Here is a 140,714-nt window from a genome sequence, read left to right as displayed (position 1 = left end):
GCCAGCAAGCCTGGAGCAGAGGGAGGAAGAGGCAGAGGAGGTGAGAAAGAAAGCAAGAAGCCAGATGGTCTCCGAGGCTATTCCATGGACTTTGGGTTTTACTCTGAATGAGATGGGCTGTCATTTAGGATTTGAGGAGAGGGAGCATCCTGATCTGGTTTATGTCCTTAAAAGCCTCCTCTGTTTGGGGAACAGATGGTCAGGAAACCAGGGAGGAGGATACAGGTTAAGATACTATCGGATTAACTCAGGTGAGAGACAATGGTAGGCTTGGACCAAGGTAGTGCGAAGGAGGTAGAGAGCAGTAGATGTAATTCTGAAGGTAAAGATAATAGGATTTGCTGATAGGAGAGCATCAACGATGACACCAAGGTTTCCGGCCTGAACAGCAGGGCGAGCAGCAGGGCGAACAGTGGGAACAGCAGAAACTGGTCCCACTGCCTCTCTGTCCTTGTGGTTTCCCCTCTGGCTCAGGCCAAGCAAACACCTACTTCTACTTCCTGTTTCTCCCGCCTGGAGAGCTTGTCCCCAGATACACACAGGCACATTTCTCACTCCCTGCTTTTCAAGTGCCATTTTATCAGTGAGGACGTCCCACCTAGCCCTCCGCATTGCAGTCTGTCTCCTTGAACCTGCTATCTTCCTTTTCATAGTTCCTATGTCCCAACTTGTCTCCCCCAATGAAAATATAAGTTCCTGGGGGAAAGGGCATTGTCTATTTTGTTCCAGTGCCTGGCCAAGTGCCCAGAACTAAGGCCATCTCCAAGATGTGCAAGGCCTTGGGCAAATAATCTTTTTCTGGGCCTCCATCTAGATAAACAAATTTAGTCATGCAAAATCAGTTCACCGGTACCATTCTGGCAACTCAGTCTCCATGATTCCACACTGGCCAGCAAGAGCCAGCTGACTCTAGATTACTCTCCTGGAACTGAGGCCCAGGGATGACCCCTGGGCACAGGGCCCAGAGCTCCTCGGGTCAAGTGCATGCAGGGGGTAGAGGCCTGGAGAGCATGCTGGATGGGGAAGTGGAGGGAGGCGCAGGGCTAGGTCTAAAGTTGACACTGCCTAACACACCAACGGTTATCACTAAAATAATTTTTTTAGGTTTTATTTTTTTATTTCTTTTTAGAGAGAGGGGAAGGGAGAGAGGGAGAGAAACTTTGATTTGAGAAACACCAATCAGTTGCCTCTCATACTCGCCCCAACCGGGAACCAAACCCACAACCCAAGCATGTGCCCTGACCGGGAATCAAACTGGCCACCTTTTGCTTCGAGAGACAACGCCCAACCAACTGAGCCACACTGGTTAGGGCACTAAAAGTTATTGAATGAATATACTTAGCCTCTCTTCTGCTCTTCTGTCCAAATGCTGTGGCTAAGAGACCACAAGCATTCAGCTAGACAAAGTCTGCCCACCCCTAAGTGCAGTTTGCCAGCTCACCTAGAGGGGAAGGCACAAGAGGCAGCAGAGGGGGGCCCTGCCCATGGCCCAGGCTAGGTCACTAGGGGGTGTCATTCAGTGAACTGGGGCGTCTCAACTTGCATAAATGAGCTTCCTGGACCCCCAGGCCTCGGGTTGTCAATCTACCTCTGCTTACACGAGTGATGCAGTCCCCACTGACCTTAGTGGCATTGCCTAAAACCAGGTCAGATCTCCCAATGGCATCCAGAGGGGCTTTTCTAAGTCCTGGTGAAAGCCAGGCTGGGGGATCAGTGGGGACATCAGGTGAGGCCCCACCGCTCTTAGAGGCCAGAAGCTACAGAGGGCAGGACCCAGGTCTCTGCTCCCTAGACCTTGACTTAAACGGGTAGGTCTTACACTTAGTGCTTGCCATGTCTTATCTTTTTTTTGTCCCCTGAACAGCCCTTGTGACAGATGTGTTATGATTCCCATTTTTACAAACGAAGAAACTAATGCTCAGAGAGGTTAAGTAATTTACCCAAATCCACACAGAAAATGATGGAGTCAGGACTCAAGCCATAACTACGTTGCCTCCAAAGCCCACAGCACCAGCCTCCTGTACCACACTCATCTCAGGAACCAAAGGCTTCTGGAACCTGGGGGTACAAATTTCAGAGTGCCTGATGTCCAGCCTTCGATGCCCACAACAGGGACCAGGGTATGGAGATACCTAAGAGGCATATAGGAAGGGCTTCAAGTACAAGAGACTAAAATATTCCCAGTGGGGGGGATATTGTGGACTTTGAGGTGGGTATTCACTGGGCACAGAATTTGACAGACACCAGAATGTCAAGTGCAATTTCACAACGAGACGCTCCTTCCCTCTGGCCACTGTGCCTAGTCGTACTGCACAGAGGAGGCCACATCAGCATTGTGTGGGATCAGAGCCTGGAGCCTCCAGCCAAGGTTAGACTGAGAATCTGTCCTTGACACAGAGATTCACCTGCCAAAGATGAGACAGGTGGAGGTAGCCTTCTCACCTGGCTGGTGCTGGGAAGGGCAGTGCCTCAGTTGGCCTCAGCTACTGCCTCATCCCAACTCCTGTGGGAGAAGGAGCCAAACCCACCTTTTTAAGAACACCCAGGGAGGCAGAGGCCTGCCTGCTGTCATTAAGAATTCTCAGAAAGTGGGGGGCGGGGGGCAGTGCAGAGATGGAACAGGGCATAATGCAGATAAATGGTAATGGAAAAACATAATTAAACAAAAGGAGTGGGGAGAATTCTCAGAAATCATTCACTCACTCCTGGGACCTAGAGGGAGACCTGGAGCCAAGATGATTAAGAGATGGAGGAATTCCCCTGCAAAAGGAAATGAAAGAGATTTGATTTACAGTTCTGAGAGGAAGAGGATAGCGATAAGAGAAGGCAAAGAAAGAAACAGGAAGGAAAATGAGGGAAGGGGCAGAAACGCCAAGCCCCAGGGAGCTGGAGCCAGGGCTGTAGAAATGGCCAAGAGAAGCTTGTACTCTAAGAACACCTGGTCGAGCCCTGGCTGGTGTAGCTCAGTGGATTGAGCGCGGGCTGGGAACCCAAGTGTCCCAGGTTCGATTCCCAGCCAGGGTACATGCCTGGGTTGCAGGCCATAACCCCCAGCAACTGCACATTGAAGTTTCTCTCTCTCTCTCTCTCTCTATCCCCCTCCCTTCCCTCTCTAAAAATAAATAAATAAAATCTTAAAAAAAAAAAAAAAAAAAAAGAACACCTGGTCTAATACCCAATTTGCAGGTGACATCGCCCTTCTGTGGACTCCCTTCATCTTCCCAGGCCATCAGTGGAGCCCGACACCAACACAGATGTCCCACGGTGGGGTGGGAGGAGGCGGATTTTGAAATGAAGGACAAAGATTGCTAGCCAACAAACAGGAAGCATGCGGGCAGTGGTGATAAGTCCTGGGCAGAAGCAGGAACTCCGGCAGGATTGACCAAGAGGTGCATTCCAGCCTCCACCCCAGGCAATCTTAGAAATCTTGGGAAGACACTGGCCTTTTCACAAAGCGGGGAAAGGATGAGCCAATCCTAACTAGATAGTGAGAGGAGCAGTAACCCAACCTCCCACCTGGTTCTAATCCCGACCTCTCGTGTCTCAGTTCCCTTGGACGTTGTTTTTCTAGTATTATCACCTGCCATCTGGAGGAGGTGCCTCCTTGATAACTGCTTGCTGCTGTAGCTCTGGGGCTCTGAGTCAGCCTCTTCCCTTCTCTGAGCCTTTGTTTCCTCATCATAAATGGGCACCATACCCCCTGCAGGGATTAAACAGCCCCTGTGTTGGTTAATTCTGTGTGTCAACTTGGCTGGACCATGGTGCCGAGGTACTTAGTCAAACATCATTCTGGATGTTTTTGTGAGGTGTTTTTGGATGAGATTTACATTTAAATCTGTGCACTTTGAGTGAAGCAGGTTATCGACATGATGGGGGTGGGCCGTATCCAATCAGTCGAAGGTCCAAATAGAACAAAAAAACTGCCCTTCCCTGAGCAAGAAGAAATTCTGCAGCAAACAGATTTCACACTTGAACCACAACATGGGCTTTTCCCTGGGTCATCAGCCTGACAGCCCACCCTGCAGATTTTGGACTTGCCAGTCTCGACAATCATGTCAGCCAAATCCTTTAAATAAATCTCTTTCTGGATATGAATACACACATTCTATTGCATTAGTTAGAAACCTCACTAATACGGCCCCTCCCCACAGCTGCCATGTGCTCAGTGCTCAGTCAGATCCCTTCCCGAGGGCTGCCGTGAGGCTGAAAGGAGGTAAGCTTTCTTTAAACCTGTGGTGTCTCATGCACTCGAATCCTATCAGCAATTCCAGCCTCCCTGCTAGAGAGAGGTGCCCAGAGTCAATATAATCCCGGAGAGAATGCTTTTGAGAGGCACTGGCAGACTCTGTGGTGGGAGCTGTTCGGTCCACATAACAGCTTCTCTAATTGCTCTGCTGGGTGGGCAGGGCCGTGATTTCTTGTGAGGGTAGGATTGCTGGGTGAAACGTCACCTCATCTTTCTGGGACAGATGTTCCTCCTGAGTCAAATGTCCAGAGCTGCAGTCCGAGAAATGTGCATCAAGCTAAAGGGCCCCAAGTACAGTGGTGCCCTTGCAAACACTCTGGCCACAGCTCTCACTGTGCAGACGGGAGCAGAGGCACGGAGACGGGAGGCCACGTACACAGTTAGAGATGAAACCAGGAGCAGAGCCCTGGCCTCACTGGTGTCATGCCAAGCAGTTTCAGGTACTATGTCAGTGAGAAACGAGCAGGCTCGGGAACATTCTCTAGATCACATTGCAGTAAGTGGGAGAGCTGGGATTTGAACCCAGGTTTAACACCTTTGAAAGCCGCACTGTTTTCACCACCCCCTGATGTTAAGGTTAAGAGACACCCCAGACAGGACACAGACACACACCCACACTGCCAACTGCATTCCCGTGTTTCCATTTCCACGCTTCTCCCTCTGACTTCTCTTGAACCAACCGCACCACCTGGCAATTCTGTTTCCTCCCACACAGCCCCAGACAGATCTGCGTCATTGACGCGTCACCGTGAATGGAACAGCACACGTGTTGGAGTGCTGTCCGTGTGCAAGGCACGGCGCACATCGGATCTAGGGGGAAACAAGGCACCTGGGGGGAACAGGGCACCGGCAAGAAAACAGGCAACAACCATCCAGAATAAGAAGTGATCTGATAGGAGCAGCAGAGGACACGGACAGCCAGCCACAGTGAGGGCACTGAAGCTGTAGGAGGGACCTTAGGAAATGCTTCTCCAAGAAAGTGACGTGTTAGCAGAAACCAAGGTATGAGAAAGGAGTTAACTGAGGAAGGGAACCTGACCCAGTGAATAGCATGGGTGGGGCTGGAAGCTCTCTAAAGCCTTGCTCCGCCTCATCAGACACGCCCCCTTCTACCCCTCCCCCTCCCCCACTCAGAGTCCTACATGGTCTCCAGTACCCAAGTGAAAACGTCCCAGCTTCTAAACCTGTCCTACATTCAGCTGGGAGCAGTTTTGAATATCTATGAGATGTCCAATTGAAGACGGTGAGTAGCAATGAGAGACAAGTGTCTTGGCTCAGAAGGAAGACCAGGGCAGAGGATAAGAGGAAAGCCAGTTAGCACACAACACTCACTGAAATGGATGAGCTCGCCTAAGGAAAGGAGGCAGGATGGGAAGAGAAACAGGAATACCAAGATTTAAGGAACCAGCATGTCCCAAGCCTGGTTTTGAGACCAGTGTTAGGACTGACTTCTGGTGAGTGGATTGTACTCAGGGTGATCACTCTGAACCTCTCCAGCCTCAGTTTCCTCGTCTGTAAAATGGGCTAGTAATAGTGCCTGCTTCCTCGGGTTGTTGTGGTGAGGGTTAGATGGGCCAAGATGTGCGAGTGCTCAGAACAGCACCTGACACATGGAGCTGAGTAAATGTTGGATTAAAAACAATACGATGGGCTGAGGAGTGAATAGAACTGGAAAGAGAAAACCAGCTGAAGGTGATGTGGGGTCATGAGAGGATTTACTCCTTTTTTCTTTTTTTTTCCATTTTTTTTTTTGCACTGTGTGCTACTTTGGGAATTTTGCACTTAGAAGGGGTTACCCACCCTTCTTCACTTAAAGGGGTGACATCCCCCTCACCCTTCCCTGACCCCATTACTTTGGAAACCCTGCACACCAAAGTGGTGGTTCCACACTCTTCCCCCCAACCACGCGGTGGAGGGAGCCCCCAGAGCCACACTGGAAACTCCCCACACCTGAGGGGTACTGCTCCGCCATGCTGGGGAGGAAAGCCCAGCGTGCTACCTTGGGAACCCCCATACTCGGTAGGTAGGGTGCACCCATACTACTTAGGAAACCCGTGTTTCTTAAGGCGTCACTCCAATGAGAAGGGAGCTCCCCACGCTACGGAGGGAACTTCGGGGACTTGAAGGGTGGCTCTCACCTCTCCACGGTGAGGAGGAGGTCACCCAGCTCCATTGGAAACTCTGAGCCTCAGATAGGCAGCCCTAATTTCCCTGAGCTGGGAGGAACCCCTACACTAAGGAGGAAGCCCCACCGTCCAGAAGGGGTCCCCAGCGTTGGGGAGAAAGGCCCCTGCAATACTTTGGAAACCCCATGCACCAGAAAGAGGTTCCCAGACCTCTTCACTAGAGAGGGAGAGGCCCAAGTTATTTCAGCAACCCCACACTCAGGAGTGGGAGCTCACCCCCTCCCCCAGCAGACGGGGTTTACCTATTAAGTCAGGAAAAGTCTGAGCATGTTCCAATGTTGATCAGAAGGACCCAGGAAAGAGAAGTTGAAGACTCCGGAAGCTGGAGAGGAAGGCTACATAAACAGTAGGGCGGGTTTCTGAGGAGGCTTCAGGTGCTCCAGAGAGGGCGGGAGGGAGGCGAGGTGGGGCAGGTGCCAGTAAATGGGTAGAGGAGTGTGGGTGGGAGGCTGGGGGAACCCCCCACTCTTTGCTCCCTGTGATAGACGTGAGCCATCAGCTGAGAATGTGGAGGTGGATGAGAGAGAAGCAGGGGTCAGGAACGTCCTCTAGGGAAAATGGACAAGACTTCCGAGTCCAGCAGCCTGAGGCTGACCTCTCACTCATAGGACTTAACCATTCACAAGATAATTTCCCAACATGCCCTCATTCCACCCTCTCAACACCCCCCAAGGATATTCCTTGTCATACTTTAGTGGGAAGGAAACCGAACTTGGAGAGAGTGCAGGCCACACGCATGCGCAAACATGCACATAAACATTCGCATGTACATGCATCTATGCACACGAATACACATGCGTGAGCACACCGTCCCTAAGGGCTGCCACCCCCTGTCGCCCTGGCAGAAAGCCTTTTCAGAATGTGAGTGCGTGAGGGCCACATGGTTGGTACGGGAATGGTCTCGAATCTGCCCTCCCAGAGGAGAAGTTGGTAAATGATTCACAAGAGAAAAAAAAAAGAAAACAAAAAACAAGGTTCGGGAGAGTGGGAGAAATACACTAACATTTTTGTAATAAATGGGGTAGGGAAGAATGTGTATATGAGTGCGTTTGCTTATACGTACATAAACGTTTCTGGAAGGATGCCAAACTCAACGATGGTGACCCCAGGGGAGGGGAGCTGCGGGATGGAAAGGCAGGAGAATTTTCAGTGGATCCCTTTCTGTGCCTTTTGAATTGTGAAATAGTCAAGAAAGTAAATATATGCTTTAAAATGCCAGCTGGTGGTTTGCCTATTATGAGTAACACGCAAAACACACTCTGCAACTGATCTACATTGTGATGTGTTGTTGTGACTGAAAACCCTCTTACCCGTGGCCCCTTGGCCCTTCCTTTCTCCCCCTCCCCGCCTCAGCTTCTGGTCCAGATCTTACCCGAAGGAGCCTCAGGCAACCCTACAAACCTCAGGAGCCAGGAGGTTCCTGGGAATCAGATATGCTAAATAAATTCCTTTTCTGCCCCAAGTGTGGGCAGCCACCAGGCCGGCCGGGGCCGTGAGTGTGACGGAGCAGACCACCACAGGCTCTGCAGTCGGGGGCTGGCCTCCCTCACCTCTTCTGGTTGCGACAATCACTCTCACTCGATTAGGTCCAAAAATGAGGGGATTCCTGTAAGGAACTGACAGCAAGGAGGGTCTGAAACAATCCAGGGAGCCCAGAGGCAGCCTTACAGTGGGCCTCGTAATTCAGGAAGGGGCAGTGCTCGGGACCCAGGGCACTCCAGAGCCTGGACCACCTCTCTGGTGGGCTGCCTCTTCCTCTGCTCTTTCTGGACATCCTCCCACTTCTGCCCCTCTACCAGAAGGCCCAGCCCATCACCAGGGCTCTGATATGGGCACAGCCCCATCACGGGCCCCTGGGGCTGCCACCCTTTGGGTGGGTGCCAGTGCTGGACCGATCATCTGTGGCCCAAGAAAGCAAGGCCACATGGTTCAGGACCACTCCTCTCAGAAGAGGCCTTGAACAAGATGGTCATATGGAATCCCAAAACTCCCCTGGACCCCTTCCATCCAGGAGCCTTAGTTTACCCCTCCAGGCTGGCCTGGCCTCACCTAACCCCCAGGCACTTCCTCTCCTGGATGTGTTTCTAAGAGCAGAGAGGTGAGGATACCTTCCCCAAGTCCAAGAGCCAGGAAAAATCTCTCTGATATTTGTTACAAGGAAGAAACTCCGGATTTATAAATACCTGACTACAAAGGGCCCCCACAGGCACACCCCTCCCTCTCCTCCCCTCCTCCGCCACAGCCTCTGGCAGCCACCCTTATGGCTGCCTTTGCCAGGACTCTAGCAGGGGTGGAAATATTTGGAGATGGTGGACAATCTCTACACACTAAAACAGAGGAAAGTAAACCACAGAAACGGCATGGGATTCTAAATCAGAAAGATCTAGATTCTATTTCTCCTTCTGCCACTGACTAGCTATATGATCTCAGGCGAGTCACTTAACCTCACTGAGTCTCAGTTTGTTTTTGTTTTTTTTAAGATTTTATTTATTTATTTTTAGAGAAGGAAGGGAGGGAGAAAGAGAGAAACATCAATGTGTGGTTGCTGGGGGTCATGGCCTGCAACCCAGGCATGTGCACTGACTGGGAATCGAACCTGCGACACTTTGGTTCGCAGTCCACACTTAACCCACTGAGCTATGCCAGCCAGGTGAGTCTCAGTTTCTTCATCTGTGAAGTGGGAGTCATGATATCTAATTCACAAGGCTGGCATGAGAATTAAAAGAAATACATTATTTCCTTAACCTGACCATTTCCACCCTTCCCCCTCCTCACTCCGTGTACTTTCCTCTCCCTGCACTTTCCTCTCCCATCCTCCCTGCAGTAAAGTCCCTCTGTTTAAGGTATCCAGAGTCAGTTTCTGTTGGCTGCAACCGGGAACACAGGCTGATAGCGCCTGTGATGCTCTCTTCGCCAGCACCTCACAGCCGCCGCATAGCGGACATTTTTCATGTTTGCTTAATCCCCAGCGCTTCTGAACGCCCTTCCTGTGTTTGGGAAATTTCCTGTCTTGCGTTCTACTCTTCTGAGGTAGGATCCAGAAAACTAGGAAGCAGGTATGTGACCTAGGCCCCATCAACCAGAGGAAACTAAACGAGGTTTCAAATTTTGAGTGAAGAAAGAATGTGACCACGTAGGACGCAACTCCTGGTGATGGAGGAGACGGAGGCATCGCATTTGGGGCCTGCCGGACAGGAGGTTGCAGTGTCGGTGTCGGGGACTGGTGTTGGCAGGGTGAGATGCACCGCCCATGACCAGGGAGGGTGGCCTTGGCTAACGCAGTCGGAGGTATGGTCTGTGTAGCCTGCCAGCTGGGTCGGGTCCTCCTGGGGGTTCCCTGGGGACCAGATGTGCTAAAATAAATTCGTTTTCTGACCAAAACAATTAGTTCTGTATTTTGCAACTAAGAACACTGACACACATCTGTGTACATTATCTGACGGTTTTTTCACAGCCTTATTGAGGAGTAATTGACATGTAAAATTGTAAGATATTTGAAGTATACATTGTAGTGATTTGATATACATTGTGAAAGTGTTCCCCAAACTAGTTTTTTAATTCATCTTCTACCCCACTTTTTTTTTGGTGTTGAGAACACTTAAGTTCTACTCTCTTAACAATGTCAAGTACACAATACATTGCTGTTACCTTTTGTCTCCATGCTGCACGTTAGATCCTCAGATGTCATTCACCTTGTAGCTGAAAGTTTCTACCCTTTTATGAACTTCTCCCAATTTCCCCCAACTCCCTTTTCTACATTCTGTTTCTATGAATTCGAGGTTGTTTTTTTTTTTCCTTTTTAAAAGTATCTATATAAGCCCTGGCTGGCGTAGCTCAGTGGATTGAGCACGGGCTGCGAACCAAAGCATCACAGGTTTGATTCCCAGTCAGGGCACATGCTTGGGTTGCAGGCCACGGCCCCCAGCAACCGCACATTGGCACATTGATGTTTCTCTCTCTCTCTCTCTTTCTCCCTCCCTTCCTTCTCTAAAAATAAATAAAATCTTAAAAAAAAGAAAAAAAGTATCTGTATAAGTAATACCGTGCAGTATTTGTCTTTCTCTGTTTAGCTCATTTCACTTAGCATAATGCCCCAAGGTGCATCCACATTGTACAAACAGCAGGATTTCCCTCCTTCTTGTGTCGGAATAGTATTGCATTATTGCATTATATACCTTCTCTATGCAATCATCCATCAATGGATATTTAGGTGGCTTCCATGTCTTGGCTATACAAATAATGCTGCAACAAGCATGGAAGTGCTCATATCTCTTTGACATCCTGTTTTCTTTTTCTTTGGGCAGACACCCAGAAGTCAGACTGCTGATGACATGGTAGTTCTATCTTTAATTTTTTGAGAAAACTCCATACTGTTTTCCATAGTGGCTGCACCAATTTATGTTCCCGTCAACAGTATATAAGGGTTCCCTTCTCTCCACATCCTAACCATCCCTCATTACCGCTTCCTTGTCTTTGTGATGGCAACCGTTCTAACAGGTGGGAGGTGATGTCTCGTTGTGGTTTTGGTTTGCGTTTCCCTAATGGTTAGTGATGCTGAGCACCTGTTCATGTGCCTGTTGGTCATTTGTATGTCATTTTAAGAAAAACGTCTATTCAATTCCTCTGGCCACTTTCTAATTCGATTATTTTTCTTTTTTGCCATTGAGTCCTTTATATATTTTAGATATTAAGCCCTTATCAGATATATAATTTGCAAGTATTTTCTCACATTCTATAGATTAACTTTTCATTTTATTGATGGTTTCCTTTGCTGTTCAAAAACTCTGTTATTTGGGCCCTGGCTGGTGTAGCTCAGTGGATTGAGCGCAGACCTGCGAACCAAAGCATCACCAGTTTGATTCCCAGTCAGGGCACATGCCTGGGTTGCAGGCCATATCCCCAGTATGGGGTGTGCTAGAGGCAGCCATACATTGATGTTTCACTCCCTCTTTTTCTCTCCCCCTTCCCCATCTCTCTAAAATAAATAAATAAAATCTTTTTTAAAAATTCTGTCATTTGATGTGGTCTTGTTTGATTTTCCTTTTTTACTTTTGGTGTCAAATCAAAAATTCTTTTACAAGTGAAGTCCCCGACTACTATTATAATTATATCTCTATTTCTCCCTTCATGTCTGTCAATATTTGCCTTATGTATTTAGATGCTCCCATGTTGGGTGCATAAATATTTACAAATGCTATATCCTCTCGTTGGATTGACTCCTTTGTCATTATATAAAGACCTTCTTCATCCCTTATTACAGTCTTTGGCTTACAGTCTATTTTGCCTTATATAAGTATAGCTACCCATGCTTTCTTTTGATTTCCATCTGCATGAAATATCTATTTCCATACCTTCACTTTCAGTCCATATGTATCGTAAAGCTGAAGTGAGTCTCTTGTAGGCAGCATATCATTGGGCCTTGTTTTTTATTCCATTCAGCCATTCTATGTCTTCTGATTGGAGGATTTAGACCACTTACATATAAAGTAAATATTGATAAGTATGGACTTAACCATTGCCATTTTATTGCTTTCTGTCTATTTTGTGATTCCTTTGTTCCTTTCCGCTTCTGTTGCTCCCTCCCTTCGTGATTTGATGGTTTTCTGTAACAGTACGCTGAGAATCCATTCTCTTTATCTTTTGTGTATTTCCATAGGTTTTTGCTTTGTTATTATCATAAAACATTTGCTTTCAGACCTACATAAAATATTTTATATTTATAAAACTATATTTTATGCTAATAACAGCTTCACTTTGGGTACATACTAAAGCTCTACATCTTTGCTCTCCCCACATACACGTTTTTATGTTTTTGATGTTATAATTTACATCTTTTACCTTGTGTACTCATGAACAAGTTATTCTGTGGTTATTTTTAATACTTTTGTCTTTTAACCTTCATACTACAGTGATAAGTGATTTACTTACCACCATTTATTAGAGTATTCTGAATTTAATTACATATTTACCTATACCAATGAGACTTATACTTGCATGTGCTTCTGTTGCTAACTAGCATCCTTTCATTTCAGTTCGAAAATGTCGCTCTAACATTTTTTATAAGGAGAGTCTAGTGGTGATGACCAACTTCAGCTTTTGCTTGTCTGGAAAATTCCTTCAGTTCTGAAGGACAACTCTGCTGGGTGGAGTATTTTTGGTTGAGATTATTTTTTCTTTCAACACTTTGACCTTATCATGCCACTCCCCTCTGGTCTACAGAACTTCTCCTGAAAAATGTGTTTATGGTCTTACAGTGGTTCTCCTTGTACCTAACAAGCTGTGTTTTCTTCTGATGCCCTTAAGATTTTCTTTTCTTTAACTTTTGCAATTTAGTTATAATGTGTCTTAGTGTGGGTATCTTTAGATTCATCTTGCTTGGAATTTTCTGGGCTTCCTACATCTGGATGCCTGTTTCTTTCCTCGGGTTAGGAAAGCTTTCAGCCATTATTTCTTTGAGAAAGCTCTTTCTCCCTCTTCTCCTGGGACTCCTGTAATGCAAATGTTGCTTCTCTTGATGGTATCCCAGGATATTGGATCCAAACCCTTTGCTCCTCAGGGAGAAGCTGGGAATTGTGCATCCCCTTCAGATTGCATGTTGTTGTCCTGGGATTAGAATTCTCGGAGAAAGTATGTCTCGGCCCTTCTTATCCATTTGTATGTGGGTATTTTCTCATTAATCCAATGTAGAGAAGTCACTTTGTTACAGAATCAACCCATGGGGGGCCCAGATACTGTTACCAAAACAAACCCCTTCCCCCAGGATCTTTCTGTTCTAGGTTGACCTTGCCCACTGCCAGGTAGGAACTGTGGCTTTCAATGCCAGAGTTCGGTAAAAAGGAGAGGAACCATTTATTCAAAAGTTATACAGGTTTAGAGTAATGGAGGAATGTTGCCATTAAAATCCCAAAGTCCCTCTAAAATATGCACAAACACACACACACAGTCCTGCCTCCCTTGGCTAAACCAGGCCAGTCAGGGGCACCGTCTCTCAGGGAAAGAAATAGAAGTCCATAGCTCGGCTAGACTCCAAGTTCCTCCAAGTGATCTGTGCTCAGATGAGCAGGTCTCCCACATTCCCCAGCACCATCAGTTCTGTCACCACGATCTCCAGTTCTTAACACAAAACCACGTGGCACCTCGTTATGGCCCACCAGTGAGAGCCCTTCCACCCCTTTTCTTCTTGCAGTCTCGCATTGTACCCCCTGTATTGTCTCTCATCCCACACAGCGGCCCACCTTTAGTTTAAATCCCAGCCTGGAAACTCCTCCAAAACCCCATTTCCGACTCCTCCCACAATCGGCTACACCTGCCAACACTCCCCCAGTTTCTACCTTTCTTGGCTGGCATAGTTAGTCCAGCCAGGCATGCCCCGGTGGTGGAGCGAACCATCTCCAAGCTCTCACGCAGGTGCAGTAACCTGAGAAGTTGCTGCATGGGTCAAAGTCATGAATACCTTTCTGGCTCCACTCAGGCTGGAAGCTATTCTGCTGTTATTGATATGCAAAATAACCATTTTTGCATGCAGGTATGAAGCTATCCTGCTGGTATTGATATGCAAAGTAACTCTCAGTGGCCCTGCTCCATATCTTTCATCCCCACACCCAACTGGACTTGCTAGGGGAGGGGGGCCCTGCTTCATGCCTCCCATTCCCCTCGTGGGGGGTCCTGGCTGTACCCCATTATAGCTTGGCTGATTTGGGGACTTCTTTCAGAAAGAATTATTCCATTTGTTGCTGTACATTCAGTGTGTCTGTAGAAGATGAGTTCAGAAGTCTCCTATATCACCATCTTGGACCAGACTGTACCTGATTGTTTTCGATGTGTGGTTGCCTTTCATGGACCCCCTACTGGGAACCTGGCCCACAACCCAGGCATGTGCCGTGACTGGGAATCGAACAGGTGACCCTTTGGTTCCAAGGCCGGCACTCAATTCACTGAGCCACACCAGCCAGGGCTGTACCTGATTGTTTTCAATACAGGGTGTTGCTCTGCATTAAATTTCACCAATGTGGGTGGATTTTAAAATAGCCACTTAAAAAACTCCCAGGAGCCACATTTATCTCATTTATTAGGAGACTTTGCTTTCCTTATCGAATGGTCTCTGAGATCAGATACTCTAAGGAAACAGGAGAAGACTGGGCTGCTCAGATCACGGGGGACAGAAGTCTGCATGGGGTTGTGGGGTTCAGTAGTGTCCTCCAGCAGGGGTGTGGGCCTCGGAGGCCTAAGGGCTAGCGCTACAGACCCTGGAAGGTAGGTTATGCCCAGAAAAGAAGCGAGAAGATGTCAGGGCAAACCACTTTCCCACCCTACTCCAAACACACTGGGCTTTTTATTGTTCCTTATCGGTGCCAGGCAGATTCCACTCTCAACAGTTGTAAGCCCCCTTACCACTCCTTCAAGTGTGCTCAAATGTCAGCTTCTTAAAAAGGTAAACACCTGACATAAAATGTTAACAACACCTCTCTCAGTACTCCTGATTTTTTTTCAAACCTCCTCTTTTCACTTTTCTATGACACTCATAATTTTCCAACATTATATGTGTATACATGTGTGTATGTATCTGTACATATAGTTTGAAAGGGATCTGTTGTCTGTCTCTCTACTTGAGGGTGACTTTTGTCTGTTTTATTCCCAAGCACCTAGAACAGTGCCTAGAACTTTGTAGACACTCAAGAAACATTTGTGGAATGGTGAATAGATTTACCCGACAAATATCTAAGCCAACTGTTCACCAGGCCCCATGTTCCCCATGTCTGCATAATGAACACAGACACAGTCCTTGCGTTTAGAAAGCTTACAGTCAAACGTCTTACCTGATGAAACTAAGACGTGCCGAGAAATGAATGACTAGATAAAATGCTCATCTGTCTAGGGAATGTGGGATCAATACAGAGATACATTTTAATCCAGAGAAGTGGCCCTCTAGCTTCAGGATTTCAGCCTTGTTACTTCTGGGCAAGACAGCGTTCTGGTATGTCTCAAATTACACCTGCAAGGACACCCACTCACACAGCCGGCCTGCCAGAGCCCCGATCACCAAGGAAGGAGCCCTGAGACAACGGCCTCCCTTTCTCCTGGTTATTCTCCAGAGAATGTCTCCTGGTTGAGACATTCTCTGTACCAGTCAGGTCTCAGCAGCAAACAGAGAGAACTTATCCATAAGGGGTGACGGAGGACAGTTTGTTGGGAGGGCTAATCATAGAGGGACAGGCAGTGTTGAGGGAAACCAACCGGTGATAGTGAAGCATCTTGGGAATGGGGCAGGAGCCGGAAGTCACCACCACTCTGATACAAGTGGATGCAAGGGGAAGGGGGCGGGGCCCCGGGGCCTACAGCTGCAGCCCTAAGGAGAGGAACAAAGCCTCTGCCCATCAGTGGCACCACACGACGAGTGAGCCAGAGAGATGAGTGCCACCTGCTCCACTCTCCTCTCACCCTCCAGGCCCTGCTGGGGCCGCCATCCGGCTGATCGAAAACCAGAGCTAGAAGGCCAGGGCCTTCTGCAAGGGTGCCCAGTAGAAGTCATCCTCAAATATTGGCCTGCAAGGGGGCAAAGCAGATGGAGAAGGGTTCAGAGCAGGTCTAGAGGAGCCAATGGAATATCTGGCACATTCTCTTTATCTTCCTTTGGTCAGGCTGGGAACCAAGGCGCACTCAGCTAGGCCTGGGGAATCGGTACTCCGTACCACGTGTGGGCCTGTGGTATCAGAGTAGGGAGGAAAGGCACAGCAAACATTGTTCAGTTCTGAAAGGGGAACCAGCAGTTGCTGTCACCATGGCAACTACTCAGAGCTGCCGTCCAGGCCCAAGTCCAGGGAATGACGGGAAGTCACTTTTTCCATCACCCACCCTTTCCATTACTGTCCCTCTTTCCTTCCTCCTTGACCCCAAGCAGAGTGATTTCCCTTGTTGCCTCCATGTCCAAGGACTGTTTTTAGGAGAACAATGGACGGCGGCTCTGGGGGTGGGGTGGTGGGCACTTGGGCAGGGACAGACTGTGTTATGTTGGGGAGGGAGGGAAAAGGAAGAGGAAACAAAGCATGTGGTGGTGCAGGGGGTGCTGGAGAACCCAGACCGAAGGACAGAGCATTATGGGGGGCACCATTGATGAGGGGTGACCTGGCAACATCACACATTTAGACTGTCGTCAACAAGCAACTTTTCCTGTGTTGGCAACATATCAAAATGCGGCCGCCCTGCCTCTGCCCCATGCCAGTGGGATGGGAGAAAGGGGATTTTCTTCATTCTTCCTTGTAAATGCATCAGAAAATGGTTACGCAAGCAAACAGACTCATAGATGGCACACAGATGACAGCTAGTGTGGGGACAGGGAAGTTAGGGGGTGGAGGGGTTGGGAAAAAAGGAAGAAGGACTCATGGATGTGGACAAAATTATGGTGATTGCTGGGGGGAGCGGGTAGAAGGGGACTGAATGGTAATGCAAAAAATATAATAAAGATTTTTTTAAAGGTTTCTATTGAGCCCTGGCTGGATAGCTAAGTTAACTGGAGTGTTGTCCCATGCACCAAGAGGTTGTTGAGTGTTTGATCCCCGGTCAGGGCACATACCTAGGTTGCAGGTTCAATCCCCAGTCATGGTGCAAACGGAAGGCAACCAATTGATGTTTCTTTCTCTCTCTCCCTCTGCCTTCCTCTCTCTCTAAAATCAATAAACATATCCTCAGATGAGGATTTTTCTTTTTTAAATGGTTGTTAGTAAGTGGCAGATTCCAGAGGTGCAGGGTACCAGGTCTCCCTTCAGAGGAGACTACTGAAAGAAGACAGACAGTCTTTTTGCTTAGAAAAGCAAAGGGAAGAAAGGAAATGGGCCATAGCCCTCTGCAGTGACCACTTTATGACACCCTTTCTTGATGCTGGTACCCAAGAGGCCTCCACGCCCAGTCAGTCCTGCTGAGCTGGGTTACTATAGAAACTGGGGTGAAAGGTGGCCTGCCAGTCCAACGTTTTCTCCCTCAGGCCTCCCTGTCAGCCCAGCTCTGCATCTGTCTCAGGGCACCTTTGCCCACAACCTTCTCTCCCTCCACCCAATTCCAACCTATTCTTCTGGGCTTGTCCGGTTGAGGTTCCTCCTCTGTATAAAGTATTTATTCTCTAACCATTTATGTTACACTGCTCCTCGGTGTTGGGAACTGCCCTGCCTGGTTTCAGAAGCTGTAACCCCCACCAAGGCTAAGGCTGAGGGAGTGACCTTGGACCATAAGCCAGCAAGGAGACAAAAGCTTATCTCCCTGGCAAGAGCACTGCTTCTGCTGCTTCATTCATAACTAAACCCCAAAGCTTGGTCGGTTAGCTAATGACGGATAAGATTCCCCAAGGGGGGAACGACCTAAGACAGGCACAATCACGTGGGAGGCCCCCAAGAAAGGACTCTGGGGGCTCAGCAAAAGGGGGTGATGGACCCTCGCTCCTCGGCTTTGACATAGCCTGAGTCCTCATCGTCTGGGAAAAAAATCTCCTTAGCTCTTGGTTGCCTTAGTTCCTGTGCTCCACCTAAGCCTGAAACAATGACAGGGTGGTGCAGCTCTGTGCTGAAAAGGGTGGATTCCCTGGGTGATCAGGCCTAAGAAAGAATATGTAAATTTCTGTGAAAACTTCTTTGTTTAGAATGCTCTCAGCTGAATGAGAGGGGTCCAAGGAGGAAGTTAGTTTGTTCCTTAAAGTCTTACAGTTCTTCAACCCTGTCTCAAAATAGACCCTCAGAGTTCCTTGTTATCTATTGTTTGATCCTTACTTCCTAGCAATGAGTAATGAGCTTTTACCTCAGTTCTTATGCAAACGAAACCAATAAAAAGCCTCTCCGGAGGGGGAACGAGGTGCTCTCCCCACCAGGGAGGGTGGCCAAGTGGTGCGCTCCCCACGTGGGGAGTGGCCCTGCTATTCCTCCACAGGACCTGGATGTCTCTGTGTATGTTTTTCTTGAGTTTCAACGAGCCATCCTCAGCGTTCCGTGATCACTGCTGGCCGGTGACCCACGCAACACCTCAGAAATTCTAAAGCACTCACTGCTAATAGCATTCTGTGTTCACCTAGCACTACCCGCTTCTTTTTCTATGTGGATCATCTTATTTCCCAACAGCCTAGGATCCCCTCACACCTAACACCATGCTGGGTACATACAGTAGGCTCTCAATGAGTACACTGTGTTTCATTGATAAAGGGAGACAGGATTCTATGCTATAACATTATCAGGTACTTCAATACCAGCTTGGGTGTTTCCTAAGAAAGGGCAGATTACCCCTCACTCTGCCAACTAGGAGAGAGATTCCAATTGGATGAATATAGGTAACATGAGTGTCACAATTTCCAGTCACCAAAGCACGTGTTTGCAGGCTATTCTATTTGAGCCAGCAATCTTGTGAGGTGGTCGGACATATCAGCCCATTTAACAGGTGAGGAAATAGAGAGCCAGGTGGTTAAGTGCTATGACCCAGGGACACAATTAATTAGTCCAGAACGCAAGTCCCTAAATTCCTACCCTGACACCTAGCGTGTGCACCTAGTATCCAGGATAACACTTAGTACTGAAAGACAAGCAGAAAAGCCATCGAGCTGGGAAATGACAGATACAGCTTTACTCCAGAGTAGAATACCAGACTGAAAGAGGAGAGAAGGCAGCAGCCACTCCACCCAGTTCACGTGTCATAATACAGTCCAGTGGAACTTGTGGAATGAAGACAGACGTGAGGGTTCACAAAGTTCCTTGGGCTGCCAGCTTGGCTGGTCTGAGCCCCAGGTGATGAGCTCAGAGGAGTGACCACCTTCCCCAGGACCTGTAAGAAATGAACCTCACTGGGTGGGTGAGAGTAGTGATGCGTGCGTGGTGGAGAGAAATCCCATAAACTGAGATAGAGGCCCGGAGAGGCTGCAAAGGGACATGATCCTTCAGAAGCAGCTCCCACATGTGACACGGGTACTCCTGTTGGAAGAATCTAGGACATCCTTCAAAGCCAATTAGAAGAAAGTGAGTTCTACACCAGCGGTTTAAAAACACACAAAAACTGCATAAGCAGCTCCATAAAACCCTACTGACTCACACCACTCAGAGCAGTGATTGCTCAACCTCAGCTGCTCACTTCGGGTCATCCCAATGCCCGGGCTGAGCCCCAGTTCTATTGCAGGGGTAGGGCCTAGGCATCAGCATTTTCTTCAAAGCCACTGAGAATTAGAGAGGACCGATGTTTTGTCACCCCAAAATATGCCTTTTGGGATATTGATTGTAAGCTGGTTATTAAGAAACAAAAGACTCAGGAAGAACCTTGGACCCTCCCCCTCAACAAAAGGAATTCAGGCAGCAGAACCTGCTTCGGAAAGAGAATCTGAGCATACTCACTTAGCAGGTTTGAATGAGTGTGTGTGACCAGGCAAGGAGGATGGGAGCAAAAATCTGTTTGCTGGATTCCCCTCTGTGTCCCATTGTCTCTGGGTGGCCCGGAAAGAATCCGTTTACCACATGTTTGCTCTTTTTCATCTGCCTGTGAATTGCCTGCTCTCCCTGTGAAATCCCAGACCCCTGCCCGCCTTGTCCTCTGTCCAGAATGGCATATAAACCTCAACTGCCTGATGTGTCTTAGGACGGCCTCATATCTTATGACAGCCCAAATGTATATCCATAATAAATTCTGGACATTTTCTCCTGTTCATCTGTCTCATGTTAATTTTCTTAAAGGTTTTATTTATTTATTTATTTATTTATTTATAGACAGAGGGGAAGGGAGGGAGAAAGAAAGGGAGAGAAACATGGATCGGTTGCCTCTCCCATGCCCCCAGCTGGGGACCTGGCCCACAATCCAGTCATGTGCCCTGACCAGGAATCGAACTGGCGACTTTTCGGTGCACAGGCCAGCATTCAATCCACTGAGCCACACCAGCCAGGACGATCTCATGTTAATTTGATTATTAGCCCTTCTGGAAGAACTTAGAAGGTGGGAGAAAGATTCTTTTTTGTGCCCCCCCAGTTTCAATGTACAATCCAGGTTGAGAATCGCTGCTCTCCAATGGGCTGGGAATCTGTGTTGAAAATGCTCCCCAAGTGATTCTAACGAAGCCCAAGCAGGCCTCACTCTGTTGGAAGGTATTTGGGAAACTTTGCTAAAAGCATCTTTCTCTAAAGCAACAAGTGTGGTCTACCAAACAGCAGGGGGGGGGGGGGGGGGGGGGGATTGGGGAAGAAGGTGGGGGAGGTCCAGGGCAATAGGGATAACTAACATGGTCCCAAAAGTCACACTCACTGCTTCTCTTGTGGCTCTGTGGCCCCTCAGGAAAAACTACAGAGCTTAGGCCGCTGGCAGGAGTAACAGAACCAGCCAGGCCTCCTCCCCCACCCAGAGCAGTTGGTGAACGCTGCTCTTCAGACACCCTGAAGCTGCAAACCACTTGTGGGGTTGTCCAACCCCTGGGGCCACATCAGCCCAACACAAAATCGTAAATTTACTTAAAACCTTATTCTTGCTCATCAGTTTTCGTTAGCATTTGTGTATTTAATGTGTGGACCAGAGATGACAAAAGGTTGGACACCCCTGAATGTTATAGTATATGACTGGTGTTAACAAGAAACAACAGACCCAAAATGACATCACTTTTGCTAAGCTCCACCAAGACTTTTTTTTAAAGTATACTTTATTCATTATGCTATTACAGTTGTTCTGTTTTTTTCTCTCCTTTATTCCCCTCTGCTCTGCACCCCTCCCACCAGCATTCCCCCTCCCCCTTGGTTCATGTCCATGGGTCACACATGTAAGTTCTTTGTCTTCTCCATTTCCCATACTATTCTTACCTCCCCCTGTCTATTTTGTACCCACCATTTATGCTTCTTGTTCCCTGTACCTTTTCCCCCATTCTCCCCACTCTCTCTCCCCACTGATAACCCTCCATATGATCTCCATTACTATGATTCTGTTCCTGTTCTGGTTGTTTGCTTATTTGTTTTTGTTTTTATTCTCAGATTCAGTTGTTGATAGCTGTGAGTTTGTTGTCATTTTACCATTCCTATTTTTGATCACCTTCTTTTTCCTAGATAAGTCCCTTTAACATTTCATATAATAAGGGCTTGGTGATGATGAACTCCTTTAACTTGACCTTATCTGGCAAGCACTTTACCTGCCCTTCCATTCTAAATGAAAGCTTTGCTGGATAGAGTATTCTTGGATGTAGGTCCTTGCCTTTCATGACTTCAAATACTTCTTTCCAGCCCCTCCTTGTCTGTAAGGTCTCTTTTGAGAAATTGGCTGACAGTGTTGTGGGAACTCCTTTGTAGGTAACTGTCTCCTTTTCTCTTGCTGCTTTTAAGATTCTCTCCTTATCTTTAATCTCAGGTAATGTAATTATGATGTGCCTTGATGTGTGCTTCCTTGGGTCCAACTTCTTCGGGACTCTCGTTCGATTTTTGGCAGTTCTGGTTGTTTTTTGTTTTTACATTTGTTGTTGTCCTTCTTTTGGTTGTGTGAGGAGGCAAAGTGTGCCTCCATCTTTACTGAAGGTGTCCACCAAGACTTAATACCTAACCCGATTGCGGTTTCAGCCTCTCCCAGGAGTGAAATTTTAAACCAGTCAGTCTGGAATCTTCTGATCAGCACTAGTGAGATAACCTGCCTGATAAGACCCCATGCCCTCCAGTAAGGGAAGGTGGCCTGCCTGAAATAATCCACTCTTAGCTTTCCACCCTCTTTCCGCTCATAAAAACCTTCCATTTTGTACAACTCCTTGGAGCGCCCTCTAGTTGCTGCTCGATTCATGACTCACCTAACAAAGCCAAGCAGACATTCAAATTGACTTGGTCGAATTTTGTTCTTGAACACTAGACCCCACCAACATTTGGAGTCAATCCCATGCACACAGCTTGTAAAGCCGGGGGTCTGGGTTTAAGCCCCACACTGTACTTCCTAGCTGTGTGACCTTGTGCAAGTTGCCTAACTTCTGTGAGCTTCTGTTTCCTCAGCTGCCAGATGGGGATGATAATCGTGTTTTGTCTCAGTGTCGTCAAGAATCAAATGAGGTAACTGATGCATGAAGAGCCCTTGGAACAATACTTGGAATGCAGTTAAGTGCCCTATAAAGATTAGCTAATACACCCCACACACACATCGCATCACTGACTGTGTGCCAGGCACTATTTTAGGCACTTTCCTTGCACCTTGCGCGTGGGAGGCCCTGACCCAAGAGCTCTGGGCCTCCTCCCTGAAGTTTTTGGACAAGTCACTTCCCTTCCCGGGCCAGGTCTCCAAAGCAAGATCTCCGCAAGGTCTCTCTGAGCTTTAACTCAAGGTTTGAGTCAAACCCTCTCTTTGCACCTTCTTCAACCTGCATTTAGGATGCAGGGATTCCTATTCCTTCTGATTTACTTTGAGAAGAGGCAAAAACACCCGGCACACCCAAGGAACAGAGAAGGCTGTCACCCAGTGGTTTTGGCTGGGGGCATGCTTCCCTCTGCACACCACCCACAGGCTAGCCCTGGCACAGAGAAGTCCCGGGCGGATCCCAGGCCAAGGCGGGGCCCCTGAGCCGATTCTGGAGAGAGATGCAGTTCCCGAAGGGAGGATAGAGGGACCCCCTGTCCCGCAGGAAGTGCCACTCTGGCCCAGCCCCAGAGCCTCCCCGGGGCGGCGCCTTGGTTCCAGGCAGCCCGCACACACAGCCCTCTGATCTCGCCCAGAAAGGACGTTTGTCTCCTCCAAGAAAAGGAACCCCCGGGGAGCAACTACCCTGTAATCCTGGGGAGAGGACTGGCTCCTGCCTCAAAAAAGAAAATGCAAGCCGCCAGGCCCAGCACGAACCCCGCAGGAGCCACAGGCCGCTCTGAGCACAGCTGACATGAGGCCAGGAGCAGGGACGGGAAAGCCCGTGGCACCTGAACGGCGGAAAGTGAGGCCCCGAGAGCGGAGGGCCAGTGTGAGCCTGCACACTGACAGGGCAGCGACCCAGGGCCGGACTCTCCCAAGGGCCATCTCTGAGAGCGAGCGCGCCGCGGAGGGTATCGGCGAGGGACTACTTGAGCTCGCGGGAAGCTGGCGGAGGGCTGACTCATCCTCCTGCCACAGCACTGAGTCACCCGCGAGCATCACCGCCCACAGAGCCGCCACTGTCCCGTCGGGCCGCCCCTCGACGCCCCCTCGCGGCTGCCTGGAAGCGCAGCCAGGGGTCTCTGCGCTGCTGTCCCGACTGTTGCACCAAGCACGGTCCCCGCACCCTCTGGGCTTCAAACCTCCCTGTGCCCTCGCTCAGACCTCCTCTCTGCTCTTTACCAGGATCTGAGCCCCGCACGATGCTGACAGTGAGGGAATCGAAGTGAAAACTACATGGGGTTCACTGTAGTATTTTCCCAGTTTTGTAGATACGAGCATTTCCAAAGTAAAAAGTTGCATCCTCTCCCTCTCCGTCTCTTGCTTTTAAAAGATGAATTTCCAGGCCCTCTCCTGGGGACCCCAACACAAGGTCAAATTGGAGCTGTAAACTGGACGGCCTACCACCCACCAGCTTCCAAGAGGAAAAACCAGGAATAATACCTCTTAGCTCCCAGGGAGCCCTAACCTACTACCTCTGTCCCCACCTGGGATATGGGTTCTCCACCTCCTTCCCAACGTTAGGCACAGTATTTTCACACAGCAGGCTCTCAACAAAAGTGTACTAAATGAAATGATGGACGATGGACTTTGCAGCACAGGGGGACAAGAGGCAGACCTAAAGAATCGGGGGTCCCCATCCTCTCCTCCTCCACCTACACTTAGGCCTAGAAATCTCCCAAGACTTACTTATCAGTGGGCTTCTCCTGCCTCCTTCACCCCCCAAGAAGCTGAGGCGCTAAGAGTGAGCACCTGCTTGCTCACCATGCCAGGCCCAGGGAGATTCCATGCCCCTCCCCCAGCACCCCAGAATCTAGATGAGAAGTGAGTTAAGAGAGTGAGTCACTTTGACTGCTTGGGGCAGGAAGTGGTGGTGGTGACAGTCTGGCACAACCACCCATTTCCCCTGCCTGGTGGAGCCTGGTCCTCAGAAAGCAAAGAATTCCCTGGAGACGACAGGAGAATAATGATACTGGCCGATGTCCACCCAGTACCATGTGCCAGTCACATGTGCCTTTTATGCATATTATTTTAATCCTCACAGCCACCCTGGCGGAGGTAAGTGCTATTATGTGTCCATACTTAGAGAAGAAAATAAAAACTTAAGTAACAACATAATGACATATGTAGAGCACTTAATTATTTAGGCAACACTTACATATAATACCACAACAATTTGAGGAATGAGGGACTCCTCCCACCCTTTTAAAGATCAGTTAAAAGGAAAAGTAAATGATTTGTTCAAGGTCACACAGCTCTAAGTCTCACACACCAAGTACCCAGGTTCTTTCCATTTCCCTCCATGGTCACCCCCACCTCTCCCTGCCCGAAGCAACAAAAGTGACTCACTCCCTTAACTCGCTTCTCATCCAGATTCCAGCAGCCATGAGTAACTTAACCTGCTGGTACATTTCACAGCAAGAACAAACCCAAACAAATCCCTCTGCTAGGCAACCAGCTCCACAGGACAGGGACCTATTATTATTATTATTATTATTATTATTAATTGATTGACTTTAGAAAGAAACATCAATTTGTTGTTCTGCTTATTTATGCACTCATTGATTGCTTCTTGTATGTGCCCTGACTGGGGATTGAACCCACAACCTTGGTGTATCAGGAGAATGCTCTAACTATCTGGGCTACCCGGCCAGGGCAGGGCACGGATTTCTTTTTCTCTGTTCTATTCACTATTGTCTCTCCAGTTCCTGGAAGACTAAGTCTCTACATATATTGGGGCTCAATAAATTGGTGTTGAGTGAACGAACCCCTCCAACAAAGGAGGCCAGAACTCAAAAAGTTGGAAGATGGGGAAATGAAGGACTTGGGGAAGAGGTCAATTCTGCTCCTAAACCTCTCCAGGAAGGAAAGACACCTCCGCCTGCTGCTTTAACTGCTAGCCTTCAAGCCTCAGACCTCGTCAGGGGTCAGAAAATTCTTCCTCAGAATTTTCGCCTTGCTTTTAGTCTCACATTCCCCACATACTTTAGGGGCAGGAAGTGAGGCCGGCATCCTCCTGGATCCTCACGGCTCCTTCCAGAAGTTACATCCCCCACCACTCCCTTATGAACACCCTTGAAGAACCCAGCACCCATCTGTAGCACCCTGTCCTTCTCGTGGTCATCTTCTGGCCTCCTGACCTCTCCTCCTCCTTCCCTGGAGCTTCACTCCTGGCTCAGGCCTTGCTCTGCACCCACTCCCCTCACTCTCCCAGGCAGTCTCAGCCTCCACGTGCGGGACCCACCCATCTCCCTGGGCTCTCTGTTCCTGGTCCTCTTCCACCCTGAGGACCACTTCTCCCACTTCAGCCTCCCAGTCCCAGCTCACACCCTGGATCTTATCACTTACCTGAAACTGCCCCACCTCCCAGGCACCCTTTCCATCGACCTTAGTCTTCGGCCACCTGCTCAAGGACTGGCTCTGAACCAATTCTTGGGTGACACAGAGACTCCAGCCCATCAGCCCTCCTCTGGCTGCTCTTCACTCTCCACCCAGCAGAGAGTCCATGCATCCTCATTAGACTCACTCCCTTGTGAAAGTCCCCAATCCCCTTCCCTCTCCCTCCTACCACACTGTCCTAACAAAATCTTGGCCCTGATAAAACCTCAGCAGAGCCAAGCATTGCTGAAGGAAACCACAGCCAGGCAGATGGGGGCAATATGATTTCTCGCTCACCACCCTCCAGTGAGTCCCAAGGGCATCCAACAATCCTGAGATATTTTTGAATTATGCTCCCTCTCTCACTCCCCGTGCTCCTCCAAACTGCACCTGACCCCTGCCTCCTTCCCAGCCTCACCTGGCAGCTTTCTTCTCATGTCACTGGAACATAGAGCCATCAGACAAGAGATTTCTCAGCTTCTTATGGCCAAATTCATTCACCTACTCCAGACCCCAGACCCTGTGTCCTTTTACTCTCTTGACACCACAGAGGACGGGTCCCTCCTCCCACAGCCAGCTGTCCATAGGAGCCCTGGATCCCGCCCTCTCACTGCCCTCTCAGTGATGATGCCCACTCTGCTAACAGCGTCTTCACTCTCTGTCCCCACCAGAGCATTCCCTTTAGCATCAAAACATGGTCTTGTGGCCTGGCCACGTGGCTTAGTTGGTTAGAGCATCATCCCAGACACCAAAAGTGTGCAGGTTTGATCCCCACTGACAGTATATACCTAGGTTGCAGTTTTGATTCCCCAATCAGAAAAAAAAAAATTCTCAGGTGAGGATTTAAAAAAAAAAAAAAAACTTCCAGTCAAGATGGAGGCATAATTAGACACACTTCACCTCCTTGTGAACCATAGAAAAAAATTACAACAGGTCTCAAAAACCAATAACACCCAGAACTGTCAGAATATTGAGCTGTATGGAAATCCAACAACCAAGGATTTAAAGAAGCCACATTCACCCAGATGAGTAGGAGGGGTGGAGTCGTGGAGATGGGACAGAGAGGCAGTGTGGCACAGAAAAACAGCACAGTAGAGGTGGCGGGACAGAAGGTCCCACATTCCTATGTGGTGGATAAAAATTGGCAGGGATACCCAGGAGTGAGCAATACAAGCCCCAGGCCAAACCAAACGGCCCAGGGTCCCAGCACCAAAAAGATAAATCCTCATTATCTCTGGCTGTAAAAAAACAGTGGAGGTTGGGGCAGTGGAAGAAACTGCTAGATTTTTGCTGCTAAAAGGGCCTTCATGGACTTAGAATGTATGCAAACCCCAGGGCAGCAGCTGGAGGGGCATCAGTCGAGTACAGTGAAGCAGGCTGCCCCACCCTGGCAATTCCCTAAGACTCCACCCCACACAATTTACAGGTGCCTTTGCTACATAGGCCATGCTACTAAGACAGGGAGTAAAAGCAGCTCTACCTAATACACAGAAACAAACACAGGGAGGCTGACAAATTGAGGAGGCAAAGAAGTATGGCCCAAAGGAAAGAACAGAAAAAAAAAAAAAAACAGAAAAAAGAATAAATGAAATGGAGATAGCTTACCTATCAGATGCAGAGTTCAAAACACTGGTGATAAGGATGCTCTGAGAACACACTGAGTAAGGCAAAAAAAATAAATAAAGGGAGAAACGAGGGTTACTCCTCGTTTACAAAACAAGAGTTACAAAAGGAAATAAAGAAAAATCCACCAACAATTAAGGGAAGTAAGCCAGGTTCAAATCAACAATTTGGAACAAAAGGAAGAAATAAACATTCAAACAGAAGAGAAAGAAAAAACAAGAATTCAAAAAATGAGGAGAGGCTTATTTGTTGCCCCTCTGGGCAACTTTAAACATTCCAACAACTGAATCATAGGGGTGCCAGAAGGAAAAGAGCAGCTTTTATCGAAAACTTATTTGAAAAAAATAATGGAAAGACAACTTCCCTGATTTGGCAAAAGAAATAGATATACAAGTCTAGGAAGCAGAGAGAGTCCCAAATACATGGGAGCCAAAGAGGACCACACCAAGATGCATCATAATTAGAATGCCAAAGGTTAAAGATAAAAAGAGAATCTTAAAAGCAGCAAGAGAAAAGCAGAGAGTTACCCACTAAGAACTTTCCATAAGACTATCAGCTGATTTCTCAAAAGAAACTTTTCAGGCAAGAAGGGAAGGGCAACAAGTATTCAAAGTCATGAAAAACAAGGACCTACAACCTAGATTACTCTACCCAGCAAAGCTATCATTTAGAATGGAAGGGCAGATAAAGTGCTTCCCAGACAAGGTAAAGCCAAAGGAGTTCATCATCACGAAGCCATTATTACATGAAATGTTAAAGGAACTTATTTAAGAAAAAGAAGATCAAAAGTATGAACATTACAACAAACTATGTTGTAATGACATAGTTTCAAACGATAAAAATGACAACAAACTCACAACAACTACATCTAAAAAACAAAAGCAAACTAAGCAAATAACCAGAACAGAAACAGAATTATAGGTATGGGGATCATTTGGAGGGTTATCAGCTAGGAGGAGGAAGGGGGAGAATGGGGGAAATGGTACAGGGATTAAGAAGCATAATTGATAGGTACAAAATAGACAGGGGGTCGTTAAGAACAGTGTAAGAAAAGGGGAAGCCAGAGAACTTACACACACGACCCATCAAAATTAACTAAGAGGTGGGGATTGCTGGAGGGAGTAGAGGGGAGTGAAGGGGGGAAAATTGGGACAATTGTTAACAGCCCAATCAATAAAATATACTATAAAAAAACACCATAGTCTTATACAAATGTATTTTAAAAAGCCAAAACAACCCTCAAAAACCCTGTCTTCCCCCTCCACCCGCTTCACTCAGGACCGCTTCACTTCTCTGCGGTCCTTCGGAGCCCAGCTTAGAAGGACCTGCTTGTACTGCCTGCACTCTACCACCTCCTTCCCCTCTCTGTCGGCCTCTGCCCTACCTCTTGGCTAGAACGCTCTTGTCCACATCACCAACAGTCCCACTCTCCCCAGCGCAGTGGGCACTGGTCCTTGTCCCATCAGTCATCACAGTGGACCACTTCATAATGGACCACGATGGTACAGTGGCTCCTGGGTGCCATGCTTCCTGCTTCTCCTCTCACACCTCTGTCACCTCCTCTATCCACCTCTCAACATCAGAGTCTGGTCCTAGGCCCCCATCTTCTCCATTATACTCTGCCTCCGTTATGCTGGCCATCCCATAACCTTAGACACCATCTCTACCATGGCAACTTCTAAAGTCTCTCTGCTGTCCACAAGACTCATATCCAACTACCTACTTGACATCACCACTGGAATGCTTCCCAGGACTTTAAAAACAGAACAACACTGTTCACTGTTCTCCCTCAGCAGACCCACCACCTCGGGATAGGCCACGCCATCTCTCACCAGGACCGTGTAACATTTCTGCATGTGTGACTGTCCTCAGCCTCTTCTCTACCCAAGCCAGAGTGGTTTTCTAGCTTTCAAAATGTGCACCCAACTCTTGTATTCTCATTTCCAATATATTAATTGATAAAAACAGACAAACAACTGAAAGCAGAGTCTTGAAGAGATATTGGTGCACCCATGTTCAGGACGTCTGTGGTCGCAATAGGTAAAAGGTAGAAGCAACCCAAGTGTCCATCAACAGACAATTGTATAAACGAACAGTGGTGTATATGCACAATGGAGTATCAATTAGCCTCAAAAGGCAAGGAAATTTGGACACATGCTACAATAGGAATGAAACTTGGGGACGTTTTGCTAAATGAAATTAAGTCCGTCACACACATGCACTCACACAAAACCTGTGTAATTCCACTTACATAAGGCATCTAGAGTAGTCAGATTCATAGAGGCAGAAAATAGGATGGTGGTTGCCAGGGGCTGGATGGGAATGGGTGGGAAATTATTGTTGAATGGGTACAGAATTTTAGTTTTGCAAAATGAAAGAATTCTGGACATTGATTGCACAATAACGTAAATGTACTTAACACTACTGAACTATACATTTAAAAAGTTAAGATACTAAATTTGATGTTTTGTGGGTTTTTTGCAATCAGAAATAAAATAGAAAAACATAGATTAGCTCATGCTTCTCCCTTGCTTTAAACCCTATGATAGTTTCTCATTTCTCTGAGAATAAAATCGGAGTTTCTTATCTGGTCTGGAAGACCCTGAGGACTTCTGCTTCCCTGTCACCCCCACCCCTGCTCTGGGTCCCCCGCTCAGCCACTCCCACTGCCTGAGATGGATGCCCAGGCTCTGTCGTCACACCTGCCCACAGCAGGCTCCTTCATCCTTCATCCTGACCTGACATTGCTATTTCCTCAGCCAGGCCTTCCCCCGCCATCCTAGCTGTAGATTTCCCTGTCTATGCACGTGTCTGTCCTCCGTTTATTTCTTTCAGGACACTTTTCTCAATGTGCAATTTCATACTTACCTGCTTACTGTCTGTGTCCCATTAACACAGCCACCACAGCCCACCCCGCCCCCTCCAGATGCTAAACTCCAAGAAGGCAGGAAACAGAGTCGTTTGTCCTCCTCACATGGCTGGACACACACTCGGCATCCCCTATGTCTTTGCCGACGAGTGAATGAGCCCCTCACTTTGTTCTCCGTGTAGTAACAGAGCAGCGAGTCTGCCATTCCTGGAACCAAATCCTAGCCTTTTAGTAGCTGCGGGACCTAGGGCAAAGAACTTGAACTTCAGATTCAAATGGAATATCTTGTAAGGTAGTTTGGGAAATTATTATGCGAAATACATATGACGTGCTTGCCACTGGTATATATCAACAATTTAGTGTCTAACATCACTGTGCCCTGTACCTTCAGGGAGATACATTACATTCTACACTTCAGGGGAGTACTATTGCTTTCAGGGAGTGGAGGGATGTGCAGAGAGGTCACAATTCACTTTGAAAGTCTGATTAGAAACATAAAACCTTTCAGCCCTGGCCAGGTAGCTCAGTTGGTCCCTATACACCAAGGTTGTGGGTTCAAACCCCGGTCAGGGCACATACAGAAATCATCCAATGAATGCACAAATAAATGAAACACCAAATCAATTTCTCTCTCTCCCCTTTTCTCTCTAAAATCAATAAGTAAAATTAAATATATAGAGGCTTCCAGTCAAGATGGCAACATAGGCAGGCGTGGCTCACCTCTTCACACAACCACATCAAAATTACAACTGAAATATAGAACAATCATCACTCAGGAATGTCAGAAATCAAGTTGCATGGAAGTCTGACAAGGACAGAATTGAAGAAACCGCGTCCATCCAGACTGGTAGGAGGGGCATGGACATGGAACTGGTTGGCCCCACAACCACATGGATAAAAACTGGGAAGGGATATCTTGGGGGCAAGGAATCCCAGACCCACACCAGGCCCCACAGCCCAGGATTCTAGTGCCAGGAAGATAAGTCTCCACAAATTCTGGCTGAGAAAACCAGTGGGGCTTGAGTTGGTTGAGGGCGACGCTACTGAAGCTTTAGGCAGTTTCTCTGTCAGAACCCATACACTTACTCACCTACTCAGATTCACTCCCTCTGAGCTCCAGCACCAGGGTGGCAGCTTGAAGGGCACCAGTGGCATACAGGGAAAGATTGAAGTATCAAGCATCAGGACAAGCAGAGTCCATTGTCCCTCTGCTGAGCCCTCCCCCCACAGAGCCAGTAGGTTGGTACCATATCTGGGATTCCATCAACCTGGCTAACATTGTGTTAGCCAAGGTGTGACCCACCTTGGAGATCCACAGAGGCTCTACCCCAACTAACATACAGGCCCACCGAAGCTGCTTTTCCTTAAGAATGGCTAGATTTATCTCCTAAATCCTATCAAACAAGCAACAGCTGGCTTCAGTGAGCCCTAGCAGCAGCCAGATTACAGTCACAGCTTGGCTTCACCTGGAAACCTCCAAGCCCAGCACAAGTAGCAGCCATCTCAGATAGCTTTACAGCTCAGGCAGGGTGCCCCAGGCAAAACACAGGTGGGGGTTGACTTGGCCTGCACCACCGGAGAAACCTAGGACAGCTACAGACGGTGTCAGAGCACCACCCAGTGGACAGCTACAGACCATGTCAGAGCACCATCACCCTGCCCCTGCACAGCTGTTCCTCCACAGAGGGTGCAAGTTAGTGGTAAGTAGTCACAGCCAAATCTTGCAGCTGACTGGCTGCCTGGGTAAATCCCTTTACTTGGGTAAATCCCTCCCACTGATCTGCCAACAGCAACCAAGGCTCAACTACAAGAGGAGGGTGTGCTCAGCCCACACAGAGGGCACACCTTAAGCACCCAGCTTGGATGATGGGGGAGGCTGTGCCATTGGACCCTACAGGATGCCTACTACATTAGGCCATGCTACCAAGACATGGAGTCAAAGCAGTTCTACTTAATATATAGAAACAAATACAGGGAGGCTGCCAAAATGAGGAGACAAGGAAATATGGTCCAAATGAAAGAAAAGATCAAAGCTCCAGAAAAAGAGCTAAATGAATTGGAGATAAGCAATCTATCAGATGTAAAGTTCAAAACACTGGTTATACAGATGTTCAAGGAAGTTAGTGAGGACCTCAACAGCACAAAAAAGACCCAGAAACGAAGGATACACTAATTGAAATAAAAACAACTTACAGAGAAACCACAGTAGAATGGATGAAGCTGAGAATCAAATCAATGATTTGGAACATAAGGAAAACAAAACAACCATGCAGAATAACAAGAAGAAAAAAGAATCAAAAAAATTGAGGATAGAATAAACAGCTTCTGGGACAACTTTAAGAGGTCCAACATTTGCCTCATAGGGGTTTCAGAAGAAAAAGAGCAAGAAATTGGAAATCTGTCTAAAAAAAAATAGCGAAAGAAAACTTCCCTAATTTGGTGAAAGAAAATAGACATGAAAGTCCAGGAAGCGTGGAGAGTCCCGATTATGATGGATGCAAAGAGGCCCACTCCAAGACACATCATTATTAGAAGGCCAAAGGTTAAAAATAAAGAGAGAATCTTAAAAACAGCAAGAGAAAAGAAGTTAGTTACCGGAGGGTTGCCAAATGGGAGGAGGAAGGGGGAGAATGGGTGAAGAGGTGAGGGGACTAAGAAGTACAAATAGGTAGTTACAGAGTGGCCATGGGGCTGTAAAGTACAGTAAAGGAAATGGAGCAGCCAAAGAACTTATACACGTGACCTGTGGACGAGAACAATGGTGGGGGGATTGCCTGAGGGTATAGGGGGCACTGGGTGGAGGGGGGAAGAGGAGGGGAAATCAGGACAACTGTATAGCATAATCAATAAAATATAATTTAAAAATAAAAAATGAAATGGGAATGGAAAAAATTAAATATATACATATATAACCTTTCTCTAGATAGAAAAATCAGCTAATACAGCTAACCACAGGCACACATAGTTTTACATACAGATTCTAAATGTTCATTGACCACCAGAAGAGTTACCAGGTTAAGAACCCTGAGTATAGGGGAGAAAAACAAAATTAATATGACGAAAGAACTGAGGACTGGATAGTGTTCAAGAACGCCTGGAGGGAAGAACTCTAACCAGACCCACAGGTCCAAGGCAGTCATCCTCAGTTCTACAGTGCCCTCTGGTGGTGGTCTGTAACTATAGCATAGGACTCCTATGCCAGGGGAGGAAACAGGATTCTGTGGGAAAGTGCTCCTGAGTCCCTCTCTCTGTCTTCCCCTAATCAGATGGCTAAACAAACCAGATGGCTTCTGTCCACAACCATCTTCCCCACAGCCCATCTCTTAGGCATGTAAAGTCTCCTGGAGAAGTGAAATGTTTCCAAGGGCAGTTTTATCGATGGGTCCTCAGGAAGACTGGCAGTTTCAGGGGGAAAAGCGGTCAATGTTTTTCCCTGCCTTTCACAAATTTGAAATATGGAATTGATTGTGGCTGCCAGAAACATCTCATTCTCGTTAATAATAATTGTATTTCTGCCCTGACTGGTGTGACTCAGTGGATTGAGCGCCCACGTGTGAAAAGTCGCCAGTTCAGTTCTTGGAATCTGGGCCGTGCCTGGGTTGCGAGGCCGGTTTCCCGTTGGGGTCCTGTGAGAGGCAACCGATGAATGTATCTTTGGTGCATAGATGTTTCTCTCCCTCTCTTTCTCCCTCCCTTCCCCTCTCTCTAAAAATAAATAAATAAAATCCTTTTAAAAATAATCATTGCATTTCTAATACTACAATCTTAAAGGTTTTAGAACTGCTTTAATTAACAGGGGCATTTACCTGGGCTAATCATATTTTCCTGGCATATGCATGTTTTTGTTTATGTTTAAAAATGTGCTTCATGTGTCTCCAAATTACAAAAAGTCATTAATGGCTTAAAAGTGCTTTATTGACTTAAGTAGCAAGGAAGATAATAATACAGATCTAACAAATCAGAACAACACATCCATAAACAGCGACCAGAATTTCAGTGGAAATGTATGTCTGTATGTGCTGGGACGAAGGAAAGCTGCTCATTTGCACAATAAGCAAAAAGAAGCTGCAGACAGGAACTGCCATCGAGATTATCTGGAACCTGGGTTTTATTGACTATTCGCCTCTTGTTCTCAATGTATATCAGCTGTGAAATGTCAAAACACAGCTGGCAGTCATCAAAGTGTCTGTATTGGTTACAGTCAGAGCCTACTGATTTTTCCAGAATAAACACCAAATAACATTTCCCAGAATAAAAATTTAATTTTGGGCTAAAGACAGAGAAAGTTGCCCTGGTCTGTGTGGCTCAGCTGGCTGGAGCATCATCCCATAACCAAAAGGCTTCAGTTTCGATCTCCAGTCTGGGGACATACGGGTTGCAACCAATCAATGTTTCTCTCTCACATCGATGTTTCTCTGTCTCCCTTGCTCTCTCCCTTTCTTTCTCTCTGAGAGCAATGAAAAATGGCCTCGGGTGAGAATAAAGTAAAATAAGACAGAAAGAGGCACCAAGAACATAGCACAGCACTCAAAGTTGGACTCATTCCTTAGAACAAATATAAGTACAAGATGCACAGCAACACGGAAGCCAGGGAAACCAGCTGTGAGGTCCAGGACAGAGATACTGAGGGAGAAAGCAGTTTTATCAAATGCCACTGCTGGGTGTCACACAAAAATAGCCAACAATGTACAAGAGCTACCACCACCACCGTGTATGGTGGCTAGCTTTCTGTTCTCCTTACAGTTAGCTAAAATCCTGATGTACAGACTGTGAAACAGCTTTTAGAAAGGGAGAGTGTATGCAATGGCAAAGAAGTCGTTGGATTTTTGTTCCCCTATCTCTAACATTCCCTGTGACCAGAGAAAACATTTGTGTTACTAGAGATTATTTTGTGAATGAAAAAGGCACACCGGAGTCAGTACAGGCAGAGCACTGGCTTTAGGAGCAAGAAGGCAGGGAGTTGCTATTTTAATAAGAGTCGTGCCTCTCTTTGCTTCAGTTTTTGTTCTGAAAATTGGGAATGAGGATGATAATAATAATAGTAATAATACTGACTATTTCATACTTTGTGGTAAAGATTAGTGAAGAAATGCATATCAAGTGTTTAGGGCAATGTCTGGCAGAGATAAAGTAGTCAATAAAAGTTATCTGTTGGAATTTCCTCAAACAACTAAAAATGGAACTGCCTTTTGATCCAGTGATTCTGCTGGGATTATACCATAAGAATCCCAAAACACCAATTCAAATGAACCTATGCACCTCAATGTTCATAGCAACACAATTTACAATAGCCAAGTGCTGGAAGCAACCTAAATACCCATTAGTAAATGAGTGAATCAAAACACTAGGGTACATTTACATGAAGGAATACTACACGGCAGAAAGAAAGAAGGAGCTCCTACCCTTCAGGACAGCGTGGATGGAACTGAATAGCATTATGGTAAGTGAAATAAGCCAGGTGATGAAAGACAAATACCATGTGATCTCACCTTTAACTGGAACCTAATCAACAAAACAAACAAACGAGCAAAATAGAACCAGAGCTATGGAAACAAGGAACAGACCGACAACGACCAGAGCGGGGTGGGCAGGGCAGTGGAGAGCAACAGAGGACAAATTGGGGCAACTGAAGTAAAACAACAATAAAATATTCAAACTTATACAAATACAAAATAATTTAAAAAGTTATCTGTTGTTATTAGCACCTCGTCAATGCCAGTTTGAACACTGTTTAATTTCACAGAGAGCCACCGGCAGTCCTCGATATGCCTCCTGAACCCTCCTGCACCCAGTTCAGCACTGAAGGAAGTAGAAAACATTGTCCCCATGATTCAAGCTGCAGTCACTAAGGGTGCATTCTTTTCAACATGTTCACGCAGAAATAGGCAGCAAGCACAAGAACTGCTTCCTCCTCCCCACACCTAGGAAGTCTGCTGACTCTACAGGGCAAAGGTGCTCCCGTGAATTTTGTCTGTTGTAACATATTTATTGAGACGTAATTCACATTCATAAAATCCATCATTTCAAAGTGTGCTCCTCAGTGGTTTTAGGTTTCACTATGTTGTGTAACCATCATCATTATCTAACTTCAGAACACTTCTATCACCCCAAAAAGAAACCCTGTACTTGTTAGCAGTTAGTCCAAATCCCCTCCCTGCCCCCTCCCCTGGCTTCCTTCACTTAGCACACCCTCCCCAAGGCTTATCCCTGTTGCAGCTTGTACCAGTTCTTCATTCCTCCTGATGGCTGAATGATATCCCATCATATGGCTACACTATATTTTGCTCATCTATTCACCACCCAATGGACCTCTGGGTTGTTTCTACTCTTTAGCTATTGTGAATAAGGCTGCTATGGACATGCACGTGCAAGTATTGTGTGAACATGTTTTCAATCTTCTAAAATATTTTCTCTTAACTTTTTAAAAGAATGTATTTTATTTTTTAAATATTTTACTTATTTATTTTTAGAGAGAGAAGAAGGGAGAAATCGAGGGAGAGAAACATCAGTGTGTGGTTGCCTCTTGCATACCCCCCATTGGGGACCTGGCCCGCAACCCAGGCATGTGCCCTAAACCAGGAATTGAACTGGCGACCCTTCAGTTCACAGGCCGTCATTCAACCTACTGAGCCAAAACAGCCAGGGCATAAAGAATTTATTTTATTATTATTATTACTTTTAATCCTCACCCAAGGATGTGCTATTTGATTTTTTAGACAGAGGGGATGAGAGATAGAGAGAGAGGGAGAGAAACATCAATGTGAGAAAGAAACATCAATCGGCTGCCTCTCACATGTGCCCTGACTGGGGACCAAACCCACAACCCAGGCACACGCAACCCAGGTATGTGCCCTGACTGGGAATCAAACCTGCTATCTTACAGTTGGGGATGATGCTCTAACCAACTAAGCCCCACCAGCCAGGGCTCTCTAAACCTTTTAAAACTTTTATTTCTTTATTTTTAGACAGAGGGGAGGGGAAGGGAAAGAGGAGAGAAATATCAGTGTGTGGTTGCGTCTCGTGTGCCCCCTGCTGGGTGCCCAACCCACAACCTAGGCATGTGACCTGACTGGGAATCGAACCTCAATCATTTGGTTCACAGGCCCATACTCAAACCACTGAGCTACACCAGCCAGGGCTCTCTAAACTTTTTGAGGAACTGTCAAACTATTTTCTACAGCAGCTGAACTATTTTTTATTCCTGTAAGACTTTCAAATTTCTCTACATTCTCACCAACACCTCTTTTCTTTTTTATTATTATTATAGCTATCTTAGTGGGTGTGAAGTGATATTCCATTATGGTTTTGACTTGCATTTCCCTACTAACTAATGCTGTTGAGCACCTTTTCATGTGTTTATTGGCCATTTGTTTATCTTCTTCAAAAAAATGTCTATTCAAACCCTTTGCCTATTTTTAAATTGTTGTCCTTTTATTGTTATTATTGACAGTTCTTTATATATTCTGGATACCAGACTCTTATCACATATATTATTTGCAAATATTTTCTCCCATTTTGTAGGTTGTCTTTTCACTTTCTTGTTAGCGTCCTTCAACCCACAGAAGTTTTTTTTTTTATTAAGTCTGGCATAGAATCTTATTTATTTTTTCTTTGATTGCTTGTGTTTTCGGTGCCATGTCTAAGAAACCATCGCCTAATCCAAGATCATGCAGATTTTCACCTACGTTTCTTCCTGCAAGTTTTACTTTTAATTCTTACATCTATGTCTTTGATCTATTTTGGATAAAGCTTTGTATACGGTATTAGGGAAGAGTCTTCCCAGAACGATTTGTTGGAAGTTATTCCTTCCATATTGAATGGTTTGGCATCCTTGTCAAAACTTAATTGACAGCCCTGGCTGGCGTAGCTCAGTGGATTGAGCTCGGGCTGCGAACCAAAGTATCGCAGGTTCGATTCCCAGTCAGGCCACATGCCTGGGTTGCAGGCCACGGCCCCCAGGAACCACACATTAATGTTTCTTTCTCTCTCTCTTTCTCCCTCCCTTCCCTCTCTAAAAATAAATAAATAAAATCTTCAAAAAAAATAAAAAATAGCCATTAAAAAAAACTTAATTGACTTTACATATGGGTTTATTTGTGGACTCTCAATTCTATTCCATTGATCTGTCTGTGTTTATGCCAGTAACAAACTGTCTTGATTACCGCAGTTTGTCACGAGTTTTGAAACTGGGAAGCATGAGTCCTCAAACTTTGTTTTGGTTATTCTTGGTTCCTTGCAATTCTACATGAAATTTAGGATCAGTACATCTATTTCTAAAATTTAAAAAAGCAGTTTTGATGGGGATTGCATTGAATGTATAGATCAATTTGATGAATATTGCCATCTTAACAATATTAAGTTTTCCAGACAATGAACACAGATGTCCTTAGATTTATTTAAACTTTATTACATTTTTTAAAACAATGTTTTAAAGTGTACAAGTCTTGTACATGTTTGGTTAAATTTATCCCTAAGTATTTCACTATTTTTGATGTTATTGTAAATGGAATTGCTTTCCTACTTCACTTTCAAATTCTATACTCATGCATAGAAATGCAACTGATTTTTTAATATTGATTTTGTGTCCTACAACCTTGCTCTAATCAGTGTTTTTGTAAATTCTTTAGGATTTTCTCTATATAACATCATGTCATCTGCACATACAGAAAATGTTGCTTCTTTTCTTCCATTACACTAGATTTTGAAATGCAGGGTGACACTTCGTGACACTGATAATGTTAATAAGGAGCATGTCTCCAACTGCTAATGGCATACACCTGAGCGAGGTGTTAGCACCCATGTCAGGATCAAAATTTCACAGTTTTAATGTCGGAGATCCAACATCAGGATTTCTTACAGCTAGAACTCTGGCACCACTGCAGCCTCAAAGTTTTACTATTTCCCGACACTTATTTTTTTTTAGAAAGAAATAAAAAACACATTATTGAGTGTATTTTTAAACCACTGTAAGAAAATAACAAACTTTGTTATGGGCATTTTACCACAATTTTTTTTAAACCTGAAATCATACATCAGAACAGAAAGTACTTTCCAAAGCTGAACAAAGCCAAGGATTACACAAGAAGCCATTTGCCGCTATCCCAAGTTCAAACGATCAGTCTTCCAATTTTTTAACATAATATGCTTGCAGACTTGGGCCCTGGTAGTTCTGCAAAGCATCTCCATGAGAACGCTCTCCCTGGTTCTGCGTTCAAGTTTCATCGGCTTCTCCAGGACTATCTGATGAAGGACTTGATGGAATAGAACAGCCAGGGCACATACAAGAACCAACCGATGAATGCATACGTAAGTGGCACAACAAATCTCTCTCTCAGTTCGATCAGTAAGAAAAATGTTTTTAGCCCTGGCTGGCGTAGCTCAGTGGATTGAGCGCGGGCTGGGAACCAAAGTGTCACAGGTTTGATTCCCGGCCAGGGTACATGCCTGCGTTGCAAGCCATGGCCCCCAGCAACCGCACATTGATGTTTCTCTCTCTCTCTCTATCTCCCTCCCTTCCCTCTCAAAAAATAAATAAATAAAATCTTTAAAAAAATTTAAAAAAAGAAAAAAAAGAAAAATGTTTTTGACTGACTGAATATGGGACTTGAGCTGAGGCTCAAACTATCAGGCAGCAAACTGAGTATAAACGCTTTAGCAAAGATTACAAATAGTATCTTTCTCGTTGATTTAAAACAGAACAATTATTACATTTGTATGTTTTATTACATTCTTTTAAAATTTGTGACAATATTTTTAAAGATTTTATTTATTTATGTTTAGAGAGAAGTGGAAGGAGGGAGAAAGTGAAGGAGAGAAACATCCATGTGTGAGAGAAACATCACTCCCTTGCCTCTCACACACTCCCAACCAGGGACCTGGCCCACAGCCCAGGCATGTTCCCCGACTGGGAATCGAACTGGCAACCCCTTGGTTTGCAGGCTGGCACTCAATCCACTGAACCACACCAGCCAGAGCCATTTTTTTAAATTTATCAAAAATTCTGGCAATTCATAAGTAGCAGACACCCATTAAAAGGGTCTGTGGATGCCAAAGTTTAGTAGAAAGTAGATTTAGAAAGCGCACTGGACTGTGAGCCCAGAGGCCTAGACTCTAGTTTTGTTTTCACCCTGATCGTGTTTACCAAATTCTACAAGTCCTCGTCTCCCTACTTTAGAATAGACTGGCATTTCCTCTCCGGGCTTCCTCACAGGGCTTCTGAGAAAGCAAATGGGGAAATGGATGCCCAAGTGCCTTGTAACCTTTATAAGTCTTTGCGCAAATGTATGAGGTCAGATAATCTTTTAAAAAGCCATCTGTCCCTTTGGCTTCCTTTTCTTTCCACTCCTTTTTTTTTTTAATATATTTTATTTATTTATTTTTTAGAGAGGGAAGGGAGGGAGATAGAGAGAGAGAGAGAAACATCAATGTGCGGTTGCTGGGGGTTATGGCCTGCAACCCAGGCATGTACCCTGGCTGGGAATCGAACCTGGGACACTTTGGTTCCCAGCCCGCGCTCAATCCACTGAGCTACGCCAGCCAGGGCACTCCTTTGTGTATGTCCCTACAAATTGTCGGACTGTCCTCTTTCCACCACCCCCATTGGCTTTGTCCATGGCCCCCACCACCGTCGGGGGGGAACGAACCCTGCTTGTCCCTGGTGAAGAAAGTGGCCAGGTATCTATCTCTACCTTGCTCTACCTCTTCTGAGCCCCAAGGTTCTCCGTCGATCTCTCTCCATCTCCTGGGTTTCTTTCATACTTATTTGGATGGAGCGTGTTTCTGATCAGCTTGGAGCCACACGGCTCTGTCTCACTCACACACACTGCGCATACCCCCAGGCCCGTCTGCACACATCTGTCCCTTGACCCCAGTCAGCATCTTGCCGCAGCCTCTGTCTCATCCCCTCCCAAGGACATCCATACTTGACATTCCGCAGATGAACTCTCTCCCCCATCACCTCTGCGATAGGCCAGGAAGCCCTGAAGGGTTGTGTTCCAGCAAAGGGGAGAGGACAGCCCCGCCCTGCAAACCCCACCCTCTAGGAATGGATTTATGCTTCACTGTTGGTGGCAACCATAGTAACAGCAGGTGGCTGAGTCAGACGGTAATAAACAGGATTCTTTACTAACAAAGTCGCCTGACACATCACTGGGAGGCAGGGCCTTGGATTTCTCGGTTTGGACTCTGACAACCTCCTAGAACAGTAGAGCTCTCAGATTGTGGTATTAGGTAATGCCAACGAACACAGGGAAATCATTTGCCATTTTTCTGTAGTTCCTTCTCAAGACCCCGAGCCCCACCTGAACCAAGTTCCCTACCCTGAGCTTCTTTCATTCCACAAACTCACCAAGCTGTCTCTTGGCCCTTGACTTTCCTACTTGAGCTTCCAGTTCCCTGAGACTCTCTTCCTTCTTCTATTTACTTAGAAAACACCTATTTGTCCAGATTTCAGGAACCCCATACAAGATGGACTCATACTCCTCTCTCACTTGAGTAAAGGTTGGAGATGCAAGGCGCTCTCTCTGGAGTCCCTGGCCAGCCGGCCGGCGTCCCAGGCTCCTCCCTACTCTGCCAGCCCTACAGTGGCCCTGTCTGCCTCATGGCCCAGGATGGCAGAATCTGCATGCCGACCGCAGGGTGGAGGCAGGAGAAAGTAGAAGAGGAGCCAAGGACTGTGCTGTACAACAGGTCATTAAATTCGCCAGGAGCACTCGGCACAGCTGGGAGGCAATCGATTTCCACCATTGCCTCCTCCCTGAAATAGTCCTGCTTGCCGTCAAGGCATCTTCCTGTTCTCTTGTCCCACCTGCCTGTTGACATGCGCCACTGTTCTGCCACTTCACAAGAGAAAAGGAGAACTCTTGTCAACCATGTGCAAGAGCAGGGTGGTGGGGACAGTCCCCTCTCACCCCACATTGAGGGCCACCAATAGGGTGCGTTGTCTACACAGAATTTTAAAACAGTAACCAACCAAAACCTGGCTGCCCTTTATTGTCACCTTGACCAGCAATTCTAAACATCAGTGATCAAACACTCCTCCCAGAAAAAATATTGTGTTGGTGTAAGTTCTAAATCTACACAAATGCTGTGGTACCATTGGCATTTGAGGGGGACCAAAGTTTTTGCCACCCCTGCCCTGGCCAGTATGGCTCAGTTGGTTAGAGCATTGTCCTATACACTGAAGGGTCTCGGGTTTGATTCTTGGTCAGGGCACAGGCCTGGGTTGTGGGTTCAGATATTTTTCTCCCTCTCCCTCCCTTCCCCTCTCTCAAATTAATAAGCATGTTCTAGATGAAGCTAAAAATAAACAAATAATTTTGCCATCCCAAAATATGCCTTTTAAGACATTGATCTTAAGCTGGTTACTAAGAAAAAGAAGAAGCTGCCCTCCCTCCCAGGAGCATGCCCAAGCCTTTCTCTTCCCCCTGTCCCCTGTTCTTCCCCTGCCCCCACAGGCACCATCTCCTAAACTCTAAGGGAGCCCAAGAGACTTGCCTGGACCAGGGCAGAGCTACGGGCCACAGCAGCTTGTCCTGGGCTAAATCCCTCAACCTGTCCCCAAGGCCCCCTTTTCTCTGACTTCTTACTGAGCCAAAGCAGCCCAGCATGAGCTCATTTCCCCACCTAGTCTCTCTGCTTCTACTGCTTCTCCTAGGCTCTTCCTTGTTCCACCGTTCCGACTTCAATAGACATCCTCTAAAAATCACAGAAGAAGATAGAAGAAGACAGAAGGAGGAGAAAGAGAAGGAGAAGGAGAGGAGGAGGAGGAAACAAAAGATTCAGAAAGAATTTCTGACCCTCCCCCTTATCTGGTTAAAATAATTCAGATAGAAAAACCTGGTTAAAAAAGGATTATAGTATAAACTGAAATTGGCACACAGGGAGAACTCCAGCAAAGCCTGTTTGCTGCCTTCCCCCTGTGTCCCATTGTTTCTGGGGGCGGGGGACTCCCTCTGCCTTAGTGTGAAGAGGTTAGTTTATCAGATACTTGTCTTACCTTAAGCCAAGACTGGGGCACTGTGAGGCCGCAGGGCCTTTGCTTCTGGCCAAAGCCGAGGGGGGAGTTGAATAGGAGAGCAGGTGAGCGCTCCAAAGGTAGATTTTACCTTCTTGGAATTTCTTGGGGCAGAGCCTGGAGTCAGGTGTCTGAACGTCTAGGTCTGTGCTCTGACCGAGCCCCCTCCTGCTGTTCCCACCATCCGTTCCCAGGGGGGCTGTGGCATCTCTGCCAGGCCCTACAGGGCCTTTGTGGCTCAGGAATCCCTGGCAGGTTCCTCCGCAGGTGAGGCTAAGGCGATCATGCTGAGTCCCCCATCAGTGAGATTGCCCCTCACTCCTCTCTCCTCCCATGCAGCTCGGGCCTTCAAGAATGACAAGAACGCAACAAAAGTGAATGCTCTCCAGAGGTGTTTTATTTCACGGCTGTGCCCCATTGCACCCAGGAGCCACGGTCTCCCCTAGTGGCAGCCCCTGGAAGTGCAATGAAGTCGGACTTGGTTTCTGGAGCCAGGAGTGGACAAGCCCCCAAATGTTGTTGGTTGATGTCCTTGGCAGATGACCCGCGCTTCTGCCCCATAACCTCCAGCAATGCTGCTCTGAGAGTCTGTGCCTTTCTTCAAGTGGCTCTGATCAGTGACAGTGTGGTCACTTCCTTCAAGCCCCATTTGCTCCAAACAATGACCTGATTTCCTATCAGGTCTGTACGGACCCGGTTTCTGCATCCTCAGCTTTAGGGTGAGCAAAAGTGCATGCAATTAAGAAGTTTAAGGCTCTGGGTCTGTTTTCAAAGTTACAACAGGCCCCCTCCCTACCATGGTGGACCACTACAAGCTCTGTGAGCCTTACCACTTAGTCCAGGGTCACAGCTGTCCCTTGCTCGTGGTACATGTATTTTTTGGCTGACAGTCTCCAGCCATCTCACTATGACACATGGTGCCCAGCCCAGGAAGACGGGAAGATATTTTACTCTTAGAGTAAATGCTAAGACAACAGTCCTAAATCATTATTTCTCATTTAATTTGATGACCCTGATTTTCAGGAAGTTCTTTCTCATGTCTGACTCAAATACCTCCACCTCAAGCTTCATGTAATTTCCTCATGCTCTGGGGAATATCATGCACCCCTCTTTGGATAATTAAAACGCAGTTTGGGCCACTTTAGCAGGCTCCAGAACCCCATCCTTCGGAGACCCAGGCTCACAGTTTGGGTTCATATGGACAAGCACCTAGACCTCAGTGCCCATCCTGTGCACCAGGCAGTGTGCTAGATGCTCGGCATGCACTGATCACCCTCCTCCCTACGGCGGCCCAACGAAACGGGTACTCCCGGTCTTGTCCCATTTGATAGAGGTAAGACCTAGTCTCCGAGGTAAGGTAACTTGGCTAAGGCCACAAAGCCATACAGAACAGCTGGGATCCAATCCCCACACCTAAGAAGGCTTTAGAGCTGGCATTTGGTCCACCCACTGGCCCCCAACCAGGAGGCCTCTGTGAGCACTCAGGCCTGCTGTCTCCCTCCGTCCTTGCTCCCATTTGATGTTGGTCTCCACCCTAATCATGTGTTAATCCTTCTGGTCCTTTAGTCGTGGCCTTATGCCTCCCTGGTGTTCTTTGTTCCGTGTCAGTGTCTTCATGCAAAGGCAAGCCCTTCCCAAGGGTTTTGGGGTCAGGTGGACTTGACTTCTCTAAGTCTCCATCCTCATATGTAAAGTGAGGATAATTGTACTCAATTTTAGGATCATGATAATAATGCCAGCTACTTTTTTAATAGAGCAATCACTATGTGCAGGCATAATTAAGCAACTGACACATTTCATTTCATTTAACCCTCACAAAACACTACGAGTTAGACATTGACCTGTTGACAGATGAAGAAACCGTCTCAGAGAGGTTACATTCCCCCTCCAAGACGGCGAAGTTAGCAAGAAGAAAAGAAAAGATTCAAACTCAAATTGTCTCACTCCAAAACCACTATCTTATAGGAGAAAAAAAAAGTTTGCTTGCTATGGGTAAGCCCGCCACATGGCAGAAAACCCAAAGAAAACTGACCACCTTGTTTTGATCCTAAAGGTCATCTCAGCATTCAAAGAAACAGAAATCTAACTCCCGAAGCCTTGAGAAATGGCCTTGGTCTTTGCTAAAGGCTGTTGACCTGAAACACACGGTTCTGTGGCTCACCACACATGTCACTCCCTGTCCCCAAAACATCACCCCTCATAGCATCTGTTCAGACCTCTCCCACTCGCTTCCATCTCCTCCCAATCCCTCTTCCTGATCGCTCCCCTCCCATAGCTGCATCCTCTTTCCTTAGAGAGCCACCTACCCTTGTCTCCCCTTGACAGTGCTGTCCACCCTTCCCCTCAGCAAAACCAAAGATTTTTTTCTGGAAACCCACCATGCTCGGAAGGTGGGTAGTGAGCCCAAATAAGAATTGAATGTGATTGTCGGTTGCATGTTAGGCCCTCAATGCGTATTCAAGACAGGTAGAAAGAAATCCTAAGGGGCCGAGTAGACAGCTGAGAAGGGCTTTGGAAAACTACTTTCCTCCTGGGTCCTCCCTTCCACCTCTCTATCTTCCCCCTCCGTCCGTACCTAGGGGAGGGAGGAAGAAGTGAGTGTATTTGTCCCTCTTTACCAGCTGACTCGATTCTGCCCGCTTTACATTTAACAAGACCCAGACCTATCCCTGCCTGACCCTCCCGACCCTTCAGCCCACAGCATCGTCTCCTACGTTGTTGTTACCATTTGTCTTGACTTTATTGTTACCAGACTCTCCATGGTGGGTGTCTCATCTCCTTAGCTATGCTGTAAGCTCCTTACAGGAGGACCTTGTCCCTCACAGTGTCCATCAAGGTGCTGGGCACATGAATTCATGGAACTTGAAATAGGTATTAATAAAAGATTTGATAAGGAGGTCATTGTGGAATGATGGTTAAGAGTCTGGCTCTTAAGGGTCTCCGTGCTGGCTCCATCTCTGTGGTGGATTGCCCCCGGGTTTCCATGCCTCTGTGGATCTAGGCCAGCTGGCATCATCTTCCCACAGCCTCTCTGGGTGTGGCCTGGTGTTGCTTCAGCCAATAGAGTGGAAGAAGTGATGAGGTGCTGGTTCCGATCTTAGGTCCCAAAGATTCTGGGTGCCTTCATTCTCTCTGAGAATCTCCCCAGCGTCATGAGAACAAGCCCAGGGTAGCTTCCTGGAAGACGAGAGGCCCTGTCGAGGAGAGCCAGGTCATCCCAGCTGAGGCCATTCTAGGCCAGGCAGGACCAGACTGAGGCAGGGCCACAAATGCATGAGTGAGCCCAGCTGAAGTCAGCCTGGCCTGGCCCAAATTAGCAGGACCTCCTAGCCATCTGTAGACTCAAACACAGATGTAAATACTTATTAATTATTAGCCTGTTATTAAAGGTTTACTGGATGTTTGTTATGCTGCATTTACATGGCAATAGATAAATGGTATAACCATTTACCAGCTGTACATTAAAAATTTTAATTTATCAAAAATTTATTAAATTTATTAAAAATTTGAAAAATAATACAGTGACTTATTGTGTACCCCTTTCCCAGATTCATCCATTATTGACATTCTGCTCCACTTGCTCTCTCTCACACTCTCTCTTCGTAGCCTTGGAACTGTTACATATTTTAAATTCCTATTAAATTTGGAGAATTAATGGGATTGTACTTCCCCAATAAGATGGACAGAACATCCCCTTGATGTCCCCACATTTTTTCAGAAAGGGAGCGTGGTGCAGTTGTTGAGCTCAGGTATGGAGTCCGACAGCCCTGGTTTGAGTCCTGGTTCTGCCACTTACTCGCTGTGTGGCCTTGGGTGAGTTATTTAATCTCTCTGGGCCTCCAACTCTTTCTAATACTATTATCTATTGCATATGGTCATGGTGAGCACAAAATAACTTAGTGTTATAAATGGAATATTGGAATATTACCTGATATATCGTAAGTATAATTTATGTTTATGATATAAATAGAATGCATCAATGAACAAATAATTAGGACCGGCCTGGCTTCAGCAATTGGGACAAGATGCAGGACCCCAATGCAGACACTGAGTGGAGTGACATCTTATGCAAAAAGGGCATCTTGCCCTCAAAGAAAAATTTGGATGAACTGGAAAAGGAGGCAGAAGAGGAAGAACAGGGAGTCATTCAGCAGCCAGTTGTGGAAACCTATGAAGATATGACTTTGGAAGAATAGGAGGATAATGAAGACGAATTTAATGAGGAAAATGAATGAGCAATTGACATGTACAGGCAGCAGAGACTGGCTGCGTGGAAAGCAACTAAACTGAAGCGTAAATTTGGAGAAGTGTTGGAGATCTCAGGAAAGGATTATGTTCAGGAAGTTACCAAAGCGGGAGAGGGCTTGTGGGTGATCTTGCACCTTTACAAACAAGGGATTCTCCTCTGTGCCCTGATAAATCAGCACTTGAGTGGACTTGCCAGGAAGTTCCCTGACGTCAAGTTCATGAAAGCCATTTCAACAACCTGCATACCCAGCTATCCTGATAGGAATCTGCCCGCAATATTTGTTTACCTTGAAGGTGATATCAAGGCTCAGTTCATTGGACCTCTAGCGTTTGGTGGCATGAACCTGACGAGAGATGACTTGGAGTGGAAACTGTCTGAGTCTGGAGCAATCAAGACAGACCTGGAGGAAAACCCTAAGAAACCCATCGAAGACGCCTTGCTGTCCTCAGTGCGGTGCTCCACCCCCATGAGGAGGGGCAGCGACTATGAGGAGGAAGACTGAGGCTGCGCTGAGTAGCCTGCTAAACTTCCTGATGTCACCAATCGTCTGGATTCTTTTAAAAAGGAAAAAGTAGGAATGAATCCTTTGGATTTTAGCCTTTTATAATTATGTTTCGAATCTCATAGATCTCAGAAATATCATTTCTAGGAATCCTGCTGAATTTCTTAGAGCTCTTTTTAAATTAATATTTTCATAAAATAAAAACCAACCATTGGTGTGGCAAAAAAAAAAACAAATAATTATTTATTGTTACAATAATCAGGACTCAGAGCAAATGAACAACATGAAGTGGCCATAGTACTCCTAAGTTGATGGCTTACAAAAATGTATTAATGATTGTCGTTAAAAATATTCTTTTCAGGGGTATCGCATCCAAGTGTTGTTAAGTTAATCTAATAAGGACACGGTAGGAATATTTTTGGAATGGCGGGAATAAGCAAATGAGTTGAGAACTAACTGACAGCAAGAAGGAGACATGTACCCAAACTAAAAATAAAAAATAAAAAATAAAATAATGTGACTTTCCATTATCCAATAATTCGGGGGGGTAAAAGTTAATACGACTTTTTTCCTACAAGTCAGTAAATGTTTACAGAAATACGAAACATTAAAGTGCCTCTGATATATGTTCCTTTTACTTAAAAATGCCACGATCATCTGTTGAAAGTAAATGTGAAACTTTCACTTCCTCTTTTTTGAAGACGCGCAGATATGCAAAGGAGAAGCCACCCAGACAGCGGCGGCTGCGAGTGCTGGCTGAGCTCTTTCTAACCACTGAGACGGAGCAAGGGTGCAGAGCGCACTCAGCAGCAGACAGACATTGCCTAGACGCTTTTTAAGAACCGTGACTATGTTGAAGATAAACAGAGAAGACATGGAGCTCTACCATGAGTTTGTCACCTGTGTAATATAAGGTACCGTCACTGTCAGCATTTCATTGCTAGGTGCTCAAGGGATTTTTCCATCCGGAAGCAGGCATTGTTGGACAGTTTGGGGCCAATCGAAATTTATACCATCATCACTCCTGCTGCCCCACTCTGTATCTGAATCCAGAATGTTCCAACATAGGCCAAAATATCTTCTTTTTAATATTATATTGTACCCATAACAAAAATAGATACATGACAGAGAAGACCCAAAGACCTACCCCATATCTGTGCTAATTTCATTAAAAGAGAATTCACCAAAACTGATATTCTGGTGTCTTTGTTTGAGGCCATGAAGCTTTGACATTCCAAGCATTATATCTATGTAAAATTTGGGAGGGATGAGAGGCTCAGGTATACCTAACGTGTCTGACAATGGCATGGATTATTTTGTAATACTACAATAATGAAATGAAATGATTACATTTCATGTTTGCCCTTACTAGCCAAAAATAGTCCAACTTGCAATTTTCCCTCCATTTTACTGTTTTAAAATTTAAACACTCATTAAAAGTACAAGTTGAGAGAGGTGCAATAACGTGGCTCATTTCTTTGTATTCACAACCACTGGCATGGTGCCCTTTGAATGTACTATTTAAGTACAGAGACAGCAGCAGCCCCACGGGGACAGAGGAGCCCGAGAGCAGGAAGGCAGTTCGGGCAGTTCCCAAAGAGGAGCCCTCTGAGCCTCACTCTGCAAAGGGGCCCTTGTGTCCCAGTTGGGGGTGCCAGGGGCCCACTGTATAACTGGTGTTCCCTGGACGAAATTCTATGTAAAATATAATGTTTTTAAAAGAGTCAGTTGTAAGAATTTTACTTTGAAGTTTATCTGTTGTTGAAAGTGGGAGGGTGCACAAAATAACTTTTTTCCCACCTTCTCAATTCCTCTAGGTAGGATAATAATTAAATTAACAGGAGACAGATTAGCAGAGGGGGATGTCCAGAACCTATTACGGTGTACATGCAGGGGTGCCATAATGTCTGAGAACCGAAGAGGCTTTAGGCAATTGAGGTTTATATGCCATTCCGGACAAAGGAGAAGGGGGACAGAGGTCTGGGGTTTCAAAGGAAAAGGCAGGCATTGCTAAGCCTTTTTAATTAGCTCTTTCTTCTGAGCTCCCTACTTCAATAATCCACAGAATCCTTCTTAACATAATATTCTAGGGAAACCGCCAGTAATCCATCAGAACTGGCATGCAGGCAAGGGAAAACTTACCCGGCATGTTTGTCCTAACGGGACAGAAACTTTTAGAAGGAACACCAAAGAAATGCTGAAGACACAGCAGTGAACCAGGAATGCCAAAATGAAGTTACAGAAGAATTCCAGGTATTTAAAGAGCAAAGGCAGATGACAGGGTAGGCACGTCTACCTAAATGTTGATTCTACCTGATTCTAGCACGTCAACGCAGCTCAATACTGACCCAGAGCCTTAAACATCTTAATTCTGTGGACTTCTGGTCACCCCAGGCCGAGGTGCCCAGACCCCAGTAGGAGCTGGTCTCTGCCCTCAAGGCATATATGCAACAGCGATGGGCAGAGAAAGAGTGACACCTTTTATCTCTTTTGAATAGTTCGTTTTCATTGCATTTTTTTCCATCACCATTCATCCCTCCTACTCAGCCCTCTTCCACCTCTGCCCACCCCTTTCCCCTGGCCCTCAATCAGCGCACTGTTGTCGGTGTCCATGTGTCCTCTCTGTTTTTCACTCGATCCCTCGCCCCTCCCCAGAGGTCGCAGCCTGCTCTCAACGAGTCTGTGTCTTTTTTGCTTGTTAGTTCAGTTTATTCATTAAATTCCATATATGAGTGAAATCATATAGTATTTGTCTTTCTCTGACTGGTTTTTTGCACTTAGAATAATGTTCCCCAGGTCCACCATACTATCACAAAAGGTATGATTTTCTTCTTTTTTATGGCCAAGTATTATTCCATTGTCTAAATGTACCACAGCATTTTTATCCAGTCATCTACTAATGGAAGCGTGATGCCTTTTAAAGAAACACTGCGGCCAAGGCAGTTAAAAACAGGGAGGAAAGGGATCCCTCTGGTTGGGGGATCCTCAGGGCAAGTTGCCTGAAGGAAGCAGACCAGAGGAAGGACCTTGAAGGAGGGGGAAGAGGAGATGGGAAGACAAGGGGCCGAGAACACTGTGCCAGCTGAGGGAAAGTGCTTAAGCAAAGGCATGGAATCAGGGAAGCCAGCCCGATTCCAAGAGTATGTCCGGGGGTGGAGCAGGGGAGTGGCAGGTGAAAGGCAGAGTCATTTTTGTGGAGGCCGGGAAGAGGGTTTGTCCTCCTGAGTCACGACGCAGAGATCGGCTGCTTGGAAGGTGGAATGTCTCCGGGAATCCACCGGAGAAGACTCTCAGGAGGCCTTGGAGAAAGCCTGCTCTCTCCCCGTCTTTTTAGCCCTGCTTCTCTGCATTTTTGTATCTTCGCTCATGCTGCTCCCTTCTCCAGAAATGCCTTTCCCTCCTACTCTGCCCAGCAAACTCCTACTGATCCTTAAAGTCCCAGCACAAAGTTCACCTCTTCTCTGAAGAGTTCCTGACTCCCTTACGTAGGTATCAATCCCTCCAAAGTGCTCCCACCACTCCTGGTCCATTCTTTGTGTGTGTGTGACATATACCGACGTTCTGTTCACCATTCGTCTGTCTGCCTCCCCATATTAGTCTGTGATCTCCTGGAGGTCGGGGACTGTCTCTTATTCTAGGAATAGGACGATCCCTCATACTAGGAATGCATATTCTATACACTAGGAATACATATTCTCTACACATTGCACAAATGAACACTGCCAATCAGTAAGTGTGGAAGGAAGGGAGGGGGGAGGAAGAAAAAAGGAAAGGAAGAAGGAAGAAAGCATTAGTTCTGATCTAAGGTACTGGCAACTGTGCCCAGTGGCCTGGCCTCCTGGTTTTATCTGCCTCGCATGCCCTGGTGCCTCCCAGACTGAGCCCTCAATTTCCCCTCTGCCCCAGTCTGGGCCAAGGAAGACTCTCCTCCTTTCAACTGCCCCATAAGCGCCTGCTAGCGCCTCATTAACCCAGATGGCTCAGCCCTGCCCTGAGAGATGTCAGGCAGAGCTCAGGGTTCCTGTGAGGGAGGGCAGAAGAGACTTGGAGCCCCCTATGCCAGCCCTGCAAAGTTACCCTCCTGCTGTATCAGAGAGAAGCTTTTGATCCTCAGAGCTCTGATCTCCGACAGACACCTGCTCATCAGCTGTGGGGTTGAGCCGGGGGCCTGATGAGGGGTATCTACTCTGGGAGAAAAACTGAGGCATGGAGAAGGGACAAGACTCAAGCTAAAGATGTTAGGAAAGCCCTGGCTGGTGTGGCTCAGTGGATTGAGTGCCAGCCTGCAAACCAAAGGGTTGCCAGTTCGATGCCCAGTCAGGGCACCTGCCTGGGTTGTAGGCCAGGTCCCCACTAGGGGGTGAGCAAGAGGCACCCACACATTGATGTTTCTCTCCCTCTCTTTCTCCCTTCTCCTCTGTCTAAAAATAAATAAATAAATAAATTTTTAAAAGATGTGAGGTAAGTCTGGGACCAGCCAGAAAGAAAGACAATTATCCAATAAAAAAAAAAAATAAAAAAAAATAAAAAATAAAAAAAAAGAAAGACAATTATCCAGGTCCCCTGTCTAGGGCAAGGGCCAGGTGCTCCCCAGGGCCACTCAGAGGGGCCAACCCACCAACCTCCTAATTCTTCAGGCTTCATTCATCTCCCTCAGCTGTGTTCCCCTCAGCCCATCATGTGTGTCTTCTCTCCATGACTCAGAAGGGGCTGGGGGACACGGAGGCTGTGACAGTCTGACAAGCAGGCCAGAACAGAACCAACCGGGAGTCCCTTATCCCAGCCCACACACATACCAGCCACACCTCCAGCTTTAAGACTCCAGCTTTCCTGGGAACCTCTCCTCCCAGGGAGGCTGTGCCCCGGGAGGCTGAAGACAGGCCCTGGGGCAGCAGGTGGAGATTGGATCCCAGCCTGGAGGGAAGTGGAAAGGTTAATGCTTCCCAAGTCCACCCTGCCATCTAGCCAGCTCACCCTAGGGTGCTGTGAGTCCAGGCTTGTCTCTGGTGTTCTCTCAATTTCAATTTCCCTCTTACTCCTTCCATCTCCTTCAGGGAGACATTGGGAGGAGAATCTAGGGATCCTTGGCACCAGCTCTCTCCAGGGCATCATTTAATACTACCAGTAATCACCACCTCCTGGTTTATTATTAGCTCTTTTTCCCTCATTGCTACCCTTGTCATTCCAGGATCAACTGCAGGCTTGCTTGCTCTCTCTCTCTCTCTCTCTCTCTCTCTCTCAACAACCACAGAAAACAGGGTAACAATAAAAGACACACACACACTATGAATGGGAAGAGAAAAAGGCTTTTCTCCACTGTAGCTCCTGCCCCGACACCCTCCGAGCCCCTGGGAGGAAGGCAGCAGGAGGCAGGATTCAGGGGCAAGAGGTACAGAGAACTCTTCTGAACCAACAGAGCAATCACACACCAGCAAGCTCAGAAAAAGAGAATATTGAAGGGCAATGAGGAAGGCAGGCAAAATTAGAAATCAACAAATGTGAAAGACTCCTCTCCCAAACAAAATAGAGTTATTGGAGTGAGGACTAAAACATTTCTGTTTATTTAGGTGTTGAACACAAGGAGGGGACCAAAAATAACCAGAACTTATTTATAAAAAAGTTGTGTATTTCTTCTCACGTGTTCAAACTTGGTCACCTTCCAAGTGCTCTCTGTTTGATGCAACACACCCACCGAGACGCTTTCCCACTGCTCAAAACAGTTTTTGAACTCTTCGATTTTGATGCCTTTTAGTGCTTCTGCCATTTTTTGTTTCACCTCTTCTCTGTCGGCAAAATGTTTCCCTTTGAGGATTTTTTTCTTCCGGGGAGAAACAAAAAAAGTCACTGGAAAGATCGGGTAAATGGGGAGGGTGGGCCATAGGGGTCATGCCATTTTTTTTGGTCAAAAACTGCTAGACACTCAGGGCAGTGTGGGCAGGCGGGCTCACCCATAGTGAAATGGGCAAATGCTTTGAGTCTTCCAAAAAAAAAAAATGCACCGAGACTGAACGCAGCCTCTCACAATGACACCAGCTGGCACACTGATACAGATGGGTTCCCAGAGCACTCACCTAGTGGGGGAAACCTGTACTACAAGGGGCTCACCCTCCAGATCATTCCTATTTGGGGGGTTCCTCCTTGTGGGACCCCCCCAAAATACCAGACAGGAGAGGAGAGTGGAGATCTTTCTCCTAGTGACATGAGATTATGCTTTTGAAAGTGTTTTGTGAATTTCAGAAAACTCTACACATGGAAGAAGTTGTATCAGTCTTGGCCTAGCCAGTTCGCAGGAGGAAGACCACAGGAGGGGGTGTGGGGGGGCACTCAGACCCACCTGCCCCCATCCCAGGGTCTTTGGCTTCAGGATGGTGAGATTACAATGATCACACGTTTGTGGGCACTTCTGATTCCCGATACCGACCGCTTCTGTGGTGATTTAGGGATGTGAAAATGCGGCCTTTTCATGCTGTGCCCAGCAGGTGCCCTTCCTTGAACAGGTCTGTTTCAGCAGCTGCTGTGGGTGCTGGGACAGCCCCTGTGAACCCTGGGCTGTGCCCGTTTGCCATGCAGTGTGAAGGGCCCCCATCTGACGCTCCTGTCCTCCCACCCCCGTCCCAGGTAAGTGGAGAAGTGTTGGGTCAGGAGCCCGGGCCCCCGGTGGAGTCCCTAGACCAAAGGCCAAGTTCGGCCTTCCACAGATGACCAGGGCAGTGAGAGATAAGGGTCACACTTTGGACTCCAAGCCAGAGAGCCTCACCAGGGCCCTAGGGTCTCTGGGCCACGAGTCCCTTCTGTTGGCTGCCCCGCTCCCCTACCTGGTTAAATGAGGAAGACATGGCAGCGGGAGGAGGAGGAACATCCCCCTCGCCGCGGCCCCCAGCGCCCCCAGCGCCCCCAGCGCACCGGGATTTAGGCCTCATTACTCCGGCGCCTCCAGGGGGTCTGGCCGAGAGGGGTGCACCCGAAGGTGCACGCGCGGCTCCGGCCTTCTGCTTTGGCTGGGTGGGTGGTGAGCTCAGGTGCAAAGGAAAGAGGGGAACGGGAACCCGGCGAAGCGAGCTCTCCTTCCCGGGAGGGTGGTGGCTGCGTCTCGAGCAGGGACTCCTCAGGCCCTAAGGCTCCACGGGCGTCCTCCCTGCGCGGCGGGTCCGGTGCCCACGGTGAGAGGGAGGTGCCTCCCTGCGTCCCCGCCCCTCCCTCGCCACCTTCCCTCCCGCCCGGCCCTGCGCTGCGCTGCCCGGGTCCTGCGGGCCGCTCGGTCCCAGACCCAGGCCGGGCAGCGGGGCTGGCATCGCTGAGCCAGCCGTCGGCAACTGTGAGCCCGGTGGTCGAGGGCGGCAGCGTGGCGGGCTGGCGCCGGGACACCTGTAAACACAGGTAAGCGAACAGGGGGCGGGGAGGACGGGGGCGCGGGGGTGAGAGACGCTGGGAAGCCGGGTCAAAGATCAAAAAGACCGCGGGTGAGAAGAGAACGAGGGAAGACAGAGCCCCTGGAGGGAGAAGTACAGGGAGACAGGGACTGCTTTTCTCCCCTGCTCAAAAATCAGAGACAAAGTAGGGGAGGGAGGATCAGGGGTCGCAGGCCCACCTGGAGGGGAACCAGTAGCTGCTTAAGAGGCCTCTTCCATTCAGGCCCTGCCCACTCAGAGGGTGGGCCCTCTACCCAGGTGGAGGGGGAAGGGATGGAGCCCCATGCCTGGCCCCCAGCTCCACCGAGCTGGCCCCAGAGGCTGGGAACGACCAAAGGTAGCCCAAGACCACAGAGACCCTCCTTCCGCCTGGCTGAACTCTAAGGCCATCGGCTTGATGGCTGTCCCTCCCGCATGTCCTTGTCTGTAGTCAGGAGGGTCCCCAGGGAAGGGGTGGGCAACCTTTTCAGTGCAGGGCCAGATAGGAAGTCTTTTAGATGTTGAAGTGTACGCATTCGGTCTCTGTCGGAATACCTGAAAAGCAGTAGCAGACCCCCAGCAAACCCGTAGATGTGACTGTGTGCCCGTAAACTTCCCTTATGGGCGCTGAAATGTGAGTTCTGTATCATTTTTCTGTGTAATGAAATAGTATTCTTCTTTTGATTGTGTTCAGCTACTGAAACATGTAAAAAGCATTGTCAGCCTACAGGCTGTACAGAAACAGGTGGCAGGTCCGGGCAGCCTCCTGTGCTGTCCCCAGCCCCCCCCCACCCCCCCCACCCCCGCAGCTTTTCTCTGGACTGTGTTTGGAGAAAGGGAGGCTGGAACTAGGCGCCAAGGGAATCCCCCACCTGGGGGCATCCAGGAGCCTGGGGACTTGTCTATTGCCCTTGCTCCCAGCTACTCTCAGGACCACAGCATCATCTGAGGCCAGTGCGGGGCCTTACCCACCCCCTGTTCACACAAGTGCTCGTCTGTGCTTCTCCCACCCCTACCGAGTCACAGACAGATGAGGCAGCCATGCTCTCCCGACAAATGGCCAAGCCCATGACCCTCCCCCTCCTCCCTCCCACCCCTCCTCCTCCCCTCCCACCTTGGTCTAGGGCCTGGTGTCACCCACCTATCAAGGCTGGCCCTTCCATCATCCCTTCATTTTTCTCTTTGCAGCCTCAGGGGACCCCCTTTCTCCTGGACCTTGGAGCTATGAACATTTGGAGGTGACCCAGGACAGAAGCAATGCAGGCTTTTGGTTCTCCATATGAGGGTCTCCTCCGAACACTTTGGGACTCCCACGCGGAGTCGTATGGGGGCCAGCATCCGGTGTCTGCCCAGAGCACTGCTGTCAGTCTCTATCCCCGACGAGGCCCCATGCTGGTGAGTCCAGGCTGTGCCCCAAAGGTGACCTGGGTGGGGCAGGAGGGAGGACACCCCAGCTTTCAAGTCCCTGCCTTTTATAGGTTCGTGGGCTGCTCTATTCCTATCCCTTGCCCTACCTTCTTTCCTGGGTTGGGAGACAGAGGGAGGCCGTGCTGGGCCACGCTCCCAGGACTCCACACCCATCCCGGGCAGATGGGGCCCTGGCGGCAGAGAGCCAGGAGAAGCCAGGCCCTCAGAGGAGGTGCTGTTAGACAGGTCTGAGGCAGGGAGCCGTGGAGCTCCGCCAAGCCTTGGGGATGGCCCCTTGCAGGCTCCCACCTCCCTATGGGAGGAGTCTGTGGGCTCTGAGTCAGGGCTGGAAGAAGAGCAAAGGTTCACCGTGTCCCTACGCTGAAAGTGGGGAGGGGTGTGGGGGCTCCCTGGGCTCCACCCTCCTGGCCTGCCTCCAGTGCTGACCAGTGAAAGGGGTGTGGAGGCCAGCGGTCTTTCCCTCAGCCTCCAGGCTTCCCTCCACCTTGAGAGCCATTCTGCTTCCAGCTGGAGGTGTCCTCAGTCTTGCTGGAGGAAAATTTGGTCCGAGGACACAGGGAGGACGGCTGAGGACTCTCCCAGGCTGAGGGCAGAAAGGGAGAATAGGAAGTCTGTGAGGGTAAATCAGGCCACAGGCTGATCAAGGAATGTGACCAGGCCTGTCCAGGAGGAGACTTGTGGCCATGGCCTCGACCTCTCACACGGAAGGGCAGCTGCTCCCCACAGGATGGGACACAGGCCTCCTGCCCGTGGGGGGGTGGGGGAGCTGCACAAGTGTGTGCCCGCATCCCCACGGACAAGGGGGTTTGTTCACAAACCAGGGAAGCTGTGAGGGGCCCAGATAGAGCGTGCAGCGGGCCCCGTGCGTGCAAGCCTGTGGCACAGGGAGCGCACATGAGTGGGCGGGTATGGGGGGACACACTCCAGAGCCCAGGCGTGTGCGTACCTGTGCACTGCTCTGCAGGAGGTCCCTCCTTCTGCCCCTGGGCCCACTCGAGGAGCCAGCTTGGCATGTCCCTGCCCAACCCAGTTGGCCTCTCTGGCAGCAGCCACTGTGACTCAGGGCAGGAGCGGCTCACACCAAACTGGTTTGAGGGGAGAAGTGAGTCAGCTGAGCTTACCACGGGTGGGGGGGTGCCATCTGGAGCGAAGACTGGCCCCCGCTACCCCCCTGGGCCTTCTGGGGGAAGGGAGGCAACACCCCCAGAACTCGCTCTGCTCTTCCCTCAGGATCCCAGTCGCACACACCTCCACGACTACGTCCCCTTTGGCAAGGGTTCTGGCCAGGCCCGAGCCCAGTCTCCCGCGAGGCTGCGAGAATCGGAGCCTGAGAAGAGGCATGGAGGCCATTTTGGGGCTGGCCCACCTCACTCCCCCAAGCTCAAGGTAAGGGGTCCCCCTGCTCCCACCTGCAGGCTCACAGCCTGAGCTGCGACGTCCTCCACAGACGTCCGAGCTGAGAGCTCAGGCAGCCCCTCCAATAAGCCGCCTGGCTCTGTCTGGAGACCTTCTCAGGAAAACATCCCTGAGCTGTGCCACCTCATAAAAATGTCCACATTATGGGCCAATGTCAAAATGCTACCCGAGACCACTGGTTTCGTAAGTCCTGTTCTGGTTCTCCACCTGAAGGTCCCTGTGAAGGGTTCTGTCTCAGAAGACCCCTTGGAAGGCACCTTCCCGGCCAGGGAGCCCAGGGCAGACCCCTCTATCCAAGGACCTTTCTGCAGACCGCAGTGCCTCTCCGTCCACGTTCCAGTGACGCCCTTGTCCCTGTAATCCCAGCTGGAGGTCCATCCCTGTCCCCCAGGCTTCCACGTCCTCACGCACACTCAGTGCTCTCTCACACACACACACACACACACACACACACAGACACGTGCAGTCCTCCCTGGGCCCCGTTGGGCTGGGCATCCCAGGCATGGCCACAACTGATCCCCTTCTCAACTCCACCAGGAAGTCACGAAGGCCCGGGAGCTGGAGATGAGGCTGTACACCTTCAGCATGTTCGGGATGCCCCGCCTGCCCCCTGAGGACCGGCAGCACTGGGAGATCGGAAAGGGCAGCGACAGCAGCCTGACCATCGAGAAGTCCTGGAAGGAGCTGGTGCCTGCGCACAAGGTGGGCCTGCAACACAGCGTCTGTCCCCGTGGGGTCACAGACACAAATACACACATCTCACCTCTGCCTCCTCCCGAGGGAAAGGCCTCAGGTCACAGGGGAAAGCATTTGGAAACATTTTGCTCTAGGTTCGAATCCCAGCTCTGTCACTTACTAGTGAGACCTTGGTCATGGCCGCAAACCGCACTGAGCCTCAGTCGCCTTACCTGCAAAACAGGGACGACACCTATACACTGGAGGGTTGGTCTGAGGATTGAAAAGTCATCTATGAAGTAGATCCAGTCGCGTTTCACAAATGGTAGCTGCTGTTCTTGTTGTTGATCCCCAACTGAACCAGCCCCATCCCCACCCCAGGAGATGAGCCGGGAGCTTTGCCACCAACAAGAAGCACTCTGGGAGTTGCTGACCACAGAGCTGATTTACATACAAAAGCTCAAGATCATGACCGATGTGAGTCTCCCTCAGTCCCAGCCCTGGCCCCGTCCTCAACCATATAATCACTCATCTTCCCCAGTCCTCCCAGGCCAGAGGGACAGGGTTGCTGGGGGAGGGAGGGGCGAGATCCCAGGAGATCCCCATGATCTGAGACCTTCCCGGGATCTTGGGAGGGAGGTGAGCAGCACTGAAGTTGGGGTGGTGATACGTTAGAAGGCTAGGCTGAGAGGAAGAGGTCAGGCGCTGACACCGTCTTCTCTCCCTGCTCTAGCTTCTAGCGGCCGGTTTGCTGAACTTGCAGCGAGTAGGACTGCTGACAGAAGTGAGTGGGAGCTCAGGAGGGTAGCCCTTTACATCCCAAGCTCTGAGCCCCAGGAGTGGGGGCGGGGAAGGAGGTTCGGGGTGGGGTCTCAGAGAGCCCTCCAGGCTGCCCAGCCTGACTTTCTCCTGCTCCCTATTCTAGGACGCCACCTGCCCTCCTTACTCGCCTTCTCGCTCTAGACCCCAAGCAGTCCGCAGCTTCTGCACCCCACCCCCATCCCCACCATCCAAGTTTAGCCATTCTTGCTTGTCCAAGGCCAATGCTGCCTAACAGTGACCTGCCAAGGCACGTTGCTAAATTCTGCTCCCTCCTCCAGGTGCCAGTTGAGACCCTGTTCGGAAATGTCCCCAGCCTGATTCGCGCCCACCAGAGCTTTTGGGAAGAGGTGCTGAAGCCCACCCTGGAGAAGACCCGGGCCTCGGGCCTGCCCCTGGACCCTGTCAGCATGCAAGACGGCTTCCTGGCGGTGAGGCATGGCCAAGGGCTGGGTGAGGCGGGCCTGCAAGAGCCCGGGGGCCCCTGTCTGCAGGGCATGTCTGTGCAACTGGGATCCTTCCATGGCTTGAGGGGGTCCAAGGGCACAACCCCTACCCCAAAATATCACCTCACCCCCTGCCCTGCACTCAACAAGTATGACCTCTGTTCTAGAGGCTCTTTGGGCTTCCGGAGACCCTTATGACGTGAAAGTGCAACTGTCTCAGGGAAGAGTTACACTAAGCTCTTACCAACGATAAATTCTTACTTCTTAGCCAGACATCCATTGACAAACAGCTGGGAGTGAGAACAGGGCCTGGGGGAGGTGTCCCCTAGGGGGCTGGGGAGGGCATGTAGAAGGCCACAGAGGGAGGTCCTGGGAGCGTGGAGAAGTGTAACAAGAGAAAGCAGGAAATCCAGGACCACACTTTCTTCCTCAGTTCTCTCTAGCCAGGAATATGTGGGCCTTGCAGAGTTGGAATGGAATGGGGTCAAAAGGTGGGGAGACAGTCTCCTGGGAGCCTTAGGTGGCCGCCTTCAGCAGGACAGGGCTTCTGGGCAAGCCTCAGCTCCTCACCCCTCCGCCCGGTGAAACGGGACCTGCAGTGTCCTGAAACGTTCCAGCTGAATTATTGATGGCAGGAGTACATTCAGAGGGCAGGGCACAGCGGGGGCTGTGGGCAGGAGCTCAGAGAACAGCAGTAGGTTGACCTCTCCAGTCTTTAACTCCTCCTTGAAATCCAGAGAGGGGGGCTGGCAGTCATGGGAGGTAGGGATCGGCAGGGGCTAAGGGGTCTATTGGAGGCTGTCCCCATCACCTACCCCACCCCCTACCCCTGCTACCCGTGTTCTGCAGCCAAAGCCTGTATCTCATGACCTTCTTCCCCTGCCTGCTCCCCGCCCCACCCATCTGTCCCTCCAGTTCAGCCAGAGGTTCCAGCCCTATGTCCAGTACTGCCTGAAAGTGAAGCAGACCATGGCTTATGCCCGGGAGCAGCAAGACAATAACCCTCTCTTCCGTACCTTCGTGCAGGTGGGAGAGGGGGCTCCAGGAAGGCAGATGGGTGGACCTAGACAACTAGGCTCCCTCCCTTCCCAGTCTCCAGGGATTGGGAGTCCGTCACTAGGGTGGGGCAGGTGGGGGCTTGCAGACTGCTGACCCCTGCCCACCTTCCCTGGCAGTGGTGTGAGAAGCACAAGCGCTCGGGGAGGCAGATGCTGGGTGACCTACTCATCAAGCCCCACCAGCGCATCACCAAGTACCCCCTGCTGCTGCAGGCCGTGCTCAAGAGGAGCCCTGAGACACGAGCCCGAGAGGCCCTGAACGCTATGGTAGGGGGGCTGGCAGGGCCGGCATCCTTTGGAGTTGGGGGCTGGTGTGTGGGAACTGCTCTCCAGGAACTCTTGAGGGTCTCTTTTCTTGCATGCACGTGACAGCGTGGCACTGACCGGCCAGCCTAAGTTCGATTGCTCCGGTTGTCAGACTGGGCAGGATGAGCAGGGCGAGGAGCTGAGCTGCTCCTCCTTCCGCACCCCACCCTCACCTAGATTGCAGCTGTGGAGTCGTTCCTGAGACACATCAATAAGCAGGTCCGCCAGGGCGAGGAGCAGGAGAGCTTGAAGGCTGCAGCTCAGCGCATTGGGCCCTACGAGGTGCTGGAGCCGTCCAGTGACGAGATGGAGAAGGTGACCGAGGGAAGGGGCTCAGAGAAAGCAAGGTCCCCAGGAAAATGGATGAATCGGAAGCCTGGAGGGAAGGGACAGAGGTGCCAGAGGGGGGTGTATCCATCATTCCTTCCCAGTGGTGAGGGTCCCGGGAGCAGGGTTCAAAAGAGCAGAAAGGCCCTGGCTGGTGTAGCTCAGTGGATTGAGCTCGGGCTGCAAACTAAAGTGTCACAGGTTCAATTCCCAGTCAGGGCACATGCCTGGGTTGTAGGCCATGGCCCCCAGCAACCGCACATTGATGTTCCTCTCTCTCTCTCTCTCTTTCTCCCTTCCTTCCCTCTCTAAAAATAAGTAAATAAAATCTTTAAAAAAAAAAAAGTAGAAAGGAGGCACTGGAACCACTTCCTCTCCCTCTAAGCAGAGGACTGACGGGAAGAGACAGTGCTGGGACAGAACAAAGAACCACCTTGGCTGGGAGGTGGTCACAAGCCCTACCTAGGCCCCTGACCCTCTCCTCTCTGTGTCCCCCAGAACCTGCGTCCATTCTCCAGCCTGGACCTGCTGTCCCCCATGCTGGGCGTTGCTCCTGAGCACACCAGGCAGCTGCTGCTGGAGGGGCCCGTGAGAGTGAAGGAGGGGCGAGAAGGGAAGGTGAGGAGCAGTGGGCAGGAGCAGAGAAGATGAGAGGTGGATTGAAGAGAAGGGAGAGATGATGGGAGGTAGGACAAGAGTCAGATAAGCTGGAAATGGGAGAAAGGTGTGTGCGTGTTTGTTTGTGTGTGTCCATATTTGCGTATTTTGTGTGTGTGTCTGTGTCACTTCTATGTATACGGGGAAGAGGACATGGTTCTGGCGAAAGCTCTGTTTCTGTGGCTGAGTCAGACGCTTTCCCTGCCTGTAAAGGGAGAGAAGGGACCAAGCTGACACTCGCTCCAGCTCCAGCGTTCCACAGCTGTGCACGTGTGCACCCACGCGTGCGCACTTAGGCATGAGCCCCAGTCCCTGTCCCACCCTTCCCCCTGATCCAGTTGACCCTGCCTCTTTCTCCTGCGCACGCCCCCAGCTGGACGCCTACCTGTTCCTCTTCTCTGACGTGCTCCTGGTGACCAAGCCCCAACGCAAGGCAGACAAAGCCAAGGTTATCCGCCCCCCCTTCATGCTGGAGAAGCTTGTGTGCCGACCACTCCGAGACCCTAGTATGTCTCTCCTGCCAGGACCTTGTTCTTCTCCTTCCCTCTTGGCAAGGGGAAAGAGGAGTCGGGATGGGGTTCCAAAACAGTCCAGCCCCTGAAACAGACCTTCTCCTCCACCAGACAGCTTCCTGGCGATCCACCTTACTGACTTCCAGTGCGTCTCCAGTGCCCTCATCGTGCACTGCTCCAGCGCTTCAGACTGTGCCAGGTGGCTAGAGAAGACCCAGCAGGCCCAGGTATGTGAGAGCCAAGAGTGGGGAGGGGCGGCCAGGTCCCTAGAGCTCAGAAACTGGAGCACCGAGGGGAAGAGGAGGCGAGGGAGGCTGGAGTGCATGCAGATTCAGGCTGTCCTCAGGAGGGAGACACAGCCTGGACCACCCATCCATAAGAGCACGGAAGAGTGCCTTGAGCCAGTGGCTCAGTGGCTCAGCCAGCCCCGCGAGAGCCCAAGACAGCATCCCCCTGAAGGCTTCTATACCCTGAAACAATTCATCTCCGAACTTCATCCTCCTTCCAACAGACGTAAATGGGGCCCCTGCTAGCTGCAGGCACTAGCTAGGTGCTAGGGAATCAGAAAGGAGTAAAACATTCCTGTCCTCAAAGAATGCGCACTGCAGCCTAGCTAGACAAATTAGTGTAGGGACGCAGAAACCTGCCTACATAGGAACTTGGACCAGAAGGGAATCATTCGCTCTACCTGGTGGGAAAGGGACAGCCCAGAGAGAGGGTATTCCGAGAAGCCTTCACAGAGCGGCTCTTCTCAGAGCACCATTTGCGGGCATCTAGGTGTATCTCAGGAATGCAGGGAGGGAAGGAAAGGTGTTTCAAATGGAGAAGCGGAATGTGCAAAGGTCAAAGATATGAAACACGTGTATGTGTGTGTGTGTGTGTATGTTGAGAGACGCACAGGTATCACTAGGACATAAAGCACAGAGCAGGCACAGCGTCAGAGAGGCTGGGAGGTAGGCACCGCCAGCGTGCCCATCGTAAGGAACTTGAACTTTGTCTTTCAGATGACAGGGAACCAGCGAAGGTGTTAAGCAGGGAAGTGACGTGGGCAGATTTATGTGATTAATGCTAGAAGAATTCAGTAGAGACAGCCAGTTGGAGCTGTATTGACACCACAAACTGGGTGGCTTAAAGAAACAGAAGCTCATTCTTTCCCGGTTCTGGAGGCCAGCGTTGGAAGTCAAGGTGTCAGCCTGCCACGCTTCTTCTCCAAGGCTCTAAGGGGGAGTCCTTCCTTGCCTCTTCCAGCTTCCGGGTGTTCCTTGGCTTTTCCACCCCCGCCCCTGTCTTTTCACCATCGCTGTGTCCAAATTTCCCTCTCCCATCTTTTATGAAGACACTGGTCATTAGATTTAGAGCCCACCCTAAATCCAGGATGATGTCACCTTGAGATCCTTAACTCAGGATCTTTGCACCCTCTTTCCAAATAAGGTCACAGTCACAGGTCCTGGGAGTTAGGACCCAGATTTATCTTTCTGGGGCCACTGTTCAACCCACTGCAGAAGCAGAATGACCAGAGGAGGGTGGGGATTTGAGTTTGGCTTTTAAGGGTGGGAAGACTGTGAGCAGAAGAGTCAAGGAGTAGTCGGGCTGGGTTTGTTTGGGGAGGTGACCGTGGCGGTCTGAGCCTGGAGCAAAGCGTTTATGTGAGCCAGTGATGGAGGGGCCAGGCTCTGCAGGACCCCAAGTGCTGCAGTGTGGACTGGACGACACTAGACTGAACTGGGTTGACAAGAGAAAGCTGCCATAGATTCTTAGCAAGGGAAGGCCAAGGTGAAATCAGTGTGCGCTGTCTTGAATTGTAAGGTGGCAGTGGTAGGTGGGTGGGAGAGGGGGAGACTGGTGGCAGGAGATTTACTCCACTACTTCAGGTGTGAAACATTGAGAGTTAGTGCCACGGCCTTAGGGACACCTTAAGGGAGGAAGGAAAGGAGGGAGGGAAGGAGGGAGGGGAAAATAGGAACTAAAGGAGAGACAGCCCTGGCTGGTATTGCTCAGTGGATTGAGCACCGGCCTGCAAACCTAAAGGTTGCTGGTTCAATTCCCAGTCAGGGCAAATGCCTGGGTTGTGGGCCAAGTCCCCAGCTGGGGGTGTGCAAGAGGCAACCGATCTACATATCTCTCACACAGTGATGTTTCTCTCCCTCTCTTTCTTCCCTTCCCCTCTCTCTAAAAAAAAACAGAAGTAAATATATAAAAATCTTTAAATTAGGGAAACTGGTTAAAAGCTATACCGAATGCATGAAAATCTAGGCTCAAGTACCAGGTTCACCTCTCACTAGCTGGGTGATCTTGGATGAGTTATGTGGCCTCCCTAGGCTTCCATGTCTTCACCTGCAAGTGGATATAAATAGTAGCAGTCCTTGCTTCCTAGGGATGACTCAAAGATCACTCAGATTAAGCGCGCAGCACGGTGCCAGCTCTAGGGAAAAGCTCCGGAACACTTCCACAGAGAGAAAGGACAGTTTGCTTCCCGGGCTCCTGCTTGAAAGACTGCTTGGGCAATGGTGCCCATGACAGAAATGAAATCTTTAGAAAGGGTTACCTGTTTGTCTAGCTGTTGTTTCCTGGGAGGTGTTGTTTCCTAGAGTAGCCATACTCAGTTTTAAGCAGAAGTACTTTGGAAATGCATCAGTGGGAGACAGCCAAGTGCAGATATCTTGGAGGCTTGTGGAAATTCGGAAACACACACCTGGAGTTCATGTGAGAAATGAGGATAAACTACGAAAGCTACCAGGAAAATAAATCTTAAAAGTTCTTATTACAAGGGAAAAAATTTAATAGTGTATGATGAGGGGTGTTAACTAGACTTATGGTGGTGACCATTTCATAATACATAGATGTATATTGAATCCTTACCTTGTACACCTGAAACTAACATAATGTTATATGTCAATTATACGTCAATTTTAAAAACACAAGAGGCATTTTGAACAAGAAAAGAAATCTTATTGTAGACTATTTCTAAAAAATACAACTTCATTATTTTTAACGTGTTTTAAATCAAATTAGCGTTCTTCATAGGGCTTGCTTTAATGAGTAGATAACAATGATTCGTCACTAGCACATTAGTCAATTAGGGCCTCTGAAACCTTTGAGAATATGTGAGGAGTCTGTTCTTTAAACAATTTTTTAAAGATTTTATTTATTTATTTTTAGAGAGGGAAGGGAGGGAGAAAGAGAGAGAGAAACATCAATGTGCGATTGCTGGGGACCGTGACCTACAACCCAGGCATGTGCCCTAATTGGGAATCGAACCTGCGATGCTTTGGTTCGCAGCCTGCACTCAATCCACTGAGCTACACCAGCCAGGGCTTTAAACAATTTTTAAGCATTCATTCATTATCCTCTCTGTGATATCGTATCATAATGTGGACAGCTTATTTGAGAAAGGGAAAACCAGAGCTTAGTCTCTGTGTAAATAGTGTATTAAAAATTTTGAATTAGGAAAGCAAAAAAAGAAATATGAGGTTTTTGCTGTTAAAAAAAAAAAGAATGAATCAGGGATGAAAGGCAGAACCTTAAGATAGCGTGTCCTCGGCCACTTCCCTAAATACCTAAACAGGAAGGTGCGGGTTCCCAGGAAGGCAGAGGCGGGGGACAGGGGCGGAGGTGGGGCGGTTTTCACGGCGAGAGTGGTCTCCACCTGGCCTGCCCATGCCCACTCCTAGTGCCCTGTATCCGTGTGACGGGTGCCTTCCCTCTACGCCACCCTCCCCAGCACAAACACTGTCCGCACGCTGGCTGTGCCAGCTGACGACAGACACCACGCGGGCGGTCCGTTGAGATGTACTGCAGGCTGGGCAGGAACAGGGAAGAGCACAAACCGGAGACAGGCCCCAGCCTCTCCAGGGCAGGAGGTGGGGGCCCTACCAGCAGGCAGCCTCTCGTCCTCACCACTCCCACCATCAGAACTCTCTCCTGTCCCTTTGGTTCTGGGTCCCAGGGCGATGCCGGCCCCCCTTCTTCTTTCCGATCCCCCAGGGGACCGCTAAAAATTGGTGGTACTTTATTATGCAAAATAATTTAGCCCCCAGAAGTCTCACTCCTAGCTCATAGAGAAAAGGAAGCCACTTCTGATGCGGAAAGCACAGGGTCTCCCTTTGTGAACAAAGAACTGAAGCTTTGAGATTAGTTTGCCCTGCTGGTATCTCACACCAGATTCTTCTTTCAGAGTCCCTGCCTCCATCACCGTCAGTCTGTGTGAACTGCAGAGGGCAGTGGGGTGTCTGCTGGGCCTGAGACAGCAACCCCCAGGGGTCAGATGATTTTTTCTCCCCCTCACAGTAACAGAGATGATTTATCCCTAGTGGGTCTACCCACCATGGCTTAAGCTTTTAGGGAAAAGGAGCTTCTCAAGGGAAGAGAGACTGAATCTTGGGAAATGCCCATATTTAGGGAATGAGAAGAGGAAAAGGCACCAGGGACAGGAACAGAAAGAGCTGTCAGAGACGAAGGCCAAGAAATGAGAGGGGAGGGGCCGGGCTCTGAGGACTCCCAGCCCGGCTCCGGTTATCTGTTCTCGGAGGATTACCTCAGCTCAGTCCCCATCCGGGGAATTGCACTGATAAAGAGAACTGTCATGCAAGATAGTTTAGAGAATTATGTAAACTGTTTGGCCCAGGCCCAGCACTTAATGGGCGCTCCATAAATGTTTGTTATTGTCGGGTGGTCAGCGGTGCCCGGGCCTGGATGCTGATTGGGCAAGGGCCTCAGCGTCTGGAGGACTTTGAAAGGGATGCCCGTGACCCCGGGGCAGCGGGAGAGGAGGCATTTCCTCTTGAGGCTTCAGTTTTCCACCCAGGCAAAGGAAAGGAAGAAGAGTTGAACCTCCCTCCTTCCCCCCACCCCCGCTTTGTGGGGGTGTCACCTTCTGGCTCTGGCACCAGCCTCGTCTTCCTTTCCCACCCTGCCCCCAACATGACTCCCCTCTCATCCAAGCTGAACAAACCCTCCCTGGGTTGCTGGAGAGGCTTGGGGTGGCTGGGAGCCCTTCGAACAGCCCCAGCCGCCCTGCACCTGAGATCCCTGCCTCCCTGCTTCTTCCTGGGGCAGGGCCTGAGGCACGTTTAGTGGAGATGCTGGTAGTGGGTGTTCCTTACACACACCCCCACTCCCTCCAGCTCTTTTCTTCCACACACTATCCCTATTCTGAACATCCCAAACACAAAACTGAACTTGGGTCTTGTGGAGCCAAAGGGCCTGAAATCTCAGCAGGATAAGCAGGCTGCTCTGGCCCCTTCCTAGCCCCAAGAGTGGCCCCTCCCACACTGCACACAGCTGGGAGATGCAGTCTGGGGACAGGGAGAGGTCCCAGGCCTTGGCCTGGTGTTGGTTTCCTGCCCCCAGGCACCATCACCCCTTGCTCTGGCCAACAGACCAAATCTTATGAGGCTGCTAAGAATCCTTGCAATGTTTTCTCACTCATGAGACTGAGCACTGGCAAGCACCCTGGGCAAGGAAAATGGGAAAGAGAAGCCCAGGTCACACTGATGTCATTTTCCTCTCCCTGTTCGCCATTTCTCCAACATGTCTCTTACTGGCCCAGCTACCCACTGTGTTTCTGGAGGAGCTTGAGGAAGGTCCAGGTGCCCAAGAGTTGCTGGTTCAGATACATGAAGCAGGAAGACACTCAAAATGCTTAGCATGGGCATCGGCCAGATAGAGTGGGGTGTTGGAAAGGGGGGTTTTCGAGGTCTCCTGCTGTGCCTGATGTTATCCCTCCAGCTGCCTGGTCTTGGGGGGCAGGGTAGTCCCAAGGAAGGGAGGTGGGAGGCTCAGGCAGCAGCCCTTTGCTGACCAGCATGAAAGTACTTCAGGATTTTCACAACGACAGGTCCATCTAGTGAGCACTGACCTCAGCGCTGCCTGCAGCGGCCACCACTCCCTGCTTTGCCAAGCCTCTGCCTTCAGCCTCTCCGAGGTCCTGCTGCCTTCCCTCCTGCTCCCCAGCAAGCGCTGCCCTATCATAACTACCTACGCACCCTTTCAGGCTGCCCTGAAAACAGTGCAGCTACTGCTCTGGGACTCACAGGGAAAGGCCCAGTCCCAGGCCTGTTTCTCTCTACCTGTGTGACCTTGAGCAAGTGCCTTCAGCTTTCCAAGTCTTGTTTGCTCATCTGTAAAATGGGCTGCTATCCATGCCTTCACCCTGCAGAGTGATGGTGTGTCTCAAAGGACTGTGTGCACGTGGAGGTGCTCTGAAAACCACTTCTCGGATGTCACTATTTTATTCTGATGACATCTCCATGGAAATGTTGAGGAAGACAGAACATAAAATGTATCCTCTCCCCACACCTTTTGAGACACAGTCTTGCTTTCATCTTGGAAGGACAGCAGAGTGTTCAGCACAGGACAAAGCCTGCCCCAACCCACTTTTGTCGCAGGAAGAAGAGTAACCTGAGGACCCAGGACTTATACCACCATCACCACCAATCATGGAGGACTTCCTGAAGGAGGGGGCAGGCCAGCTAGCTAGAGGGCTTGCCAATGGGGGGCACAAGAAGCAGGAATAACTATGCATGGAGGAAAGGGGGCCTTCTGCTCAGCCCACCCACCCCCAGGACCAGCTCAAGACTTCAAATCCTGGTTCTATCCCACTTTCTTATGGCATGATCTTGGCAGTTACTCACCTCAGTCTCCATTTCTCAGTAGCAAAGTCAGAGAAAGAATAAGTATCGGGTTAAATGAGGTAGTGTATATGAAGCACTTGGCCCAGTACCTGGCATTCAGCAAGTGCACAATAACTGAGGATCTTACCTTCCCACCCCAGGCCACCCTGCAAAAGCTGAAGGCAGAAGAATACGTCCAACAGAAGAGGGAGCTCCTGGCCCTCTACAGGGACAGGGACCAGGAGTCTCTGGGCACGAGGCCCTCCACACCTTCCCCAGAGGGCTCTCAGAGCAGCGTGGAGGGGAGGTAAGACCCACCATAAGCTCTCCCACAGTAAGTGGGCTGCAGGCAGGGAGGGAGGGAAGAGGAACCCACAAGGCTGAAAAATGGTACAGTAGCTCTTGGGGGGGATTAGGAATAGCCTGAGGAACCCATGCCTCAGGTGGACAGCAGAGTGGCACCAGCTGTGCTAAAAGCCTCCTGACACAGTCAAAGTCAGCCTTCCCAGGGCCGGTGCCGGCCAAAAGAAAGGCCTGAACTCCCTGAGAGGGGCAGGCTCCCCAGGCTAGGAATGGAGAATGAAGTCCAGTCTGGACTTGCAGAATCTTGGAGCTGCAGGGACCAGCTAAGTCCAAATCCCCAGAGGGTGAGCAGTTCATCCTGAACAGGGGGAGCTGTCCAATAGCATGCTCTTAAGTAGGGGGGAAAAAGATCCATCAGTGGGAGGAACCTCAGGAGATGTCAGGAACCCCCACAGAAAATACCTGGGTGTTTACATCACACAAGGGCCTGGACCAGGTGGCTAAAATGTCTTAGAGGAGCTTACAGTCCAACCAGAGAAATGATAAAAACAGCGCAGTGCAAAGGTGAAATCAACTTAAGTTTGGAGGGGCTATTTCTGAATAGGGTGATCAAGAGATACTTCCTGGGCTTGAACTTGACCCCTTAGCACCTGACTCTGACCCCTCATTAATTTGTAGGACTCTCGACTTCTCTGCTGTCATCCCCCATCTGGTGGTGACAGAAGACTCGGATGACGACAGTCGCTCGGTACCAGATGACGCCTCAGACTCTGGCTACAGCACTCTGATCCCCATCTCTTCCAAGGGGTCTCACTCCCCGCTGAGCCGCCTACGCCCGTGGGCCCTTCGGCGGCACCCTTGCCACACCTTCTCGGCCCTGGACCTCCGGGATGTTACTTTGCGCCCCCAGCCTTCCGACCCCCAAGCTCCCCAGCGCCGAAGCACGCCCGTACTGCCAGGGGAAGCTGTCCGAAGAGGAGGCAGTCTTCCCCGGGGAGAACCGCCAGCCTGGTCTGAGGAAGAAGACGGGCCCTCGGCGGGAGAGAACGTGGTCGTGGAGACCTTGCAGAGGGCCCGACTTCGGGGGCAGCTCCCACGCTCCCCCACCCACACTGACTCTGCTGGGGGAAGCCCCTGGGCATCCTCAGAGGACGAGGAAGAGGGGCCCCTCTTCCTAGGACACAGCCGTACGCCCTCCCCTCGCCCCCTCAGGGCTGAGGACATGCTCAGGGAGATCCGGGAGGAGCTGGCCAGCCAAAGGATTGAGGGCGCCTCAGAACCTATTAGGGACAGCAGGCCTCGGAAGCTGACTCGGGTCCAACTGCAGAGGATGCGCGGGCCCCACATCATACAGCTGGACACCCCGCTGTCCACATCGTAAGTGCTGAAAGGAAGGTGGCGTGGGAAGGAGCAGAGGGGAAGGCCAGTGTGGAGTAGGAGGGGGTGTCAGGCTAGGAGGTTGGTGGGGAGGGGTCGGTACAGAAGGAGGGCAGTGCCAGAGCAGGGGCCATGGCAGGGAAGGGCCCTCAGCCTCACTCTTCACCCCACGTCTGCCTTCTCCTAACACCCACCTCCCTTCTTTTCAGGGAGGTGTGAGGAACACTCAGGACTTTGGCCGTTGCTCCCTGAGGAAATCCCCCAAGAGTGCTGGTCACCACCCCCACCCTGGGACTCCACCTCAAGGTCCACTCTCCCCATGAAGCCTGGTTCAGGGTTCCCTGTGCTTCCTGCTCTAACAACTCTGGGGATCAAAGCTGTGCATTTGTGTCCCAGAGACACCCAAACCCCACATAAACTTGTGCATAAACATGACTGCCCAGTCAGCGCCAGGTGAGGGTGGGAAGAACCTGGGGTGTGAGTGGCAGAGTGAGCGCAGGCTGCTCCTCTGGCAGGGGGGGAGGGGCGGGAATCCAGCCCAAGCTCAGGACTTTTCACCATCCCCACACCCCCCATGCTGATGGACCCAGGTCTCTGCCCCAGGCTCCCACCCACCACACAGTGAGGCCACTCCTTCCAGGAGCACAGCTTTAATCCTCCAGTTTTAGTGTATTTACAAAAGTCCACAGCTCCAGCTGGAGGCCCCAGTGTTTTGTGCTTGTCCCTGTTTGGGACTGTTCAGCTTACTGTGCTTGCCCAGGCAGGGAAGAAAGGAGAGCCAAGTTTCTATTAGTATAACGTAAGTGATACAAAGATTGCTTATCTATTGTTAAAAAGGCTCAGGGGCCCCTAAAGCTCCTTGCTGGGTCCTCCAGGCCTAAAACAGGCAATGAACCATGGCACTTCTCATCCCTACAACCGCCAGCTTGGGCTCCTGGCACACTCAGCCTCTCTCACTACCACACACACCACATCTGTACATATCTACATCCCTTCTCCTCCCGCCTCTCTCTCTCTCTCTCTCTCGTCTCTCATCTCTCTCATGCACACACACGCACACGCACAGCTGACCATCCAGCAGTGTTCAGACAGCTGAGAAAGCTATGCACACTGAGGGAGTAGCACCAAGTAAGTGGCTGCCAGCTCATGCCAGCCCCTCCAAGACCCTCCTTTCCAGAATAAAAAGAGGTCCAGGGGGCATTTTGCAAGGTCCTTCAGGGACCCTGGGGCAGGAAACAGCGGTTGTCAAGGCAGGCCCCTCCCAGGGGGCATGGCCTCATCTGAGAAAGTGGGGCTCCAGTGAGAGGCGCGGCCACGCAGAGCCTCCTCTATTTCCTCCAGGCAACCGGTCAGCTCCATGTCGCAGAGCACTCGGCCCAACAGGGCCAGCGAGTCCTCCCGCCTGGGCATGCGCTGGCGCCAGGCCGCCAGCATGCTGTAGTGCGCCTCGCGCAGGCAGTGTCCATTCTGCAGCTCCAGCCGCTCGATCTCGTGCTCACTCAGCCCCAGCCGCCGCACGAACTCCTTCCAGCGCGATGGGGGCACGCAGTTCAGCACAGCATACAGCATCACTGGGTCTGCTGCAGGGAAACCCATGGTGAGCCTGGAGTTGCGGCTCCCAGGCCCGCCCTGGCTGCCCTGAGCGGGTTCCCTGCTCACTCATGTGCCCTCTTGGAGCCCCGCCCACCTGCACCCCCAACCGGGAATCTTGGCTGGGTGCTCACCATCTGGGCGCGGGGTGTAGATGGGGATGGAATTGGCTGGAAGTGCTGTGAGAAGAGGGCCAGTTTCCTGGTAGCCTGGGCCCGTCTCTCCCGGCGGTGATGGAGCTCTGGACATGCCCAGAGGGGAGGGGAGACATTGTGGGGAGATGGGCTTGCCACTGGAGTCTGTCCTGGGGCTGAAGTCTGGGGCCCCGGCTTGGTGTTCCTGCTCCCCGCGAAAGAGAGAAGGCAAAGCATTAGTGGAGGAGAGGAAAAACAGCCCAGCCCTCTAGATTATTCCGGGTGGGGATGGAACTAGAGAGAGTCAGGGGATCGTGATTCAGTTCTTACACGATCACCATGGACAGTCAGGGAAGATTGGGGGCAGATCCCTGGTTTCACCTTACCCGTTTTTCAGGTCGGATTTTCAGACAAACTGAGAAGAAAGAAACAAAATGTCATTAACTTCACTTCCTCTCTCAACCCTGGAGCCCATACTGGGCTGGTCCTGGGGACCTATGGTGACAGGCTTCAGCGCTTCTGTGCTCCCAGGGTCGAGAGAACCGCTGGTGCAGTATGACCCCCTACCAGCCATCCAGGGCCATCTCCCGCCAAGGGAGCCCTTCACAGCGAACTAAGGGGATGCTCCTTTCCCTCCTCCCACGTCCCACAGCACCCTTTGGCCTCCCAAAGACCCCACTCACAAATGGAGTGGAGCTTGGTCTTCCAGCGTGGGGATCGGCATATTAAAGCCATGAAGAAGAGGAATAAAAGGCAGACACCAAAGACGATCACCAGGGACAACAGCACTGTGGTGGCTGGAGACAAAGCACATTGTGATCAGGGGAGAGGGGCTGCGGGCGGGAGCAGGGCTGGGCGGCTGTGTGCAGGGGCAAGCTTAGGAGAGGGCAGGTGAGCACGGGCGCCGGGTTAGCCCTCTTCACCTGGGTCCGGAGGCGCCTGAATGAGTCCACCAGTCATGGGGCACGAGTTCGTGCACTCCGTGCCTTCCTTGCAGCTAAAAGAAGAGAGAGCACAGGTGAACAGAGGCTGTATCATAGGAGGAATACGGGTTTAAGAAAAAAAAAACAGTGTTAGAAATTCTCTGCTTTACAATATTTTAGCTATCTCACTATATCGTGGAAATTAAAACTATCTTGGGAATTGATGCAAAGGAATGAAACAACTTAATCGCAAAGTCACTTGATTTAGAATTGGAATTGATCTGGAATTGATCCGGTATAGAGAAATTAAAAGCAGGCAGGCTCAGGGTTTAATTTCCAGCCCAGTCCCTGGCTAGCAGTGTGACGCTAAGCAAGTCCTGGAGCCTGTACACTTCAGCTTCCTTCTCAGGGATACAGGGACCCTGCCTGCCTGTCAGGACCGAGGACTGAGTGAGAGAATTCTGCTCAACACAGAGCAAGTGCTCGGCAAATGGTAGCTCCCCCTGAATTGTTATTATTTTTTCATGGTTCTGCTAAAGAGAATTCTGGGACAAAGGGAGGTGCAAGAGCTTTCTTTGGAGATGGCATTGCCATGGACCATACCTGACTTTGAGAGAAGGGTCAAACGTGCATGTGAAAAAGTTTAAAATGCCCAAAGGGTCGCCGGTTCGATTGCCAGTCAGGGCACATGGCTGGGTTGCGAGCTCAGTCCCCAGTGGGGGCCACGGGAGAGGCCACCACGCGTTGGTATTTCTCTCCCTCTCTCTTTCCCCCTCCCTTCCCCCCTCTCTAAAAATAATAAATAAACATCTAAAAAAAAGTTTAAAATGCATATTGCTGGGGGCAATATTACAAGCACATCTCCCCATGTCGGAAGCTGTGGCTGGGCAGTACAGAGTGAAGAGGAGTGAGGAGACCTACATGGGGGGCCCCGAAGGGCCTTGAGAAGGTGGGTTCTCAGCCACAGTTGGAAACCAGGAAGAGGCACTTCTGCCCACCTTACAAGCTCATGATGAGAACAACACAGGATGGGCAGAAAAGCTCTTTCAAGGGGAAGAGACAAAGCTTAGTGGGAAAAGATAATAGTTTCTTGATAGATACTTCGTAGCTATTTTTGGTGGCTCTTTTTTTTTTTTAAAGATTGTATTTATTTTTAGAGAGAGGGGAAAGCAGGGAGAAAGAGGAGAGAAACATCAGTGTGTGGTTGTCTCTCATGGGCCCCCTACTGGGGACCTGGCTGGCAACCCAGGCCTGTGCCCTGACTGGAAATCAAACCAGTGACCCCTTGATTCACAGGTTGGTGCTCAATCCACTGAACCACATCAGCCAGGGCTATTTTTGGTGGTTCTTACAACTTTGCCAAGTGGATGTCATTACCCTTTCTTTAAACGTAAGAAAACTAAGGTTCAGAGATGTTAAGTCACATGCCCAAAGTTGCACAGCCAGCAAGTGGCGAGGCTGAGATTTAAACCCAGGTCAGTTCAACTTCAGAGCCCTCAGAGTTTCCACTTTGCAGTGAATATGCAAGAACAGCCTCTGGGAAGCCAGGAGTAAGGAGGCCTAGTCAAAGGCACTGGGGAGGAAATATCACACTGTGTCAAACCTAAGATGCAATCAATAAGAGACACCATTATTTGCGTAACACACACAGAGCTGCCAATTAAACCATGATACATCATCAACTGTTGTAAGACACAGTCTGATTGCAGAGATATGGCTCAATGGTAGACCCTGTTGCCTAAGAATTTCAATGTCAAAAAAAAAGAAGAATGTCCAAGTTAGAACAACAAGTCCCTGGTGTGTGAGCCTCTGTCCCCAAAGTTGGGGGAAAGGAGGACTATCTGGCGTCTTGACATAAAGTGTCTCTCACTCAAACAGCTAGTAAGAGCCAGAGCACCCTGGGGTGTCTCCCTTGTCCTGCTGGTGGCTCTTGCCACAGCCACTCCATCCCCCCCAGTGCCCCCTCACCCAGTGCCCAGCAGCTGGCAGATACTCACTAAGCACAGGACACGCACTCGTTGCCTTTTACAAAGAACCCTGCGTTGCAGGAGCATATGGTGTCGTGGTTTTCACTACCTGTGGGGAGAGGGGCAGTACAGATAAAGGAGGACCGACCTGCACCCGGAGGACCAGAGGGAGAGCCAGGAGGGGCTGGGGTAGATGGCCAGAGTAGAGAGATTCCCATAGACCACTGGAGTGGGAAGGATAGAAAGTGCTGCCTTTTGGGGCAAGGGTTCAGAAAGGTGGAGACCCTCCCCCTCAGACAGGGCCCACCCTTGTGGTGAGGACAGGGGTGGGGTCAGCGGGGTGCGCTCACAGGAGACTCGCACCGTGCCATTGAGGCAGGTGCTGCAGTTTATGCACTGGAAAAGAGTGGCACTCGAGCGTTTCCGGTACTGTTCCTTCTTGCAACCACACACAGTATCCCGGTCCACCGCGCAAGAAGAAATCTCCACCTGGTCCATTTCTGGTGAGGGAAAGAGATGGGGTATGAGCCTCTCTCTGTAGCACATGCTCACACCCATGCCCTCTGTCAGGAATCCCTTTCCACAGCCAGGAGCACAGAGTTGCACGCCCTCACAGGTGGACAGGCATGCACACCCCTCTCGATGCCCAACAGCCCATCCTATGTACAGCCCTTGCCCTCTCCTGAGACTCACCTGTTCGGCATATTGAACAGCTGAGGCATTGCCTGAGGTAGTTCTCCGAAGCAGTATAGGTGCCGCTTTCACACTCCCTGCAGTCCGTGTCCAGCCCTGGGCCTGGACAGTCATTGTACCGGTAGGTCCCTGCGATTGAGATGTCTATTAGGCTGCAGCAGAGAGCTCAAGGAAGAAGCCCCATGCTAGTGGAGAACAGCCTGGGCCACCTCTCCAAGGTCTTTAGGAGAAGAAAGGAGGAAGAAAATCCCAGCCCAAGAGAAGCTGCTAGAACAGAGACCCCAGGTTCTAGAACATCTGGAAAAAAGCAAAGAAAGCAGCAGGGCCCCATAACTGAGGAGATTGGCTGTTACCACTTGCTCCTACCTTTATGGCACTTCGTACAGCAAATGGAATTATTATGAGGGTGGGGGTATTTTCCCTGGGGACACTGGCTTTCTCTCTTCTCCCGGTCCCTGGAGTGAGGGACCAGTGCACTAACCCATGAGGAGTTTATTTCCGCCACCAGAATCAGGAGCACCTAGGGAAGAACCGATAGAGGAGATCCCATCAGGATCTAAGCACAGACAGTCGGCACCATGCAATCTGATGTTGAATTGTTCTCTAGTCGTCCTGTGTGCTAATGTCCTGTGTCCCCCCCCACCCCAACTCAAGGCTGGGAGACCCCGGCCCAGCTCTATTTTATCCTTATTTCCCCATAGCAGCTAATGGTGTTGGACTTGGGGCGGATGTTGAAGAACTGTTTGTTTTTTTATTGGAAACTGGTAGCTTACTTCAATTCTGGCCCTTGCTTCACATGAAGCAGTGCCAAATACCGAGGTGGTGTTTCTCTGAGTGCTGCGTTCCCACCAAGTGAACGTGCACGGAGGTGAGCGGTTGGCAACTGTGCACTTTTCTGTATTAGGCTATACCAGTAAGAAGGTGCCTTTCAAAATCAGACAGGAGTGGAGGAGGTCAGTGATGCCCCTATGGGCACTGTTCGTGGGCAGTGTGCAAAAGTAAAAGGAAGAATTTCTTTGTAAGTCTGTATCAAAACCTCACTCAGGATCCCACCCTCAGACTCCATGCTGCATCCCCTTTCACCACTAAATCTGCACAAATACTCCAGGTTGGCCAGGGCAAATGGAGAGGGGAGTGAAAGGGAAAGTTCATGGTCAAGGATAGGTAGGTGGGTGATGATGTTTCGGTGGGGGCAAGAGTGGGCAAAGGCATGTAGGTTACATGCAACCAGAGCTGGCCGGAGGCTGGTGATCCAGCTCGAGTGACCGTCAAGTCGGCCAAGAGCTAAGGGTGTGCCAGGGAATCTAGAAGCTCTTTGCTCCCAAGTCCTTCTGGAAGGCATGCTTTACAGCCTCGGGCCAAGCCCACAGCAGCTGAATCACCTGCCTATTTCTGGCTTAGGTGCCTGGACAGCAAAGCCAGGAGCCAGTGCTGAGCTCCAACCCAGACTTTGCTTTGCTTTTTTCAGCCTCTTGCTGGCTTTCCCTGGGCCTCATTTTTTTTTTTTTTTCTTCTCTGCTGTAAGAGTGGCTTTATGCAAAGATAAGAGGATGTCCTCAAAGTATGTTAAACAATGCAGAGTAACACACTAATCAGATCACAGAAACCTCAGCCCAGGCCAGGAGGGCCTAACAGCCCTCAGCCTCGGTGGCTCTGTATCTCAACAGCCAGGTAAGCAGCTCACACCCTGAGTCACCCATTGGGAGATGCTGCAGCAACCCAGCAGCCCGGGCCTCAGGCACAGAGGAAGCCAACTCAAAATCACAGCAGCCACCAAAGGGGCACACCCTGCTACTCAGAGGGCAGCAAGCAGCCTTCCCTGGCCCGCTCCAGCACTGTGCCACCTCCCGAGAACAGGACCGGGGCTTCCAGGGCAACAGGAAGAGTGCGGGTGGTTAATGGGAAGAACTTCCCGATCCTGAAACAAGAGCTTTCCCCGAAGAAGAGCTCACAGAACCTAAGGTCATGGGCATTTGGCATTCCATCCAGGGAGGCTGAGAGCAACGCCAAGGAGCAGAGATAGAGTCAGGAAGAACTGAGGGGCTCCAGTTCCTGGTCAGCTTTGGGGGCGGGGGGGAGGGGGGGTAGCTTTTTAGGGACCTCTGGCCTGTGAGGAATAAACTTCCCAGGAAGGCAGGAGGGAGGGAAGCTTTCTCAGGCCATGTGTCCCCACCTCTACAGCACTTAGGGGGTTAAATCAGATCCGGGAAAGGGAAATCTTTTCCCAGAAGCTCCGCCCAGTGACTCAGGCCAGAGGGAGGGAGAGGATCTGGGGGAGGGGAGAGGGAACCAGCAGCTCCTCCAGCTCCTCAGGGGTCATGAGTCAGCATAAAGACTGAGAGACCAGCCAGCAGTCGGTCCCATCTGATCCCTTCCTCCTGTGGGCCAGTCTCTCTCTCCAATCCCCGCTCAGAGCCCCCGTTCCTCCCCTCCTTCACAAAAGAGCTAGGCAATGGACCCTTGTCCCACTGGGCTCCTACATTTCAGGAAATGGCTCCCTCTCCCATTCCATCCCAAAGGGAAGTCTCTCTCGACCCTTGGCTTCCTCCCAGCGAGTCACTACTCACCCCTCCCTGAGGGCCACTTAATTCCTTCCCGCTCCTCAGCATCCTTCCTTTAGACTAGGCCCCATCCTGGCTCCTCCTCCCGGCCCAACCAGTCCCCTCCACAGATCCGGCATCCCTGGCTTCTCCCCCAGCCCCCTGACACTCCCCGGGTCCACAAGGAGGCCAACCAAGGCTGCCCTCCTCCCACCCGGGTTCACCGCATTCCCACAGCCTGGCTGGTTCTGGCCAGTGAGGTTGAGTTTGGGGACCTCTCTGGGATCCCAGACAATCCTTAGGAAATAAGGCCAGTTCTTTCTCCTCAGCCCCTCCCCAAACCCGCTGGCAGCACAGGTAAAGCTCCAGAGCTCTGAACACCCACTTCTAGGCGTGAGGGAGCAAACAAGAAGAGAGGCCAGACGATCGGCACTACTGCCCAGGTCTCTCCTGCTCTCCCCGCCCCCACAGCGGCACCCTTTGTTAGTGCTGGTTGGCTCCCGTGAGCACCGTCCTTAGCGGCTGCATCTTTGCAGCAAAACAGCAGAAACAGGTGAGCCCGGAGCAGCCAGACCCCAGCCTGAGTGCCTGTCACCTGGAGCAGAAGAGCAGGAAGCTGGGGGTGCCTGTGGAGAGACAGTTGAGTGGGTGGCCCGGCGGCACCCCTCCAACTCCCCCACAACTTCCGCCTGAGGAGGCTTTAAAGTGTGACTTCCTGCACCGGGGCTGCAGCGTGGGGTGGAAAGCGACCCTGTGGTCTACTCTGACCCAGCCACCTCATCAGCAGCTGTTCCCTTAACCCCGTAAGAAGTTGTCCACTAAATTAAAAAAGTTCATTTAATGTCAAAAATCTCTGGAGAGCTCGTGATCGAGTCTCCAAAGATCCAGTTGCAATCCCACCTCCCTGCCCTGAGGCCCTCCATTGATGACGCTTCCCCTGCCCTGAGGCCCTCCACTGATGACGCTTCCCCTACCCAAGCTCATTAGATGTGCAGCCCCCTGGGAACTTTAATAACATGAATTAACTATATGTATTCTTGGCTCCTATCATAATTATCTTGGGTGAGTAGATAGGATCTCCCCAATAGACCATAAACTCTCTACGAGACCAGAAAGAGTATCTTGGTCAGAGATAGTGTCCTATCTCCCTCCATATCGTCTCAGCACCCAGAACTGGGGGAGCAAAAGAAACATGGTTGATCCAGTGGCTGATCTGTCTTCCACTCCAGGCGAAGCCGGTGATTTCCAAAGAGGGAAGAAGGGAGTCCATGTCCCCCCCAGCCCCTTAGGAATGTACAGGGTCCGGCAGAAGTAAGGCCTGCTTGAGTGTGGTTGAAAGGATAATAATATGGGTGTAATTTATAGTTTTGACTTGAATGTTTCACCCGAAACGGCATATGGTGTGCTTGAGTATGACATTGTTATGATACCCAATTACACACTCATGATTTTGTAATAAAAAGGGGCATTATTTGTGCCGGCCCCGTATTTATCTCCAGGGGAGATTGCCCCACTCCGTCCCCCACACACGCACACCCTCACTGGAGATTGTGGTAAGTGTTCCTTTCCTCTCCCTTTGAGAGTCACAGGTGAGTAAAAGCAGCACCTACGACGAATGATGATACAAAGACCGATAAGAGTTCGAGAACCTCCATTCTGCCCTGTTAAGACATGTACTTCACCTGGCTGTTCCTCGGACCCTTAACAAGCCCCAAGTTAAACTCATCAGATAGCTCCTGGCCCACAGAAACGTCACACCACCAGCTTCTTGGCACCAATGCCGAGACTTCCACCACTTTTTTCTGCTCAGGGCCCTCCCTACCCCTGCCGTCATTCCTCTTGCCAGTCCCTCCTCTGTGACCGATCTCCCAGTCCTTTCCACGTCCAGGGTTGCCTCACACCTGGATCCTTACAACTGTCTCCCTGCCAACTGCCAGGCCCCTTTTCTGCTCCGACCCATCCTACAGACTTTCTTGCCCACATTCATGCTGCAACTTGCACCTGCATATGTGAAAATCTTACTCTCCAGGACATCGTTTCCACAGGTCGCTGTTATCCTGAATGAGTCCTCGCAGAGGTACCTCACTGCTGTTCTGAGCACATTCCTGGACACAGTGGGCCCTCAGGGAACCCTTTCAGAATGAATGAATGAATGAATGAATGAGTTCCTCTACCTGGAACCACGGTTCAAGATTCTCTCTTCATCCCCTCCTATACTCCTTCCAACTATCTCATCCCCATTTCTTGTTCCTCAGTATGGTCTTTCCACTCCAGCCAAAGTGTTCAGTTTCCTGCCACCACCACCTGCAACATAAAACCCCCTCTCTCCCTTCCTCTAATTTTCCTCAACCAGTCTCCCTTTTTTCTAGCCACCCTGCCAGTCAGTGACTTCAAATCCACTTTTCAGCGAGGCTTTCCCTCCCTCATTCCATCAGACCAACTTTTAGTTCCTTTATTCATTCAAGAAATAGCTAAGGAGCAACCAATCTACGAGCCAGGTCCCGCCAGACGGGCAGGGAGGCAAGATGGAATGTACCGCTCATGCTCTCCCAAGTTCTCCATGGGTCGCAGTCCACGGTAGGCTCTGCGATTTGTGCAGGGTGTGCTCCGGGAGCACGGACACTAGAATTGACATCTACTAAGCAAGAAAAGGCAGCTGGGTGAACCTCCTTCCCCTCCCGGTTCTGGCTCCCTTTGGTGTTCAGGGCACCATATCGCAATACTTTTGTGAAGATTTTCCTCTAGACTGTTCTGAAATCATTTTTGCTGAAAGCTGTCTTAGCTTCTAGACTGGAAGCTCTTTGAGAGTTAGCAAAGTCTTGTTTGCTTTGTCACACTCTCCTGTATTCTTCCCTACTACCCCCCCACACACACATACACAGCGTGCTCTGAATTGCCCATTGAATGGTGAGCAATTGGTAAGTTCATGGACAGACTTATCTAGACCTTGCATACCTCCTGCTTTCCTTCTAGCACCAGGCTGAGCTTGTGTCTCTTAACAGTCATACCTTCACCTGGGCTGGGTCAACCCTTGCCTTCAAGGCAATTGTCTGTTTGGGCTACTGTACCCTGTTTTCCAAACACAGTAGCCACCAAGTAATTACTACTAACACTAACAATATGCAAGCTAACATTTATTGAGGGCTTTCTATTTGCTATACCCTATTCCTCTACCAGAATGTAGACTCCATGAGGACAGTGATTTTGTATACTACTGTAATCCCAGCACCTAAAACGGGGTCCAGCATAATGCAAGCACTTAACAAATTGAATCAATCTATTTAACCTTCAAAACAACATTATGAGGTAGTGACTGTTATGTTCATTTTAGAGATTAAAAAAAAAAAACTATGGCATGGAAAGGTTATATAACCTGCTCAAGTTCAGGCATCCAGGATGTGAGGGAGCCAGAACTGAATCCAGGTATCTACTTTCAAAGAGAAAAGTAAGATAGCAGGGCAGGTGGATTGCGGGGGGGGGGGGGGGGGGGGGGGGGGGGGGGGGGGGATGGAGAGGGGGGTATGGGGAGTCCGGGGAGGGTAGCCTTGAAAGAAGGGAAGAGATGGGGCTGGGAGACAGGAGGTGGGACAACCAGAAGATTAGTGAGACCAGGACAGAGAGAGGTAGCACAGGGAAGTAAGGTCTAGAAATGCGGAGAAGAGAGGGAGAAGAGGGAACTAGGGAGAAAGGGTTTGAAAACTCTTTGAGAAGTCTGAGGAGACTTTCAGGGAGACCGACAGAAAAGCAAGGAATGTTTGGGAGAGAAAGTATAACACCCTGAGGAAGGAGAGGTGCGGAGCCACGGATGGGCCACGGACTCCGAAGAAATTGGCAAGTGGGGAGAGGGGGGGGCAGGGTTGGGGGACAGGGTGGGGGTTGGCGCTCAGGCCATCAGACAGGATGACTCCAGGACCTGGAGGGTCATCGCGGATGCCTCGACATAAGGCTAAAGCAAAAGAAAGGGACATTTTTCAGTGACGAAAGCAATTTTCTTCCAACTTCCTCAAACTCACTGTAGAAGGAGAAACCAAGGAATTGTTGTCTAGGGCTGTGGGGAGGGGCTGGCGGGCAGGCCGAGGGGCAGAGTGCAGGTGGCTCAGGTGCTGGCTACCTAGAGAGGGTCAGCCCAACAGAGACAACCTGCCTAGAAACTGAGGCAGAGGTTGAAGAATGCCCCATTAATACTAGACTTACTGTACAAACATAAATGTGGCATCTCGAAAAGAAAGAAAGCAAGCCCCCACGGGGGAGGCCTGGGCCCCGGGGAGAGCACTGCAGACGCCCTCCACAGGGCTGCCCTGCCCCTATCCCGCCCCCACTCCATTCCCAAATGGCTCCCACCACATGGCCTCCCAAACTCACTCCCAGATTCCATTTCTCCACTTTGTCACCGTCCTACTCCTGCCCCCTAGCAGGGTTTGCTCAGCCAGGGCCGATGGGCAGCCCCACCTCTCCACAACTCAACACACGCTGAGGCCAGCCAGCTGACCAGAGGGACAATGTTCTGAATCATCTGGAATCTGAGAGGACCGACTTCCTTCTCCCACTCCTTTCCTTTCCCTACCAAATCAGCGCTCAGTCCACCCCCACTGCCCCAACCTTGCGGCAGCCGCTGCTATCAGCTGCCCGCATGTTTTCAGACGGCCCTTAGTCCCAACAAACTTCCTTGGCTGTCAGGGGCCAGAGCTGCTTTTAACCCCCCCACCTTTCAGACTTCTCCCTTGCCCCTGAGTCAGGGCGAGCAGATAAATAGGGAAACCTGGGCTTCTGGCAGAGTTTGTGGTCAGACCACAGCCCTCTCCCAGCGAGGGCCCAGTCCAGCCTGCCGGCGTCACCCTTCACCCACTTTCCACTCCACCCTTGTCCCTGGTCTCACCAGTGGCAGCAGCAGGCCAGGCACGGTGGGGTGGCCCATGTCCGGCCAGCTGAGGCCTCTCACTCCCCCATCAGGGCTCAGGCAGAGGCAGCAGGTGGAGTAGCAGCGACAGAGTCCGGGACGAGTGGGTCAGGAGGTCCCAAGAGGAACCTAGGCCTTGGGCAGGGGACTTAAGGGTTGAGACTCAGATAGAGACCACACCCTGGTCCCATGGGGTCTCAAACCCCGAAGGCCAGAACCGGGGCCTGAGCCCGGCGAAGAAAATTAAAGAAGAGGTGGGAGGGGAAGGGAGTAAGGCAGTTGGGTGTTGCAACGACAAGACAGGAAGAGCTTGGGGGAGGAGGCAGGAGGAGGCGGGAAGAGGCGGGAGGAGAGGGCAATTTTTCTTTTAACTCTTTGTAGTGCAGTCAGCGGTGCTGGAGACCTGGATCCAACAACCCAGCCACTTCTAACCAAACACCACTGTGCAGCGAGCCCCCTCCCTCCTCACCCCCATCAACGGGCTTTTCCCAACTAAACAGCAACAGAAGAACCCAGGGGCCCTGGCTAGGTGTCTCAGTTGGTTAGAGTGTCATCCAACACCGTGCGCCAAGGTTGTGGCTGCGGTTGGATCAGGGCACATGCGAGTATTGATATCAACCAACGAATACATAAACAAGTGGAACAACAAATCGATGTCTCCCTCTCACGTCCTTTCTCTCTCTAAAACCAATAACTGAAAAAAGAGAAACCCAGGACTTTGGCACGAAATCCGCTGGGTTCCAGTTCAGAAGCCTCTACTTTTTAGCTGGGTGGTCCTGGGCAAACAACCCAAACTCTCGGAGCCTGCTTTCCGACTTGCAAAATGGTGGGAACTTATTTCATGTGGCTGCTGTTAATCGAAACAGGACAGATAAGTGGTACAGGACAAGTACTCAGTGTTCCTTAGTTAACACTTCCCCTTTCCCCCAGAGTCCTCCACTGACACCCTCATCTCCCACTTTCTGAAGAACTTACCCCTCCAACCCAAACCTCAGAATAAATCCAAACCGTAGTCTTCTTTCTGCGCAGGCTCGGGGCCCTCACACACTCCCTCAATGTGGTTCTTATCCGGTCCATGCCTGGATGGGTCCCACCGCTGCTGATCCTGGCCCTGCCACCAACAACAGTGGGACCTCAGGCAGAGTCTCCACTTCATCTGGGCTCCTCGTTATTTAACCAGAGGAACAATCCCACCAATATGGGAAAGGGAGGTCATGAGGATTAACGAGATCCTATCCATGAAGATGCTTTGGGAATTACAGACATCGAGTTGGATATTACTAGTGCATTCCCAGCACCCTTTCTCCCAACGCTACTCTGCATTTCAACCCAAACTGACCTCAGAGATAAGCTACCGCACCCCTCTTGTTTTACAGCCGAGAAAACTGAGGGCCAGAGACACGCAGAGCAGGTTCCCTGCAGACCCAGCAGAACCCTGACTCCCGACTTGAATCCAGGGGCCCATTTTGCTACAACAGACACACTGCCACCTTTCTACCTGTCCCCTGGATTCAGACCCCACTCCCTGACTCTGGGCACTCGATGCCACTCCCAAATGAATGACACAGCAAGGGTCAAGTGTTCATTCAAATGGTCCTCTGGGCCTGAGGTCCTCCAGCTGCTGACTGCCCCCCACCCACACCCCAGAGTCCACCTGCCTGGCTCTTGCTCACCTCCCCTCTCTGGTCCTAAGGGCAAAACATCTATAGATGAGAAAAGAGCTTGGCTGTTCCCACCTAGGGCTGACTACCCCACCCCATCCTCCAGCTTCTGAAGAACTGGACATTGAAGCTGGGCTCACAGAGAAGCTCACCTCCACCAGCACACAGGGAGCCTCCAAGCCCAGCCCAGTGGACCCAAAGCAGGGCTCTTGGAGAATCAGGGTCACTGGAATAAAGTGCAAGGGTCAGAATGCCCAGTTCCCAGTGTGAAGAGGCAAGGAGGGCTACTGGCTCCTCATCTACAAACTGGGAAACATGCCCGCACCCTCACATCATACACCCCGATGATTACACGCATGGAAAGGATTTAGCAAGGGTTTGCCATATATTAAGCATTCGATATATGGTAGCAATATTAATAGTTTGTATTCATAATTAACAACATCAATGTCCTATTTTTAATGTTACAAGAAATTTTTAACAGTCTGTACCAACTGTTTAAGACATTACACATAGCCTGGTCCACAAAGAGAATCTCATCATTCATGTTAAATGCTTAATTAATCAGTAAGAGTTTAAAGTTTTGTGAAATGTGGTATTAAATTGTTTGATGAAACTGTCTTGTTTTTTAAAGATGGTGAGAGGTAGGCAGATCTAGGAATATGAAAAGCTAACTAGTTTTATGGGGAAATTTCTTCCAGGGGGAAAAGAAAGAATGGTGAGGGAGAGAGTGAGACAGATGGGGAAATAGGAAAAGGGTGAACTAGGGGGTGAAAGAGTTGGCCATCAGGGTCTGGGGAGCAAAAGGTGGAAAGGGGCTTCTGCTAGCAGAGTCCCCCTCTCCCTCAATACACCTCTCTCTCTCTCTCTCTCTCTCTCTCTCTCTCTCTCTCTCTCACACACACACACACACACACACACCCCATAGCAGTACAGAGTGATGAGCAAAAGGGCACTGGACTGCAAGTGAGGGTGATGTGGTTGCAACCCCAGCCCTGTCATCCTGACTCCATGAGTCACAGAAGGAGACCCAGGTTCCAGCTTGGCTCTGTAAGAATCATGAACTTGAATAAATCACTTTACCTGCTAATGTCAATAAGGAAAAGAAGGCAACTTAACTGTGTCTTCTCTAACACTCTTGATTCTAACTCCTAACCTGAAGGTCCAGAGGTAGCATATAGAGAGATAGGGGATGGAGAGAAGGAAACCCCACAGGGTGGAAGTGCAGCAGGCCAAGAGAGCTCCGGGTGGGGGAGGTGGGGGGAGCTGGCTGCTGTCCTCTTTGACAGATCCAGCACTGTCCAGCAGGTCCTGCCCACCCCAGCCAGAGGACAGGGAGCTGGGGCAGATGGGACAAGGCTGAGGCTACGGCAGAGAGCACACAGAGCAGACTGAACCTGAGGGCTCTGACGGGGGAGACTGTTGTGACACTACCCTTTTCCCCTTATCAGCTCAAGTCTAGGAAAGGGAAGTCAGAAAGCACCCCATCAGCTCCCGGTCACAACCTTTTCTATATCTCTACTCTGTCCGCTATCTCCTCCTATTTCCCCGATTCCCTTGGCTCCTCAGGACAGGGAGACTGTAACTGAGGGAAGTTAGATCACGGCAGCAAGGGAAATGTCCCCAAAGATGACAAGAAAGGGTAACTTCTAGGTGCCAGGTCTGGAGTGGGGGAAGGAACCAGGGGTCTAGAAACTGGAATTCCACTCAGACATCCCTCAATTTCTCCTCTATGAAAAGCTGGCAGAAGCCCTGGCTGGTGTGGCTCAGTGGACTGAGTGCTGGCCTGTGAACCAAAAGGTTGCAGGTTCAATTCCCAGTCAGGCCACATACCTGAGTTGTGGGCCAGGTCCCCAGTTGGGGGCATGTAACAGGCAACTGATCAATGTACCTCACACATCAATGTTTCTCTCCCTCTCCTTCCTCTCTCTCTAAAAATAAATAAATAAAACTTTAAATAAAAGCTGGGAGGATTCCCACTGCTGCTCTCTCCATGGTGATGCCAGATACAAGGCTTTGAGGGGCCAGGAAAAGGTGGCCTGAGTTTCATCCCCCTCCACCACCAGGCAGCTGATTGGGGAGGTGGGCAGATGAGGATGTTCTGTAGCAGCTAGGTGGTGAGTCGTGGGTGCTCAGCGAATGGAGTGGAGGATTACTGATGATCACTCAAGTTGGGAAGGAAAAGGAAGTTTAGACAATGCACAGGGGTAGGGGGCAGGTTATCCCAAGCACTGCCTAGTAGGTCTCCTGAGGGGAGCGCCCCTGTCTGCGCCCTGCCACCCTAACGTGGTCACGGACGCACCGCAGATGCACAGCACTACGTCCATGGAGGAACCAGCAGGACAGTTTGTCTCTTCCTAAGGTCCCTGAAGAATGGTCATTTCCACGGTGAAGCCAAGGGGTGTAGGAGTCTGCCTCCCCCACCACCACCCGGGGCCCTCCTGGGAGTATGAACAGAGACCCGGGTACTCACGCCCACTCCCCACCCTCTTCAGGACACCCCGTCCAGCTCTCCGGGCATTCTGCACGCAACAAATATTTATTGAGTGCCTGCCTGCTTGCTCCAAGTGGGACATTGGGCTAGACCCTGAGGTTACATAAGTGAACAACAGTCCCTGACCACAAGGAGCTCACAGTCTAGTTGGGGAGGCAGACACAAATGAACAAGAAGGTGGAGTGCAAGTCAGCGCGCCCACAGACATGGTGGTGTGCCACGGGAGTCCAGGCGAGCGGGGAGTGGTCAGTTCTGGGGAAGACAAGATGGGGCAGAGGCCTTCGTAGAAGTGGTGGTGTCTGAGTAGAGTTCTAGGGGATGCATTGGAGTTCTCCAGTCAACGGCAGAGAAAGCTTCCAGGTTTACGGAACAGTGTGAGCCCACCAGGAGAGGTATGAAGGACACAGGGCTCTGTGGGGCACGGCGTCGACGAGGCTGGAAGAGTCCCGAGGCCAACTGGGAATGGTCCGCCTTTTCTACTCTGGCCTGCTCCAGCCCCTGCTCTGGGGAGTCAGGGAAGGGGAATTGCCCAAGAACTAAGTACAGGGGCTTTTGGGTGGGCTTCCCCACCCAAGTTCAAGAAGAGAAGCAAACGTCTGTGTCCCTGGACGGCAGTGTGGCCCGGTCAGTTGGGGGCTGGCTTCAGCCATCTTTGGGCAGGAAGCCTGGGCATGCCTTTGTGTGCTCTTGTTTGTTTTTTCTGGTCATCAGTTGTTTCCTAGGGAAGTTCTCTGTCAAAGCTCCAAGTCGGACTTGGCTGATCCCAAGGAAGAGGAGATTTATCTGCACTTGGGTGAGGAAACCAGAGTGTTCCAGAGGCAGGACCGGGGTACTGGGCAGGAGCCAAGGCAATTCTGGCCAGCCTCCGTGGCCCCTGTCCCCAGCCATTTCTGCAGCCCCTAACCCGTCCTGCCTCCCTCCCCCACGCCAAAGGCAGTTGGGGCAGCTCTGAGAGCAAGCCCCAAACATTCTCTCATCCTGCAGAGGCTAGTCCCCACCCACCAGGGGAAGCTGCCTTGGGGGCTGCCACTCGCCTTCCCTCTCAGGGCTCCTCCACAGTGAAGGCAGAGTTGCTGGCCCCTGCCAAGCTGGGTGGAGCTGGGCAGGGGCCCAGGGAGGCATAGGCAGGTGGAGGGGCGGCCAGGGTTCCAGAAGCATCAGAGCTTGGCAGAGATGAGCTGGGGGAGCAGGGACAGGGGCGAAAACGGGAAGGGAGGGAGGAAGCTGGAGTGGAGGCCACCTCCTGGGCACCTCTGGCCCCTCGGCCTGGAGACCAGTATCGGCTTCTGAACCTCCGGAGCAGCATGAGGAATGTAATGACCATGAGGTCGAAGATGAACTCAGCCATCTCCACCACAGACAGCACCGAGGAGCCGAACCACAGGCTCCACTGGCTGCCCAGGTTGGACAGGAGGGTGACCATCTGGGAAGGAGAAAGGCACACTGACCACCGGGGCACAGGAGCCCCACCCCTCCTCACCTGAGGCCTCTGGCCACTCCTCTCAGCCTCTCAGTGGTCCCCCTGGACCTCTTCTGTCCAAGTCATACCCAACCTCACACACCCTTCCTTCCCCCTACCCCAAGAGACTTCGTCCCCCAGCCAAGCGCCCCTTCTTCCAACCCTCTCGCCCTCGCCCTCACTCCTTGCCCCTTTCCCCAGGCCCTACCTTCAAGGCCCAGACACTCTGGCCCCCCAGAGGCACCCCCTTGTTTTCCCTGACAGCTGCCCACTTAAGCCCCGCGCCCCCAGAAAACCACAGGCGCACTGAGGCAGCACGTACAGTGACAGAAGGAGACTCAGAATTGGTTTTGTAGTTCAGTTCCTTGAAGAAGATATTGAGTTTGGCAACTCCATTTCTTTGGCGTGGGGGAGAAAATGGGAAGAAACGGCAGAGGGTTAACTTCTCCGACACTCACAAACGCCCTCCACCAATCAACTGTATCGGTTTTCTTTCCAGATCTGTTTCCCGCCCAAGGATTCCTTCCCTGGGGCTGCGGCCAGGGCAGGACTGACCTTTTGTTTTTGATGGTGTAGTTGTTCTGCAAGGATAGCATCTGGAAGATCCAGTCCTGGGAAAGAATTGGGGTGTCCAGGGCATCACCTCATACTCTCCAGACTGCAGGGCTGTTCAAGCACACCCACACACATACGCCCAGAGAAGACCACAGTGTCACACACACGTCCCCTTTTGTTCCCTTTCCCCACTTTACCTGGGATGTCACCGAGGGCCATCGTGAGTAACCCGCAGAGAGCTCGTAGCTGGTCACGCTGGGAGTGGATGGAGAAAGGCACTCAGTGATGGGGGCGGGGCTTTCCCACACAAAGGCTCCGCTGAGTCTTCTACCCAGGCAAGCGGCCAGCTGCCTGCCCACCCGACCGGGGCTCCAGGGGAAGGGGACACTCACCTGCACGGCTTCCGGCACTTGCTGAAACAGCCCAGGCGATCGGAGGAGAAGGCGTCCTGGAGCTTGTAGTAGCAGTAGCCTGTGGGCGCGGAGAGGCGTCGTTTTCCTGGAGCGCCTCAACCTTCCCCACCCCACAGCCCAGAGGTCTCTCAAGCTGCCTGGCGCCCCCTTCACCAGAGTATTAAATAGATCACAGTGATGTCTACCGTGTGGTTGCACCAAAAACTGTTTGAGAAATTAAGCCAACCTGGGGGCGGGGAGGGGAAGGGATACACCTATGTAAAGATGTGTCAAATTTGGACAAAAATTTAAAAAGTCAAAAAGAAAAACAGGAATAATTGTAAAATATTGAGATTAGACCACCTTGAGATAACGCTTCATACCCTTAGGATGGCAACAATTGAAAAAAAAGGCAATGGCAAGCGTGGCTGTAGAGAAACTGGAACCTCCTAGATCGCAGCTGAGAATGTAAGATGGTACGGCCACTCGGGAGAGCAGTTCCTCAAACTTTTAAACACAGAGCTATGGTCTGACCCAGAAATTCCACTCCTAGGTATATGCCCAGGAGACTTCAAAACCTACATTCACACAAAAACTTGTACACAGATATTCACAGGCACAACAGTCAAAAGTGGTGGAAAACCCAAATGCCCCTCAACTGATGAAGGGATACACGAAGGTGATATTTCCATACAGTGGAACACTATTCAGCCATAGAGAGGAATGAAGTTCTCACACACGCTACAAGGTGGATGAACCCTGAAAACCACAAAGGACCATATGTCATATGACCCCATTTGTACAAAATGGGGGGAACAGGCAAATATAGAGACAGAAAGGAGACTAGTGCTTGGCTGAGGGTAGGGGGGGTGGGGGGTAGGGGGTAGGGGGTGGGGGGGAAGATGGGAGAAGGACAAGGGGATGGTGGGTCCAGGGAATGGGGAACTTGACAAGTGCTAATAGGTACAAAGTTTCTGTTTGGAGTGGTAAGATGTTCCAAATGTAATGCTCTAAAATCCATGAGGCCACTGTGGTACAACTCCAGGACTATCCTAAAACCTAAACTATACTGAGATTGAACTGAACACTTGAAATGGGTTGAATTATCTCAATAAGGCTGTTTTTTTTTTAAAAAAAAAAAAAGAACAAGGGGCCTATAGATTCACTCTCTGCCCCATTTGCCAAGGTCTAAGTAAGGTCATTCTGTTCTCCTGCTACCCTCCGCCACCCACTCCGGGAGTCCTCCTTCATTCCCGACCCAAACTCCTCAGTCAGCCAGGGCTGGGGGTCTTCAGTGAGCAGGGCTGGGACGCAGCGGGGCCCTCTTCTCCAAGGGGTGAGCGGTCCTTGGGAAACAGCACACTGAGTTTTCAGCCTAGTTCCTCTCTCTCATCCCCACAGCTTCTCAACAATCAGTATTTTTTTTTTTCTCTCAGGGTTCTTCCTCAAACTGACAACCACTTAGAAATCATCATTTGGGGGCAGAGGGAGCAGTGGTCAGGGAGTCACGCCCGGGCTTCCTGGGACGTCACACCTCGCCTTTGGGTGTCAGCTTGTTTATCTGACAGGAGAAAGGAGAAGGTGAGGCCAGAGGGCCTCTGCGTTTCCCTGCAGCTCTGATGCACTATGATCTTCTAAGTTCAGAGAAACAGGAAGGGAGGCCACAGACTGCAAAAGTACAGGCAGGGGAGAGGGCTGTGTCAAGCAGACCCAGGGAAGGAAGAAGGCGGAAAGACCAGCACAGGCAGAGCCCAGACAGAGGCTCGTCCCCTGAGAGGTGTGAAGGCTTGTGTCCCCTAGCTATGGGAGCCACCCACCCCCTGGGGGCGGGGGGAGCTGGTCCCAGGGAACCAGGAGGAAGGGACTCCCAGGACTAGCCGGCTGGGACACTTAAGAGCATGTGCACCAGGAAGGCCACCCTTCTGTTTTCCACAGTTTCTTGTTGAGGATTTTCTCTCTCCCAGCTTCCTGGCGCACAGCTTCCCCGCTGAATAACCCAGCTGGGGTGGAAAGAAAAAGGGGTTTGTCTACTCCTAGACCAGGATAAGGATAAGGAGGAGACTCCAGGGCTCTCCAGAGTTTTTTGATTGTGTCCTCCCGAAGGTAAAAACTTCTTAAATAAGCAACTCTAATATATGTATTTGGTTTATAAAGTGTATACTGGCTACTACTGAATTGACACATTGTGTACATTATAAAACAGACATGACTGGAAGGTGTAAGGAAATGACAGAGACACATTTAACTTCTAGTATTTTCTCCTTGCAGGCAGCGAGTTATCCCACACCTGGCCCAGGGCCTTGAGGAGTGAGACCAGGAGGCTGTGGGCACTGCGTGCGCTGAAACCTCAGCAGGCCTGGTGCAGAACAGGGAGATTTGCCTCACGTGCTCTTCCTTCCTTATGCTGCGAGTTATTTTTAAATGGGGCCATTCCTTTGCAAACATACAGAAGTCAAAACAGAAAGAGAGAAACTGTGAGGCAAGAACAGAGATAGTGAGGGGAAATTGCAGCGAGGCGAGTCCAAGGACTGGAAAACAAGAGACAGAGAACATGAATCGGGGCCGTGGGAGCTGGAAGCGGCCCCACAGACAGAGGTCGCTGAGAGGAGAGGGCTCCCGGGGGAGTCCTGGGTCCCCGGGGGGAGTCCTGGGTCCCAGGGGCAGGCCAGGGGTGCCCTCCTGGACTCTCACCCCAGGAATCATGCTTCCTGTAGTCACAGTACTCCACATTGTCGGGCCGCGGATAGAAGATGTAGGCACAGCCACACTCCTTGACCATGCTCTCCTGGAAGCAAGAGTGAATGCACACCTGGAGGAAAGGAGAGGGGAGGGGAAGGGGGTTCAGGCTTGATCTCCCCCGCGACAGCCCAGAAGAGGCAGGGAAGGGAAGGACACACAATTCTCTGCACTGTCCCTCCATCTCTCTTTCCACTGGTCCCCTCACTCCTTCACACACACACACACACACACACACACTCACACACTCACCCCAATTTTGACTGACCAACAGTGCAGGCCTAGGAGATGGTTGCCATAGAAACAGACTGGCCTCACCTGCTGTGTGTACTTGGAATTATAAAGGTTCTTGACTTGGACGTCGCTGCCGTTTTTGGTGCAGTCGCCATAGTCGCCCCCAAGTCTGTCCAGCGCTTCCTGTGAACGCACACACACCAAGAAGGCAGAGGTCAGAGGCCAGAGAAAGTGGCCCAGACCTCTTCCGGAATTCTCTGTCTTCTCTCAGTCTCAGGTTGCATCTCCTACCCTGCCAGCCTCTCCTGTCTGCCTCCCCACTTCCACACATGCTCGCTGTGTCCCCCAGTGTCCATCTCAGTGCTGCCTTCAAGGGCACTGGGCTCACAGCATCCCCTGCAATCCTAAGCATGTCCTAAACCCCTTCTCTGTACTCTCATCCAAGGTCCACTCCTCTGGTCCCTACCTTCTGATGTCCACTCTGCCAGCTCCCTGGCCCCCCTAATTCCTGCTCCTGTAGACCTCCACATGCTCAAGGGCCAGCCTGCATGACCCCCATTCTGAGCCTTCTGGCTGTCCGGTCCGTCCCCCATACCCTCTTCCTTGCCCCTCATCAATCTAGTGCTCTCCTCCCAGGCCTCCCAAGCAGCATTCTTGCCTTCCTCATGCTGATGGAGGTCTCTATCCCAGGCCGCAAGTTAAAGCCACCGTCATCCATGAAGGCAGGCTCGCCCTGCCCATGCACCATTACCCTGGCCCCAGTCACCGTGGACAGCAGCGGGATGAAGTCATTCTGCTCTGTGCGCAGAGTCAGGGACAGACCTAGAACACGTAGAGGGAGCAGAGTGGGAGGAACATCTTGGAAAAGCATTAGGAGATGGAAACCCACCCTCCCTCCCTGCCCAGTTCCTAATGCTCCATGTAGAGCAAAACAGGAAGACCTACAAATGGATGTGGCAACAACCCCTGAGCTGGATTCTGGGGGCAGGCTGGAAGGACTGGGACAGGATTCCTGTCACACCTGGAGTAGACGATGTGGTTCCCGTAGTGGAGAAAGAACAGTGAGGACTCCTTCCGGGACTGAGATAGGCATGCTATGCTGGGGCCCAGAGGTGCAGGGCATCTCTAGGATACAAGCTCAAGGAGGGTAAATGTGGGCGGGTGGGGCAATAGGAAGGGCTGAGGCAGAGGTCAGGGGCTGAGGGTGTGGGGAGCTGCTCACCATTGTTGATCCCGGGCATAGAAGACATCCAGAGGTTAGAGTTGTTCTCGCTGTTGAAAGTGTAGCAGTTTCCATATATTGGGTGGTGGAAGTGAGAGTAATTCCTATTCAGGAGCAAGAGAGAGGAAAGGGTCACAGAGGAAAGTGTAAGAGGTCAGGGAGAGAGGGAGTTTCAGCACCCTTTGTTCCTTGATCACCTACTATGTGCTAACCAACAGCCGGCAAAGGCATCATTCCATCACAAAAGAGGAAGCTAGAGCACACACAGCAATGACAAACTCAGGGCTCAATCTCAAGTCATCCACCTTCCAGCCCAGGTTCCTCCCAGCAGGCCATGTGACCTAACGGGCCCTGTGACCTCCCTTAGGTCACCGTGTTGCATTATGAAGACTCGTGCAGTGCCCCTTGTTTCTCACATTTCGCCATTTGGATTGTGATCTCTTTGAGGGTTGGAGCCACATCCCACTCATCTCTGTATCATCTCTGGGTTAACTGCATAGTTCTTGGCACACAGGAGACAGTAAATGGTTGTTAATGATTGAATGAAAGAAATGGAAGGGAACAGGGTTAGAGGCGAGAGTAAGACATGTGGTGAGCATGGCGCTGAGAGGAGGAAGATTAGATTCCAGGACAGAAGTGAGTAAGGTTCTGGTTGCATGGCTCTGAGAAAGTAATTTTTTCTAAGCTTATTCTCGTTACCTGTAAAATAAGGAGATTGGAACTAGATGATCTGGCATATTCCATTGTCCTTGGAGAACAAAGATGCAGAGGTGGGAAATATTGGTGCACCTTTGGGGAAGTGCCAGAAAGACAACATTGCCAGAGCAAAGGCTGGATTCAGGCAGGGACCGAAGAGGAGGCTATGAAAGTAAGGAGAGGACATCCCGAAGGGCCTGGAGTCCTGCTCAGTGGGAGAGGGGACAGGTACTGTGTGATGGATGCAGACCAGGGACTCTATGCAGCAAGCAGCTCTAGAGCAGGTGGAGCAACATGGATGGATCTTAGAAAGAGAGCTTAGTAAAAAAAAAAAAAAAACCCACAAGAGGTGAAATGAAATATATAACACAGCACTATATTACATACACATTTTGCAAAAACAGATACAAAGAGATACACACTAAGGACAGTATAAGAATATACGAGAGGCGGTATGACGTGATGGTGAAGAGCAGACTCCAGAACTAAAATACTTGGGTTTGATTCCTAACAAGCATTAGCTGTGGGACCAAAGAAGTCACTGTACCTCTCTGTATTGCAATTTCCTTGTCTGTAAAATGGGGATACTGATACTACTTGCCTCACAGGGGTGCTGTGAGGGTTCAATGACACTTAGAACAGTGCTTAGCACATAGTAAGAGCTCTGTACGTTTACTATTAAGATTACAGGGATTCACCAAGATGGCTAAAGTAAAAAGGACAGACCATAACAAACGGACAATGTAAAGAATTCAGAACTCTCATACGCTGCAGGTGGGAATGAGAAATGGCACAGCCGCTTGCAAACAGCCTGGCAGTTCCTCAACATGTTAAATGTAGAGTTACCTTGTGACCCAGCAATTCCACTTCTAGGTATATACCTAGGAGAAATAAAACCACATCTGTACAAAAACTTGTACAGGAATATTCATAGCAGCATTATTGACACTAGCCAAAAAATGAAAAGGACCTAAAAGTCCATCAACTGAGGAACAGACAAACAAAGCGTGGTAGAGCCATATAATGGAATATTATTCAGCCACAGAAAGGAATGAAGTACTGACACACGCTGCAACGTGGATGCACCTTGAAGACACTGCGCCAAGTGAAAGCAGCCAGATGCAAAAGCACACATACTATATGCTACCTGTATAGGAAATGTCCCCAGCAGGAAAACCTATAGAGACAGAAAGTAGACTAGTGATTCCCAGGGCTTGGAGGACGGGAGGGACTAGGAAGCGACTGCTCATGGATACAGGGTTTCTTTCTGGAGTGAGGAAAATGTCCTTAAATTAGTGGTAATGAATGTACAATTCTGTGAATATACAAAAAAAAACATTGAATAGTATATATTAAAAGGATGAGTTTTACAGTATATAAATTATATCTCAATACATTTGATTTTAAAGGAAAGATTATAGAGAGAAGAGGAAATGGTGTTGGACATAAGGGAAAAGAGTTGGGTAGGAAAGACATGATAAAGAGCTTCAACTTGATTCTGAAGGCCATGAGAGATGTTGACGGGTATTAAACACGACTAATTGGGACAGTTAAGCACAGTGAAATGAAGTAAGAACAGTGAAGTATGAAGCTTCCTGTGATTACAGAATGAAGAGAGGATTTTGAGGCAGAAAGACAACTTGGGGCGGTGGGAGAGGGGGGGTGAAGTAAGAACCCAGGTGAGAAATAATGAGGCTCTGAGATAAGGAAGTGACCTAAGCATCAAGACTGAGATGAACACGGACTGTCCATTGATAGGAGGTAGGAGCACGGGGCAGGCAGAGTGGAAGGATCAGTGGGGAAGGTGACAGAGACTTGGTGGCGAGTGTGAGCTGACCCGGGTTCAGGTGTTGTTACTGTCTCACTTCCCAGCTGGTAGATCCTGTCCTTAAACAAACACAAAGAATAGGGAACGAAATTGTGTGCTGGGCAGAGTGTGTGTGCCAGGTGGAGGGTGGAGGCAGAAGCAGGTGACACTTGGCCCTGCTGCCATTTAGCATCAACATGGGAGGGAAGGGCTCCCCGTAGAGTGGATAGGCTGCCTGGACTCCCTTCCTCAGCCAGGCAGAGGCAGGGAGATGGCACCCGAAAATCAAGGACCAGAATCAGGGAGGGGATGGAAGGGCCAGAGGCTACAGAAGGAAACCTCCCTTACTCTTAGCCTCTCCCAGCCCTCAGAGAGCTGGCAGCGGCCATGACCTCTTTGCAAGGACATTGTAACAGGAATCGTAACAGAAAGAATGCCTGGCAGGAGGAACCCTTAAGCTAGGACTGACCTGGTGGCCTAGGACAAGTCACTTCTCCTGTTTGAATACAGAGTAATAAAACCCTTCAATCTTCACAGTACCCTCGAATTTGTCATTTCATGCACTTGGAGATGAATGTTATCACCATCTTTGTCACTGGAGTAAAAGTGCCAAAAGGGCATATGTTTTTTAAAGATTTTATTTATTTATTTTTAGAGTGGGGAAGGGAGGGAGAATGGGAACGAAACATCAGTGTGTGGTTGCCTCTTGAGCTCCCCCTACTGGGGACCAGGCCTGCAACCCAGGCATGAGCTCTGACTGGGAGTCAAACTGGCAACCCTTTGGTTCACAGGCTGGTGCACAGTCCACTGAGCCACACCAGCAAGGGCAGTGTATATTTTCTTTGATGTATCCCAGATGCATACACCAGTGACTAGCACATAGCCTAGACAGTCAAAAACATTTGTTGAATGAACTTGAATAAATCTCATTTTCAGCCCATTTTACAAAGAAAGAAAAAGTCTCTGAAGAGTGATTTGAAATGCCCAGAATTACCCGGCCAGGAGGTAACAGAACCAGAGCAGGAACTCAGGTTTAATCCCTCACTCAATCCACGCTATTTCCACCCCACTACTGCCTGCCTCATCTGAGAAAGTGGAGGATGGAACCAGATGACCTTCCAGGCACTTTTGAGTTTGATCCTAGTGAGAAAGAGGCCTTAGACAGACAGGGAACCATGCTTCCAGCTCTTGGTTTCTCAAAGCTGGACCTCAACCCTAACCTTCCCAGGGCAGCCATATGAGACTACCTCAGTCAGACCCAGCCCTGCAGGGAGAAGCAGAAGTCCTGCAGAATGATCCGTGGGGCAGAGGTGTGGACCTGAGCTCCATGTGTCCCCTTCTCTGTGCAGGCATTTATTTAGTCAACAAGCATTTCCGGGGTGCCTCTCCTGCTGGGCCTCAGGCTGGCTCTGAGAAGGAGAGCCCGTGGGGAACCCAAACCCAGGCAGGACACACTCACGCCTGGCTGCAGGTGGCCTGGTTGAAGCGGCAGCTGAAGATGAAGTTGCCCAGCTTATTGTCCTCCTCCAGGGATGTGAAGTTGTTTGGCAGTCTCGACAGAATGTTGATGTAGTGGAAGCGGTACCACTCCCTCACGGCATCCACCCCGGATGAGTAGGTCTGATAGAAGCAGTCGGATTTGTTCTGGTTGCACTGCACACAGGGACCAGAATGTCAAAGGGCCAACCGCAGGCGTCAGGTGGCAGGGCAGGGTCAAGATCAAGGAATGAGTGGTTTGGGGTCCCGAGGACGCATAGGCAGGGGTCGGGGAGCCAGAAGCTGACCAGATCAGAAGACAAAGAGAAGCAGAAGCCGGATGCAGAGTGGACCAGGAGGGCATGGGATTAAGGAAGTGGGAGGCTGAGGAGACCATCAGCTCTCATTTCTACAGTCTCTGCAGGAGGGTGGAGCAAGGATTCTTCTCCTCATTGCACTGATGGGATGACTGAGGGGGGACCAAGAGGTCTGTCCCAGCGACAGAGCCGCAGCGAGAACTCTTGGTCTCCTGGGAGTACGGCCCACTCTCACCAAACAGGGCTTCTCTTCTTCCCTCTGGTGCTCTCCCACTTCCACTTACTCTCTTTTTTAATTAAAATAACATCCAGGTCTCCCTCTCCACTGTCTCCTTACTCTCTGCCTTAGGCTTGCAGAACCCGGGTTCCCCATCACACTGCAGATTCCCAAATGTGTCCCACCAGCGGGAACTGCGATTCAGAAAGGTGCCTTCCCCACAGATTTGACTCCTGGCCACGTAACCACTTCCCCAGACGCCTCCAGAGGGGAGAGACCCCCCACAAGCTGACGCACAGAGAGCTGTTATTCCATTTTATTTTTCAAACTGTAGTAATGAATTAATTAATTATGCCAGCAAGCGGAGGAGGTCCCGCCTCAGAAGTGGGCGACGCAGCGGGGTAGGGGGCGGGGAGCAGGTTCAGGAAAGAGAGAGGGGTCCAGGGCGTGGGTGGAACCGGAAAGGCCGGGCTGCGCCCCTCGGGCCGGTGGGCGGGGCCTCACCAGCTTGAAGCCGATCTTCCAGTCCTTCCAGTTCACTTGCGGGTTGTTGTCCTGCATGCTGGAGGCGGCGTGGCTGCGGGCTCTGCGGGCCGCTGGGGGCGACGCTGGGTCGCGCAGGCGTTGCAAGGGATGCAACAGGGGCCCCCAGAGGTCGCGGAGGTCGCGACGGCCGCGGGGGTGGGTCCCGGTGGTGTTGAAGTTGTATTTGTACAAGTCGTAGAGCGTCTGTTCGGTGATGTGGTCCAGTTCCTCCAGCTCCCCTTTAATTTGCGGGTACCTGGAAGGGTGGATGGGAAAAGGGTCAGACTAGGGGGCAGCCGCGCGCGCGAATGCCTGGCCCCTGTGGACCTCAGTTTTCCCGTTTGAAACTGGCGAGGCAGGAGGGGCTGTGTGTAGGGGGAGACAGGTGTGCTCTTGGGGGTTAGTGGAGGCGACAGTGAACCCCGGCGGTGACGGCATTTATTGCGTGCTGTGGCCTGTTTGTCGAAAGGGAGAGGCAGGAGGCGCCTGTCAGTCAGGCGCTCCCCTCCCACTCGCCCTTGCCTAGACGGGAACCCGGAACTTGTGTGCCCTTTCCCAAGGCGGAGAAGGGGTGGCCTTGACCTGGGCCCATACACTCCCACGGACCTGCGGTGGACCCGCGGTGCGCAAGTCATCCCGCTCTGATCTCAGGGGAGCGTGGCCTTTGGGCCTGTCTGCCACCGACACTTTCTAAAGCAGGGGTTCTCATCTGCACTTCTACCGTAGAACTTCAAAAAACAAAAAAATACCAATACAGCGCACTACCCTCCCTCCAACCAGGATTCCATTTTAATGAGTTCTGGGTGGGGCCCAAACTCTCTAAGTTAAACACTGTCTAGTATCATCACATTCCGACTTCTCAATACCGGTCCACTTACAATCTCTATCATAAAATTCCACAGTAGCAGGGCCTTGAGGATAGAACCCACCAAAACAACACACACACGTAACTAATTAATAACAGAACTAATTAATAAACAAGGTTACAGGATACAATCACAATATACAGAAATTAATTCTATTTATACACACTAGCAACAAAAATTGGGAAATGAAATCACAGAAACATATTAAATAACATAATCAACATCAAAAACTAGGAATAAACTTATGTGCAAGACTGCTAAACTGAAAATCTTGCTGAGTGAGATCAAAGACCAAAATAAATGGAGAGCTATAGATGGTTATGGATCAAAAACTCAGTGGTGCTAAGGTGTCTCCCAAATTGATCTTTAGATTCAACACACTTTCTATCAAAACTTCAACAAACATTTTTTTAAAGAAATTGACAAGTTTGTTCTAAGATTTATACAGAAACGGAAAGATTTTAGAATGCCCAAAACAATTTTAGAAAAGAAGAACAAAGTTGGAGTACTTACTCTACCTGACTTTATGACTTTCTATAAAACCACAGTAATCGAAACAGTGTCATACTTAAGAATAGACAATAGATCAATAGAACAGAATTAAGTCCAGAAATAAACTCACACATATATGATCAACTGATTTTTTACCAAAGCACCAATTCAATTCCATGAGCAAAATAATCTTTTTAACAGATGGTGCTGGAGCAATTTGTATACTGTACCGGAAAAAAAAATGAACCTCAACCTCCGCCTCAGTCCATACACAAAAATTAAGTCAAGAAGGATCATAGACCTAAACATAAAATTCAGAACCATAAAGACACAAAAAGAAAACCTAGAGTATAGCTTCATGACCTTCAGGTAGGCAAAACTTTTTTGGAATAAATATCTAAAGAAGAACTCCTCCTGAATATATAAAGACCTCTTACAAATAAAGAGACAAATCATGTTTAAAATGAACCCCACAAAATAAATAAATGGTCATACCACGTGAAAACTTGCTCAACATAATTAGTCCTCAGGGAAATGCAAATTAAAACCATAATGAGATACAATTTAACAGGCATTGGAAAGGTTAAAACTAAAAGACTGCCAACATCAAATGTTGATGAGATTGTGGAGCAGTGGAATTGCTGCTGGCGGGAGTCTAAAATGGTACAACTGATTGGAGGACCGCTTGGTGGTTACTTATAAAGTTACACATGAATCTACCTTATGACCCAGCAATTTCTCTTCTGGGTATTTTACCCAATTCCACTTGTAGCTATTTACCCAAGAGCAATGAAAACAGAAGGACTTGTACATGAATGTTCATAACATTTTTATGTATAACAGCCAAATGCTTTAAACACCACTAATGTCCATGAATACCACTCAGCAGAAAAAAAAAGAGAGAGAGAGAAACTGATACAGGCGAAAAACATGGGAGAACTTCAGACACATTAAGTTGAGCAAAATAAGCCAGACACACAAACAAAAAAATTCACATTGTTACTCCATTTATATGAAGTCTAAGAACAGAACAGATCAAACTAGCTGATGGGATAAAAGTCAGAAAATGAATGTGGAGAGGGAAAAGAATTGATTGCAAAGGGACACCAGGTAATGGAAATGTCCAATATCTAAATTATCAAACCTCACTGACCACCTAAGAGCCATGCATTTTATCGTATGTAAGTTATGCCCCAAAGAAGTCAGACACCAAGGCAGGGCTCCACTCGCCAGAGGTTCAGTTTTCAGGTTTAATGGGAAGGGGTGGAACCCAAATAAGTTTTTTGTTTGGTTGGTTTTTGGGTTTGTTTGTTTTTTTTTTTATACAAGAGCCCCAGGGGGTCCTACTGTGCCACTATGAACACTGTCTAGTCCACATCCTCACAGTCCTCCTCCCCTTGGCTCCACCTCCCCCTCCCTCACAAAGGTCTAGCTGGCTGGGCCTCAGGGAGCAGCTCCAGCTGCCCCTCATCCTCTCATAGCAGAAAAGGCAGCTCAGGTGGAAGGTGTGTGTTTGATAGTCTGAGAGGTTTGTTTGTTATTCGTAATTAAAAGAATGGCTAGAATAGCTAGTATTTACTGAGCACTTGCTATAGCCAGGCATTGTGATAGGAGAATGTGCATTATTTAATTTAACCTTCAGTGTAATTCAGCATACTAATAGCCATCGCTATTACTATTCCCTCTTACAGGTAAAAATCCGGAGGCAGGTGACTTGTTCAAGGCCATGCAATCAGGAAGCAGGTCAGAAAGCACTCTAAACCGCCACAATACCCCCCACCATGTCCCTGTTAGCTCTGGCTATTTTAGGAAGTTGGCAAGGTACCCCAGAAGGAACGCCAGAGTTAGTTGGCTGGATCTGGGCCCTGGTGTTCTGGTCGCACACTTTCTAGCTGTGTGATGTTGGTAGGTAAACTTTCTGAATCCAACCTATTTTCTCATCTGTAAAATGGGCCCAACACTAGACCTGCCTGCGCATGAAGCTCTCAGAGTGTTAAATGAGAAAACAGTCAGTGACACAAAGTGAAGAGGCCCCCAAATATCAGGAAGACACAGACAGGACCCTGAAGCCCAAGAAACTGAAGTATCTTTCTCATAACCACATTGTAAGAATTTGCATGCCCCAACTTGGCCGGAGTTATCTCCACAACATGAGCTACCACATCTCTGGCCGGGCCTCCCTTTTCACCCGCCCCCGCCCCATCCCAGGCTGTCTCATGTCCCTCTGTGTCCCTCTTCTGCCTCCTACACCTCCCTCACTCTCCTCACCAGCTCCAAAGGGTCCAATGCTTCTCTAGCCACATCTCTCTTCCCCATTGAGGCCCAGGCTGTCCCTATGCCAAGCTCTCCCTTCAGTGGCCCTTCTCATGTTCAGCTCCCCCCTGCTTCTTCCAGAGAGGCCTTTGGTGATCACCCCCTCGACTCCCACCTGTAACAAGGCCCCCAGGAGAGGCCAGGCTCCATACAGAATGCTATTGGTCCCCAATGTCTACCTCTCTCCCCTGTTTTGGCTTGAGGCAGAAAGAAGTATTCCCATATCACCCCTTCAATGAAGAAACCTCTCCTGCCCTTTCAGCTGACACCTGGGGCTAAAAAACTGCCCATGAGTAAAACCCACTGACTGTATCAGATCATGTCCTACAAGCAGGAGGACTCTGGCAAACAAGAGGTCAGGGCCGAGCGGGCAGAATGCTGACAAGGGGGCTTCAGCAAGACAGTCCAGCCCTTCTAACCTTGACCTCCTACCCAGGTCACGATCACTACCTTCACTCTCATCTGCTGTGGCAGGAAGCCCTGTATTGGGGGTGGGCGGAGTGAACACTTGCACAGTTCCATCAGGCAGGCATTACTATCTCCATTTTATTGTTGAGGGAATAGGCCCATTAACTTGGCAATTTCCTCCACGGTCACTCGGCGAGGAGGTACCAGAAACAAGATGTGAACCCAGGCTTTCCCAACTCCACGGCCCCAACTTTTTTCACCGTTCTGCCTCTGGGCTCGGAAACACATGAGATTGGGCAACAAAATCTTTTCCTGCCGCTGCCCACCTCCCCTCCAGCCCATTTTCTCTGATAAGGACAGACTGGCAGGGTTGGGGACACTGGGAAACTCGGGGACTGATACCCTGTTCTCCATCTGTGTCTCCTCCTCCTTTCTCCCTCTTTCCCCTGGATGGCCTCCTTGCACAGGAGAGCCCATGCTCACCAGGCAGCCTTGGGATTTGCCCAAACCCTCATCCCACACACCCACCCACCAGAAGGCCCCTGGGTGAGCATCCTCAGCCAGCATTCTGGACATACTCAACAGAGCTGGCTGCTGGAAACTCACCAGCTTCCTCCCCTGCCAGTGTGTATCTGGGGACTTAACCCACTCCCTCCTTCCTCCAAGGACCACCTGGAAGTCTTGACTTCCCTTTCTTTGGCCCCTTCCCCAGCTCCATTCTCCTCCACATCTCAGCACCGCTAACCAGTCTCCCAGATTGGGAGACACGCTCCCTCCACAGTGGCCCCTCTAGAGTTGGTTGTGATCTCTCAGATCACATGTGGAAGTCAGCCCTGGCTTAAGGGCTGACTTAAGCCCATTTAAGCCCTGACTTAAAATGACTTCATTTTAAGAGCAATAGATGTTCATAAACCAATGACTATTCAAAAGACAGAAGGTCAGGGTGGTGAGAGCTATAGACATCATTTTATCCAGGGAAAGACACAGGAACTAAGTTCTAATCATCATCTCAGGCTCATAGTCTTATCTCTTGTTAGACAGTTAACCTTGGAGAAGTTGCTTATCCTCTGTGCCTCTGTTTTGTCATCTGTAAAACGGGAGTATTAATAGTACCTGCTGCGTCAGGTTGGCATGAGGGTGAAATGAGTGTGAAAAACACCTGCCTGGCAGGGTAGGTACTGTACAGCTGCTGCTGTTTTTATTTTCATTACTGTTATTATTACTGTGACTGGAGGAGAAAAAGCCACGGAAACACAGGAGTCCTGCCTGCCACTCATCTACTGTGAGACTCTGGTCTTAACAAAAGTGGAGCCCAAGACCAGATTCCAGTTCTGACCCCTCCACTCACCAGCTGGGTGATCTTGGCAAAGCCTTTGGGCTCTCACAGCCTCCACTTTCTCATCTGACTCTGGGGTGATATTTCCCTCCTTATCTAACAAGCCAGTTACGAGGATCAGAATACGATAAGGAACCTCGCAAGGTGCAACACAGTTACTGCCCTCCTGGACGCACCACATGGCTAGCCGTGGGCCGGAGGAGGAGAGGCCTTTAGGGTGGCTTCAAAGAGACAGAACCAGGACCAGAGGGGTGGACACTATCATGAGGTCAACTGCAGCTTTAACTAAGGAAGAACTTTCTAACGGCGGTCTCCCCAGAGGTAGTGAGGTTTCTGGCACTAAAAGGAGTTCATTGCTGTGGGGACAGTGGGAGGAGTCAGCTCTAAGGGTCTGGGTTTCCTGTCCCTGTTGGGCCTGCTACCTCAAAGCCTGGTTTCCAGATCCTGCAGAAAGCGCAGGGTCGTCCCACCAGGGTTACTGACCGGAAGAACCAGCTCAGATCCCTTCCCTCCCTCCCTGCCGCTTCTCACTTGGGGAAGCTGCCCCTGTCCTCACCCCATCCTGCTGCCATGCCTCCTGCTCTGCCGTCTCTGGGAAGGAAGATTCCATTGCCTCTGACGTTGTTAAGAACCTCGAGTCCTTCCATAGGCCAAGCCTAAATCCTTCCCAGAACTGGATGAAAATTATGTTCTTGGGCTGTTTTCTGTAGCTGTGAACATGACTGGCCCTCTCTCGGGTGAACAAAGCCCTCTGTTGGCCAGAAAGAAAGGGACAGTGGCTGACCCTTCATACTGGATTCTTAGAACTTCCTTGCTTAGTGTGCTGGGTCTTTAGCCTTTATCCCTGAAGTTACAGAGCAGCCAGCCCAGAACCCTGCACCTTCTCCTTCCTCCCCCTGGGCTGGCCCCACCCAGCTGCCAGTAAGTGGGCATCCCTGGTCTGACTTCGCCTCATTCCAGTTATTTCAACCACTGACGTCCACCTCCTCTCTGCTTCCCCTGTAGGAGTCATTCATCTCACTTCTGCCTCCGGCACCCACCACCCCATGATTCACACCTGGGTCACTACCCACCAGGCTGCACTAAACTACCACGTACCCCTGCCTCTCTCCCTGAACACAGACCAACAGCCCTGGACCCCTCCCTCCTGTACTCCTGACCCCTCCTGTTACCACTGCTCTTCCCCAGGAGCTCTCACCAGCCTCCCCGCAACACTGGACACCTCTGCCTGGCCCCGCCTTAAAGCACAACGGGAGAAAGGGCTTTGAAATCAAACACACTTGGCGTGTTACTCAGCTGCTTGATATGGGAGGCACCGGCTTCCGGGGATGGGAGGTTATTTTTTCACCCCAAGGTAACCACCTGCTACCTGCGTGAACTTGGGCAAGTAACTTAACCTCTCTGAGCCTCAGTTTTCTCGTCTATAAAGTGGGGGTAAACTGGTACCTACTTCAGAGGTCTGTTGTGAGGATTAGGTAATCTCATTAATGTAGAATTTGTCTGGCACATAAGACTATCTAAGTTTTAGCTATTGTTGTTGCTGCTGTTGGGTTATTTGCTGTGTGACCTTGCTCAATTATTTCACCTCCATTTCCTCACCTGCAGTTTGGAAATAAAAAAGCCTGCCTCCATGGACTTGTCAGGACTCAATGAGACAGTGCTTATAAAGCACCCAGAGCAGAGTCGATCTCATAGGAGGTGTTCAATAACCTTCCCCTAGACTAAGGCACTTTCCCTGACTCCCCTCCCTTCCTGGGCGCCCTCCACTAAGTGCCGCCGCCGCAGCCTGTCGTGCAGGAGCAATTCTTCCCGTGCGGATGCCTGTCTCCTAGCCTTTGGGCACCTGGAGGCAGGCACTCTGGTTTCCACCCTCTGTGGCTTTTTCCTGGACTGTCCAGGGCCTGCACCCAGCGGAACCTTTGAAAAGGCGCAGGCCTCGACAGATTCACGCCTGCCCTCTCCATTTCTCACCCACACCTTTCAACCGCAATATGTGTTGAACATCTACTCCCCTGTCTGTTGTCCCTCCTGCCTGCCAGCCCTTCCCTCCCTGCTCTCCACTAAGGCCAGAGAGGAGGAGGGGTGGGGAAAGTGGGGGAGAGATTAGGGCAGGAGAGCCACAGGGGTTCAGGGAGAAGAGGGGCAAAGCCAGGGGCCACCCAGGCAAGAGAAGGGAGGCGGAAGGGAGGAATAGGAGAGAACCAGGAAATGAGACGTAAACACCTTGTAGGAAACTCCATTTTTTCCACATCCCGTGTCTTCGGTATTAAGAGGAGGCAGAGGTTTACGATCAGGCAAGCAGAGGGTAAGTCACAGCTCAGCCTCTAGATCTGTGACCTTGTGACTTGTCTCTTTTTGCCTCAGTTTGCTCACATGCAAAATGGGACATTAATAGACCTACTTGGGAGGACTGTCGGAAGAATTAAAAGAGAGGCCTGTAGGTGTGTAAATGGTCCCTTATCCTGGACATTACATGCAGGCTAGTCAGTCCGACGGCCTGGCCGTTTTTCCTCTACAGGACAGGACATCTGACACTTCCTAGCCCAAGACACATCTTTGGACACAAGAGAATATAAGGGGGACCTACACCCCTAATATGTGACCAATCCCAATCCTCCACTGCACGCATACCCGATGTGTTTGCTCACCCACACACACACTCACACAATCGCGGATGCATACACTCATAAATCTTACACTTCTTGAAAACAGAGGCTGTACGTCACACAATGGTTTATTGTCATTAGCACAGTGTGCGGCAGGCATTTGTTTATACGCCTAGCTCTTCTGTCTTGCTTTTTCTCCCCCGGTACCTGGCAAATCACCTGGCCTTCAGTGAAGACCGTATGAACTATTAATACGTCCATCTGCCAGGTGCCTAGCACTGTGTCTTGCTTGCAGCAGGGGTTCTCATGGTGTCGCATGACCGAGTGACCACAAGTACAAGGGAGAAACAAACACCTAGCCCCATCCTCCTTTCTTCTCTATAGTTTACCACCCGCTCTGGCTTCTGGACCAAAAGTTGGCAGAGCACTGGTGAAACCCAGAACTTCAGGACACACTCGAGCACTTGGAAGTGAGGCTCCTGGGCAGGCGAACTGTGCAGCCCAGCAAGGGTCACCTCCCCATTTTCACCCGGGTCTTTGGGGGGGCCGGCTGGACAAGGGAACAGGGGAACAACTACCCCCTCCCATTCTCCTTCTGGTCCTGTAACCCTCCACCCCCAGCCTCAAGGCTCCCCATGGCTTTGCCACCATCCCTCATTTTGCTTTCTCCAAAAAAAAAAATCCCCTTCTAACCCAAGGCTGACATAGCAGGGTCTAGCGCCTGCCAGCTGCCACCACCCACCACCACAGCACCTGAGACAGGTTCTTCTCTGGGGAAGAAGGCTAATGTTCTTTGCTCTCCTCTCACTCTGGGAAAAGGCGGGGATGAACTCCACCCTGCCCTTTAGGAAGTGACCAGTTGACCTCATCAGCACCCGCTCCCACTTGTGGGAGGAAGGGAGGAGAAAGACACTGTTGGTTCAACAACCACACTCTGGGTAAGCCATGGGCACCAGGAGGGCTCCACCGGACTGTGCTACCAGCCCACAGAGTGGGGAACTCCTAATGTGGCCCAAAGGGAGGCCTGCTTTGGGACAGCATTGCCTTCCACCCCTAGGTCTGAGGCTCTGCCTGCCCAGCGGCACCTCCACCTCCACACCCTCTGCGCCACACTTCCAGGCACCGGGAAGTGGCGGAGGGCCCAACTGACCTGTAGGGATTGAGGGTGCAGACGGTCACGGCAGGGAAGACAAGCTTGTCAGAGTTGATGTTGATGTTGAGGCTGACGGGGTAGCTAAAATACTCTTCGAACAGCAGAGCGAACTGCCAGTACATCATGCCGAAGGTGCAGAGCCAGAGCACAGCCCAGAAGGCCGTCTTCATGCGGTTGTGCTGGGAGCACACCAGGCGGATGGCGCCATGGATGGTGGTGTTGTTGCAGAAGAACTCGAAGAGGTCTCGATAGGATCGGTGGAACTCGATCAGGGCCTCCTCCTCCTCCGTGGGCTGCTGGGGCCCCTCGGGTTCGGAATCCGGCCCTGGCTCCTCACACTTGTCTCCCTTCATGAGCCCTTGAGTGGGTTGTGGAGGGTGAGGGTCAGGGTCAGGGTCAGGGCAGAGCTCTGGGCTGCAAGTGCCCGCGCCCATCAGTCTGACCCCGGAGAGAGACTGCTCCAGGCCATGCCCACATCCCACCCTGAGCTCACTTTCTCCCACGCCTCCCTCCCTCCACCTGCCCAGGAGCCAGCTGACCTGCTGGAGTCAGGACCAGAGCTGGGGCTGGGCTTCCCTGGAGTGGCCTCTCCTCTGCTTCTCTGATAAGGTCACCTTTTGGTTTCAGTCCCAGCACCTCCCTTTTTGCCTCCACAGCCATCAGCCTCTGCTTAGTAGTCAGTCTCGTTCTTGGTATCCCTGTGTCTTGGCGCGCTCTTGCTCTCGCTCCACCCTTCCTCCCTCTCTCTCTGCCTTCTGCTTCTTTCTCTTGGGCCTCTTTCTGGACACTCTTCTTTCTTGCCTGGCCCCTCTGTGTGCCAGGCTGCCTGATCCTGCCTCTCTTCTTCTTCCTCCCCACTTTTCTCTTCTCAGTCTGGGCTGTCTCCTCCACTCTCAGGCCCTGGTCCTGGGCTGTGTCTTGACTCCCTCAGCCCCAGGGACTACAGGGCTCCAGAAGTCCCGGCTGCCACCTGCTCCCTACTCCCAAGTTGTGGCTGGACTGGGACTGGTTCCTTTCTAGTTGAATCTGGCAGCTGAACCCCTCCTCCCCCTCACCTGACAGGTGTGGAGGCTGGCCGGGGAGCCCGCCTGCCGGCCAGGGGTGGAAGCAACAGAAGCCTCATTAGCATCTCAATTAAAGGTGAGCAGGGTAGGGGGAGGGTCAGAGGAGGAGTCTGAGCTGAAAGTTCCCCGAAAGGAGGAGGGCTCCTGAGGACAGGTGACCCGGGAGTTCTGGGACTGGAGAGGATGGCAGGAGAGCCCCAAGAAGAGTCAGGGCTGGGGGAGTGACAGGAAGCTGACAGGCAAGGAACCTGGGAAACAGAATGGCAGGTAAGAGCCAGAGAGCTTGAGCAGGGAGAAGGATCCTGAACACAAAGACAGGAGGGCAAAACAAGGAAAAAGGACAAGCCAGGATGAGTGAGACTAAGGTGGGGAGACCTGGAGAACAGGAAAGGCAGAAAAAGGGAGATAGCTGGAGGAGGACAGAATGAAGGCCTGGGAGAGTGAACAGAGGGGAGAATGAAGGGAAGGTGAAGAGGAGGGGGCCAGCCCCAAAGGGACTGTCCCCTCCCCTACAGGACAGCAAGCAGAGGGAGCCCCATGTGGGCTTCCAGGAGGAGCTAGGTGCCCTCCGTGGAAGGGCAGGGCAAGGGCACCCACAGGTCAGCCTCACCCCACAGGTCACGGAGAGGATTTTAGCGGGAGTACCTCCTGATACTCAGCACGAAGCACCCTTCGGTCTCTCCCTCCTGGTTTCATCCTCTTCCTTCCTGACACGTCAACATAACCCCCCACCTTGTCCAGGCCAGGGAGGGGCCCAGGTGAAGCTGGGGGCTAGGCGGGGCCCTAGGACATTCTGTTCTTTTTTACACCATTGGCTGCCCGGCCAGGAATGTGGTGTAATGTCCCCAGTTGTGGTCACGGGGTTGCAGGAATGTGGGCACTGAGAGGCAGGCAGGGGACGGGCAGGGGCACTTAGGCACAGACCAGGAGCCCAGGGACAGCAGGCACCGAGGGGGCAGGGGGGGATGTGGGCAGCACTGGGTGTCCGGGAGGAAGAGGGCAGGCAGGCCCAAGTCTGCACCAGTCCTGGAAGGAAGGAAAAACTCATTGGTAGGGACTTTGCCTCCAAAGTCTCGTCCCCAAACTTAATCCAGCATAAAGGGTGAAGGACCAAGCGGTGAGCAAGCAGAGAGGGAAGGGTCCGAGAACCAGGCCCCAAAACAGGGTCCACACAGCTCAGGCCCCTTGTGACAGCCAGAGGTTGGACACTTGCAGACCCTCAGCAGGCAGGCCAGCGTGGCCTCCTCAGAGGAGCAGGCACAGGTGTCTCTACGATGAGCCCAGCATAGGCACATCGATATAGGCTGATGGAAGAAGAGAGTAAGATAAGGATTCCAGTGGCAGAGATAAAAGCCCAGTGCTCAGTGAGACTGGGGAGGGAGGGAGAGACACTAACCTGGAAAGACTCAGGAAGACTTCCTGGAGGAGGTGACATCTCAGTTAGGTCTTGTGAGGAACAACAAAGACTTTAGCAGCCAAAGAAGAGGGAAGCAGGGAACTCCAGGCTCACAGTACAGCTTGTTGTTTTCTGTCTGGACAGTCTCTTGTGGCCTCTTAAAGTGAGAGCTACTGTCAACCAGGCCAAACCCAGTCCCGTTGCTTCCTCTGATGCCTGCTGGGGACACCCACCTGGAAAGGGAAAAGTTGGCTTTTTCTTCACTTTCCAGACGAATAAACTGACCCTGCACCGAGATAAGCCAGTTTTATGAGGACACAAAACAAAATAGCAGACAAGTGAAAACAGAATTAGAATTCTTCTTCTCTGAGGTTGTCTACTTAGGGCTTTTGCCATTTACTTCCTGAGACAGACTAGCCACAGACTCCCGGGGAATCAGGGCTCCTCTGGACCTGGTTTTGAAAGCCAGGAAGGTTTATACACTCACACAGAGTCCGTGAATTCATCAGCAATCTGGTCCTGGATTATTTCCCTGGCTCGGTCAAAAAGCTCTCTATACTGCCCACCTCCCCATGAGGCCCAGACACCCCTAGAAGCTCCATTCTCCCTTGATGGAGGTTCTTAAACTAGGGACGATCCTACCTACAAATGGGATAGCAGCACCCTGCCTGTTTGATCTCAGATGTTCTGAGAGACTCCTCCCTGCCTCTTCCATTTGCTACCTGGGGCCTGAAGCCCCGCTGCTGGCTTAGTGCAGCACAAGCAAATCAGTGAGCTCATTTCAAGGGCTCTGGGAGATGAATCACAAGGGCCTGGGGTGGGAGTGCGGTGTCCCTGTAGCCGCCTGCCAGGGAACCAGGGTGCCAGCGTGTGCTCAGAGACACGGGCCTCTGGGTCTGGGATTGGCCAGAGCAAGCTTGTTGTTGTGAGAAAAACAGAAATCTGAAACCTTCACTTTTGTCATAGCTCCATTTTAAATATTATCTTTTGAAGTGCAGAAATAATACCCAAACACATTTTTGTGGCAGTACGATTTTCCAACAACACAGAAGTATACAGAACAACAAAAGCTTTTCTTTGTCCCATTCCTTTCCCGCCCCTCAACCCAAGGGGAGCCATTGTAATTTGCGTATCCATCTATATCTTTTTGTGTGCTTGCTTGTATAGACTTACATGTATTTTTTAAAAAACAAAATATAGTTTTTTAATAAATGAGATGTTATAGGTTCATTCTATGGGTTCCCTTTTTGCCTTTAAGCTCTGTATGTGACTTTGAAAATGGCAGTTTACTCTTCTGAAAAACAATTGCAAAAAGGGGTAGAAAAGGCAGCTCAGATAGGGGCAAAGATCCTTTCCAGCTGACTCTGCATCTAGCCCCTTGCTTAACACATGAGAGGGAACTGAAAAGCCCAGAGATGCAAAGTGACTTGCCCACAGTCACCCAGGAGTTACAGGTGCGGCCAGGTTGAGGGCTGAGCTTCCCCCTTCCAAGCTCAGTGTCATTCTCCTAACCTCTACAGAAGTTAGAAGTTAGACTCTCGTTCTGTGGGGGACCCAGGGACCCAGAGCCTTGCAGACTTTGTCTTGGAAGCTCCCCCAGACTTCCGCAGAGCTCCAGCCCTTCCTTCCCTGCCTGGCTGCCTTCCCCCTCCCAACACCAGCCACCCTCTCGCCCTGTGGTGTAGCCATAAAATGTGCAGCGGCTACAGGGAGAGAAGTGAAACGAGAGGGTCTACAGTGGGATGAGGCTTATGAGTTCAAAGGGTCTTCCTGCTTCTCACTCTCTAGGCAATAAAAGACAAGAGAAGTAATCATTTTCTCCACCACACTTCCAGACAGAGCCTTGTTTAGGACGCTATGGCAGCACTTACATCTGTATACCATTACTAAGCTGGTGTGTGCGTGTGTGCACTGTGCATCTGTGTATCTACATGTGCCCGGGACATGCTAGGGTTCTCTGAAGATAGGCACCAGGCATATTCATCTTGGTGGCCCCACCGTGCAGCTGTCACTACTTGCTGACCCACTGTGCAAAAATCAGAAGCATTAGCATTCGAGGTAAGACCCAAGGCTCGTCTTCAACAGAGAGTGACATGTGTGAGAAAGCATCCCCAATACATCAAACCTCCTGGTTTTCTCCGGTCACCCATTAAATTTGTGGTATATTAATTTATTTACATTTTATTCACCTTTTCCATCTCAGCCTCTATCCTTTATAGTGTAAAAATGAGTCACTTGTTTAAATGCAACTCTTTACTTTGACTGCTTAGAGATAATCAGCCTCTCCACAGTAGCCAGCCCAGTGTGGAAAACAGTGGTCCTTTTATCTGTACTTATACAGTACGAATTTCTCTTTAAAATGATGTCCCAGAACATTGCTCCCAGCCACTCCTTGTCCGGCCACGTGGTGGGAGGCTTAGAAGTTCACCATTAGAAGTTTATTTCTTTGGGTGAAGGCAGGGATCATCAACCTAGGTGCTGATGCCACTTAAGACAGGTCACTGCCAGGGGGAGTGCTGTCCTGTGCACTAGAGGCTGTTGAGCAGCACCCCTGGCCTCTGCCTACTAGACACCAATAGTACCTCCTGAGTTGTGACTATCAAAAACCCCTCCAGATGTTCCCAAATATCTTCTGAGGGAAAAAGTCGGCTCAGTTGAGACCACTGGGCTAAGAATTGTCACCAATAATAATGGAAACGGTCTGGAGAGGGACGACCCTCATTAGTTACACATTCCTCGGTGTTTACCAGACCCTTTCCAAGGGCACCCATTGGCTATGAGCAGCATGGAGAAGAGGGGGAAAACAGAGTATTTAGAAGAATTCATTCTCACTAACCCCCTTTTGGATTCTTTATGGACCTGTGGAAAGAAGTTTCACCCAGCAATCCCCTCTAAAGGATTCTTGGGAGAAGACCCCCCTCACCACCACACACATTCTGAGGGTCCGTGGGGCACTTAGTCCGGGTCTGGTGTTGCCCAGTGGAAACCAGTAACACTTTAATGAAGCTGGTGAAGAGCACGGAAGGAGAGAAGCAGAGACAACACCCTGGTCACAAAGAACTCATGGATTCCTCGCTCCTGTGAGTCTCCCTTCCTCCTCCTGGAGAAGGCTGAGTAGGCATAATAACCACTTATCGATAAGATTTGTAAATCATGGTCTGGCCAGAAAACAGGAAACACTAAGTCTTTCAAATAGAGGAAATTTATCACAGAGAATTGGTTGGTACATGGCTGATGGAGAAGCCAGCAGGAGACAAAGTGAGGCAACCCAGAAAACAGCAAAGCAGGAACCAGCTACCATCTCTAGGCCTGGAAAGGCAGCAGGGTAATGTCTCATTATAGACCCAGAGGCTCCAGAGCTATTTGCTGGGAACTAAATAGTGGGGGCTGCCTGGGAGGACATGGGATTATGGAAGGAGAGAAGGAAGAAACACAAGCAACTGCAGGTGATATTAGGAAGCAAAGTGGAGGGGGTCCGGTGGGCGCAGCAGAGGGGTGGTGGAGAAACAGCCTGGCTTCTTCCTTCTTTCCACCCACCTACCCTCCACCTACCTGTCTTCCTATTGGCTGAACCCACCCAGCAGCCAGAGTGAAAAAGAGTCTGGGAAATGTAGTTTCCAGTCGTGATAGAGCTCAGAACAAGGGAAGGGTAGAGGACAGATCTGCAAGGAAACAAGCCATTGCCTGGCACAAATAAAAGAGCCCCACATAAGTGACGTGAAGGGGCCAGGATTACAGTCCCTATCTTAGGGCTCTTTCTGTAGGACCCGGAGAGTCATTGCAGGCTGCAGTGAGAGCACGAGACTGGCAGCAGCAGAAGGATACATGGTAGTCCAGCCACCTGGGCTTGAGAAGGGCCTGAGGTAATGCGTACTGCAAAGCAGGGAGCTTGGACTAGGAAGGGCATGCAGGAACGTTCTGGGATGTGGGAAATGTTTGGGGGAGGTACACAGGATATAGAAAAGTGAAAGTCATTGAATTGTGTACATAAAATGAGTGTACTTTCTGCACTCTGTTATTTATATGCTATACCTCAAAAGAAAACGAGTTGCTGCCACTTAAAGTCCTGAAATATTTTCAAGTGAAATGACATATGTCTGGCATGTGCTTCAAAATAATTAGGGGAGATTAGATGAGTAGGGGAGGATTGTATGGAAGAATAAGAGTGGCCCTGAGTTGAAGCCGGGAATTTGCAATACTATTTTTTCACCTTTTGTGTATGTATATTTATGTGTGATTTTCCACAATAAAAAGTAAAATGGAAAAAAAGAGGGAAAAGGATCTAAGCCCACTACACACAGGCACACACACATGTACCTTTATGCTCTTAAGAGCCCAGGGATAGTCCAGTCTCAGCCCCTAATTCCCTTGACCCGAAAAGAGCCGCAACCCTGAAGAGTGCATGCTGTTCTGATATTTCTTCTCTTTCCAGGAAGCCTTGGGCTGCTGTATAAATGCAGCAGAGCGCAGGTCCTACGCCTGCCCAGGGGGGACAGTGAAATGTCTAAAGTGCAGGCAGGCCCCTTCGCCCTGCGTGAGCCCTCCTTCCCAGGCACACTCCTGCACCAGGACTTCCCAGATCCATCACCTACAGCCTGCCCAGCCAGTCAGACCAACCAGGGCAAGGATGAGCGCTGAACTGGGCTCTCCGGGGTGAGGAACGGGGATAGTGCCCAGGTGACATATCTCAAGAGAGTAAGTCAGCCCCTCACAGTAAGGGAGGCACCCCTGAATCACAAGGAGTTAGTGTGGTTGCTGGGATGAGCTGGGACCCAGAAATCAGTGGCCCTGCACTGGCCATCTGACACCAAGGCACCATTCCTTTGTTCCATAAATACGTACTGGACACAAGGTATGTGTCAGACTCTGTGCTAAACGCTGGGAACCCAGACTTCAAGATTCAGCCCAGGCCATTGCAGAGCTCACAGTAAGGCCATGAGCTGGTAAGCAGCAGGTGCCGGAGAGCAGTCTGCATGGGGGAAGTGCAGCTTGGGGTGGGTATGCCCCGTTGAACTTCGAGGACAGGTGGGACTTAGCCAGGAGCACAGAATCTTAGAGACCAGAGAGCCTGACATAAGAGGGGAGGGATAAAAGGAGAGGGGATAGGCAACTGCAAGTCACTCCAGGGGGGCTCTAGGGAAACCGTGAGAAAGGGACAGCCACTAGACAAAGCCCCATTGGCATCCTGGTCTCTTCTTCTTCTTTAAGATTTTATTTATTTTTAGAGCGAGAGGAAGGGGAGGAGAAAGAGGGAGAGAAACATCAATGTGTGGTTGTCTCTCATGCACCCCATACTGAGGACCTGGCTCACAACCCAGGCATGTGCCCTGATTGGGAATTGAACCAGTGACCCTTTGGTTTGCAGGCTGGCACTCAGTCCACTGAGCTACACCAGCTGGGGCCTGGTCTCTTCTACCTGAGCCTCTGTCTCTTTATCCTTCAGGTGAGGGGACTAGACTGGGTGCGCTCTCTGCTCCTTCCAGTTCAAAGGGATTCACAGGCTCCTGGGTGAGGAAGCTGGGATGGAGGGCTGGAGGGCTGGAGGGCTGCGGCTGTCCTACTCATTGGAAACTCATTCTATTCGTCCTCCCCCTTCTCTAAGGACATGGGTGCAGGGGCTGCCCCCTCTGGAGTGTCTTGTAGGTGACCTGTGCCCATCAGTGTGTGGACTGACTGGATCAGGGGAGGGGGAGGACTGGCTGGTGTTATTCCTTTGCAATTTATCTTAAAAAGTTACACAATAGGGCAAAAACCCAGAAGTCCAGATAGTCTGCCATCCAGGACTTCCGATTGCCAGACATTGCGCCTAGCTGGCTGTCACTGGGCCTCTGCTCTGCCCTCTCCTGTTTGGCAGTCCCAGACCCCCCATTTTTCAGAGCTGGCACCCGTCTGGACACAGCTCTGTCTCGAACTCCATCTCTTCTTGTCAGTTCTGCCCCAGCTGGACTCTTGAGGCTTATCGGAGGACTGTCCGCTGGCTCTGCGGCCCTTGCCCCACCAGCCTGGCATGTCCCTGCAGTCCTCCTCTCCCGTTCGGGCTTCCGAAGAAGGGAGGAGGCCCGGTTCCGGCCCCGCTGCCCTCACGTGCTTTCCCGGCGGCCCCCTCCCACTCTGCATCAGGGCAGCCAAGCCTGTTCCTCTTCCCGATTGCAACAGGCGCGGCCTCAGCTCCCAGCGCTCCCTGTCCCCGCCCCGTGGCTGGCCGAGCTCCACTCCCACTTCCTGAGCCTGGCCGCTGGAGCCCTGGAGGCCAGGCCAGGCCCGGCCGCTCTGGCCCCCCGGGGTACACCAGCCTGAGTCCTGTCCCAGCCCCTGGGCTCCGGAGGCTGCTGCCACCACTGCCCAGGAGGTCCAGGCCTCCCATCTTACTCCTAGGCCCTCCACCCATCTGGTCGACTGGCCGCCATGCGCCGGCCTTGGGCCGCCTCCCACTGTGGCCTGGCCTGGGGGCCACTCATACTAGGCCTCTTCCGTCTCCTGGCAGCGACCCAGCCCCAACTGGTGAGGGAGGGGCCATGCAGGTGGGTGGGGGCAGGCTTGGATAGGGAAGAGGTGTCTGGGCAGCTCCTGCTCTGGTGTCTCTGCCCTCCCCAGCTAGCTCCTGAATAATTCTTCTCCTCCGTCCGTCTCCCCTTGGAGGTGCCCCCATACTACATGGAGAACCAAACCTGCCAGGACCAGGAAAAGGAGTACTACGAACCCAAGCACCAGGCCTGCTGCTCCCGCTGCCCCCCAGGTGAGAGGAAGCCTGGGACCGGGTGGCGTGTTACAGGGCACTCCAGTCCACCTCGCTGCCTCAGGAAGAAGGCAGACAGCGTCTCCCAGGAAGCCCAGCTGGCAGAGACTGAGTGAGAGACACTGGCCATCCCTCATATGCAGGCACCGGGAGGACAGGCCCAGGGTCACACAGCCGGCGGCAGAAGTAAGGTGGAACCCTGGTCCCCTGACACTCCAACTGCCTCACTCACATTCTAGGCACTCATGTCTCCGTTGAATGTGGCCACGACCAGGACACGGTTTGTGCCACGTGCCCTGAAAATTCCTACAACGAGCACTGGAACCATCTCCTCTCCTGCCAGCTGTGCCGCCCCTGTGACCAGGGTGAGTGGGGTGTCCCTGGGGAGGGCTGGGATCCCCTGGAGGGCAGCCCCTCCACTGAGCTCTCTTGTCTCCCCACACAAGTACTGGGCTTCGAGGAGACTGCACCTTGCACTAGCAAACAGAAAACCCAGTGCCACTGCCAGCCAGGAATGTTCTGCAGCCTTTGGGACGGGGAGTGCGTACACTGCGAGCCACTGTCTGACTGTCCACCAGGCACTGAAGCTGAGCTCAAAAGCCAGAGGTCACTAGGGACAAAAGGTAGGGAGGGGGCTGGGTGCCAGGTGATCTTGAATGGGGGCAGGGAGCCCACAGAGGGTACTGTGTGCACGGGGAGCCTCCAAGTTCTCTTTGGCATGAAAAGCCTCTTCTCCCTCCCTGTGAAAGGCTCACAGAAGGCATCTATATGCAGAGAAATGGAATTGGGACAGGGGCAGGGGCAGTGAGCCCTGGGGAAACTGAGCAAGGGGGAGATGAGGAAAGGTACCAGATACAGAATGGGCTGGGTGTGTGCGGAGGGGCCATCCAGTGGGCATAAAGGAAGCTCACAGCTGGGCAAGAGGCTCCTTTCGCCCACTTATCCTGCCTGGCCTTGCCTCTCTCTTGCCAGGCGAAGTTGAGGAGGCTAGGAGCAACTGTGTGCCCTGTAAAAAAGGGCACTTCCAGAACACCTCCTCCCCCAGCGCCCGATGCCAGCCCCACACCAGGTGAGTGTGGCTGTGTTCCTCCCACCCTCCCAGAAGCCCCGGCTGCTGACAACCCCACCCCAGTGCTCAACTCTGTAGGGTCCTCCTTGCCACTTGCCCCTTCCAGCTGTGTGCCCTCGTGAGTTGGTCTTTTCTTTCCTCCACAGGTGTGAAGACCAGGGCCTGGTAGAGGCAGCACCAGGCACCAACCAGTCTGACACCAGATGCAGAAATCCATCAGAGACACCCGAGGTGCCAGGTGAGGGGCCAGGGCTGAGGGGCATGGGGGGAGGTATCTGGGAAAATGCCTTAATTCCTCCCATCTGAAAAAATGGGGAAAAGGTGAATCCTTCCCTCTCAGAATGGGGACAAGAAGAAAAGTTCCTTTGAGAGAAATTGGAGGTCCCCAGGCCAGCTTACGTACACACGCATGCACACCACACATTTTAAGTTACGTATTATACGTACAATATAACACTATGCCAAGAAACACTCCCGCACTGATATGTAACTGACATCACTGTCACCTTTTGGGACACACCACCATCATACAATCCATTTACTAGGCTGAATACTTCTTATTAGGTTACACACTATCTTGTTAGAGAGATAATTCCACATTTGACTTTTTGTTTTGTTTTGTTTTGTTTTTATGTGGAGTACCGGTTTCCTAGCCTAATAGACAATTACAGGATGTTTCTAATGATTATAATCATTATTAATGGGAGGAGAGTTTATTTAATTAACCTTTGAAATTAGCAAAAATGTACAAACCTAGCTTTCATTTACTCAGTGCAAGTACATCAGGCACTTTGCGGATACTTGACATTCACCAATTCATTTCATCCTCCCACTGATCCTCTGAAGTAGCTCTACTGTCATCCTCCCTGACAGGACGGAACATGAGGATCAGATGTTACATGACTTGCCCAAGGTCACCCGTGTGGTAGCCAGTGTTGTGAAGGCCTGTCCCCGGGTCTTCTCACTTTTTAATGCACACGCACTGTAGAATCTTAGAAAAGTCAGATGCGTAAACGAAACATCACCCACAGAACCATCACCTAGCATATCCGCCCTTTAAAAGTTTTTAAATACATCCTCACAAACATTTTTCTTCACATGTCTATCCGTTTACATTTTTTCTAAAAATGGTGTTATTTGAATATATTGTAACCTCATTTTTCATTCATCTGTATCATAAATATTTCCATGTCCTCTTATTAATGTTTAACTACGTATCAGATACGATTGGCATTGTAGAGAGTCTAACCCCCTCATTTTACATATGAAAAAAATTGATGCTCGAAGAGGTGAAATGACTTAAAAAGTCACACAGCTGGGCAGGAACCCAGGTGTCCGAGACTCCAGGTCCGATTCCCTCCCATGCTTCCCGTTCTGTACTCCCTTCAGCCACAGCTTTAGGTGGACTGGAGAGGGCCAACGCCCAGGATGCAAATGTCCAAGTCTTCCTAACCTTCCTCAGGCGTGGCCCGTGGGCACCGCACGCTCCATGCTATGGATGGCAGCTCTGAGGCCCACAGAAAGACAGAAATTATCCCCTGCCCCACATCGGGTCCTGAGGAACCGAACCCCCAGCCTCCTGCTCCCACTCCCTCCTGGAACCTGCAGAGGGGTGGAGGCCTTGCAATTCCTAGTCTCCCAGGGAACCCCAGGCAGAATTCAGCCGGGAGGCTCCCCGGCTCTCCCGCTTCTGCGAGCACCCCGCAGGTACAGAGGGGCCCTCTCAGTTCCTCCAGTGGCCTCTCTGTGAGAGGGGCAAGGCCACAGCAACGTGGTTCTACCCAGTGGCCTGAGTCTGCTCACAGCCCCGAGCCCCACTCTCCCTGAACTGCCTCCCACCCCCACTTCCAGCCCTTGGAAATCAACCGCCCAGGCTGCTGTCCTCACACGGCAGGGACCTGCACTGCCCCACACATCTCCAACCATGACGGTTTCTCCTGGCTATCAGGAGGTCCCCCCAAGTCCAGCTGAGTTCCCCTTCTCTGCAGCCCAGGGAAGTGTCTCTAACTCTGCCCGTAGGAACTCCAGCAGGACTGAAAGGGGAAAGCTGCTCCCTTTCCCTCTGCCCTCCCTCCCCCATCATGACGCCTCCCATTTGCTGTCCTGGCAGGAACTGTGCTGGTGCTGGCCATCGTGCTGCCGCTGGTCTTGCTGCTCATCGCCTCCATCCTCGCCTGGAAGAGCCACCCCTCTCTCTGCAGAAAGCTGGGTAGGAAGGGGTCGGATGCAGGCAGGGATGCAGGGCAGTTGTCAGTCCCACCTGGATGGGGAGGGGGTGGGAGGGTATAGTGAGCTTCCCCTGTACAACCTCCCTGCCCTTCCACGCCCTCAAGACTCCTAGGGCCTGTCCCCAGCACAGACATCATCTCCATCCGGCGCCCCACTCTGAGGCTGGAGATAAGAGCAACCATAGCCTCTTCCTCGTGGGGCCCCAGGCTGGGCAGCGACACACTGTGGTGGGTTGTGGAGGGTAAAAGGCTGGGGGTGTGAGGTCTGCCAGAGGCCCAACACCTGTCTCATTTTCATTGCAGGATTCCTGCTCAAGAGGCGTCCAGAGGTAAGGGGGAAGGCTGAGGAGGCAGCAGGAGGGGCAGAAAGGGAGAGTGAACAATGTGGGGGTAGGCAGGAAGAGTATGCAGGCTTCACCATTCATTCATTCACTCAACGAAGAACGTTTTAGCATACCGTATGCCAGGCACTGCTCTAGGCACCTGGATACAGCAGTGCGTAAAACAAAGTAACTGCCCTCCTAGAGCTACATGCCAGTGGAGCGGGGATAAAGTGAAATAAACGCATATCGGGTGGTGATAACTGATAAACAAAGCAGGATGGGGGCAGTGACTGACAGCGGTAGAGGATGGGGGTATATTATCTTAGTGCACAGAGAGGGCCTCTTCGATGAGCCGGCATTTGAGCAGAGCACCAAAGAAACGAAGGCATCAGGGTATCCGGGGAAAGTGCTCCAGGAAGCAAGAACATCAAGGGCAAAGGCCTGCGGCAGGGAGCAGGAGGAGCAGCAGAGGGGAACCCCGGGCTGCCTGAGCTGGGGTAGGGTGTGGGAATTAAAGAAAGACAGGGTCTGAGACTCCCATCCTTGGTCGATTCACTGCTTCTCTTCTGCAGGGAGAGGAATCCAATATTGCTGACAGAAACTGGGAGCCTCCAAGCGTCAACCCACATTTTCCTGACCTCGTTAAGCCACTCCTGCCCAACCCTGGAGACTTACCTCCAGCTCCAGCCTGGCCCCCAGCGACCCCGGCTTTGGAGGAAGATGCTGTACAGCAACAGAGTCCCCTGAGCCAGGCCAGGAAGCTGGAGGCTGAGCTCCCAGAGCAGGGCCAGAAGGCCCATGGTGAGCAGGCTGCAGGGAGAGGAGTGGGTGGGGGAGAAGGGTGGGAAGGATGATGGGCAGGGAGAGAAAGTGTGAGGCAGACCAGAATGAGAAGACTAAAAGGGAGACTCTGACAACCAGCCAGAATGTCCCGACTAGAAAGGAAGAGACTGAAAAACCCAGAAACAGACGTGAACGTAGAGCTCAAGAAACCGATAGCCCGTGGGAGTGGGAACAGAGAGGAAAGGGAGGAGGCAGAAGGAGGAGGGCCTTCAGGAAGCAGGGGAACCCATGCAGGTGGCACACAGGCCTCCTCCCTCAACAGTGCACTCCCAGCCCCTCTCACTTTGCCTCCCTCCCCACAGGTACCAATGGCATTCATGTCACCGGCGGGTCTGTGACTGTCACTGGCAACATCTACATCTACAATGGGCCAGTACTGGGAGGAGCACGGGGCCCTGGAGACCCCCCTGCTCCCCAAGAGCCTCCATACCCCATCCCTGAAGAGGGTGCCCCTGGTCCTCCCGGGCTCTCTACACCCTACCAGGAAGATGGCAAAGCTTGGCACCTAGCTGAGACAGAGACACTGGGGTGCCATGCCCTCTGACAGGGCCAAGGACCCAATTTGTCACCCATGCCTCATGGTGTCTGTGAGAAGCCAGAAGAGGGAGGCATAAGAGCACCTCCTCCTAGTGGCTGCCCTACCCACACAGGATTGACAGAGGGCCTGGGTGGAGCCCCTGCGAGGCAAACCCCAAGGGGCTGGGCTTCAGACACGTCTTCGAGAGCGGGGCCGGGCACTGGCTGGGTACAGTGCCCACCACGGGACTCTCACCACCGCCTGAGCAGGCCTGGGACTTCATCGCAGACCCTCCTGCCCACCGGGGCTGCACCAGCTCAGCTTCAGGCACAGACAGAGCACATGGTGCCTGCTGCTGCCCATCCTGGCACTCTGCACCCAGAGCATGGCACAGAAGGGGGCCAGCCACGTGGTCACTTGCAAGGACATCACTGGGACCTCTAACAGATTCGTGGCGCCCATCCCCAAGCTTGAGAGGCGCTTTGAGGACCCACACACTTCACACGGACTGAGGTAGATCCTGTATGAGGATGGAATTACATGGAGGATCACCCCTCCCCTCCCAGAAAAGAAAGGGAGTCGTTAAAAACTACGGTTTGGGGTAAGGTTTCTAGGTGAAGGGAGAGCAGTTTCAAAGGGGGAAGAAGACGGCAAGTGTATTTATAAATTGTAACCACATGCAAATAAAGTGGAGATTGAGACCTAGATCATTTCTTTACTGGGGATTCACACAAAAATACTATTCCACTGGGCAATGTCAAGGCAAAGGTCAAGACATGAAAATGTTATCCCACAAAGGTATTTCTATGCGGGACTGGTGCATGTAGTTCAGTTAATAACAACATTAGCCAGTGATCACTGACACTGTGCCAGGCAGCATTTAAATGCTTGACAGTAATAGTTTATGTAATCCTCACAACACCCCCACGAGCTAGATACTACCAGTGTCCCCATTTAATGGCTGGGGAAACTGAGGCACAGACAGGGTAAGCACACCCCCAAGTCAACTGCAAATGGCAAAGTTGGGATTTGCGCCCCGTTAGCCTAGCTCTGGAGGCTTCGGGTAAAAACGCCGCATACCACACCCTTCCAGAACTTCTCTGCACGAGTAAAATGGGCCGGTTTTCTTAAAGAACCAGAGCTCCTGCATGTTCCGCAGGCGCGGAGTCTACAGCCACAACACAGAGCGAGTGAAAAAGTGCTCTGCGGGGTTAAGGGAAGGGGAGAACAGGACTTGAGACATAAAACGCAAGAGTCTGAGTCCCCATCCTGCCGGCACAGAGACCAAGGCTGGACTCCTCTCGTTCAGGAGGAGCACTCATGGTTTTAACTTTGTTTGCTTATTTTTGTCTTATTTTATTTTTTACCCAAAAAGACTTGAAATCTTCTCCAGGTCTCTTATTAGTAAGTGTCTGGGCCCCCGGAATTTATTTACCATGCTGCCCGGTGGAGACGATCTTAGCTTGAAGGATTGTGCGGAGAACAGCTGCCAGCTGACCGCTCCTTCCATAAAAGGCCACCATCTGGGTCCAATGTTAAGAACTCTGTTGCTGGGGCCTGTCATGATGGTGTGGCCATAAAACACACACTCCAGGAGTCGTCTGATCCAAGGGAAGGGAGGGGTTATTTAAGGTTGACCACGGAAGGATTCAGTCCAACTTCCTTGGTTGAGAAGTAAATAATGGCGAGCTGTATCTAGTCTCGATAGTTCAATGCTCCCGACTGGCTGTATGCTAGAGCCAGAAAACAAGAATTCTTAATAATTGTTCCAATGTGTCTAGATACAAAACAAATTTTACACAATTTGCAGCAAAATAAAAGGGAAAATGTTTTAAAGAAGTTGTATGAAGGCACCGTTCTGTGTGACACCATTCAAATTTAGGATTTACCTCTGCCTGTATGAACCTTCTGGGGCCACCATAACAAAATGCTGCAAATTGGGGGCTTACACAACAAAAAAGTATTTTCTCACAGTTCCGGAGGCTGGAAGTCCAAGATCAAGGTGTCGGCAGAGCTGGCTTCTCCTGAGGAGCCCTCTCTCCTTGGAGGGCTGATGGTCATCTTCTCCCTATACCTTCATAAGGCCCTCCCTCTGCGTGTGCCTGTGCCTGTCCATGTCCTAATCTCCTCTTCTTTTTTTTTAAAGATTTTATTTATTTTTTAGAGAGGGAAGGGAGGGAGAAAGAGAGAGAGAAACATCAATGTGCGGTTGCTGGGGGTCATGGCCTGCAACCCAGGCATGTGCCCTGACTGGGAATCGAACCTGCGATGCTTTGGTTCGCAGCCCATGCTCAATCCACTGAGCTATGCCAGCCAGGGCTAATCTCTTCTTATAAGGACACCAGTCATACTGGATTAGGGAGCAGCCTAAGGACCTCACTGTAATTTCGCTATCTCTTTAAAGACCCTATCTCCAGGTCCTGTTCTGAGGGTTAGACCTTTAACACATGAGTTTTGGGAGACACAGCTCAGCCCATGCACAGTGCTGCCCGTGCCTATCCTGCCAGTGTTGAGTTCATACGGACCCTGGGAGCACGCTTTATATTGAGGGGAGCTCCTGTCCAGAATGAAAGCTGATAGAAAAGTCAATGAAGACACACTCTTGATAGTTGTCTTCAAAAGATAGAACCAGATGCAACAGTAGTTAGTAGTAGGATAAGTAAGCCTGAATCTAGGTGGTCTCTCACATACCATTCCTGAGAATCTCACTCCCACACCACACGGAGGAAAAAGCCAACATTGCACCCACCCAATGTCAACATGGGCGTGGGGAAGCCGGTGAGGAGGCTCAGGCAGCGATCCAGAAGACAGATGGGCGTAACTGTACAGAGCGGCGGCAGTGGGACCTGGCAGGTAGGTAGGCCTGGCGTAACAAAGGATTTCTCTTTTTTAAAAAATGGAGCGGTTCTCACTGACAGCTGTGATGCACGCTTTCTGTGACCTACCCAACAAACTTCCATGCCTTTCCTGGGAACAGAACCCCATTTCTGTGCTAAGGCAGGCACTGCATGATATCAGGAGGCCCTTCCTCCGGTCCCAGGAGTCAGTGAGACCCACTGCCCTTGGCCAGGAATTGGTTTAGGACAGAGCCTGGGATCGTTTTCAGGCCAAAGACATGTACTGGCTGGGAAGTCTTGTTCCCAGGGCAAAAAGCATCATTAGGAAAAAATTTGTGGCTTTCCTTGTTCTTTCTTGTTTGGGGGATGTTTGTTTGAGAACGTGAGCCTGAGCTGTGGCAGCCATCTTACTCTCATGAGGAAACGGCCGAGGAGCTAAAAAGCCAATTCCCTGAGCGTGGAGGTCCCGGAAGAAAAGCAAGAACCCGGTTCACGAGGCATCCTTGAACAGTTGAATCTACCGTCAGTTTGGGCTTCATTTTAGGAGAGAAAAACAAACCCCTACTTGTGTAAATCATAGTAAGTCAACTTTTCCTCCCTTTTTTTAGTTTTAATTTTATGTTTCCTCTTTTGGGGCAAGTGATTTATTCATGTGGTTCAAAATTCAAAAAGCATCAAAGAGTAAACAGTGAAATGTCTCTTTTCACTCCTGTCCCTCAGCCACGATGGTCCCTCCCACCCCAGAAGCAACTGGTGTGACTGCTTCCAATGCTTTCCCAGAGCTAACTTATGCATATTCAAAAATATATGTACACATACATTTCATTCCTCTTTTTTCCTGCCAGTGGTAGCATGTTCTCTGCCTATATTCTTCCCCTTGCCTTTTTCATTTGTCAAAGTAGCTTGGCCATAATTCCATGTCAGTATCAAAAAACCTCCTCCTTAATTTTTGTATCTGCATATATCTCATTATATGGCTGCATCGTTTAACTAGATCCCTTTGAAGATTTTAAACTCATTTCCAATCTATTACAAACATTCTATGATAATAACCTATGTGGATTTGCACATGCGAGAGTTGCTATCAAAAATTTTGCTAGAAATAAAATTGTGGGTCAGAGATAGATGTATGTTATTTTGATAAATATTACTGAATTGCCCTCTGAATAGACTGAATGTCGGCGATGTTTAAGTGTCCATTATCACAAACACCAGCTCTGCTGTGCTATGAAACATTTCGATCTTTGCCAATCTGAAAAGTGAAAAATGTTACCTTGATGTAATTGCTCTTTGTACCTCTTGTTGTGAGGGACGTTTTTTATTTCACTGTCAGTGAACATTTTCCTGTGTTAAAGAGTCATTTGTAATTTATTTTCCACTAATTATTCACATCTCTTACTATTTTTCTACTGGATAATTTCCTAATGTTATCTTGTTATCCCAAATCATTTATTGAATAAAAAGTTTTTCTTCACTAATTTGAATGCTACCATTATAAATCAAATTTGTGTGTGAATTTGAATATATTCCTGGATTTTCAATTATTTTCCCTCTGCCTTTTTAATTTGCTAGCAAAACAGCCTTTCAAGTATTTCAGCTTTATATTTTAATATTCATTAGGGCTCCTTTTAATCTTTCTCAAAATTTCCCTAAGTACATTTTCTTATTTCTTATTCCACATGAACTTTAAGATCAGCTTACCCAGAACCCCCCACCAAAGAACTCCTATTGGTATTTGTATTGAGATTGCATTAAATATCTTTTTTTATTTTATTATTTTTTAAAGCATTAGTTTATTTTTTAGAGAGAGGGGAAGGGAGGGAGAAAGTGAGGGAGAGAAACACTGATGTGAAAGAGACACATCAACTGGTGGCCTCTCACACACCTCCATCCAGGCACCTGGCCCGCAACCCAGGCACGTGCCCCTACCAATCGACCCAATGAACCCTCCTGCTCACAGACCTGCATTCAATCCATTGAGCCATGTCAGCCAGAACCGATGTAATTTTTTTAGATGTATCCTTGTTATTACCTGGTTAGATGTATCAGTAGTTTGCTCTCTTTTAAAAATTTTGCTATGTAGGGTTCCACTGTATGAAGAGACCTAAATTCATTTATCTGTTCTTCTGGTTCTTCCCAATTTAGGTGTTGTTTCAAATATTCAGCAGTCATGAATAAAGTTATTTCAAACATTCTTGTCCATGTCTTTTTATAGACATTTGTACTCATTTCTCTTGAGTATACAGTCTTCCCTCACTATAACGCGGTTCATTTATTACGGCTTCACTGTACCACGGGTTTTGTTTTTTTTTTAATATATTTAATTCTGTGTCATGGAGTTTTCTCTATATCAAGGGATTTTCCGATATACAGGTATTTATATAATATTTATGATTTCAATTATTTTTGCCTAAAAAATTTAAAACAATATAAAAAATATTAAAATGTTAATTCAAGCCCTGGCTGGCATAGCTCAGTGGATTGAGCTTGGGCTGCGAACCAAAGCATCGCAGGTTTGATTCCCAGTCAGGGTACATGCCTGGGTTGCAGGCCACAGCCCCCAGCAACTGCACATTGATGTTTCTCTCTCTCTCTATCTCCTTCCCTTCCCTCTCTAAAACTAAAAATAAAATCTTTTTAAAAATGTTAATTCAAGCATATTAAAAATATTAAATCAAAATAAAATACAGTATGTATTTCATCAGCAGAGGAATACTATACTGTACACAATGGAAATGCAGTACGCCACTACCACTTGTGCAAGTTGGCCAAAGTGAGACTGTACACGGCACACTATTGGCTGATGGAATGGAAGACAACCAACCACAGCACTGTGTTCTGTATCCTGAGCGCTGATTGGCTCAGTGACCATAGCATCAGTCTGCTCGCTCTCCCACACTGTGCTCACACATTCAGCATCTCTCCTTGTCCGCTACACATCGACGTCTGATCACTGTGCATAGTGTTGCTATGCAGTGTTGTGTTTTTGTGAAATTTTCGTAAAAGTTTGAATGTATTTCAGGCCCTATGATGCCACCCAAACTTTCTGCACCTTCTAAGGCTTCTGGCAGGGAACCCAAGAGCCAGAAGAATATGCTTACCATCAGAGAAAAGGTGGAACTTCTCAACATGTTAAAGGAAGGCAAAAGCTACACAGCTGTAGGTCACCATTACAGGATCAATGAATCTACTGTTCGCTACATAAAGAAAGATGAGAAGAATATTAGGTCTATGGCAATAATGACTTTTAACAAGACTGCAAAGAGGGTGGTCACTCCTCGCAATAAAGTCATTGTGAGGATGGAGTCTGCATTGGCCCTCTGGATAAATGACTGCAGGAAGAAGAATGTCTTGCTGGATACCAATACCATCCGGACAAAGGTCAAGAAACTTTATGATAGTTTTGTGGAAAGCATAGATGTTCATGATGGTGACGAGGATGATGACACAGAAGCAGGATCATCGAGTGCTTCTCCCACCAGACCAACCCCACTCAGTACCAGCCAGGGCTGGTTTGACAAATTTCAGAGATGCTTTTGACACAAGAGCATTTCTCTGCATGGAGAAGCTGCCTCTGTGGATAAAAAGCAGCACCAGCAACTCCCCAGAACTATGTTCATCACTCGGATGAAGAGATCAGTTACTCCTACACCTTTAGTGGAAACAGAAGTTACGGCCCAGGGCGAAGATACTGCACCACCTGATAAAGCGCCTGATGAAGTGGTGCCTTCAGAAGAGCTGCAATGCTCTTCTTGGCTGTGCAGTACATTCATGTCATCGTCATCACCTTCATTGCCATCAGTACTGCACAGCTACATGATTCATGATCTTCATCATTCAAGTTGTAGTATACTTCACTGGTGAGTACCCACATAGAATTTTATATGTCGTTAAAATTACGTAGGTTTAAGAGTGTAGAAAGTGTTTAAGAGCATATGAAGTGTTTATAAGAGTGTGGGAAAGGTTAATAAGAGAATGGGAAAGGTTTATAGGAGTGTGGGAAGGGTTTATAAAGCCTTGAAATATATATAAATAATAAAATAAATATAATACCACTACTTCGAAGATTTTCACCTATCTTGGGGGTCTCTGGAACATAACTCCCGAGATAGGTGAGGGATCACTGTATACCTAGAAGTGGAACTGCTAAATCATAAGGCAGAAATATGTAAAGTTTTAGGAAATACTGCTAACACATTTTTAGTTGAAATGTGTTTGACATATATCATACGTAAATGTAAGATGTACTGCATGTTAATTCATACACATGACTGCCATTGCAGTGATAATTTGCACTTTTATCATGTTACATACATATCCTTTCTTTTAAGTGGTTGGAGGAGCTGAGTTCTAGTCTCTTGGCAAGTTTGATGATGATAATACAACACTGTTGTCTATATTCACTGTACTGTGCTTTAGATCTCTAGAACTTATTTTGTATTCATTGAAAGTTTGTAGGCTTAGCCCTGGCTGGTGTGGGTAAGAGGACTGAGTGCCAGCCTGAGAACCAAAGGGTCACCAGTTCAATTCCCAGTCAGGGCACATTCCTGGGTCTCAGGCCAGCACCCAGTTGGGGGTATGTAAGAGGCAATCACACATTGATGTTTCTCTCCCTTTCTTTCTCCCTCCCTTCCCCTCTCTCTAAAAATAAGTAAACAGACTTCTGGCCAAGATGGTGGCAGAGGTAGATACACTTTGCCACCTCGCACAACCAAAGGAAAGACAACAACAGAAAATGACCAGAACTGCCAGAAAATTGAACTGTATGGGAGTCCAACAACCAAGGAGTTAAAGAAGAAATATTCATCCAGACTGGTAAGAGGGGTGGAGAGTGTGGAGCAGCCAGGGTGGAGAGCACTCAGGGTAAGATGGCAGCTGGTGGACCAGGTGACCCCACATTTGCATGCAGATAAACCAGGAGGAGCAACTGGGGACAAGACAGACAGCGCAAACCAGGGTTCCAGTGTAGAGAAATAAAGTCTCAAAACCTCTAGCTGCAAAAATCTGTAGGGGTTGCAGTGGTAAAGGAAACTCCCAGCCTCACAGGAGAGTTTGTTGGAGAGACCCACAGGGTCCTAGAATGTACACAAACCCACCCACCAGGGAATCAGCGCCAGAAGGGCCCAATTTGTTCTGGGTAGTGGGGGAAGTGACTAAAAGCCAGCTGAAAGCCAGCAGCATTGTTCCTTCTTAGACCCCTCCCCCACATACAGTGCTACAACACAGCAACCTGGGTTGCCCCACCTGGGAGATATCTAAGGCTCCACCCCTTACTATGTAACACCAAGACAAAAAAGATGACCCAAATGAAAGAACAGATCAAAACTCCAGAAAAAATAGAACTAAGCAATGAATAGATAGCCAACCTATCAGATGCACAGTTCCAAACACTAGTAATCAGGATGCTCACAGAAATGGTTGAGTACAGTCGCAAAATAGAGGAAGAAGTGAAGGCTATACAAAGTAAATTAAAGGAAAATGTACAGAGAACCAACAGCGAAGGGAAGGAAACCAGGACTCAAACCAATGATTTGGAGCAGAAGGAAGAAATAAACGTTCAACCAGAACAGAATGAAGAAAAAAGAATTCAAAAAAGTGAGGAGAGGCTGAGGAACCTCCAGGACAACTTTAAACATTCCAACATTCAAATCATAGGGGTGCCACAAGGAGATGAGGAAGACCAAGAAATTAAAAACTTATTTGAAAAAATAATGAAGGAGAACTTCTCCAAGCTGGCAAAGGAAATAGGCTTCCAGGAAGTCCAGGAAGCTCAGAGAGTCTCAAAGGAGTTGGACCCAAGTAAGCACACACCAAAGCACATCATAATTACATTACCCAAGATTAAAAGATACGGAGAGAATCTTAAAAGCAGCAAGAGAAAAAGAGACAGTTACCTACTAAGGAGTTCCCATAAGACTGTCAGCTGACTTCTCAAAAGAAACCCTGCAGGCAAGAAGGGGCTGGAAAGAAGTATTTGAAGTCATGAAAGGCAAACACCTACATCTAAGATTACTCCATCCAGCAAAGCTTTCATTTAGAATGGAAGGGCAGATAAAGTGCTTCCCAGATAAGGTCAAGTTAAAGGAGTTCATCATCACCAAGCCCTTATTATATGAAATGTTAAAGGGACTTATCTAAGAAACAGAAGAAGATCAAAAACTATGAACAGTAAAATGACAACAAACTCACAACTATCAACAACTGAACCTAAAAAAATAAAAACAAAAACTAAGCAAACAGCTAGAACAGGAAGAGAAATGGACATCACATGGAGGGTTTTCAGTGAGGAAGGGAAGAATGGAGGGGGGAAAGGTACATGAATAAGAAGCATAATTGGTAGTCATTACATATATTTTTATATTCTTGTACTAATTTCATTATTCTTTTCCCACCTCGATCTACTACTATTTGTATCGTATAATAAACCTGTGCAAAAATATTTAGTACAGAAATCAGCTGATGTTTAGGTACATCCAGTTCTTGCTCAGGTCAGTAACTTTCCACAGGTATTACATCTTAAGGAGGTTTTAATGCAATTCCTAACACATTTGATCATCAACATGTGTATTGTCATAAAACTTATTTACATAAGGTAGTCGAATCTTACTAACACCATCAATATTACACCTTATTGCTGTATGATCATGGTACAATTAAGAATTACAGGTATTTGCTTTGTCTTCCCATCAGAATCTACCTTTGCCCATTTACCAGGTATTACTAAGAACAGGCATCATTAAATCTGGCCATGACTCATTATTTCTGGGTTCCAAGTTAACTGGGGACAAAGCCAATCATCCCACCTCATCTCCCAGGCTTGTCTAAGACTGGCTTCCATTCCACAAGTGGTATTTAGAATAGTCTCTATCCCTACTAACTAGACTACAGGATATGTTTTGTTTAGACCTACTTAGAGTGAGACAAGTGCTCCAGAGAACTTCCATAAGTTTGCAGGTCCATAGCATCTCCATAGGCGTGCCTCTTGAGCCTTAACAGTTAGGATCGAGGGCCGCCTTAACCTCCATCTGTATTGAAGTAGTTGAGCAACTCTGTCGGGTTAAAGTGCAAGCCCCTTCCCAACGCTGGGTCCTAGCATTGTCCAGCATTATTTGTTGACTTGACCTGACCCATTACCTTTCCAGCCTAACTCCTATCATTTGCCCTCCTCCTGAAGAGAACTCCCCCTAATCTGCCTAGCCCAGTAATAAATCTTTTCCTCTGAATGCTGTTTTTCCTTAAAGGTAAACTCCATTTGTCCAAGGATACCTAGACTGGCACCTATCTCCCCTAAGCACCTTTTCTGTCTAATGGGCCAGTTGTCTAACCCACCATGTGTGACACTGCCATTGTGTACTAACAGCCCAAGTGCAGTTAGGACACATATTTTGTACCTAAAGATCTTAGGTCCCTCACAGTGGGGCCAGATGAATGGTAGTCACACCTATGTGTAATTTAGTCTGAGTAAGCCACAGGCCTCGCACAGCCTTCCTTGTCTCAGGCTGGGGACGTTCTCCAGGGAAACTCGCATCCACCATGTGATGCCCACTGCTTTAATCCCATCAGGGACCCATTGTTTTCCCCTATTTTGTTAATAGCTTTCCATCCACAAAAACAAGGGTGATATGTATGTGTGCATAGCACACTGTGGTATATTCGGCATGCTACCATTACATTTTGTCAGTTATGACCAGGGACTTCTCTAAGCATTTGATCAACAAGGTAGTTACACAGTCATCAGTCTGTTGGGAGCTGTACCGCACATGGTTTGAAGTCCCAGGAGAAATCAGGTCTCAGAAATTGCTTCCCAAATGACATCCTATGTAACAGATTTAGCCTGAAAATTACGAGTTAAAAGATACTGGCACATTACTAGGGCTCTGTTTGGTCATTAACAATTGGTGTAGTTCACTGTCATATCGTATGAGCAGAATGTCTCCCAGAGCAACATCCACTCAGGCTGCCATTGGACCTTATCAGGTTACAAAAGCAGGAGCTATCTCGGAAAACATAGCTTTATGCTCCCTGGGCACATATGGGAGACAACTGATCAATGTTTGTCTCTTTCTCTCTCCAGAATATCAACACATAGCCGTGACCTGTGTTGTTCAGTTAGCTGGGCAGGCCCCGCAAAGTGAAAGGTTACAAGTTCCATTTCCGGGAGGGGGATGTCCAATCAATGTTTCCCTCTCACATCACTGTTTCTCTCTCCCTCATTCTCCCTCCTTTCCCCTCTCTCTAATACATACGTACATACACACATATATACATACTTTTAAAAATATTTGTTTAAAAAGTCAATAAACATATCCTTTGGTGAGGATAAAAAAATAGTACTATGCAGCATGTGGTTTAACCTGCTTATCTCATCCAATAACATATGTTTTCCCCTATTAATAAATATACTTTTAAAACATTATTTTAATATCTATTTTATATTCCATCATTTATAATACAATATACCTATCCAATCTCTTTTGTTGGACATTAGGATTGTTTCCTTTTCTTTAAAAAAATTGGTTATACAAACTTTTTCACAGGCCTTCTTTATAGATAAATCTTTGCACATACCTTCATTTTCATTCTCTAGGATAGATTCCTAGAAGTGGAATTGTTGAATTAAAAAGTGTGGGCATTTTTAAGGCTTTGAAGTCAGACAGCCCTGACCTTGAATCCTGGCTAAGGGCATGGGGTCTGAGGCAAATCGCATCTGCAATTTCCAAAACTATCTTCCAAAGTGACCGTACCATTTTGGGTGTTGAGTTCGTGCCCTGTGCTCTTTCTCCCTCTATTTGCTACTTGTCACATTTTATTGTACTATTATTACTCTTTGTCCATAGGTGGCGCACTCTTCCCTGATTGTAAACCCGAGGGCAAGGACTGTGCGCATTCCTCACTGCATCCTCATCAGCACCCAGCACAGAGCTTAGTATCTAGTTATAGGCAATTTGGTGACGTAGAAAGAGTAAAGGTATGGAAGAAAGACACCAGAGTTCCACGCCCAACGTTACCACTACTGGTGTTATGGTCATAGACAAAGCCCTTCATGACCTGACCTCACCTGTCCATGAGTATCACCTCTCATTCTGTGCTTTTACACTAGCAATTCTGAGCTAGTGGTTGTCAGACCTAATGGTTTTCAGAACACATCTTCTCCTGTACAGTTCTATGCATTTGCCCACATTCAGGACTGGTAGCCTATAGTGTGCCTTCATGCAAATTAGGAAAAGATGCCTTTTCCTCCCAGGGGAGTGCAGCTAAATTTCTGGCCTTACTCTTCCACTGGCCTAGCACCATACTGCATTGACCAGCCTGCATACCATTTCCAAACCTGGAAAAAACACAGCTAGCCCTCCTAGCAAACGCCTTCTCATCCATCATGTTGCAGCTTGGATGCTACCTCCTCTGCTAAGACACCTTGCTCTAGCAGATGTATTTGGCCTTCCTGCTAAGCTTCCCCCATTTTTTAAATAGTCTCCATTAAAGCAATTATCTTTACTGAATTATGGTTGTTTGCCTATATACCTCTTCACCACATTAGATTATTTTCAGTGTTTTTCTTCTTTTATTCCTCAAACAAAGCCCAGTGCCTGACACATAAGAAGTGATTGAGAAATCTGAATGAATGAATGGAGTGGCATTTTACCTCTCTGGTCCTCATGTTGCTTGTCTGAGAATAAGGGAATCAGATTAAGAGATTCCTGAAGTTCCTGCCAACTCTAACATTCTATTTTTCCAACATACATTAAGTCAATAGTTGGTGAACAAACAATGTGCACCCAACCAAAAGAAAATCCCTTTAAAGGTGCATTTTAAGGGAAATAAATCAATTTGTTTGTTTTCTTCTGGAAGCAGGCCAGTAGGAGTTTTTTTTTTTAATCTCTTATATTGATATTTTGCCTTGCCTCTGGAAACTTCTGAGACATTTCAGACCACCTAAAATAGAGCTTAAGAAGAATTGCTTTAGGAAAACCTTCCAGAGAATGGCTCGCCTTTCACCTCATTACATGGATTACATATTTCTGTTATTTGTCTTTCTAAGATAGTTTCCCAAAAGGAACGACTGTTTTCAATGCAAGGAAGCTTTTTAGCCTCAAAGAGGCTAAACCTACTTCTCTCATGAAAAGAAATTGTACTCTGTGTGCTTCTACCCGCTTCAGAAACCTTGTCCTTAAGTGGACATTGTCAGTCTCTTTAGAACGGCAGCAAATCTATTGAAGGACAAGTTTCTAAGACACCAATAGAAGTAGAGATTAGAGTGGGAGCTTTTTACAAACTATATGGGTCCCTGGATCCCCAAAGAGTCTGCTATTTCCCTGGAATTCTATTCACAACATTGTTTATGTGTATCTTTTCTAAAGGAAAATCAACTTTCTTCAGATTCTCAGAAGAGCCACTTGACCCCCAAAAAGCTAAGTAAGAACCACTGGCCTAGAGTCTAGGCTAAAATGACCTGGAAAGTACAGAAGCTAAGATCAGATAACGCTTTGGTGCATTCTTTTGGGTCACACTGAAGACAGATTGCTCCAAGGCCAGACTGGAGTCCTTTGGACTGAGTCCCTCTACCCGTATCAGGGGCCCTCCCATAGGGGCTTCCCCAGATCCCTTGGACTGACTGAAATATAACCTGCTCTGCAGATACAGGAAAGCTTTGAGGGGATGTTGGGTATCTGGAATCTCGACCCTTATGTTTCAAAAGTTGTAATGGCTTTGGAGACTGAAAATTGGGTTTCAGAGAGTGCAGATCTTCTGAAAACCAGAATCACTATTCTGCCACAAGAGGGCGCCCAAAGCCCAGACGGATAGTACGCTGAGCCTCCTGCCTCCATTCAAATAGAGCACAGGACTCAAGAGCAGAGAAGTTCCCCGCCACACACCCCACCCCGCACTGAGCCAAAACTTGAAGCACCTAGTATTATTTGGCCCCAAAGCCCTTCTAACCAAATCCAGTGCCCTGTAAGGGGCCTCAATGCTCTTTTTAGTGCAAAGTTTGTATATGGTTTTTTCTGAATCCAGTCCTCTTGCTGGAGGACACCCGAATCCCACATTGCTCCTTAGAGTCTACTCTGGATGTAATTGAAATTGCCCAGATTCTGACCCTGGCACACACATGTAGCACACACACAACTGGTCTCCACTCCTGGAGCTACTCCGGGGCCCTGAAGTTTCCTCACCCAGTGTTCGGAGTCATTAGCACAATTTCAGGATTGTGAGCAGAGCCCTGCAGAGGTGTGCAGAGGATGTCACAGAAATATCTCTAGAGTTGTGATCCACTCAGATAAGAAGAATAAGGAAAGGATTCGGTGTTCACTTAGACCGAGTTACTAAGAGTAGCCACATCTTGATTGGGGATCCCAGACTGCCTTGTATTCTAGTGAGGGTGCAACTTAGATCCCGAAGTCAGGATGGAAGTCTAGACCCATCAGAAGGGTATGGACTTGGACAAAATAAAAAAACATCAAATTTCTAGAGTTCAAAACATTTATAGGAACTTAGAGTACTCAATCAAGAAGACTTGCCTACATGTATGTGGACCCAAAGCCTGGCATCTTAACATCAAATCTCTGGCAAATAGAGAACTTCAGTCTTCTTGAGATGATAATCACTGGTCATGGTCATACGCTGTCTACTTGAGACAGTAAAACTGTCTCCTTAGCGGACAGGCATCCTTTTAACTCCAGGAAGGTTTGCAATTATCATGGTGGCTTTTTACTTTGTCAGCTTAGCTGGGATGAAACCCCATCTTGGAATTCCCTCCCTTTATGGTTCCAGGTTAGGGCTGACCACAAGAGGACTGTGTATGAGATTTGAAAGGTTGAAAGCCAGAATTGAAGCAAAGGCAAGTCCTGTGTGCATCTCCATGGCAAAAAGAAGATGTGGAGAAAGTCGAGAACACAATGTGTGCCCTGGCTGGTGTGACTCAGTGGACTGAGCACTGGCCTGTAAACCAAACGGTCATTGGTTCCATTCCCAGTCAGGTCACATGCCTGGGTTGTGGGCCAGGTCCTCATTTAGGGGCCACATGAGAGGCAACCACACACTGATGTTTCTCTTCCTCTCTTTCTCCCTCCCTCCCCTTCTCTCTAAAAATAAATAAAATCTTTTTAAAATTTATAACTCCAAATCTTGTTGTCTACATAAAAGGGATTAATGCATTTAAAAGAATCATTAATTTATGTGTTGGGGCTCACAATGTATAAAATGTAATTCAATGACATCAACAACTGAAAGGGGAAGAAGATGGAGCTGTAAAGCAGAATTTTTGTACATTATTTAAGTTAAGCTGGTATAAATTCAAACCAGAGTATTATGATTTTAAGATGTTAAATGTAAAAGATATTCCATGCAAAAGAGTAACCAAAAGAGAGCAATGGTTGCTGTATTAATATCAGACAAAATAGACTTTAAATCAAAAAAGGTTACAAGAGCCAATAGACATTATATATTAATAAAAGTTTCAATATAGCAAGAAGATTTAACAATTATGAATATTTACACCTACTGACAGACCATCAAAATATATGAAACAAAACCTGATGAAATCGAAGGGGGAAATATGCAGTTCTCCAATAGTAGTTGGAGACTTCAATATCCCACTGAAAATAATGGGTAGAACAACCAGACGAAAGATAAGTAAGGAAATAGAGGACTTAACACAATAAGCCAAATAACGGATATATACAGAACACTCTAGGCAACAAAACCAGAATATACATTCTTCTCAAGGTGCACATGAAAACATTCTTCAGGACAGACCATATGTTAGGCCACAGATGAAGTCTCAGTAGATTTTAAAAGATAGGTATCATACACAAGTATCTTCTCGGACTACAACAGGATGAAGCTATAAATCAGTAACAAAAGAAAAACTGGAAAATTCATGCAATTGTGAAATTAAACAACATACTTTTAAACAACCAGTGGATCAAATAAGAAATCTTCAATTACTATTAAAAAAAAAAAAAAAACAGAAAATAAGTGTGGGTGAGAACGTGGAGAAATTAGAACCTTGTGCACTGTTGATAGGAATGCAAAATGGTGTCACCACTAAGGAAAACAGTATGGCAGCTCCTCAAAAAGTTAAAAACAGAATTACCCTATGATTTAGTAATCCCACTTCTGGATATTTACCCAAAAGAATTGAAAGTGGGGTCGCAAAGAGGTATTTTCACACCAATGATCATAGCAGCATTATTCACAATAGCTAAAATGTGGAAGCAACCCAAGTGTCCTCTGACAGAGAATAGATAAGCAAAACATAGTATATACATGTAGTAGAATATTATTCACCCTTAAAGGAAGAAATTCTACAATACACTTCAACATGGATGAACCTTGAGAACATTAAGCTAAGCGAAGTAATCGATCACAAGACAAATACTGTGTGACCCTATTTACATGAAGTACTTAGAGCAGTTAAAATCATAAAGACAGAAAGCAGAATGGTGGTGGCAAGAAGCTGGGGAGAATAGAAAATGGGGAGCTTCTGTTTCGTGGGTGTGAAGTTTCAGTTTTACAAGGTAAAAAGTGTTATGGATATGGGTGGTAGTAATGACTGAACAACAATATAACTATTTGTTACCACTGAACTGAGTGGTTAAGGGAATAAAGTTTATGTGTACCTTACCGCAATAAAAAATGTCCACATCCCCCAAAGCTTGAAGATTATTTTCTTTGTTTTACCATATTATAAGTAGTCAAACAAAATCTATAGGTTGAAATTAAAGAGAAAAAATAACTAATATTTTTAAAACTTTATTAGATTCTAAATAGATAACAATTTATAATTTGAACTTAAAACATAAAAGAAACTAGATTTTTACATTATTTCAATCAACTAATATTTAAAATGTCAGTAACTATGCATAGACTTTTTTTTTCTGTGCCCTCAAAAATCAAAACACACAAATGGCAACCGCCTGCTTCTTGTAGCCATCCCCAGCCAGCCTGTCCCATTACTTTGGCATGAACATGAGGGGGTCTCCTCAGCCCCAGAGCCTCTACAATGCCCATCCAGAGCTCCTATTGCTAACTCTGAGCTCCAGTAGAGGTGAGATTTGTCATACGTATCTCCCATATACCTCCTTCTGCTGGATTTTTCCACTCTTTCCATTCCATTATGAACTCTGTGCCACTTCAGGAATCCTGAGCTCTTACACTGCCCAAACCACAAAAAGGAAAGGAGCTTGATGATCAACTCATACCCTCAGGAACATTTACTGGCACCTTCTACCTCAAGCCCTATGCAGGGTATTCCCCCATATTGCCACACTTAACTGCTCACACCCACCCTGTGAGGTATGTTCCACCATCCCTATGTTACAGTGGAAATACTCAAAGCTTGAGCAATTGGCCCTGCTAACACGTGATAGAGCAGAGAGATGGCCTTGGACATGGTCCAGACAGTACAGATTTACCATGAATGGTCCTCAGCTTTTCTGGTTTTTACGTATAGTGGATCCTTACACTACCTCTCCATACTCCTCTGACTCCACGGGCCCCCAGGACCCTGCCAGTACCAGTCACT

General features: G+C 49.4%; 4 protein-coding genes, 1 long non-coding RNA gene and 1 pseudogene across 14 annotated transcripts; 3 read left to right on the top strand and 3 right to left on the bottom strand.

Moving 5' to 3' along the window:
* Window positions 1-29,347: 29,347 nt before the first annotated feature.
* LOC114513553 lies at window positions 29,348-48,359 on the top strand (annotated as a pseudogene).
* Window positions 48,360-55,342: 6,983 nt separating this feature from the next.
* Window positions 55,343-71,898, top strand: PLEKHG6 (pleckstrin homology and RhoGEF domain containing G6). Of its 4 annotated transcripts, XM_036017325.1 has the most exons (17): window positions 55,344-55,522; window positions 55,693-55,795; window positions 56,722-56,928; window positions 58,192-58,347; window positions 58,915-59,079; window positions 59,434-59,529; window positions 59,786-59,836; window positions 60,153-60,302; window positions 61,233-61,343; window positions 61,493-61,642; window positions 61,859-61,996; window positions 62,507-62,626; window positions 63,039-63,171; window positions 63,289-63,404; window positions 69,950-70,095; window positions 70,770-71,468; window positions 71,678-71,898. In XM_036017325.1, exons 3-17 carry the CDS (start codon window positions 56,791-56,793, stop codon window positions 71,685-71,687), a joined length of 2,379 nt encoding a protein of 792 aa, XP_035873218.1. In that variant the 5' UTR covers window positions 55,344-55,522; window positions 55,693-55,795; window positions 56,722-56,790; the 3' UTR covers window positions 71,688-71,898. The 4 variants fall into 4 exon arrangements, with proteins under 4 accessions (XP_028388520.1, XP_035873218.1, XP_035873217.1 ...); XM_036017324.1 differs by lacking the exon at window positions 55,693-55,795; XM_036017326.1 differs by lacking the exons at window positions 55,344-55,522; window positions 55,693-55,795 and adding an exon at window positions 56,497-56,520.
* A 204-nt stretch (window positions 71,899-72,102) lies between these two features.
* TNFRSF1A (TNF receptor superfamily member 1A) lies at window positions 72,103-84,530 on the bottom strand. Its single transcript, XM_036016979.1, has 9 exons — window positions 84,192-84,530; window positions 77,142-77,295; window positions 76,776-76,904; window positions 76,433-76,582; window positions 76,113-76,191; window positions 74,116-74,189; window positions 73,799-73,989; window positions 73,193-73,397; window positions 72,103-73,048 (listed from the first exon to the last, which is right to left on the bottom strand). The coding sequence occupies exons 1-9, from the start codon at window positions 84,228-84,230 to the stop codon at window positions 72,714-72,716; spliced, it is 1,356 nt and encodes a 451-aa protein (XP_035872872.1). The 5' UTR covers window positions 84,231-84,530; the 3' UTR covers window positions 72,103-72,713.
* Window positions 84,531-86,328: 1,798 nt separating this feature from the next.
* LOC118498673 lies at window positions 86,329-87,734 on the bottom strand. Its single transcript, XR_004901143.1, has 2 exons — window positions 86,781-87,734; window positions 86,329-86,749 (listed from the first exon to the last, which is right to left on the bottom strand). It is a non-coding gene; the product is annotated as an uncharacterized LOC118498673 (long non-coding RNA).
* A 667-nt stretch (window positions 87,735-88,401) lies between these two features.
* SCNN1A (sodium channel epithelial 1 subunit alpha) lies at window positions 88,402-112,003 on the bottom strand. Of its 4 annotated transcripts, XM_036017327.1 has the most exons (15): window positions 111,638-112,003; window positions 111,166-111,267; window positions 109,717-109,843; window positions 109,175-109,535; window positions 99,983-100,259; window positions 98,928-99,121; window positions 94,966-95,069; window positions 94,402-94,565; window positions 93,828-93,926; window positions 93,465-93,582; window positions 90,774-90,852; window positions 90,579-90,636; window positions 90,382-90,437; window positions 90,149-90,224; window positions 88,402-89,790 (listed from the first exon to the last, which is right to left on the bottom strand). In XM_036017327.1, exons 1-15 carry the CDS (start codon window positions 111,674-111,676, stop codon window positions 89,410-89,412), a joined length of 2,235 nt encoding a protein of 744 aa, XP_035873220.1. In that variant the 5' UTR covers window positions 111,677-112,003; the 3' UTR covers window positions 88,402-89,409. The 4 variants fall into 4 exon arrangements, with proteins under 4 accessions (XP_035873220.1, XP_035873221.1, XP_028387700.1 ...); XM_028531898.2 differs by lacking the exons at window positions 111,166-111,267; window positions 111,638-112,003 and adding an exon at window positions 110,887-111,138 and having other exon boundaries at window positions 89,410-89,790; XM_036017328.1 differs by lacking the exons at window positions 109,717-109,843; window positions 111,166-111,267; window positions 111,638-112,003 and adding an exon at window positions 110,233-110,312.
* Window positions 112,004-117,813: 5,810 nt separating this feature from the next.
* LTBR (lymphotoxin beta receptor) lies at window positions 117,814-124,058 on the top strand. 4 transcript variants are annotated; one of them, XM_036017344.1, is made up of 10 exons: window positions 117,814-118,138; window positions 118,277-118,373; window positions 118,613-118,738; window positions 118,820-118,972; window positions 119,346-119,442; window positions 119,589-119,678; window positions 121,548-121,651; window positions 121,974-121,999; window positions 122,566-122,794; window positions 123,139-124,058. In XM_036017344.1, the coding sequence occupies exons 1-10, from the start codon at window positions 118,043-118,045 to the stop codon at window positions 123,378-123,380; spliced, it is 1,260 nt and encodes a 419-aa protein (XP_035873237.1). In that variant the 5' UTR covers window positions 117,814-118,042; the 3' UTR covers window positions 123,381-124,058. The 4 variants fall into 4 exon arrangements, with proteins under 4 accessions (XP_035873237.1, XP_035873236.1, XP_028387703.1 ...); XM_036017343.1 differs by having other exon boundaries at window positions 117,815-118,138; window positions 118,820-118,996; XM_028531902.2 differs by having other exon boundaries at window positions 117,816-118,138; window positions 119,589-119,680; window positions 121,553-121,651.
* Window positions 124,059-140,714: the final 16,656 nt, after the last annotated feature.

The sequence above is a fragment of the Phyllostomus discolor genome, chromosome 2 (genome assembly GCF_004126475.2).
Source record: "Phyllostomus discolor isolate MPI-MPIP mPhyDis1 chromosome 2, mPhyDis1.pri.v3, whole genome shotgun sequence".
Lineage (NCBI taxonomy): Eukaryota > Metazoa > Chordata > Mammalia > Chiroptera > Phyllostomidae > Phyllostomus > Phyllostomus discolor.
The sequence above is the reverse complement of the archived record's forward strand: the minus strand, read 5'-3'. Positions and strand labels throughout refer to the sequence as shown.

Bases quoted from the DNA above. Each gene is read 5' to 3' on its own strand.
- PLEKHG6 (XM_036017324.1), top strand. From the start codon at position 56,791: ATGCAGGCTTTTGGTTCTCCATATGAGGGTCTCCTCCGAACACTTTGG. The intron at 58,348-58,914 runs GTAAGGGGTCCC...CAACTCCACCAG, and splicing joins CTCACTCCCCCAAGCTCAAG to GAAGTCACGAAGGCCCGGGA. The intron at 62,627-63,038 runs GTGAGGAGCAGT...GCACGCCCCCAG, and splicing joins AGGAGGGGCGAGAAGGGAAG to CTGGACGCCTACCTGTTCCT.
- TNFRSF1A (XM_036016979.1), bottom strand. From the start codon at position 84,230: ATGGGCCACCCCACCGTGCCTGGCCTGCTGCTGCCACTG. The intron at 76,905-77,141 runs GTAGGAGCAAGT...TCTCAATCGCAG, and splicing joins CTGTACGAAGTGCCATAAAG to GGACCTACCGGTACAATGAC. The intron at 73,398-73,798 runs TGAAGGGCTCCC...CGCGGGGAGCAG, and splicing joins AGCATCCCCTTAGTTCGCTG to GAACACCAAGCCGGGGCCCC.
- SCNN1A (XM_036017327.1), bottom strand. From the start codon at position 111,676: ATGTCACCTCCTCCAGGAAGTCTTCCTGAGTCTTTCCAG. The intron at 111,268-111,637 runs GTTAGTGTCTCT...CCTTCCTTCCAG, and splicing joins GTCTTCCTGAGTCTTTCCAG to GACTGGTGCAGACTTGGGCC. The intron at 89,791-90,148 runs GTACGTGCTGCC...TCTCCTTCCCAG, and splicing joins CTGAGTCTCCTTCTGTCACT to ATGGTCACCCTCCTGTCCAA.
- LTBR (XM_036017343.1), top strand. From the start codon at position 118,043: ATGCGCCGGCCTTGGGCCGCCTCCCACTGTGGCCTGGCCTGGGGGCCA. The intron at 118,374-118,612 runs GTGAGAGGAAGC...CTCACATTCTAG, and splicing joins CTGCTCCCGCTGCCCCCCAG to GCACTCATGTCTCCGTTGAA. The intron at 119,443-119,588 runs GTGAGTGTGGCT...TTTCCTCCACAG, and splicing joins CGATGCCAGCCCCACACCAG to GTGTGAAGACCAGGGCCTGG.